The sequence below is a fragment of the Rattus norvegicus genome, chromosome 6 (assembly GCF_036323735.1).
Source record: "Rattus norvegicus strain BN/NHsdMcwi chromosome 6, GRCr8, whole genome shotgun sequence".
Classification (NCBI taxonomy): domain Eukaryota; kingdom Metazoa; phylum Chordata; class Mammalia; order Rodentia; family Muridae; genus Rattus; species Rattus norvegicus.
The window spans coordinates 12,234,866-12,379,044 of record NC_086024.1 but is presented as its reverse complement, the minus strand read 5'-3'; the positions used below and the strand labels follow the sequence as shown (position 1 = coordinate 12,379,044).

Below are 144,179 nucleotides of genomic sequence, written 5' to 3'. Positions count from 1 at the left end.
ACAGACACACAGACACACACACACACACACACACACACAGCCACGAACACACTTAAAAATAAAATATATCTTTTTTAGTTTAGTTAGTTTGTTCGTTTTAAGAAAGCAATCAATAACCATAAAGAGAGTTGATAAATTCTGACTTCCTACAAATCAGAAACTTCTGTTTATCAAGTGATACAGCTCATGGAGGCAGCTGGATAAGACGTTGAAGGCTGGTATTATCTACGCAGTGAGTTAGAAGCCATCTTGAGCTATGGGCCATCTGTCACAAAAAAACAAAACAAACAAACAAACAAAAAACAAAAACAGAAGCAGAAGGAGAATATAGAATATAAAGTGAATCTTTGCCCCACCCCTGCACTGGCTTCCTATTCCCAGGTATAAACTGCATGGCCTAAAGATTAAAACATGGAAAAGCCCAGAAGTAAGTAATTTATAAGTTTTGTAGTTTTTTTTCTTGTAGTGCTGGAACCCAGGACCCTGTACACACTAGGTAAGTGCTCTGCTGTCTGTCTGTCCATCTGTCTTTCTTGAGATAGAACTTTAGTTTGGATTTTATTGCTGTGGAGAGACACCATGACCAAGACAATGCTAAAAAGATAATTCTTTTTTTTTTTTTTTTTTTTCGGAGCTGGGGACCGAACCCAGGGCCTTGTGAAAAGATAATTCTTATAAGGCAGAACATCTAATTGGGGCTGGCTTACAGTTACAGAGGTTCAGTCCATGAGCATCATGGAGGGAAGCATGGCAGTGTGCAGATAAACATGGTGCTGGAGAAGGAGCCAAGAGCTCTACATCTTGATCCGAAGACAGCTAGAAGACTCCTGTATCTCACATTGGGCAGAGCTTGAGAACAAATATTACTGTCAAAGCCCAGTGACACACCTCCTCCACAAGGCCACACCTACTTCAACAAGGCCACACCTACTTCAACAAGGCCACACCTCCCAATAGTGCCACTCCCTGGGCCAAGCACATTCAAACCTCAACATTACCTCACTCTGTATCCCTCTAGCTCTACTTTTTGAGGCTGCCTCAAAAAAAAAAAACCAAAACAAAACAAACAAAACACAGCAAAACAAAAACAACCCACTACAGCAGCTCTCCTGTCTCAGTATTCTGAGATTCCAGATGTGTGCCAACTTGCCCACCCAGCATGTTGCATATTTTTGAGACAGGATCTCACTGTATAACCACAGCTCATCGCAAACTCCTAGACTTAACAAGTCCTCCTAGTTATCCTTTGTAGCAGCTGAAGGCTCAGGGTCACAGAACTAGGACCAGCTCAACTTACAGACTTTGGATTGCACTTTCGCTGAAGTATTGTGGTGCGTCTCTCTCCACCCTGCTCCAGACTGTTCAGGATCCCTCCTGTCTACAGTACAGCCTACTTACTGTTGATTACTTAAGCTCTCAAAGGGATTGCATGACTATGTCAGCATCACCGTGCTTGGGCGCAGATATCTCGGGCAAGGCATTCAGACACTTTACTTAATGATGACCCAACGTTCAAGAGTAGTGATGATTCATTTGGTTGTGACCAAGTGTCAGTTCGTGCTAATGGTTCTCTCTGCTGCTGGGGAGGCAGAATGCCGAGAGCTTGACTGGGCTTACCCCATGCCACCACAGGGTGGCTGCCACTCCAGGGATGGGAAAGCACGCTCTGATATGGGAAAGCCAGAGCTGGTTCTGGAGTCCTGGGGTCTGCGGTGAGGTCGGGCTGTGGGGTTCTCAGACTCTTGGACATCCAGCTGCTGCTGGGAGTCACACAGAGAGCAGAGAATGAAGTTGGGATCCCATGGGCTGAGACAGTGTCTAGCCTGGACCAGGGGGGAAAGGGGAGCTCTGGCTTTTTTCATGGGGTGATTGGCCTTAGCTTGGCAAAGGCAGGCTTGGTGGCTGTGGCTGGGAGCACAGAGAGGCCTTCTATGGGAGAATTAGGCTGCGGCTCTGTAGGTAAAGGCCTTCTTCATAGCTCCCCATGGTGGATTTTGATGAAAGAGACAGTTCATGGTTCTAAACATGGTTGTTCATGATGGAAAATGGATGTATACTATACCAAATCCACTTCTCAGGGTAGGCCTGAGATTAAATACCTTTTGCAGGGAGGAATGTCTGGGAAGGGAAGTGCCGTGCTCAACCTCGACCAGCAAGGAAGACACGACCACAGTAGATCTTCTTCAAGCAGTTTTATTCAGGAACCTTGATACAATCTTCTGACCTCTATCTCTTCTGACTCTCCTCTGACTCTCTCTCTCTTACTGTCTCTCTTCTGACTCTCTCTCCTCTGACTCTCTCTCTTCTCTTTTCCGACTCTCTCTTTCTCCTTCTCCTCTTTCTCTTCTTTTCGGGGAACGCCCTGCACCACACTTAAATAGCTAGCACTGGCCAGTCCTAGCAAGCCATGTAGGGTCATGTAGATAGGCTGTCACTATGCGGAAGCTAGCGGGCCAGGCAGACATAGCCAAATAAGGACTTGTTTACTGCAAGGAGCGCTCACCGTTGGGAGGGTGGAAGGCAGAAACCAGCGCTATCTTTGAGGCGTGGCACGTCGCGGCTCTCTACAGGGAAGCTTATTGGCTAAGCCTTTCCCAGCCTCCAGGCACCTCATTAGCTTGGAGAACTCTGTCTTGAGCCTATGTGAATGTGAGGAGCATGGCCCGTGTTCCAAGTCAGGAGTTGGGCAGGGAGCTGGGACTCGCCTGAGTCTCAGGGTCTCGACTTCTCTACCTTACCAAACTTCCTGGCATGGCTTTACATCCCACTACCACAGGAAGCTACAAAGTATTTTTCGTGAGTGAAAACGTGAAAGTTCTTAACTTGATATGGGAAAGGAAAAGACTTTATGTTAAAGTTCATAAGATCTATAGCAAGGTCTTGTTAATCTGTGGCCAATTTATAAATTAAAATTTATTGTAAAAATGATACCTCTCAGGTAAGCATGTTGTGAGGAGACGAGGCCTCTGGAGGGAAAATGTCAATGGGACTATGCATTGATGAGTTTTGTTTTTAAACATTTATTTAACTTTTATTTTACATATATATGGTTGTTTTACCTGCACATGTGTCTATGCACCATGTATGTATAGCAACCACGGAAGCCAGAAGAGGTCATCAGATTCCTTGAGACTTAAATTACAGACAGTTGAGAGAGTGCAGGGCATTGAACCCAAGTCCTCTGAGCCATCTCTCCAGCCTATAGGCCTTGAGGTTACAGAGCGTGTTTCCCTCTGTTTCCTGATGGCCTGACTGGCCTAATGCTCCTGCTGCCCCATCTTCCTCTTCAGGGTGGACTGTATCTCCTCTGGGACCCTAAGCCCAAAACAAACCGGTTCTCCCAATCTCACTCTCACAGGGCGTTCTGTCAGCAGCGGGACTGTAACTAGGAGAGGTGTGCACGAGCTGACTGAAGAAAACGGAGCTGTAACCGTGGGTGGATATTTAGGTTCTCCTTAATAATGCAGTGTGAAGTCAGCCGCTGAAGTAGGTGGATAAAGACCTGTGTGAACACAGCCCCGGGTGGATTCATCTTCTATTGGGGTGTAAACAGCCTACACAGACTTCCCTTTTACAAGACAGCTCGGAAGCCTATACAATAGGCTTTCGGCAAATGTGGAGAATTCACTGAAATCCAGAGTCCCAGAGAAACCTTATGTGCTTTGTCTGTGGGCTAAAAAGAAGCAGATCTGAACCCCAGCTCCAAATGCAGACTAGCACAACCTGTCTACAGCCTTCCACTTTCCCCTCCTCAGATCTCCAGGTTCTGTGTCCTCCCCCACCCTGCTCAGACCCTGAGAGCATCTGCACTCCCCAAACCTTCAGCCCTTCAACCCTTCCAGTTTTTCCTTTCCCCCCACCTGCTCAGAACTACCAAAACATTCAAGCTTCAGACCCTGAGAAGTCCTCAGAGGAGATGGTTCACGCCAAATGTCTGCAGTTTGAACCAAGCGCAATGGCTATGCCCACCACACTACCAGAAACGAGAAGACACAGACACGGGGGCAGGTCATTTGGTGCAACTTCTTTAGCTTTGTAGAGTAATGAGTGACAGGCCAAATGTTGACATCTGTTTCACCAGACAGAACAAGAACCCCAAGAACTCCAGGTCCGTTGCCAATCCGCAGGCCATCTTGGATGCCGTGGGCGTATCTAGAGCCTCCACACGGCCCCACCACTAGTGCCTGCGGCCCTGGCACCAGGATAAACGGAGAGTTAAATTCTCTAATCAGGACAAGATCAGTGTGGTTCAAGAAGATTCCTGTGCAAACTTTAAAAAACTGTGTGACTCAAAAGAATAAACTCCATTTCCTTAGAAACCCGACTTCTGTTGGATAATTTATTCATTCAGGGGGTCTGTTAGATGAGTAGGAGAAGCAAAAAATGTGGGATGACTACTAATGATGATTAGGGTTTTGTTTTTTTTTGGTTTTTTTTTTTTGGTTTTTTTTTTTTTTTGGTTTTTTTTTTCGGAGCTGGGGACCGAACCCAGGGCCTTGTGCTTCCTAGGTAAGCGCTCTACCACTGAGCTAAATCCCCAGCCCCAGGGTTTTGTTTTGTTTTGTTTTGTTTTGTTTTGTTTTAATGTATAATGTATACAGTGTTCTGCCTGCATGTATGCCTGCGGGCTAAAAGAAGGCACCAGATCTCATTATAAATGGTCATGAGCCACCATGTGGTTGCTGGCAACTGAACTCAGGTCCTCTGGAAGAACAGCTAGTACTCTTGACCTCTGAACTATTTCTCCAACCCATGATGACTAATTTTAACTGTCAATTTGATATAATCTAGAATCATCTGGAAACAGACTCTCAAAAGGGATTGTTTAGATCAGGTTGGCCTGTGGGCATGTCTATGGGTGATTAACTTGATCCTATTAATCAAAATGGGGAGACTTGCCCACTGTTGAGTGGCACCATTCCCTAGGCAAAAAAAAAAAAAAAAAAAAAAAATCCTGGATTTTAAACAGTAAAGAAAGTGAGTTGAAATGGGGGTTGTAAATGAAACCAGAGTTGAGTATGACTGACAAGTATGGATACGATAGAATCTAAAAAGCTGATCATATATTTAGTCAGACCTTGTTATGGTCTGTGTTACTCATCAACTTGACAAAATCTGAAATTCCCTGGGAGATGAACCTTTGGACATGCCTATTAGGTGTTGTCTTGATTGAACACACACACTTTTTAAAACCATGGAAGCTGCCAGTGTTTAGTCAAGTCTTGATTGCCATGGGGCAGCTACACCTGGAGCTGTTGTTCGGTTTTCTAGATTTCACAGACGTAACAATCTCATTTCCTTATGTCTGGATCACAATGAGCAACCCTATATCCTGTGTCCTGGGTCTTTTACCGCTCTGCTCTGTTTGCTTGCTTTGGGTTCTACTTCATATGCTTTTAGGCTGGGTCTCTTATATCCCAAGGCAGCTGCAACTTCCTTTCACAGTCAAGGATAACTCTGACCTCCTGTGCCTCAAGTGTCCACTTCCCAAATGCCATAATTACAGGTATATGCCACCATGACCTGCCCAGAAAACGTTTTATGTATTGTCTATAGGTTATAGACTCTTTAACTGCTTCTTTCTTCCTTCTGAAGCATCTTCCTCTACACACAATGAGTGGAAAAGCAACACAGCATTGTCTAGCCATTGTGTGTCTGTATCTAGTCTCTCTGCTGAACAAGTTTGCTTATGCCTGAATCTTAAGGTTATGTACACATATGAGTGTGTCCCTTGACAAGCTTCTCAAGGTCGTTGTGCCTTTGTTTCCCCATCTAGGAATAGAAGGTTACTGGAGTTTCTCCCTTACAGAGTTTCAGAGGCATTGATTCCAACAGAGCGCCACGGCACACAGTGAATGTCATTCACTGTGTTACAATTATCCTCAAAACATAGAGAAAGCTCCCTCAAAGCAACTTCCTCTCAATGACTTTTGTCCTAGTAATTCTTACTGAGAGCCTTCCTGCTCCTGAGTAGGTCCCGTGGAAATCAGCGCCAATGTTTTCACTCTGACGCAGTGGTTTTCAAGGCTGCAGTGATTTTTCAAGTTAATGGAAAAACAATGGCAGGGCAAGATGTCTTTCCTTGACCTCCACAAAGCTGGACCTGCAGAGAGTTGGGACTCTGGGACCTGGGAGATGCTTTAAAGCTCCTGACCTCCAGTTGCTCTGCCTAGGAACAGCACCCTGCCCAGAGCCCACGACCCCCGAATCCATCTTTCCATAACACTCCCCAGAATGTAACCCCTGCCTCCATAACCGGAAAAACGACCCTGCTTCTGTTCCTCTCGTTCATCTTCTTTCTATCCTAGAAGAGCCCTCCTCTCTCCAGCCCTTCTTTCTCCTCTGTATTTCAGACTCCATAATTTCTTCCTATAACTGTAGTACTGTCCTGTCTCTGAGACTAAGTCTCACTTTATAGCCCACATTGGCCTGAAATTCACTACATACTTAGCCCAGGCTAGCCTCCTGCGTCAATCCTTTGGCCTCAGGTTCCCAAATACTGGGTTGCAGGGGTGCACCACAAGGGCCTTCCTGACAGCAGCCATCTAATTCAGGGACTTGTCGCTTTTCAGTTTACAGCTCTACAAAGTCCCATTGGCTGAAGTCAAACACCTCTAGCACAGTATCACAGCCATTCATACAAAAAAAGGCACAATTCACATACACTGCTATTGATTCGTCTTAACGTACGGCATTGCAAAGGATTGTTTGTGATATAGGGTCTTGGTATATAGTATTGGTTGACCTGTGACTCTCCATCCTCCCTCCAAAGTCTCCCAGGACCTAAGATGATAGGCTTACACCAGCACAGCCGGTTGATACTGTGAGTATTAACAGCAGCTCTCTAACTCAGCAAGATGTGAAACAGTCTTACTGTGGCAAGTGACTGGGCTGGATTTTCTTGCTTTATTTGGTTAGAAATTGTGTGTGCACAGAGGCAGAGCTTATCATTGACGCGCTGAGATCCAGGATCACAGTCTAGGCTTCTGAAGCCAGAGACTTATAGCTCTGAGCTTTGAGCATTAGAGACTTCCATCTCCAGTTTAAGCTGGAGGCTCATTGCTCTAAGCTGACAAGCTGGGGTTTATTGCTTAGAGTAGCACGATGATTAGCCCCGTCCCTATTCTGGGGCACTTGACTCTTGTACACTGAGTAGTTCTCTCCAGCTCTTGGTTAGCTCGAAAACCTCGAAAACCTCGGACAAGTGAAGCTGAGGTGTCCATTACCATGTCAAAGCTGACACTGGCTGCCAGGTTCTCCCTGTGCCCCTGGGTTTCTACCAGTTACAGGGTATGACTAGCAAACCCTGCTGCTTACCCAGGGCTGGGCTTCCCTCCCTCCAGCTCCTCTAGTCCCTATATAACCAACCATTTTGCCAGACTCTTGGCTCAGGTTGTCCTTCTTGGTCTGAGGTTCCTCTCACCGCTCCCCTCCCCCTCTCCTCACAGGGCCCAGCTCAGAGGCCTATTCACTCTGGACTCCCCCAGAAGTCCCTGCCCCTGGCTATCCCTTTTATCTACAATGAGCTTTCTCTGTTCACTCTTCTAACAACTAGGCCTTTATTATCCTTGTAGTGTGACAGTCCTTGTTGCTCACAGAATTGCCTTTTTGGTCTTTCTCTGGAGCTCTTCAGCTGCATCAGAGTCAACAGCTCAGATATTTGAGTATCAGAGGGCCCATCTCTTGGTGGCTGCCTGAAACCCTTAGCCACTCTGGGCTTTGGTACCTGAGTGCTCAGATCCTGGAGACCTTCTGGAATTCTTCAGCTGCCTCCTCAACCTTTTTTTTTTTTAATTGTACTTGTTCATTTATTTTTAGTGTGTGTGTGTGTGTGTGTGTGTGTGTGTGTGTGTGTGTGTGTGTGTGTAGGCTTGGATGATTCCATGACAGGTTTCAAATTGGCAGTTCAGGAGACTAGGCCTAGATCTCTGTTTCCAAGAACTGGGCAAGTCCAGGCCTCAGAAGCTGCCCCTCCACCTGGCTTGAGGCAAGGACAGTGGGTCAGCAGCAGTTCCCAGACTTCCTCAGCAACAGTTCCCAGACTTCCCCAGCAAGTTTCCAGCCCCCATGCCCAGATAATAGAATGTTGGTAGAGATGGACCCAACAGATTAACAGAGTTCACCTACCCCAGAATTCCCTAATGTGCTTTAAGTCAGGCCTGCGAGCTCACTTCAAAGTCTATCTTGGTAATGGGAGACCCCAGCGTGCTGGACTTTGCAGAATAAAACAGTCTTTGCATTTACATACTATTTGAGTCCTGGGGGTCATTCTTTGGGGAATTGTGTTGTAAATACTAACCAGTGCTCACAATAAGATCTTTTATATTAGGACTGGAGAGGTAGCTTAGCAGTTGAAAGGGTAGATAATGTTCTTATAGAGAACCAGAGTTTGGTTCCCAGCACCCATGTCAGATGATTCACAGTCTCCTGTAACTCCTCCAGTAGATCCAAAGCCTTATTTTCTTTCTTCTTTCTTTTACTTTTCTTTCCTTTCTTTTTCTCAAGTTTTAGAAACAGGGCCTCACCATATAGCCCTGGCTCAAGTCCTCAATCCCTCTCTGGGCCTGGATTAAAGGTATGTCACTACTGCCTGCAATGCCTTCTCTAGCGTCCAAGAGTACCTGTATTCAGAGATATATTCTCCCACACAGATACACACATGAACATAGTTTTAAAAAGCTATTTTAAAGCTGTTTTTATCTATGCATGTGAGTGTTTTGCCTGCATGTATACCACGCACTTTGAAAGAAGACATCAGATGCCTTAGTTATAGTTATTAGTGACCTGTGAGTTGCCGCGTGGATGCTGGCAGCTAAGCCCTCTGCAAGAGCAACAAGCACTCTTAACCACTGAGCCATCCACTAAAAAAATCTACTATTAACATTAACAATAGTCAACTCCTCACCTGCTGGGTCTGGGGAGAGTTGGATCCTCCTGACTCTTCCTCATCAGCCGCAGAGCAATCCTAGTGCCAGCCTCTCACCCAACCTTGTTCCTGCCAATCACTGATCTATACTGTGTCTCTACCACCTTATTTCCCCTCTAATGTCCTATCAACAGGGGCACAGTATATAACCTGCACTTTCTTTCTCTCAGCAGGAGGCATCAGGAGGCATCCACAAGGTTCTCCACACCAGTAGTTGGTTCTGTCCCTTTAATGAGTAGTATTTCAGTATCTGAATGTACCCTGCATTATTTATGCTCTAGTTGAGGGACATCTGGGTCGTTTCCAGATTTGGGCAATTATAAATAAAGCTGCTATAAACATAGATTTCGTTTCTCTTGGGTAAACACCTTAGAGTGGGAATCTGGGCCGCATGGTGAATGTGTAACTGTCGAACTTTATCTTCCAAAGAAGTTGTGCGTTTTCACACTCCTGGCAATGCAACGATTTCCCAGTTGCTTTTCATTCCCGCCGGAGCGTTTTTCATAGCTATCCTGATAGGCATGTGGTGGTCTCGAGTTGTACTTCCCTAATTGCTAATTATGTTGTTCGTGTCAGTGTGTACTTGCTTCCCAGGCATGAACTGCCCTTGGGATCACATTTACTCCTTTACTCAGCTTCAGAGTCAAGTTTACTTTTCTGACATGTGAGGGTTGTGACTTCTGATATATTCAGGAATCAATTCTTTTATTATCTATGCTTTGCAAAATTCTTCCACGGTTTTGTGGCTCATCCTCCCCAGCTCTGTCTCCCCCGCCCCCCACGCCTTCTGCATATGTATCTGTGTGTGGTGACGAGAGATGTGTACACGTATCTCATACGCTTGTGGCGGCCTACGGTCGACACCCACTACCTTCCTCAGCTGCTTTCCACTTTACGTATTAAACACCACTTTTAATTCCTTCCTTCCTTCCTTCCTGTGTATGTGTGATCTGCACATGGGACATCTTTGGGAGTCAGTCTCCTCCTGCCACCCTGCTGAGGCCGAGTTTCTTTGGTGTCTTCTTCTAGCTGGCTCTCTGAACTTCCAGGCAATTCTCTCACCGCTGCCCCCTCTGCGCCGTAGGAGTGCTGAGATCACAGATGTGTGCCAGCATAGATGACTGTCTGTCTGGTTCCCAGGGATGGAATTCAGGTCGGCAGTGCTTGTAGTGCAAACACAGCTACTCTCTGAGCCGTCTCTGCAGCCCGAGCAGAGGTTCTTGCTGAATGGAGTGTTCACCATTTGGATGAGTCTGGTTAGACATTTTGTCCCAGGACTCCCTTCTTCTGTCACCTACATTGACATTACAGATAGGCTGTCACATACACCCAGTTTACGAGTGGTCCTGAAATCTAAACTCTGATCATCATACTTGTTCATAAATGCTTTGTTGAGGCTGCTGGAGAGATGGCTCAGGGGTTAGGGGCACTGACTGCTCTTCTGGAGGTTCTGAGTTCAAATCCCAGCAACCACATGGCAGCTCACAACCATCTATAACTCCAGTTCCAGGGGATCTAGCTCTCCCACACAGATACCTGTAAGCAAAACACAAAATTACATGAATTATAAATGAATGGTGAGATGGTTTGTATATGCTTGGCCCAGGGAATGGCATAGAAGGTGTGGCCTTGTTGGAGGAAATGTGTCACTGTGGGGTGGGCTTGGAGACTCTCCTCCTAGCTCCTCCAAGGATGCTTAGGCTGTTCCTTGTTTCCTTTGGGTAAAAATGTAGAACTCACTCCTCCTGCACCATGCCTGCCTGGATGCTGCCATACTGCTACCTTGATGATAATGGACTGAACCTCTGAACCTGTAAGCCAGCCCCAATTAAATGTTGTCCTTTATAGAACTTGCATTGGTCATGGTGTCTGCTCACAGCAATAAAACCCTAACTAAACAAATGGATGGAAAAATAAATAAATAAATAAATAAATAAATAAATAAATAAATAAATAAATACTTTAGTGAGCCCACACCTGGCCTTTTGTTTCTTTTTGACTGGTTATTTTGAGATAAAGTCTCACGTAGTCCAGGCTGTCCTACAATTTACTACATAGCTAAGGCTAGTCTTAAACTCCTTGATTCTTATGCCTCTGCCTCCTAGGTGCTAGAATTACAGGTTGTGTATACCATGCCCAAGATTCTCTTTTCCTTCCTTCCTTCCCTCCCTCCTTCCTTCCCTCCCTCCTTCCTTCCCTCACTCCTTCCCTCCCTCCCCCTTTCTTTCCTCCCTTCTTACATACCCCTCCCCAACCCTGGAATAGCACAGTAGGCCAGAACTTTGTGTGCAGTGAGCACACACTCCACACCATCTGCATCACCCCAGCCCTTTAAGAGACCTTTATTTTGGTTCAAGTTAATTCTTTTCTTCTGTGGTTTGTATTTTGGTATCCCATCTAAGAAAGCTTAGCTTAAACCAAATTCTAAATTCACAAATATTCTCTTTTAGAAGTTTTAGCATGTAAGGTTTTATATTGTTTTTATTTTCTTTCGTGCTTGTTACCCCTGTTTTAGCAACGTGGGGGTTGAACTCAGAGCCTTGTACATGCTAGGCAAGGACTCTGCCACTAGATCACACCCTCAGACCTTTCACAGTTACTTTTGTGATCCATTCTAAGTGACTGTGTATAGCGTGTGGAGTGTAGATTGAGAGTCTCTTCCATATGATGTCTGTGTGCAGACCCAGTGCTGCTCCCTGAAAGACCGCATCTTCTACACTGAGTTATCTTTGAGGCTTTGTCAGACATCAGTTGCTCTTATGCGTCTGTTTCTGAACCATATTCCACACCGGAGAGCAGTAGATCTTCATTTCTCTTCCTCGGAGCCACATTGTCTCAACTCTCGTGGCTTTATAGAATGGAAGCTGGGTCACATGAATTATCTGACTCTGTTCTTTTTCAAAAGTATTTTGTTTGTTTCTGATCTTTTGACTTTCTATGTTTCTTTTTACTTTAGTTTTATAGGGAAAAAAGGACACAGAATTTATTATAGCCTAAGACATACAATATTATCTGTGCTTGGAGAGATAGATAGATAGATAGATAGATAGATAGATAGATAGATAGATGATAGTGTGTGTGTGTGTGTGTGTGTGTGTGTGTGTGTGTGTGTGTGTGTGTGTGTGTGATACTGTAGGTCAGGATTCTTGGAGTCACTGTATAGCCCAGGCTAGCCTCTAATTCTCCACAATCGCCCTGTCTCAGCCAGACTGGTGGGATTACAGATGTGAGCCACCGCACTCAGCTCCGTGTGCACCTTAGAATCTGGTTGTTTTGGGTTTTGAAGCTGAGTCTCATGCAGCCCAGGATGGCCTTGAACTCACTATGCTACCAAAGATAACCTTAAACTCCTAATCCTCCTGCAAAGGACTGCACGCTCGTGGCAGCTGTCTGTTGAAGTCCGCACTGCTGTTCACGGTTATACCACAAAGGCAAACTTAGCTGGTTATTCCTGTAATCCTAAACTCTGGAAGGTGAGGTAGAAGAAGGATCAAGGATACCCTAACCTACACAGTAAGACTCTGTCCAAGAAAAAAAGAAGGCAGTGTTGGCATAGTGACACTGTTGCTGTCTAAGGGCCTTGATCAGGTTTGTCTTCGCTGCTAAAGAATTAAAAGACAGAGCGATAGGGACACCAACCCACGCAACAAACTTTCAGCCCCAAATTTATCCTGTCTACATGAAATGCAGGGACAGGAGATGGAGCAGAGACTGAGAGAACAGCCAACCAATAAGCAGCCCAACTTGAGACCCATCCCAAGGGCAAGCACCAGTCCCTAACACTATTAATAATTTGTTATGTTTGCACAGGAGTCTAGCATGGTTGTCCTCTGAGAGCCTCCACCCAGCAGCTGACTCGGATGGATGGAGACACCCACAGCCAAACAGTGGATGGGGCTTGGGGAAAGGATCGGAGGCCCCAAAGGGGATATGAACTCTGAGGGAAGATATCCAGAGTCAGCTCACCCGAAGCCTTGGAGCTCTCAGAGACTGAACCACCAAAGAACATACACAGGCTGGACCCAGGCCTCCCCTCACGTATGTAGCTGATGTGCAGCTTGGTCTTCACGTGGGCTCCAAACAACTGGAGTGGGGCTATTCCAAAAGCCGTTGCCTGTACATGGGACATGTTCCTCTAGCTGGGCGGCCTTGTCTGGCCTCCGTGGAAGAGGAAGCGCCTAGCCTCCCAGAGACTTGAAGTGCCAGAGCCGGGGTGGGGGTGGGGGTTGGGGGAGGTACCTGATCAGAGGAGAAGGGGAGGGAGAGGGGGAAGAATTGTGGGAGGGGGTGACCAGGAGGGGGGCAATAAACAGGATGTAAAGTAAATAAAGAAAAGAAAGAAAACGGAAAAAGAATTAAAAGGCGGAAAACTCTCAAGCCCCAACAGGCATCAGCAGAGAAAATCTTAACCGCAGCAGACAGGATCAGCCCATAAAGAGAAGCTTTTAGTAGAGATGGAGAAACACTCACAGCAGGACACATCAAGCACGGCCAGGGCCCTCTACAAAGCAGGAAGCAGACTTCAGTTCCACTTCTCCCAAAGAGCTGGGGTTTTAAGAGTATTTAATTAAGTGTAAAGCAGTGCTAGGTCTCAAACCCCAGCACACCCAGCTTCCTACCCCAAACTCCAGCTGGACTGGGTTGCCCTGTATAATCAGCTAGAGTCTGAGGGATGCTGGGAGCACCTGATGGCCAGGCCCATCCATTTTGATATGTTAATTAGGCAGCTCTCTGTTAGTCCCAGGTTTGAGACAGTGGTTTGAACAGACAGGGCAGCCGATACTTTGGCATAAGCCTGTCCTGATCTGGCTTGGAGGAGCCCTCCAATTCAATCGACAAGGAGCCCTCCTGGAGAGAATGAAAGTCAAAGAGGTCTTTTGTTTTAAGCTGCCAGGCTTTAGTCTCCGGCCAGCCATCTTGGAAGTTCTCCATGTTTCTTACCTAGACATGGCCTCTGTCCCCGTCTGTCTACCTCTCTGCCCAAATCCCAGCTCTGGTACTTTCCATAACTCAAAGAAGATATTTGATAGCCTTAACGAAGCTCAACTCCCCGCTCTACAAAATGGTGGCCACGCAGGCTCTATTTTTATAGGATCTTGGGTGCTCTCTGTGAACACATTAAGGCATAGCAGGAGCCACTGGTGTAGCCCAGTGATAAAGCGCTTGCCTGATAGATGGCAGAGACTGGCTTTAGTCCACAGCACCACAAAAACCAGAAACAATACTAGTACGCGGTAAGTCAGTGATAAATGTTTGTCTCAGTTTTCCTCCTCTCTGAAATCCTATTAGAGCAAGTACTGAGCCCTGCTGACTTTCCCACTGAGCCCTCTTGAGGCTTTGAGGCTTTGAGGCCATAGACTAGACCACTTATCAGATTGCCCTGGCCATCGTGGACGATCAATAGACAGCCGCTCTTGTGTCAGGAGACTGCTCCTCTCCGTAATCAAACTTCATAAACCAAGCACTTCGTGAGCTCTGGGTTTGCTGGTGACAAGGACCAGGCTGAGCTCTGACTGCTGTCTCCTGCAACACAGAAACAGAAAGTAAGGCTGAGCTCTCTCTCCTCTTGTTCTGGGTGTGGAAGAGTTTGCCCGCAGCACCAGGGATTATCTGAGAGAAAAGCTCCAGTGTCCCAGATCTACCATGTCCTCTGCAGGGAGGCTCAGACTCGCCCTCCTGGGTAAGGAAGCTGGGTGGAGGGTCGATTTTGGTGTCACTTTTTCCCTAAATATTTTAATAACTTTTTCCAAAATGACCTAATCCAAGCCCAAACTCTTAGTCAATCCTTGGCGTACAGTTCTGTGAGCTTGGAGATTCAATGCCTACACACTTGTAGAGATGCAGCCTGCCCATGAGGAAGCTGCTGTGCCCTTCAGCTCTCAAGCGTCTGTAGAGATCTGTGCTGAAACCACGTGTGAACAAGAATCCGAGAATCCCGGTGACTTACTTTTGACCAACATTAAATCCCCACTCTGCATTCCAGACGAACCCAAGAGGGCAGCGTGCTCAGTTCTATTCTGTTGAGGGGAGAAAATGCAAACAAATATTAAGCTGCTCACATAATTGTTGGTAGAACAATGTCTGTCAAACATATTGCCTCATTAACCCAAAATTGAATGAACAGCAAGAAGAACAAAGGCTGCTGAGATAGCTCTGATTTCGGCAGCGCTCCTCTCAATGCTTAGAAGACTGGAAAACCAACTTTGTTATGAGTGAGTGGTTTTATTTCCATAGGGGAGATATTTCTCATTTCCACTCTCGTATAAAACAGGAAGACACTTTTAGAAGATAATAGCATATAAAAATAAATGCGTTGGAAGCTGGGCATCAGAGGTACCTACCTTTGATACCAGCATTCTGGAAGCAGAGACAGGTGGATCTCTGAGTTTCAGGCCAGCCTGGTCCACATGAGACTCTCCCAAAATCAAAACCAAAACCAATAATTTCTAATGTAGGTGAAGAGAGTTTGTGGTGGCTCACATCCATAATGCCACTACTCAGGATCTAGAATCACCTAGAAACAAGCCTCTGGGCTTGTCTGTGAGGCTCATATAGTTTGGGTTAAAGAGGTGGGAAGACCTGTCCACTGTGGGTGGCACCATCCCCTAGGCTAGGTCCTAGACTGAACAGAAAGGAGAAAGCCAGCAGAGCACAAACTTTCATCTTTCTCTTCTTCCTGATTGTAGCTGCCCCAAGCTTTGGTGTCACCCTAGACTGACTGTACCTCAAACTGTGAGCTAAAGAAACCCTTTCCTCTTTAAGTTGCTTTCATCAGCATTTTGTCACAGCAAGAAAGTGACTAACACATCATCATCTGAGCTCTGGTACCTACCGGACTGGAAAGATGTGGGTAGATCTTCCCAGAGTAAGAACAGAGGATGAAAAGTGTCACTGTGCCTCACTACAGTCTTCCACTTCCTGGTTTGATTCCGAAAGCATACATACTGTCAGCCAATCGAGCCTGCATTTAGAGTATGTGATGGAAGGAAGTGTGCCCCACAGCAGGGACCTTGAGCCCAGGAGACTGGGAACCCATGGAACCTCCCCATCCTCCTGGAGCATGCTTCTATCCAGTTGTGTCTCTGCAGCAGCCCATACCCGCCTAACAGCAGAAGCAATCCTAGGTTTCTCCTGCACGTGCTGTTTCTGTCTTCATTCCTTCCCGAGTTATCATCAAGTCAAGGAATCCTTCAGGAAATCACTGTAATCTCCTCAGGTGTGTGCTACAAGCCCCCAAAGGTGATTCAAGTGTGCCCAGGTAATTCTTCAGGGCTGAATTAGAGGAAGAATAAACGAGCTGTTAAAAAGCTCAGCTGCTCTTTAGCATGACCGTGCTTCTCTCTCCAGCGGCGGCCAGGCCAGCGGCAGCAGAGGCCTTGCGGACAGGCTCAGTCTCCCGCTCTTCCAGTGGACCTAACTCACCTTCTTTGCTCTGAGCAAACTGCTGCTGGCTGTGATGTCACCATTGTGTCAACAGTGTGTCACGGTGAGGCGGAGAAAATACTTAGCAGAGCGAACTGAGATAAAGGTTTCAGTAAGCAGTCTGCTATTAAACAGACATAAACACAGCAGGCCAGTTCTCAGGGAGAGTCACTTTGTTGAGAAGGAGCGGGTAGGAAATGTCATGGGACATTTGAGTGGGGTGGGATTGTAATGGCTAAGAGTGCAGCTCACTATCTAGTTAGGTGGCGTCTTAGTTAGGGATTCTGTTGCTGTGAGGAAATACCATGACTGAGGCAACTCTTATAAAGAACCCGGTTCACTGGGGCTGGCTTACAGTTTCAGAGGTTCCGTCCATTTTATCATCACAACAGGAAGCACAGCAGCATCCAGGCAGGCGTGGTGCTGTAGGAATTGCTGAGAGTTCTGCATCTGGATCTGTGATGTGCTTCCTCCAACAAGGCCACACCCACTCTAACAAGGCCACACCTCCCAAGCTGAGAACCGCTAATTTAGCCATCCTGCTCATCGAGTGATTTTTGTCTCCATGCTTGGTTCCTGCAGATTACGCCAGAAATGCAATTTTTAAAATACTAACTGGCTGACCCACATGGACGCTCTCCAAGCTGAAACCACAGTAAATACCCTGCACTCCTAGACTCTAACCCAGGCCTAGGGGGACAGTGAGAGGCCTTTCCCTGAGCTCATAATAAAGACCCTTGTGTTTACATCAGAATTAGCTCCTTGGGGTTGGGGATTTAGCTCAGTGGTAGAGCGCTTGCCTAGCGCTTGGAGTTTGGTCCCCAGCTCCTATAAAAATTAAAAAAACAGAATTAGCTCCTTGGCTGTCTTTGGGGTCCCCATGACTTGGGCATGACACTAACAGTGCCACCTCCTATGGGCCAAGCATTCAAACACAGGAGTGTACGGAGCCATTCCTATTCAAATAACCACAGGTAGTGGATGTTGAAACCCCCTTTGTCCTTCCTCCAGACTGGCCATTTGGGGTGAGGCCCCAGGGGCTTTGGGAGTTAGGCTCCAACTGTTTATATGAGACATTTATACAGGTCAGAGCCAGTGGACAGCAAACACTCCACGTCTGCTTGTTAGAGGGTGGAGAAGGACAGTTGTGATTTTTGGCCTTTAATTTTTGTCTCTTCGCTTGCTGCCGCCTTTGCCAAAGTCTCTAGGAAACATCCTAAGGACAGTGGATCCTCCTTAGAGCCTCGTTAGGGTCCTCGTGGGTGTCAGGAAATCCTGTAAGGAAAATCAGAGATGAAGTTCTTGTGGTGGGGGCAGGCGGCAGGAGTGGGTAGCTGGGGGTGCCCTGGAGAGGGGCCGGATTCCTCTCGCACTTCCTGTTCCTGCTTCCCAACTTGACAGCTTTGCTTTGTGTTGCCATCTTCTCTAGAACAGGCTGGCCTTGAACTTGCTATCCAGCAGAAGACGGTCTTGAGCTCCTGATCCCCCTCTGTAAGTGCTTTAAGCTTACGGGTTCTCTACTTGTTCCCGCCTCGCGGAGATGACTCCCGCACAGAGAATATTCACCAACAGAATTTCAACAAACAAAAACTCAGCAGCAACAGCGTCCACCAGTGCAGACTGTGCCAGCAGCTGGACTCCACACTGTCTCTGGGTGTTTCCGTTTTAACTTTTTCCATCTGTTAAGTGGAAATGTTCTTGGGGCATGTCCACCTTTAGTCTAAACGGGTTATTAATAGGAATAACAAAAGAAGCTATGATATTTTTAAGCAGAGAAAAAGAGATTTGTTTGTTTGTTCGTTTGCCTGTTTTTCATGGGGTTTCACGTATCCTCAGCTGACCTCAAATTCACTACACAGCCACTGATGACCACATGGTGGTCCCCTGCTTCCACCGTCCTAGTTTTGGGATTCCAGATATGCACCATGTCTTAGTCAGGGTTTCTATTCCTGCACAAACATCATGACCAAGAAGCAAGTTGGGGAAGAAAGGGTTTATTCAACTTACACTTCCACATTGCTGTTCATCACCAAAGGAAGTCAGGACTGGAATCAAGCAGGTCAGGAAGCAGGAGCTGATGCAGAGGCCATGGAGGGATGTTACTTACTGGATTGCTTCCCCTGACTTGCTCAGCTTGCTCTCCTATAGAACCCAGGACTACCAGTCCAGGGACGGCACCATCTACAATGGGCTGGGCCCTTCCTCTTTGATCGGTAGTTGAGAAATTGCCTTACAGCTGGGTCTCATGGAGGCATTTCTCCTTTCTCTGTGATGACTGGAGTTTATGTCCAGTTGACACAGAACCAGCCAGCACACACCACAACACCTTGTTTTTAATGGTCTGTTTTCTCCTCTCAGCATTGAGTCCCAGCATCGAGCTGTGCACTTCTAGAAGTCATGAACAAGCTCTACTTTCCCAGAGCAATAACACAGAGTCTCCAGTTCATTAAACTTGCCTGACCTGAACTAGCAGTGGCTGAGACCTGGAAATGATGTGTCCCTCTGTTACTGGGTTGGTTTGCTTGTCAACTGAAAGGATACGTTATTGGAACAAGGAGACAGATTCATTTGAAAACCAACAAATCAAAGACGAGTCTCTTAGTAGGTGTTCTATTGCTGTGAAGAGACACCATGACCACAGCAACTCTGATAAGGACGGCATTTAATTGGGGCAGGCTTACAGGTTCAGAGGTTCAGTCCATTATCATCACAGCAGAAAGCAGGCAGGCGCTGGAGTAGCAACCAGAGGCCATATCCCCATATGTAGGCAGAGGGAGAGAGACGGGCAGGCTCGGGCTTCTGACACCTCAAAACCTAGCTCCAGTGACACACTTCCTCTGACAAGGCCACACCTCCTAATCCTTCTAATCCTTTCAAATAGTGCCCCTCCCTGGTGCGTAAATTTTCAACACAGGAACCCATGAGAGCCATTCTTATTCAAACTGTCACACAGTGCTATCACTTACAAAAAAACATTAGAGGATCAGAGACAGAGAGTTTTTGTTGGGAGAGAGAGGGAGAACATGGATGAAGACAGACTTGCTGAGTGGGGTCTACACCCTCCACAGCATACACTTCTTCTCTTCCACCAGAATATCGTGAGACAACAGCTGACCTTAGTTGCCTAAGCCACTCTCGATAATTCTTTAAACAAACACATTTATTTCCGTTGGAGTTGAACATTATTCTACTTCTAATTAAAGAACACCCCCCCCCCGAAATGCTCAGCCCATTTTCGGGTGTTATTGAAGACCATTAGATACATACTAGGCTCTGTAAATCTATCAAAAACTTACTGGTGAGTATATTTTTACAATTCATAACTGGAGTTTCAAGGCCTGGGCTCTGGCAGCTCCAGAAAGCCAGGGTGAATCCCCCGGCCATCATGTCAATTAAAGGAACATGATAGAGAAAAGACAGAAGAGGTTTACTGTTTGTCTCTCTCTCTCTGTCTCATGAGACAGAATCTCCCCATGTAGCTCTAGCTGGCCTGGAATTCACTGTCTAGACCAGGCTGTAAATGTGTATGAAGGGATGTCAGAGAATAACTTGAAGAAGTTCTCTCCTACTACATGAGCCATCTAGCAAATGGTAAATGACCCTATCAGCAGAGCATTTAGGTTTAAACAGAGGATGGATTCTGGCAAGGGTCAAGGTGAAGCACTGCGTAGACTTAGCTGGCATAGGATTCACTATCTAGATCAGGCTGGCTTCAAACTCACAAAAGAGTGACCTGCCAAGGTGTGACCCCCTCCCATCATTGTGTCAGTCTGCAAAAGTCTTCGGAAGGTTTTATCTGAGGGGACAAGTCAGATCTCGGGTGATGGTTACTCCTGCCTCCTCTGGGAAGTGGGGATTCTGCCTGCTGAAGTTTTGTTTTTCCTGGGAGCCAGGATGACTGCAGGTTTAGGAGTGTGAGCTTTCTCAGTGTCCTCTGCCAAAGCAAAGCGGATGGAGACACATGCAGGGATGGTGTCCCGCCCTCAGTCATCTGTGGGTCACGCTAAAGCCAGGGCCGTTCAACAAAAGCAGCTTCTCAGGGGCTCTTTCGAAACCACCACAAAGCAATATTGACCACGACACTCAGCTTGTTCTCACTGGGGAGGCCCTTCAGACCCGAGCAGGCCTCATGAGCAGCTGGAGACCAGAGAGAAGAGTGACTATAGTGGGTATTTCAGTGGGACTTGATGAGAGCTACTGAGACTGAAGGCCACAGCTCGAGATTTTGGAGGCCAGAAGTTTGAAATTATAGGTTATAAACATGGCTTATTTGATTTTAGTTTATTGTAGCAAGACATGGTGGCACACACCTTTAATCCCAGCCCTTCGGAGGCAGAGGAAGACAGATCTCTGTGAGTTTAAAGTCAGCCTGGTCTACAGAGGTGAATCCAGGTCAGCCAAGACTATATAGTGAGACCCGGTCTTAAAAACAAACAACCCAAACAAATATATATATATATATATATATATATATATAAATATATATATACATACATATATACATATATATGCTGCACAAATATATGTGCACAAATATATATACATATATTTATATATACATACAAATATATATATATATATTTATATGCATGTATGTATAACAGAAATCAGGGGAGATAGAGAATTCAAATGTAACGTGTCCCTGAGGTTTCTGCGACAGCCTTATTTCCACACCCCGATTTTGACTTCACGTTTCCCTCTGGGAGCAGTGGGTGCTGGCTACTAGGATGGGAGCCCAAACTGAAAGATCAAAGTGGAGCTTCAGACTGAGCGGAGTCTCTGGGTTCACGGCCTGGGGAAGGCTGACCCCTGGTGGCTGCATTGGGCCTTGCAACTGCTGCCTGCTAGACCTGGCTAGGTAGGCTCTTGCAGACCTCTGTGAAGAAGAGTAGGTGGTTGTGGGGAAAACAGCCGGTAAGTGAGGTGGGTTCAGAGCCACGTGATTATTTTCAAATTTATCGGCTAGACAACAGGAGACAAACATCATAAACTCATATCACTGTCTTAGGTAATTCGGGAGCAGTAAGGAGGAAAGCCTGGGAAAGGGTGGGTGGGTGGGTTGGTCATGCTGGCTTGGTTTACCTGCTTGTTTCTTGAGACTTTTTCTCTGTGTAGCCATGGACACCTCCAACTTGAAACTTGACTGAGGAGAATCTTGAACTAATCTTTCTGCCTCTACCTCCCAGTGCTGGGACTACAGGTATGTTCCTCCATGATCCGCCGTAGACTGAGCAATCCGGCTTGCCTGCTTTTCTATATGACAACCTTTCTCTTTAGGTCTGGGGCAGGACACCGGGGCATGACACGCATCCAGATTAGATGTCCTGACAGCGCATTTCTCAGGAGGCGTTCCTACTGCTAAGAGAGACGTGGTGATTGCACTCAGAAAGGCCCCGGGTGCTGAATCATTTTGAACCCAACGGCGGCAAGCACGACCCACCTGAGTCGGTCAAGGAGACAGATCTAGGCGCAAAAAGAGATAGAGAGACATGTCTTATCTCCCACCACAGGACTGAGGAAACGTGCCTGCTGGTTCTTTCTTCAGAACTACAGAGGCCACTTTTAAAGTCACTTGGATGACTTTACAGAACTCCCCTCACAGATCCACTAGCTGCTTTTCTCCTCAGAAATCAGGCCCCGCCCCACTGCCCACTCTCCCAGAAGTCTGGCAACCCAAGCGTGCCGTGGCCAACCATCCTTCCTGTAGCCTTAAGCCTGAGACAATCTTGAATTCTAAGTTTACTCTATTTTAAGATGTACTTTTATTTCTGTGTGTGTCTATGTGTACTGTGTGTGTGTAAATACCTGATATGTCAGAAGAGGAAGGCTTCGGATCTTTTGGGGCTGGGATTACAGGTGGGTGAGATCTGCCCATCGAGGGCCCTCTGCAAGAGCAGCTATGACGTTAGTCGTTAAAAAACTTTATTATTTTATGTAAATGGGTATATTGACTCTGTGTGTGTGTGTGTGTGTGTGTGTGTGTGTGTGTGTGCCCCATGTGTGTGCCTGTTGTCTGAGGAGGCCAGAAACAGCCATTAGAGCCCCCTGGATTTACAAATGACTCTGAGCTGCCACCATGTAGGTGCTGGGAATTGAACCAAGTGTGCCAGTAAGGAGCAGCCAGTGTTCTTAGCCCCTGCACAACTTCTCCAGCTCCAACGTTAGCCTTGCTATGCAGTGCCTTTCCCTTTCTAGTACATAGGATGGGATGTGCTACCCCACCCTCAAACCTGTAAGGCACAGAAATTCCCTTTGAGTCATGGAACTGAATGAAGGGTCTGTCTTTTCCCCTTCAGAACATCAGCCAAGCTCTCCTAAGGAAGCTGGTTTAGGACCAGAAGCCTTGATTTCTCAGTTCAGGCCACGATGAAGGTAGGGGATCAGGGCTGGACAGTTCTATGTCAACTTGACACAAGCTATAGTCACCTGAGAAAAGGAATCTCAATTGAGAAAAATGCCTCCGTAAGATGGGGCTGTAGACAGGCCCAGAGGGCATTTTCTTAATTAGTGACAGATGCGGGAGGACCCAGCCCATTGTGAAAGGGGACACTCCTGGGCTGGTAGTCCTGAGTTCTGTAAGAAAACAGCCGGAACAAGCAATGAGGTGTAATACAGCATCCTCCATGGCCGCTGCCCCTACCTGCAGGTTCCTGCCTTGTTTGAGTTCCTGTCCTGACCTTTGATGGTGCAGTGGGATGTGGAAGAGTAAGCCAAATAAATCCTTTCCTCCCCAAGTTGGTTTGGTTGTGATGTTTTCTCACAGGTATAATTACGAAGCACATTCCAGATGCCACGTGCTTTGCTGATGAAATGGAGCTCCGAGTTTATCAAATTATCAGTATGTTCATCTGCCTCAGATACATAGCAGCAAGACAATGAGGTAGGTAGTGACTACAGGTGTCACTCCAGACCTGGGGCCTCCATTCTGGATTCTGTTACCATCAGCCCCCAGCCTCCTGCCTGTGCAGAGAAAGCGGTACATCCCCATGAAGCACTTCACGTGGAATGTAGGCAGAAGGAAATGAAAGAAATCACCCACATCACCTACTTACTGTCTACAACCCCCCACATCACCTACCTACCGTCTACAACCCCCCATCACCTACCTACTGTCTACAACCCCCCCATCACCTACTGTCTACAACCCCCACATCACCTACTTACTGTCTACAATCCCCCACATCACCTACCTACTGTCTACAACCCCCCCATCACCTACTGTCTACAACCCCCAAATCACCTATTTACTGTCTACAATCCCCCACATCACCTACCTACTGTCTACAACCCCCCACATCACCTACCTACCGTCTACAACCCCCCCATCACCTACCTACTGTCTACAACCCCCCCATCACCTACCTACCGTCTACAACCCCCCACATCACCTACCTACCGTCTACAACCCCCCATCACCTACCTACTGTCTACAACCCCCCATCACCTACCTACCGTCTAAAACCCCCCCATCACCTACCTACCGTCTATAAACCCCCCTCATCACCTACTGTCTACAACCCCCCACATCACCTACCTACCGTCTACAACCCCCCCATCACCTACCTACCGTCTACAATCCCCCACATCACCTACCTACTGTCTACAACCCCCCACACCACCTACCTACCGTCTACAACCCCCCCATCACCTACCTACTGTCTACAACCCCCCACATCACCTACCTACCGTCTACAACCCCCCCATCACCTACCTACCGTCTACAATCCCCCACATCACCTACCTACTGTCTACAACCCCCCACATCACCTACCTACCGTCTACAACCCCCCCATCACCTACCTACCGTCTACAACCCCCCATCACCTACCTACCGTCTAAAACCCCCCCATCACCTACCTACCGTCTATAAACCCCCCTCATCACCTACTGTCTACAACCCCCCACATCACCTACCTACCGTCTACAACCCCCCCATCACCTACCTACCGTCTACAATCCCCCACATCACCTACCTACTGTCTACAACCCCCCACATCACCTACCTACCGTCTACAACCCCCCCATCACCTACCTACTGTCTACAACCCCCCCATCACCTACCTACCGTCTACAACCCCCCCATCACCTACCTACTGTCTATAAACCCCCCACATCACCTACTGTCTACAACCCCCCACATCACCTACCTACTGTCTATAAACCCCCACATCACCTACCTACTGTCTACAACCCCCCACATCACCTACCTACTGTCAATGAACCCCCCACATCACCTACCTACTGTCTACAACCCCCCACATCACCTACCTACTGTCTATAAACCCCCCACATCACCTACCTACTGTCTACAACCCCCCCATCACCTAGCTACTATCTACAACCCCCCCATCACCTACCTACCGTCTACAACCCCCCACATCACCTACCTACTGTCTACAACCCCCCATATCACCTACCTACCGTCTACAACCCCCCCATCACCTACCTACTGTCTACAACCCCCCATCACCTACCTACCGTCTACAACCCCCCCATCACCTACCTACTGTCTATAAACCCCCCACATCACCTACTGTCTACAACCCCCCACATCACCTACCTACTGTCTATAAACCCCCACATCACCTACCTACTGTCTACAACCCTCCACATCACCTACTGTCTACAACCCCCCACATCACCTACCTACTGTCTATAAACCCCCCACATCACCTACCTACTGTCTATAAACCCCCCACATCACCTACCTACCGTCTACAACCCCCCATCACCTACCTACTGTCTACAACCCCCCCATCACCTACCTACCGTCTACAACCCCCCCATCACCTACCTACTGTCTATAAACCCCCGACATCACCTACTGTCTACAACCCCCCACATCACCTACCTACTGTCTACAACCCCCCACATCACCTACCTACTGTCTACAACCCCCACATCACCTACCTACTGTCTATAACCCCCCACATCACCTACCTACTGTCTACAACCCCCCACATCACCTACCTACTGTCTATAAACCCCCACATCACCTACCTACTGTCTATAAACCCTCACATCACCTACCTACTGTCTACAACCCCCCACATCACCTACCTACTGTCTATAACCCCCCACATCACCTACCTACTGTCTACAACCCCCCACATCACCTACCTACCGTCTACAACCCCCCACATCACCTACCTACTGTCTACAACCCCCCACATCACCTACCTACCGTCTATAACCCCCACATCACCTACCTACTGTCTATAAACCCCCACATCACCTACCTACTGTCTACAACCCCCCACACCACCTACCTACCGTCTACAACCCCCCACATCACCTACCTACTGTCTATAACCCCCCACATCACCTACCTACTGTCTACAACCCCCCACATCACCTACCTACTGTCTACAACCCTCCACATCACCTACCTACTGTCTACAACCCCCCATATCACCTACCTACCGTCTACAACCCCCCCATCACCTACCTACTGTCTACAACCCCCCATCACCTACCTACCGTCTACAACCCCCCCATCACCTACCTACTGTCTACAACCCCCCATCACCTACCTACCGTCTACAACCCCCCCATCACCTACCTACTGTCTATAAACCCCCCACATCACCTACTGTCTACAACCCCCCACATCACCTACCTACTGTCTATAAACCCCCACATCACCTACCTACTGTCTACAACCCTCCACATCACCTACTGTCTACAACCCCCCACATCACCTACCTACTGTCTATAAACCCCCCACATCACCTACCTACCGTCTACAACCCCCCATCACCTACCTACTGTCTACAACCCCCCATCACCTACCTACCGTCTACAACCCCCCCATCACCTACCTATTGTCTATAAACCCCCGACATCACCTACTGTCTACAACCCCCCACATCACCTACCTACTGTCTACAACCCCCCACATCACCTACCTACTGTCTACAACCCCCACATCACCTACCTACTGTCTATAACCCCCCACATCACCTACCTGCTGTCTATAAACCCCCACATCACCTACCTACTGTCTACAACCCCCCACAACACCTACCTACTGTCTACAACCCCCCACATCACCTACCTACTGTCTACAACCCCCCACATCACCTACCTACTGTCTATAACCCCCCACATCACCTACCTACTGTCTATAAACCCCCACATCACCTACCTACTGTCTACAACTCCCCACATCACCTACCTACTGTCTACAACCCCCCACATCACCTACCTACTGTCTATAAACCCCCACATCACCTACCTACTGTCTATAAACCCTCACATCACCTACCTACTGTCTACAACCCCCCACATCACCTACCTACTGTCTATAACCCCCCACATCACCTACCTACTGTCTACAACCCCCCACATCACCTACCTACCGTCTACAACCCCCCACATCACCTACCTACTGTCTATAAACCCCCACATCACCTACCTACTGTCTACAACTCCCCACATCACCTACCTACTGTCTACAACCCCCCACATCACCTACCTACTGTCTATAAACCCCCACATCACCTACCTACTGTCTATAACCCCCCACATCACCTACCTACTGTCTACAACCCCCCACATCACCTACCTACCGTCTACAACCCCCCACATCACCTACCTACTGTCTATAAACCCCCACATCACCTACCTACTGTCTACAACCCCCCCATCACCTACCTACTGTCTACAACCCCCCATCACCTACCTACCGTCTACAACCCCCCCATCACCTACCTACTGTCTACAACCCCCATCACCTACCTACCGTCTACAACCCCCCCATCACCTACCTACTGTCTATAAACCCCCCACATCACCTACTGTCTACAACCCCCCACATCACCTACCTACTGTCTATAAACCCCCACATCACCTACCTACTGTCTACAACCCTCCACATCACCTACTGTCTACAACCCCCCACATCACCTACCTACTGTCTATAAACCCCCCACATCACCTACCTACTGTCTATAAACCCCCCACATCACCTACCTACCGTCTACAACCCCCCATCACCTACCTACTGTCTACAACCCCCCCATCACCTACCTACCGTCTACAACCCCCCCATCACCTACCTACTGTCTATAAACCCCCGACATCACCTACTGTCTACAACCCCCCACATCACCTACCTACTGTCTACAACCCCCCACATCACCTACCTACTGTCTACAACCCCCACATCACCTACCTACTGTCTATAACCCCCCACATCACCTACCTACTGTCTACAACCCCCCACATCACCTACCTACTGTCTATAAACCCCCACATCACCTACCTACTGTCTATAAACCCTCACATCACCTACCTACTGTCTACAACCCCCCACATCACCTACCTACTGTCTATAACCCCCCACATCACCTACCTACTGTCTACAACCCCCCACATCACCTACCTACCGTCTACAACCCCCCACATCACCTACTTACTGTCTATAAACCCCCACATCACCTACCTACTGTCTACAACCCCCCACATCACCTACCTACCGTCTATAACCCCCACATCACCTACCTACTGTCTATAAACCCCCACATCACCTACCTACTGTCTACAACCCCCCACACCACCTACCTACCGTCTACAACCCCCCACATCACCTACCTACTGTCTATAACCCCCCACATCACCTACCTACTGTCTACAACCCCCCACATCACCTACCTACTGTCTACAACCCTCCACATCACCTACCTACTGTCTACAACCCCCCATATCACCTACCTACCGTCTACAACCCCCCCATCACCTACCTACTGTCTACAACCCCCCATCACCTACCTACCGTCTACAACCCCCCCATCACCTACCTACTGTCTACAACCCCCCATCACCTACCTACCGTCTACAACCCCCCCATCACCTACCTACTGTCTATAAACCCCCCACATCACCTACTGTCTACAACCCCCCACATCACCTACCTACTGTCTATAAACCCCCACATCACCTACCTACTGTCTACAACCCTCCACATCACCTACTGTCTACAACCCCCCACATCACCTACCTACTGTCTATAAACCCCCCACATCACCTACCTACCGTCTACAACCCCCCATCACCTACCTACTGTCTACAACCCCCCATCACCTACCTACCGTCTACAACCCCCCCATCACCTACCTACTGTCTATAAACCCCCGACATCACCTACTGTCTACAACCCCCCACATCACCTACCTACTGTCTACAACCCCCCACATCACCTACCTACTGTCTACAACCCCCACATCACCTACCTACTGTCTATAACCCCCCACATCACCTACCTACTGTCTATAAACCCCCACATCACCTACCTACTGTCTACAACCCCCCACAACACCTACCTACTGTCTACAACCCCCCACATCACCTACCTACTGTCTACAACCCCCCACATCACCTACCTACTGTCTATAACCCCCCACATCACCTACCTACTGTCTATAAACCCCCACATCACCTACCTACTGTCTACAACTCCCCACATCACCTACCTACTGTCTACAACCCCCCACATCACCTACCTACTGTCTATAAACCCCCACATCACCTACCTACTGTCTATAAACCCTCACATCACCTACCTACTGTCTACAACCCCCCACATCACCTACCTACTGTCTATAACCCCCCACATCACCTACCTACTGTCTACAACCCCCCACATCACCTACCTACCGTCTACAACCCCCCACATCACCTACCTACTGTCTATAAACCCCCACATCACCTACCTACTGTCTACAACCCCCCACATCACCTACCTACCGTCTATAACCCCCACATCACCTACCTACTGTCTATAAACCCCCACATCACCTACCTACTGTCTACAACCCCCCACACCACCTACCTACCGTCTACAACCCCCCACATCACCTACCTACTGTCTATAACCCCCCACATCACCTACCTACTGTCTGCAACCCCCCACATCACCTACCTACTGTCTACAACCCTCCACATCACCTACCTACTGTCTACAACCCCCCACATCACCTACCTACTGTCTCCAGTCTCATCGGTATTCATCTAGCCAATGGGCAAATGCTAAACCGCAGAGGCTGCCCCTGTGGAGGGGGAGCAATCATGCCTTACATCCTATCCATGCTGTCCCTAACTGCTAAAACTCTTAGCATGTGACAGCAGCAAAGGAGGGTGGGACAGCAGCATCAGCTTCCAAGAATACTGCCTGATATCCTATCTCCTTCACTCTCTAGAGACCCACACTCTCTAAGCTCGGAAACCTATACAAGCTAAGGTTTATGAATATAGTAAGTTTCCTGGCCTCCTGCTTCCCCAAGCTGCGAGTGCCAGGCCTTATTAAAGAGCCTGAAGTCCATCTCACCACATTGCTCCATTGAACCTGGAAAGAATCTTTAATATTGAAAACATCAAGGACTCCATCGGTTTTCCATTCTGATACCAATGCTAGGTGCATCTGGAGCTTTGGTTCCAGTGTCCCCTCCTCAAATCCATTTGCTGAAGACATACTCCCTACAACAATGGTGTCCAGGGAGTGGGCTTTGGAGAAGGCACCGGGTCCTAAGGGCTCTGCCCTTGTGAATAGATTGATGAAAAAAACCTGACCAATTGGCCAAAGCGACATCCATCTGCCACAGGATTATCACCTGAGCCAGTGAGTTCAAGACCAGGCTAGGCAACTCCATCTTAAAAATGGAGATAGGAGGGGCTGGAGAGATGGCTCAGAGGGTAAGAGCACTGACTGCTCTTCCAGAGGTCCTGAGTTCAATTCCCAGCAACCACATGGTGGCTCACAGCCATCTGTATTGGGATCTGATGCCCTCTTCTGGTGAGTCTGAAGACAGTGACAGTGTACTTGCATACATACAATAAGCAAATCTTTTCTTTTAAATGGGGACAGGATTCAGCTCCTCAGCTTTCTGCCACGTGGTTTTTACACTCTTGCACTGCAATCTGGGAAAATGCATTAAGCAAGAACCACGCCACGGCCCGGATATTGTCCTGTTTTGAAATTCCCTCCACAAACAACTTAGTCTGTTGTTTTCTAATTCAGTCCCATTCAGCTTCTCTGAATGCAAATGAAACCCTGCCAGATTCTTCACCAGACTATAACACAACCCCATTCCCTGGAGAGTCCCTATTCCCCTCTGAAACTCCAGAGCCTGGCTCTCACCCTCCATGTCTGTCAGCATTCTAGTTCTCTGTGCGCCCACCAGAACAGGACACTGAGCTCTTCATGCAGCATCTCGGAGACACTCTAGTTTACAGACACAAATTCCTCCAAGCGCCTCCTGCAAACCATTTCCAGAAGCTCATAAACCACATGGTCAGCCACATCTGGTGGCCCAGGACGTTAATCCGAGTACTCAGGAGGCAGAGGCAGGTGACCTCTGTGAGGTCAAGGCCAGCCTGGTCTACAGAGTGAGCTACAGAACAACCAGGATCATAGAGAGAGACCCTGTCTCAAAAACAAAAGAAAAGAAAACAAAACAACCAAAAGAACCAAACCACATGGTCAGGGGGTTACTGAGTGACCTCATTCACTGGTATCGAATACCTGACAAGAAGCCACCCTAGAGAAAAGAGGTTGGCTCGGAGTCATGGTACCGAGAGACTACGGCCCATCACTGTGGGCGTGTGTGTGGTTGGCTGTTGCCGACTTGATGTACCCAGGAAGAGGGAGACTTGGTTGAAAAATTGCCTCTGTCAGACTGGCCTGTGGACACATCTGTAGGACATTTCTCTGACGGTTAATTAATGGAGGAGGGCCTAGTCTACTGTGGTGGGGTTGGGAAGGTGTGGGGGAGGAGATGGGGACTCCTGAGTAATAAAGGAAAGAAGGTGAGCAGGCCAGAGGAACCAAGAGAGAAAACAGCACTCCTTTGTGGTCTCCACTTCAGCTCCTGCCTTGGTTTCCCTCAACGGTGAACTACATAACCCATAAGTCAGATAATCCTTCTCATCCCCACAAGTTGCCATTGGTCAGGGTTTTTATCATAGGAACAGAAAGCCGAACTAGAAAAGCGAGGTGTGGCAGCAGAGGGCTCCTTAGTGAAGGAGTAAGAGACAGCTGCTTGCTTATACTTAGGAGGGTCAGAAAGCAGAAAGGAGACAGGAAGGGCCAAGGGGACGAGTTAAACTGAGCTTCTAAGCAGCCCTGACTCTGTTCTCTCTCTTCCGTTTCCCCATTTGGCTAGCCCTTCTCTCACCTTGGCCATCATCCCACGATTTGTACAATCTGAGTCCCCAAGTTCTTCTCTTTAGCCATGTCATTGGTTCTTTGCCTTTCTGAGTGAATCTGATTATTATTGGGTTGCAGATGGCGTTTGCTCACAAGGTATCCCTATTTCTTCGGTCCCCCTGGTAGGGCTCCTCAGTAGTGTAATTTCTGTTTACCGTGATCAAGTCCCAAGAGGAAGAGGGGTTCCAGTAGGTGTCTCCTGTAGTCTCGCATCCCCAGGCGGTGCAATGAAACTGGTCTGGACCCCCATATTGGTGAACTTCTGCCCCGTTTCTTCCATCTAACGTAAGGTAAACGTAAGTGGGGGGCTCCCACAAATGACACCTCTATGCAGGGAATGCACAACTTACTGCTGCCCCAACCCCCAGCCCAGAGTCCTCTTCCTCCCATAAGAGCAGTTTTCTTCCTCCAGCACTCCTGTCATGGATGGGGACGTCCCACCAGTCAAGTCCTGCTGCCAGCTGGCAGAGGTCAAAAGTGAGGTCGGGCCACCAGGTTTTGAGGGGTTTGATAGCAGTCAGGGAGGCAACCTCGGGGGTTGGGGATTTAGCTTAGTGGTAGAGCACTTGCCTAGCAAGCATAAGGCCCTGGGTTCGGTCCCCAGCTCCGGAAAAAAAAAAAAAAAAAAAGCCAGGGAGGCGACCTCGCCTTCAGTTCCAGTGGAAACCACAGTCCAGGTTTAAGGTACCAGCATATGGGGGCAGCAGGAGTCCCTGGGAAATGGGGTGTCTGCAGATTTCACATAGGATGCATGCACCAGGGCTGCAATACTGTCTACCTTGAGGACCCTCAGAGTGGTTAACCATATCAGGAAGGGTCCCTTCCACCAGGGTTCCAGTGACTATGCCCGATGCCTCTGGGCATAGACCCAGTCACCAGTCTGGAAACGGTGAGGGGGTCTCTGGCATTTCTGGAGCATGTAAGGCAGACAGTTGGGGCCAAAACTCATGTTGTATTAACTGAAAGGCTTGGAGCCTCAAGAAGAGGTTCCTCCTCTCAGTGAATTGGGATACCTCCAGGGAGGGCCCAGTGGACACCAAGGAAGCTGGGGTACCAACAGGATCTCAAAAGGGGTCAGGTTAAAATGGTAGGGGGTGTTCCAGGCTCAGAACGGGGCCAGGGGAAGGAGCACCACCCAGTCAGCACCAGTCTCCAAGGTCAATTTAGTTAAGGTCTATTTTAGGGTTCTGTTCATTCTCTCTATCTGCCCTGAGCTCTGGGGATAATAAGCACAATGGAGCTTCCAATTAGTCCCAAGTATCTTTGCCAATCCCTGACTTACCTTAGAAACAAAAGCAGAACTATTGTTCAATTGCCTTGGGCATTCCGAACCTCGGGAAATTTTCTTCTAATATCTTCTTGGTTACCACAGTAGCTGTTTCCTGCTTGGTGGGGGAAGCCTCAACCCATCCAGAGAAAGAATCTACAAACACTAGGAGGAATTTGTAACCATATTTTCCTGACTTAACTTCTGTGAAATCAACTTCCCAATATACCCCAGGACGTTCTCCCCTAGGTCTCTTGCCCTGTTTGCTCTTGGCTCCATAAGCACTCACTTGCTGACATACCTTACAGTGTTCTACTGTCTCTCTGGCTAAAAACCTAAGGTCCATGACATATACCTTAGATCCCTTGACTGCGTGGATGAGCTTCTTATCCTAAATGAATCCATTTGTGCATTTGGCCAAAGGAGTCTTTTGTTTGTTTTCTGGGGAGTATAGTTTTCCCCTCTTGAGTGTGCCATTGTCCTTCCTTTTCTAAGTAATAGTGGGTGGGGTGGTTAGCAATTTGGGCCTTTCCTTCTGCTGTATATTGTAAGTGAGGCCATCCCTTAGTCCAATCCCAGTTCCCAGAGGGTGTTTCTTGCAGGCCCATAACCCAGATAGGCTCCTGCATAGCCACTTCTCAAGCCACCTGGTCTGCCTGGTTATTGCCCTGGGCCACTGCGTCTCTTTCCTTCTGATGTCCTGGGCAATGAATAATACTCATAGTTGCCGGCTTCATCAAGACATCCAAGAGATCCAAGATTTCCTGCTTTTTATTCCTTTTCCCTCTGATGTGAGCAGTCCTCTCTCTTGGTATATAGCCCTGTGGACATGGGCTGTGGCAAAGGCATACCTGCTATCCATGTAGATGTTAATTTTCTTGCTGGCCCCAAGTTCCAAGGGAAATGAGCTACACACTCTGTGCCCACGTGCCAGGGGGGTAGAGTTTCAGCCTGCCCAGACAACATTTGTGTGGTTCATCACGGCAGCACCCACTCATCTCTGACCTTCATGAAGAAAACTGCTCCTGCCTGTAAACCAGAGCTCCTGGCAGGGGTCGGTTGGAGAGGTCTTTCCTCCACCCATGGGCTTCTGCCAGCATTCAACACTTGTGCTGTGGTGGCTCCAAGTTGGGTAGTAAGGTAGCCAGATTGAGCCCAACCAGTGGAGAGTCTAGTCCATGTCAGCTGGCCAGTGGGTCTTACCATTCAAAGGCAAAGTATTCTTGACTTTGGGGTGCCAAGGTCAGGCAGAGGAAAGCATCTTTCAAGTTAAAACCATGAGCCAAATTCTGGAAGGTGGTAAAGAACTAAACAGTATAGGGGTAAGGCACAGTAGGGTGGAAGTCAGCCACTCTACTATGGTTTAACCTCTTTTAAGTCCAAGACTGGGCGATAATTGTTAGTGCCTGGCTTCTTAACTGGAAGGATTGGTGTGTTCCAGACAGAACACCCCAAGGTAGAGGAGCCGGGAGATGTGTGGCTTAATCCCTTCTTATGCCTCCCCCAATATTGGCTATGGGCACACCGAGGCAAGATCAGCCTGGGTCTTACGCTCCACATACACAGCCTGCAGAAACACATGATCTAACCCAGCCGTTTCAGCCCAAGCAAAAGGAAATTTTTCCAGCCACCAAGCTTTTGTCTTTTGGGTATTGGTCTCAAACAATTTGTATTTGTCTTCCAGCCTAAGAGTAAGGACCTGGACAGGTTCTTCAGCAGCCCCCTCAGTTGTGGACCCTCGGGAAGAAATGGATCTGAGCCCCCATCTTGGATGACAAATCTCTCCTGAGCAAGGGATAGGGGCAGTCAGGGATGATCATGAATAAGTGGGGATACCCGGCCCATGCCCAGGTCCAAAATTCTTCTGGTAGTCCATGAATATTGTTTAGTCTCGGTGACCCCTTGGACCCATGTTTTTCCCCACTCTGGAGACTGGCCCAGCTTGGAGGGGGACTTAGTGTTGGACCCCAGTATCAATCAAGAATTGGGTGGGTTTCTCTTCTACTTTCATGGTTACCCTGGGCTCAGGGAGGGGGTCTGAACCCTGTCCTCCCTAGTCGCTGTCTTATTCCAGGGCTAACATCTTCACTGTTTGGAGGTACTTTTCCCAACGCCTGGGATTTTCTGCCCCTGGCTTCCATTTGTTGGGGCACTCTTGGGCCCAGGGGCCCCTCTCCTCACAATATGCACACTGCTTCTCTCTTGGGTTGGGGTCTCTCTTCTCTGCTTTCCCTAACTACTGTAACCAAGATTCTCTGTAAATTCCTTTTCTTTCACTTTTCTTTTTTCATCTCCCTTTCATCTTCTTCCTTTCTCTTTCTCTGCTCTTTCTCTGTCTCCCTGTTATGGTAGACTTTCTCAGCAACCTGCACTAAATCCCTCAATGACTTACCCTGTAGTCCCTCTAGCCTCTGAAGCTTTTTCCTGGTATCTCTCCTAGCCTGGTCTATAAAAGCCATGGTCACAGTAGCTTTGTGCTCCTCTCTGCTGGGGTCATAGGGTGTATATGGGCAGAATGCCTCCATAAGCCACTCTAGAAAGGCTGAGGGTGACTCTTCTGGTCCCTGTTTAACCTCACACACCTTGGTCAAATTGGTGGGTCATCCTTCGACCCACCTTGAGACCTGCCCATGGAGTCTGGTGGTATACCTTCAGGCTTTTATCCTAGGGTGTGGAGGAGGGGGGTCCTCCACTAGATCCTTCCAGGTAACTATATAGGGCACTTGGTCTGGGTGCCCAAGGGATCCTGGTCTAAAAAGTCTTTACTGCTTTGATCACCTGCAAATCAAGGGTTCCTACCAGTGGCCACCCTACTCCAAAGGTGGGCCATTTGGAGGAGCAGAGAGTAGCTAAGTAGAAGTAAACTGCTTCTTTACTACTACTGACCAGTTTTCTCCTCTTTCCCCAACTTCCCTCCAGTGGTTAACTAGGATGTTTAACAGGGTAGATTCAGTCTGTCCCATGTCCAAAAATAACATCAGTCCAAGTCCAAGAACACAGAGAAAGACAATTAACCCACAGACAGTTCACCCCTGCCATGGTGCAGAAACCAGGTAATCAGGTGGCTCGTTCAGCTCCTGCTGGTATCAAGTCTAACAGGTGACTCAGACAGCTTACACTGGTATCCAGCCTAACAGGTTCCAAAAGGAGCAGAGTCCTCCTGATTCTCTCCAAGTGGGACAGCGTGAGGTATCCTCCAGACTCCCCATGGTCATGACCTTAATGCACGTCTGCCAGCTGCAATTTGACTGCACCAGACCAGAGGCTCTCTAAGTCTTACAGATGCCCTAGAGCAAGCCAAAAGCAAGACAGACAACAAGGATACGGACAACCTCAGTACCTGATATCAAGCTCGAGCTGTTCCTCTGACCACCGTTCCTCAAGATCTCATAGGGAGGTCTGGCTTCCCAGCCCATGTACCAAATGTGAGGCTCGAAGTGAGTCTTAACTACTGGGAGACCCCCCAAATGAAACACAAGAACAAAGTTTGATGCGAATGCAAGAGGTTTATTTTTCTGATGTGTTGTGGTCAACTCTTGCTTGTGGTAAGTGACTAGAAGGCGACCCCAAATGGCTATAACAAGCAGTTTTTATCCTTTTTAAGGGTACAAGTTACATCAGCAAGATTACAGTCTAAACTTTTTGGCTAAGCATATTGACCTTTGAATCTATTGGCTAGCAAGCATGTGACATGCATTCAAACTCTGTCTGGCACCAGAGGGTCAGGTGACTGTCAGTACATTCTGAGGATTTTCTCCTCCTGAGAACTGTAGGAGGAGAATAGAACTTGGCCTAACTTTGACTTGAGGTGGTGGGTGTAAGGCTGGCAAAAGCCACTAGGGGTCCTTCCCTTCATCTTGGAACACAGAATTTGGGTTAACCTAAATATGCTTCTCAGGGCATGGTCACTTAAAATGGCTCCAGAGTAAACCATCTTATTCCCTGTAAGGTGAGAGTTCTATTTTTTTTTTCTTTTTTCTTTTCTATTTTTCGGAGCTGGGGACCGAACCCAGGGCCTTGCGCTTCCTAGGCAAGCGCTCTACCACTGAGCTAAATCCCCAGCCCCAAGAGAGTTCTATTTTTGTCTTGATATCTGGAACACACAAATTTTAAGATTTTTTTTCAAGTCTTGTTCCTTCCAGAAACAGTGAACCCTTTTCAGGCTTTATTTTTATTTATGTGTATCTTCAGAGGCCAGAAGAGAGCATGGTGTCCTCTGGAACTTGAGTTATAGGAAGTTGTGAACTATCTTACATAGATGCTGAAAGATCCCCGAAGAGAGACCCTTTCTAAAGTCTCGGGAAATCGTGGACCCCAGACACAGAGAGACCATTTTGGATGTAATAAGCAAAGGCGAGGTTTATTACAGAGACCTATTACAGAGATCTCCGGACCGACACGTATCCCGCGCAGGAGACAAAGGTGTCGACCACGAAACTCAAAAGTCAGAGGGTTATACAGAGAAGGCTAGGGGGTTTTGGCGTGGTTACATACAATTGGTTCATTCAAACATAGCAGTGAGAACAAAGCAGAAAGAGTACGTGCTAGAAGTCAGGGGCTTATCAGGGTCTGGAGGTCACCTAGTTGAAATATGGCCCTGAGTGAGCTGGGGGGAGATGTCTTCCTGCCAGACGTCCCATGAATCAGTCCCATTAACTCAGGCTGGTTCTTGCATTCCTTTTCCTTTTCTTTATGGCTTGCCAGTCCTGCCTGGACAGTGTTTCCTGTGCTCCTTTATCTTTATGGCCTGCTAGTCCTGGCTGCAGGGCTTTGCCCTGGGTCTGTGGCCTTTTGGGGTTTATTCTTTTAATTTTGTATCTCTAAACCTAGAATTCGTATAATTCTCCTTTCATTCCCTTCTCCTTCTACTAAATAATTCTAATCTTAGAATTTTGATATCAAGTCTCGTATTTGGTCTCACCAGTTGTCCTAACTGACTGGTACTGTTGTCTCAGAACCATCAACCACACAGCACCCACTCGATTTTTAACAAAAGCAATTAACCTGTTTGTCACGCAGGGTCCAAAAACTAAAACCAAGAAAATTATTAATAATGGCCCAGCTGTAGCAGAGAGTAGGGTAGTCATTCAGGGAGACTGAGTGAACCAAGACTCAAACCAACCTTGTTAAGCGTCTCTATCTTTTTGTAGGAGTCAAGCCTATTAACTAGTTTCTTTAACACACATGGACCTATAATCAGAAGTAGAAGCAAAACTAAGAAGGGTCCCATAGGGAAGATATCAGAGTAGTCATCCAAGGAGATCTACTAAACCAGCTCTCGAACCATTCCTGATGTGCTTCTCTGTCTCTCTGTCTTTTATCTAACCTTTCTCTAAATTTATTCATGGAGTCTTTAATTACTCCTGAATGGTCTACATAGAAGCAACATTCTTCTTTCAGTGTAGCACACAGACTCCTTTAAGGAATATCAGGTCTAATCTTCTCCTATTCTGAAGGACTACCTCTGAGAGGGAGGTTAGGTATTCTTGGAGGTCAGCTAAAAAGTCTTTCACTCTTTTTATATCTGAGTCAATGGCAGTTCTCTATAAGCCTTGCATTGTAACAGCAGATGTCCTTGTGCTGCCCTTGCAGCACCTAGATAGCCTTAGCCCTAAGTAATTCTCAACTCCTTTTTTTGTGTCTTACTATGTCTTTAGCATCAGGATTCTAATCTGGACACTATCTGAACCTAGACACCAAGGTCATGACTGTCTTTCAGAACTTCTAAACTTATACAGGTTGTGATCCCTGAGGCACAGTCCCAAGAAGTGTTAGGAGTACTAACATATGTAATGTTACATCATTTGCAATAGAAATCAAGCCTATTCCCACACCTATCTCGATGGAACCCAGGGCAAACATGCTGAGTGTCCCTCTAGGTCTCAGCTCTCAGCCCCAACAATTAGTATGTGGCTGGTGAGGGCTGAGAATTGATGGCTGTCAGGGTGGTCAGCAGCACTAGGTACAGTGCTTTCCAGTGATGCTCGAGTGTCTGGGCTCCGTGTCGTTGTATGTAGCTGTAGTCTCCAACCTGGAACTGATCAGATGTCTCAGGAGTAGTGCCCGGCTGGCAGGAGTGATGTGTTCCAGGCAGAAAAGCACTGAGCCACACATCTCCTAGCATCAGGTACTGGTGCACTGAGACAGGTCTTAAGCTCCACATACACAGTCTGCAGATATGCATACACATGGACTCACCCAGCCATTTCAGCCCACGCAAGCCATTTTGGACAGCAAATTTCTCATGAGCAAGGGATAGGGGCAGTCAGGGATGACTATCAACTAGTGGGTTACCCGGCCCACGCCAAGGTCCACTGTTCTTCGGGCAGTCCATAGGTATTGTTCGTTGTCAGTAGCCCCTTGTACTCAAGGTCCTTAGATATTGGCCCACTGGGGGGGGGGGCATAGGAGCACAGAGCATTGGGTCCCTGTATCCACACTTCCCTTCTATCTCTGTACATAGCCAGCACTCTAGGACCAAGAAGCTCTCCAGTGGCCCCTCTTGTTCTTTCTTGGGCAGTCCCTGACCCAGTGTCCTTTTTCTTTGCATTAGGCACACTGATCTTTAGCCAGGAATTCTCTTCTGTTGCCAGGTACTATCTTCCTAGGTTCCCTAACTACTGTGGCCAGTATATGTTCCTCTCTCGTCTTTTATCTCTCTTTAGCTCTCTAATTTCCTCTTCTTTTTGTCTCTTTTCTTCCTTAGCTTTCTGCTCTTTTTACCTCTTTCTCTGTAACTTGTACTAACTCTCAGCAACTTAACTTAACCCTTTAAATTTCTGTAACTTTCTCTTTATATCCTTTCTTTATCTTAGCCAGATTGGTGGGGCATTTTTTAGCCCCTCAGAGACCCACCCTTGGAGCCTGGCAGCAGACCTGGCACTCCCTACCTTTAGGCGTATTGAAGTCAACAGGCAGAAGTGAGGGCCTTCCATCCGGGTCTGGAACATTTTTCTCTGGTCTCTAGTAGGATTTTGTCTTTCCTCGGTGGTAAAGAAGACCTGTAACAGTTACTAACAAGCATCTCAAATGGGATGGTGAGAAAACAAGAGAATCTTGAGAGTAGAGGTCTACTGAAGAGGGCAAACAACATTTCTTGACTGGCAAAACAAAACAAAACAAAGTTCTTTACAGTTTGTTGTAGATTCTTTGAAACTATTTTAGGGGCTCTTTTTGTCCCCCAACCTGGGGCATTTTGACCACAGGGGCAGGAACTGGCTGCTGTGGGGATAGGACCAAAGGCACTCTCCATGTTAATGATGACCAGTGAGAAAAGTAATTTAATGCTGGAGACTGACTCCTCTCTTGGAATAGGGCCAGCAGATAAGGCAGGCTCCCTAAAGAACTTCTCTTAATGAGCACTCTCCTTCTGTGAGCAAATGTCAGAAATTCCTTTCTTGCTCTTGTTTGCCTTAGAGTCCTCCCCCACCTTACTCTCAGCCTTTTTTAGATCATTCTTCCTGTAGCATTTCTAACACAGCCTGTCCCTTTTTTAGAGCCTGTTGACAGCATTTCTGATCTTTTAGGCAGCTACGCACTAAGTGCCATACCGGCTGAAACTCCGCCTTTAAGATTCTTTGCTCCCAAGCAAAATTTAAATCCTTTTCCAGCTTATCTCAGCTGTCCACCATGAGATTCCCAGAGATCTCGAACCAAGGTATAGTAATTCACTAAGAAATCTCTCTATAGTGTTTCTTTTTACCTTAAGCCTTTTCCTTTTAAACAGCTCCTGAAGAGCCAGAAAAATTGGGTGAGACTTGAGAAGTCCCCATGCTCGCTGCAGCAGCTCCGCAGCTAGTTTCGCTCTCCCCTACTGTGTGTTGCGAGCACAAGCACAGATAAAACACTATGTTTTAAAAAATTAACGTTGGCTATCAACCAACACACCGCCACTAGAGCGGGGTCCATAAAATTAAGTTTCTTACTCACTATACTTGTTTCATACCGGAGGCCTAATCTGGGGAACTTTTTTATTTATGAGCGGTTTTGTCCTCAAGGTTTTTGTTAATGTCTGTTTACACAACTGTTAACAGCAGCTAGGCTGATCAAGGGGAGTAAAGGGAGGGGCCTCTTTCCTTGGGGAGGAGGCTCAAGAGAGAAAGACAAAACTCCCTGGCAGAAAACAATTTTTCTCAAGCAAATTATTTTTAACTCTTAACTTAAGCACCAAGAGGACCAAGTAAAACTCTTTGACGAACAAAGCAAACAGTTTCATGATTTCAAACACAGTCGTCAGTCCAAGATTTTAAACACAGTCGTCAGTCTAAATTCAAAAACGAAACAAAAGCCAAAAAGACACTCGACAATACCACAGAAAACAAACCAGACAAACGAGACAAAGACAAAGCATCTTATAACCAATTTCCACAGATGTCTGGTACCTTCAGTACCTGGCCCAAACTGTAGCTTAACCTTAGCTGGTTTTGGGATGAGATGGACCATCTGATTCCACCTCCCAACAGGATTTCAGAGTGTCCTCTTGTCCTAACATCTGTCCAATGGTCCACCATCAAAGACAAAGGGGTTATCACAGTCTGCCCCATGGCAAAGAAAAAGAACACCAAACACAGAAACAGAACACAGACAGCAGACACTAAGGAGCACTCTGTCTCCTTTGTTCCAGAAAACCACAGTCAGGTCCTCCTGACTGCCCACAGCCGGGCTCTTCCGACTGTTCTCCGCCCGTGGAACGTCTTCCAGGGGCTGCAGCCTGCGGGCCGAGGGGCGTCCTCCGCTTCCGCAGCCAGAGGGTCCTCACGAACCACAAAGGCAGCTGCACTGAGTGGGGATACACATCCACTCTCCTAGCACAGGGCAGGAATACACATCCACCCTCTTAGCACAGACACAGAGTGGGATTCCACGTCCACTCTCTAAGCACTGACCAGAGTGAGACTCCACTTCCACTCTCTGAGCACTGACCAGAGTGAGACTCCACGTCCACTCTCTAAGTACTGACCAGAGTGAGACTCCACGTCCACTCTCCAAGTACTGACCAGAGTGAGATTCCACCGGTACCGAGACACACATATATACACACACGGCGGAACCAAAACACAGACAGACACAGACTGACGAATGCAGCGCCGCTCACACAGAGACACTCAGACAAACATCCAACTCACCTCCAAGGGGTCTTCGGAGTCTGGGGTGGTCACAAAGATCCCGGACGAGCCCCCATTATGAAAGATCCCACGTAGAGAGACCCTTTCTAAAGTCGAGGGAAATCGCGGACCCCAGACATAGAGAGACCATTTTGGATGTAATAAGCAAAGGTGAGGTTTATTACGGAGACCTATTACAGAGATCTCCGGGCCAACAGGTATCCCGCGCAGGAGACAGAGGTGTCGGCCCCGAAACTCAAAAGTCAGAGGTTTATATAGAGAAAGCTAGGGGTTTTTGGCGTGGTTACATGTAATTGGCTCATTCAAACATAGCAGTGAGAACAAAGCAGAAAGAGTACGTGCTAGAAGTCAGGGGTTTATCAGGGGCCGGAGGACACCTAGTTGAAATATGGCCCTGAGTGAGCTGGGGGGAGATGTCTTCCTGCCAGACGTCCCATGAATCAGTCCCATTAACTCAGGCTGGTTCTTGCATTCCTTTTCTTTATGGCTTGCCAGTCCTGCCTGGACAGTGTTTCCTGTGCTCCTTTATCTTTATGGCCTGCTAGTCCTGGCTGCAGGGCTTAGCCCTGGGTCTGTGGCTTTTTGGGGTTTATTCTTTTAATTTTGTATCTCTAAACCTAGAATTCATATAATTCTCCTTTCAATGCTAAGACCTGACCTCTCAGTCTTCTGCAAGAACAGCAAGGACTTTTAATTGGCGAGCTCCCTTTCCAGCCTCTCCACAGCTGTGATGTTGTGCCTCTAGCTCTAGGGAAGTTGAGGTAGGGTGATCTGAACCCTGAGGTCAGCCTAGGTCACAAAGCAAGAACCAGATTCAAACGAGTAAAGAGTAAGGTGAACTGAGAACACGTGTAAAAGTCACCTACTGCAAAGAAGCAAAGGAAAATTAGGTCTGCCCAAACGCAGCAAATCATTTACTCTTTTTAAAAAATTAATTTAAGGGGCTGGAGAGATGGTTCAGCAGTTAAGAGCACTGACTGCTCTTCCAGAGGTCCTGAGTTCAATTCCCAGCAACCACATGGTGGCTTATAACCCTCTGTAATGGGATCTGATGCCCTCTTCTGGTGTGTCTGAAGAAAGTGATAATGAGCTCACATACATTAAATAAATAAACAAATCTTTAAAAAATTAATTATTGATTTTGCCAGAGTCTCAACCGCATAACCCTCGCTGGCCTGAGCTCATTACATAGACCAGGCTGGCCTCTGCCAGGTCCAAACCACCACTCCCACAGATAGTGCTGGTGACATTGTTCCTAAACAGAAGACCTTTGGATAAACAAGCCCGAAAGTTTCTGTTTTTAGAAGAGCAAATCTTTAAAGGCAGTTTCTCTTCACCAAGAACCTCCCTTAATGGTCCTGGAAGGTCAACTGCCTCAGGCCACACCACCCAGTTTAACCATTGTTAACAGAATAACAACACAGTAGCCTATGTCAGCTCAGATATCCCCCACCCCCACTGTCAAAGTCTGCTGTTTTCCCAACAGTTTGAGATAGCTCTGCCCCAAGAGAATGGCCTTAGCAGTTTGATCCCAAATAAATTTTTCAGTCTACACCGTGGTCTAGCTTGGTAGTTTCTCTGCACCATCCCTTATAGCCTCGAAAACTCACAGAGATTCATCTGCCTCCCAAGGACTGAAATCAAGGGTGTGGCCTACCATACCAAGCTTCTTCTTTTTTTTTTTTTTTTACATTTATTTAGTCCCTTGGGGTGTGTGTGTGTGTGTGTGTGTGTCACACATCCCAAACCTATGGAACCCAAGTGTGGAGGTCAGAGGATAATTTGCAGGAATCCTTCACAGTGCGATTCCAAGGATAGAATTCAGGTCTCTAGGCTTGGCTCCAAAGCACCTTTACAAGCTGAGCTGTCTTTGCACAACAAAGCAAATCTTTTACCAAAGGGAAGGTTTGCTAGCCAGAGTTAATTCCATACTTAGAAGTAGATTAAGTCTCCCAAATTCATTCATTCTTTCTTTCTCCCTTTCTTTTCTTCTTTTTTAAAGATTTACTTATTTATTATATATATAAGAACACTGTAGCTGTTCAGACACACCAGAAGAGGGCATCAGATCTCATTACAGATGGTTGCAAGCCACCATGTGGTTGCTGGGATTTGAACTCAGGACCTTTGGAAGAGCAGTCAGTGCTCTTTTTTTTTTTTTTCGGAGCTGGGGATCGAACCCAGGGCCTTGCGCTTCCTAGGCAAGCGCTCTACCACTGAGCTAAATCCCCAACCCCAACAGTCAGTGCTCTTAACCACTGATCCATCTCTCCAGCCCCCCCTCCTCTCCTATCCTCCCCTCCCCCTCCCCCTCCCCCTCCCCCTCCCCCTCCCCCTCCCCCTCCGCCTTTTTCTTTCCGAGACAGGATTTCTCAGTGTAACAGAACCTTGGCTCTCTTGGAACTGTAGCTGGTGCTGTTTTTGTTCCACCTGCCTCTGTCTCTTGAGCGTTGGGGTTAAAGGCACACACCATTATGCCCAGCTCCAATTTCTTTCTTGAATCTGAATAGGAGCTTTAATTTTCTAAAAGTCTTGTAATCAACCTGAAAGGAAAACCTTGAGGAAGGACACTTGAATCCCTTCCCTTTGGTTATTGGGCAATTGAAATAATGCTTCCCAAGGAATTGGAATTTCTTGGCAGGGAGGGGCAAGGCAACGAAAGCCTCTGGTTAGTCTGAGGAAGAGCTTGGTTTCCGGAAGGAGATTTCACACAGATCTGAAATGCGTTGAATCACCTTGCACACAGTCTGTAGCAGAGATTATGCTGGGACCCTTGCCAAGCCCATTCTGGTTCCTGTTGCCCTGTTTAACCTAAACCTCACACCAGTACAACAAAGATGAACTGGGGCGGGGGGGGGGGGTGAACCTTTTCTTCCTAATGAGAATCTTTGAATAAATCTTTCCCAGGTTTTTACTCTTTTATTCAATTATTGAGGACGAGTGGGAGAGTCTAGCTTGTTAGAGTTGCTAGGGCCCAGGCTTTGACGCTGAACATTACCATAGCAATCGCAGTTTCTAAAATATAAAAAATTCTGCACACCTATGCCAAAGGGCTCAGATAAGATTGTGAACCTAAACTCCCCACCTCGTATAATGAGGGGTAAACTAGTGGAGGCAGTGACGGGCCGAGGAAAGTTTTGTGGGTAGCTGGTTTGAAATACAAAATTAGTCTTGCACTTGGCATTCACAAGTGCGGCTCTGCTCTGCACACTGCTCTGCGAACAGTGGCAAACGGTAACAGTCAATTTCTCAGATCTTTTCGGTCCAACCACAGGACCACCCGCAGCGCCAGGTGTTTCCGGAGCAGGTTCGATGCGGCTTCCCGCAAGGTGCACCCCGCCGTTCCAGCGACCGCGCTAGCCACTTCCGTCTTCTACCTGCAGACTTGTCAGGGTAGCCACCCGGATCTCAACTGCTTTCCGCAGGCCCAATTTCAAGGCCCGCCAACCCGAGCATGAGGGCCCCCTCGCCCCGCCCACCGACGCCAGGGCACGTCGGAGGCGGGGGTCCCGCCCACCGCGCAGGCCGAGACGCTCGCGGATTGGCCGCCGGGCTGCGGGTGCTCGGGTCGGACGCGCCTCCTCCCGGCTTTCCCGCCAGCAGTGGCCGCGCGGCGGATGCCGTCCCTGTAGGCGCTCGGAGTGGTGGACCATTCGGCCCGTCAGCCTTCATCATGTCGCGACAAAGCACCCTATACAGCTTCTTCCCCAAGTCCCCGGCGCTCGGCGACACCAAGGAGGCCGCGGCCCGGGCCTCACGCAAAGGTGCCGCCGCCTCCGGAGCCTCCGCTTCCCGGGGCCGGGATGCGGCCTGGAGCGAGGCTGGACCTGGGTCCCGGCCCGCAGCGTTATCCACCTCGTTGCCGGAGGCAAAGGACCTTAACGGAGGGCTGCGGAGGTCGGCCGCGCCCGCGGTCCCCGCCAGGTAGCCGACTCCGGGCTGAGGCGGCGCGCGGGCGCCCGGAAGGAGGGGGAGGCTGCTCAGTGCCAGGCGGCGGCGGGAGGAGGGGCGGCCTGCCCGGGAGAAGCGTGGCTGGTGCCTGGGACGCTGCGAGCGCCCTCCCGCCTCGGGGCGTGGGGTGGGTCAGGAGGCTCGGGTGCGGAGACACCCTCCCCCGAGTTGGCCGGGGCCGGGAGTGTGTCCGTCTGCGGTCCGGGGTCTGAGGGGGCGGGGAGGGGAGCTCCTCAGAGTAGTGTGGTTACTTACGGTGAAGAGGCCTGGAAGGAAGGGAACTTGGGTTGCAGGTGGAAAGTTTGTATGTAGTGAAAGCGGTGCTCCGGCTTGGGACGACAATTTTTAATTCACGATCGATTCCACAGGAGGGAAAGGTGCGGAAGGTTTTTCGCAGTTAGTGGGTCTTCGGAGTGTTGAACAAGTCCTGGGCAAGAAGGTGTGCTGGGGAAGCTTATCTGGAATTGGACTCGCACTTACTGTATTTAGCAGTCCTTTGTAGGAGCAACTAGAACCTCTTTTGTTTAAACAAGTAATGTAATGGTGGCCGTTTAATAAGAGACTCAAAACAATTTCATCAGATCAAATCGCTGGCTAATAGTTTTTCTGCAGCGATTTCTGATGGGCAGGCGTCCTACAGGAAATGTTGAATTTTTCAAAATTTAGCTGTAATTGTAGGAGCAGTCTCCTTGTTTGTGTGTGGGGGCGGTTCGTGTTTTTGTGGTACTGGGCCTGGAGTATATACTTTGCATGCTGGTACCACCGAGCTTTCGCGGCTAGCCTGCAACTGTTTGTTTAAATACCGGAAAAGGCCGCTTGAGTAGTCTAGGTTTGGAGGTGAGTTCAGGCCTGCTAGAGAATTATCAGTAGGCTCTGCTTGTGGGGGAAATTTAGCATCTGGTGAGAAATACATGCTTACTTGGATGCGAATTGGTTTTGTGGTATCCAAAATAAAGGCATGCACTTACTTTGCTGTAAGATACTTTATGTATTTTAATAAGTATCCAGATTAAAAACTGTCCCAAAGCCAGTTCAAGAGTGCAAGTATATTCCATCCATACTAAGTCCAAATAAATGTCTGTGGACCCATCCGCTGGGATTACAGGCTCTGGTCTTTTTAGTTTCAGTTAGAAGCCCCCTACACGCACATGCTCGCGCGCGCGCGCGCACACACACACACACACACACACACACACACACACACACACACACACACACTAGAGGTTTGTCTGCAAAATTTATTAATATGGTATTTATAATTAGATTGAATTTGCCACGTCTTGCTTTGTAGACCACATTTGCCTTGAATTTAACAACCCCTCATTAACACACACACACACCGTTTCTGAAACTGTTACCACCACCACCCTGGAATGCTGGAGTACAGCCATGAACCATTTTTATGGTCTGTTCTTGTGGTAGGTCGGCTTTGAACTTCATGTATAGATGGAAATGACTTCGAACTCCGAATTCTTCTGTTTTCTCTTCCGAAGTGTGGTATTACAGGCCTGTGCCTCCATGTCTAGCTTCTTCTCTTTCATAGTCGGTTGAAATGTTTGTTAATGAGTTAGTTTTACAGCTAGTTGTTGGTCCCACAAGCACAAAGTATCCCAGAGTCTCCCAGGTAACAGGAAGTGCTCTGCTTGTGACTGTGCTGCTACCTGGGCTTATTATGTTTACTTCATAAATGCCTTTGAAGTGCCTAAGGTAACACCATCTTGCCTTGACTCCATTTTTGTGTCCACCTAGATACTTCACCCTCATTCACCCAGTAACCATGTGGCCTTGGCAACACTTTCAGGACTGTCACCCTCAACCACTGTCCAGATGTAACCAAAGTAACATTTGCACAAGCTAAAATATAAAATAACTAAGAAGGATAAATAAAAAAAAAATCTGTAAGGTTGTGTCTGAAAAACACTGCTAAGCTTTGCAAAAAGACAAATGTTCTAAAGTTACTCCAAAATCACCCTGGCCCCGCCTCCATCAACACTGATTTAATTGTTTTTGTCTTAAACATGCTGTGGCCCTGAGCTTCAGTACTAAGAGGCATTTTGGTGGCCTTAGTCCACGCTTGGTGTGGGCATTATTAAAAGACTCATGCTCTTAGTTGTCTTAAATAACATGGTTGTTGGTGACTATTTTCCTTACTACAGGACAACACAACCTTTTATCCCTGCACTTGTGCAGATGGATCTCAGTGAGGTGAGGCTAGTTTATTTGGAGAGTTCAGGCTAGCCAGTGCTACATATTGAGACTATGAAAGAGTAAAGTTTATTTTGTGTTTATGGTGTTTGTGTGTGTCCACACCACAGGTGTACCTAGTGCCTGTGAAGGATAAAAGGGTTACAGATAGTCCTGAGCTCCTCTGTGGGTGCTGAGATTTGAACCTGGGTCTTCTGGGAGAATAGCTAGTGCTCTTCATTTCTGAGCCTCATCTCTAGCCTTCCTAATTAATATTTTGGGATAGTCTCATATCCTCAGCTGGCCTCAAAACTTGCTGTGTAATAGAGGGCAACCTTGAACCTCTGATTCCCCTGCTTCTGGGGAATTCGGTTTGGGTTTCTCCACATAGCCCTGGCTATCCTGGAACTCTTATCTGTAGACCAGACTGGCCTTGAATTCAGAGATCCACCTGCCTCTGCTGGGATTAAGGGTGTGACCTGCCAATGCCCAGCCACTTTCTTAAAATTAAAAAGTTATGGAGCCCAATGTATGCTACTGGGGCAGATAAGATAATTTTGGCTCACTTATTTCTCTTTCCTTCCCTTTGGTTATAAAGAACACAGTTCAGGAACAGGTAAACATGGGTGTATTTTACCTGCATGCATGTATGTGTATCCATGTACATACCTGCTTGAGGAAGGTCAGAGGAGGACCTCAGCCTCTGGAGTTAGACAATTGTGAGCTGCCATGTTGGGTACAAGAAACCGAACCTGGTTCCTATGGAAGAATGCCAGTGCTCTTAACTGCTCAGCAACTCTCAAGCCCCGCTATGTCTATATTTTTAAAAATTACCTGTTAGTGTGTATGTGTGCATATGCATGCTATAGTAGGTTGTTAGTGTGTATGTGTGTATGCATGCTACAGTAGGTTGTTAGTGTGTATGTGTGCATATGCATGCTATAGTAGGTTGTTAGTGTGTATGTGTGTATGCATGCTACAGTAGGTTGTTAGTGTGTATGTGTGCATATGCATGCTATAGTAGGTTGTTAGTGTGTATGTGTGTATGCATGCTACAGTAGGTTGTTAGTGTGTATGTGTGCATATGCATGCTACAGTAGGTTGTTAGTGTGTATGTGTGCATATGCATGCTACAGTAGGTTGTTAGTGTGTATGTGTGCATATGCATGCTACAGTAGGTTGTTAGTGTGTATGTGTGCATATGCATGCTATAGTAGTTTGTTAGTGTGTATGTGTGCATATGCATGCTACAGTAGGTTGTTAGTGTGTATGTGTGCATATGCATGCTACAGTAGGTTGTTAGTGTGTATGTGTGCATATGCATGCTATAGTAGTTTGTTAGTGTGTATGTGTGCATATGCATGCTACAGTAGGTTGTTAAGTTTGTATGTGTGCATTTGCATGCTATAGTAGGTTGTTAGTGTGTATGTGTGTATGCATGTGTGCATATGCATGCTATAGTAGGTTGTTAAGTTTGTATGTGTGCATTTGCATGCTATAGTAGGTTGTGGAAATCAGAGGACAACTTAAAAGAGTTGTTCTTCCACCAACTGTCCTAGGGATAGAACTCAGGCCATAGAAGCTTGGCGGCTGAGTTTATCCTTTGAGTCATCTCCTGGGCATATCTTGACCAGTATTTTTTTAGACAGGGTTTCTCAGTGTAGCCCTGGATGTCCTGGAATGCACTCTGTAGCCCACGCCTCTGTCTCCCAAGCACTGGGATTAAAGACATGTGCCACCACACCTGGATGGCTGAACTCTCCTTAAAAATAATTAACATTCTTAATGTGGGGGTATGGGAGGTGGGTATGGTTATGTTGTATGGAGTTCAGGACAATTTGTGAGAGGCACTTTTACCCAGGTACTCTAACTTGCTGAGCCATCACTCTGGCTTAGTCTGAATTTCCTCCCTCTTTTGTTTCTTTCCTTTCCTCTCCTTCTCTTTCCCTTCTCTTTTCCTGCCCCTCCCCCCTTTCGTCTGTTTGTAGCCCAGGCTGGCTTTGAAATAACAGGATCTGCCCCTCTCCTAAGCACTGGGGTTGAGGCTGTGCATCATCAGGATGTATTGGATGGATTGAAATACAGGGTTTTAGTTCAGTACACAGAAGGAAGCCACCTAAAAAATAACCTGGACACGGTGACATATGTCCTTGGCTGTGGGAGAGTCAGGTCCCTGTTTGGCTAGCCTAGCCTGTTTCTCAAGACAAAAACTGTGGCTGGTAACCGAGGAATGACACCTGAGGTTGGCCTCTGTCTCCCATACACATGCATGTGCACAAAGCTGAGCTTTTAGCATTAGAAAAATCTAGACTAGCAAGATGGCTTATTAGGTAAAGAGGCTGCTGCCAAGTCTGATGACCTGAGTTTGACTCCTGGAACCTGCATGGTGGAAGGAGATTTGTCCTCTGCCTCCATGTGCATGCCATTAACACTTACACACACTGAGGAAGTCTGACACTTGTATGTATCAAATGTTTTAATGTACCACTCTTGGAAACTACCAGCCAGGTTTGACCCCATTGGCTTCTTTCCTCTGCCGTAAGAGGTTAAACCCTCCGTGTGGGGAAATATATCCATTGACATTTTATAGCATAAATAAAGAGTGCTTAGAAAGTGTGTGTTTTCCCTCTTAAAGGTTTAGAGAACTCTCCTGGTGGCGCTGGCCTTTAATCCCAGCACAGGAAGATTGAGTCTAAGTCAGTTGACTTGAACTGACTACTCTGGAAATGTCTCAAGTATCCTTGCTGTGGTAGTGTGCTTACTTTAATGTTGTAAGGAGCCGAGGAAAGCTTTTGTGTGATCCTAGAGAATATTGCTATTGCTATTTAATGCATGTGGGCAGGAGTAGTTGTTAGTGGTCTTTCTATTGTGGATAGGGTTCTTATACATCTGTTAGTTCTGAGTCTGTTTCCTTTCTCTCTCTTCTTTTCCTCAAAGACAACCGACGAACTAAATCAAGTTTTGTGAAGAATGAGCCTTTGAAAAATTTCATAGGCATGTGTACTCAAGTGTTAGGCACTTGTTAACAAAACCAGTTTGGTGAGGAGGGACGGCTTTGAACTGACAGCTTTGGATGTTGAGTGCATAGTAGCTCAGCTGGAACAATTCCAGGCTAACTATAACAGAGTCGATAACATAGTTAACAAGCTAATAGTCATGGCTTCAGGTCTGTGGCTTCTGACATGCGCTGAATTGTAATATGGGCATGACTCATACTATAAGTCTATTTTGTGACTGACAGAATAGGGTCTGAATTTTGACATCATTTTAAGACCAAGAAACAGTTGTTCATTGAGTACCAGTTTATTAATTGGCTTAATTGTTAAATAAGCATTGTCTTAGCTTGCTTATGCTATTAGAAATGTTTCTTGAATCTTATTCTGACTTGCCAGAAGCCTCCAAAGGAGTCTTACTTAATGAGAGCTTCCTTAAAATTGTTTATTTGCGAGTAATTGCCTTTGAGGTCAGGTACCCAAATACTAACTGGCATATATACATCTTTATTTTTATTTTGTTTTGCAGTAGTTCTTGTGACTTCTCCCCAGGTGATCTGGTTTGGGCTAAGATGGAAGGTTATCCTTGGTGGCCTTGCCTGGTTTACAATCATCCCTTTGATGGGACATTCATCCGCAAGAACGGGAAATCAGCCCGTGTTCACGTACAGTTTTTTGATGACAGTCCAACAAGGGGCTGGGTTAGCAAAAGGATGTTAAAACCATATACAGGTAAGAGATAAATGGGGGTGGGGGTGATTCATGAAATTGTCGTGTGTGTGTGTGCGTGTGCGTGTGTGTGCGCGTGTGCGTGTGCGCGTGCGTGCGTGAGCGCGGGCGTGCGTGAGCGAGGGCGAGTGTGCTTCCTTAGCAAATTGCAAGAATAGCAATTATAAGATTTCTGACATGATAAAGAGGCAAGGTACAGCTGGTTTTAGCCACTTTGTTTTATATGGAAATTTTATTTTTGTCCTTTGACTTACAGCAATTAAAACCTTTAATTAAAAATTAAATTTTGGGGGGTTGGGGATTTAGCTCAGTGAAGGCCCTGGGTTCAGTCCCCAGCTCCTAAAAAAAAGAAAAGAAAAAAAAATTAAATTTTGGGCTGGAGAGATGGCTCAGCGGTTAAGAGCGCTGACTGCTCTTCCAGAGGACCTGAGTTCAATTCCCAGCAACCACATGGTGGCTCACAACCATCTGTAATGGGATCCGATGCCCTCTTCTGGTGAGTCTGAAGACAGCGACAGTGTACTTATATATATAAAATAAATAAAAGGACCTTTAAAAAATTAAATTTTAAGGAAAATTTGTCTCTTGATTGAGAGTTACGTAAGTGCACTATACTATACTAACTGTACTATAAAACTGAGGCATGGGGCTGGCGAGATAGCTCAGTGGATCTGATGCACTCTCTTGGTGTGTCTGAAGACAGCTACAGTGTACTCATATAAATAAAATTAAAAAAAGAACAAAACTGAGACATGAGAAGTGTAAAGAGTTAAATTATCTCTATTTGAAGTAAATATGTAGCTAATGTAAGCAGGCTAAGTAGCATGAATTGGTGACAGTCTCTAACAGATGCATATCACATGGTCTCCAAAACTGTCACCTATGCATATAGTTGAGTTGTGTGTCACATCAGAACTCTGGTACTATACTGTGGTTTTTAAGCCAGCTTTGTTTGCACAGGCACTGACAGTGCTGCATATTTAATCTCACATTAGCTAAGGGCATGCCTTGTCTCTTGTGTTAGGTACAGTGTAATGCACATTATAATTGCAAGGTAGAGCGCGCTGTGCAGAGTGTGAACAAGGCCACATCCCCTATTCCCAGACAGCCTGGGCTGATACGGACACAAAAGGGTCAGTTTCTCAGAACTCTTCTTAAGAACCGTACCTTTTGGTTAGTATGCTTATCCTGCAAAGGGTACCTTTACCAAATAACATGAATGGAAAGAGGACCAGGAATTTGATTATACTCTTTACTTACCTGCTGTATAACCTTGGTGAATGATACTGTTACTCATATAAAATGAGCTCTTATGGCATCAGATGATAAATGAGTTCTTCAGGATTAATTTTAACATGTTAAAACTGCCTGGACAAAAGAAGAGATCAGGAAAATGTTTATGTTGTCATTGTGTATGTGAAATGTTGTGTCTTGGTCTTTAAAATGTTGTCCTCTGTTCTTTAAAATTCTCATTTGCTGGGCCGAGGCTAGAGTTTGGTGATAGAGCCCTTGCCCAGAATGTGCACAAGTGCAAGACCTTGTTTTTTCCCTTTCAGTGCAGAGTGGGAGGGGAGGGGATCTCGGGAGGGTTGATTGGTGGGTGGGGAGGGAGGACTGAGGGCAGGACAGGACCTGCACCTCATGGCCAGCTTTGGCTGTCCTGGATATTGCCATGTTGACTGGGTTAGGGTCAAGCTCATAGGAGTCACTTGCCCCTGCTTATATTCCAGAGCGCTGAGATAGGGGGTGGGGCCCCATCTTACTTTCTGGGACTAACTTGTGTAGGCTATGTTGAACACACTTTGTAGCCTAGGTTGGCTTTGGCATTTGTTGTTGCCTTGTTTTTGAGTCAGCGTGTTCCTGTAGTCCTGGTGGAAGTTGAAATAATGCATGTTTTGATGCATTAGCTGAGAGGATGGAGGGAAAGGCCTGCTAACTCTATCTTGTAGTTATCGAGGCGAGTGTTTATGGAGTGTAGTGCTGTGCTGTGTCATCTGTGAGAACGCTACGGCGGGTGTTTTGGGAACGGTTCAGAGCCACCTGCCACTTGCGGATGCTTGTCGCATGTCACAGCCTTTGTCCTTCAGAGAGATGAGAAGTTGTACCTTCAGTTTGTCTTAGTCCATCAAAGTGCCTAGCTTCACTGAAATTGAGGTAGTCCTGTTAGTTTTCTTGTACAAAAGGCCATATAATACTGTGGATCTGTTTAATTTAGATACTTGGCTTCTTTTCCACTCATGGTTATATTTAAGCAGAAGAACATATCAGAGACACGTGTATTTCTATTTAATGTCTCTTAGAAAACATAGGGGTTTTTTTTGTTTTTTTTTTAAAGTTGTAAAATTTTGGCTTTTAATATGTAAAGAAAACTTTATTGATATCACAGATTTGTTCTGTTCTCTTCCTAGAAGTACCAATCATATATACCATAGAGATTTCTATCATCTTCTTTATGTACCATTTCTTCTATAATAATTTTTTTTTTATTAACTTGAGTATTTCTTATATACATTTCGAGTGTTATTCCCTTTCCCGGTTTCCGGGCAAACATCCCCCTCCCCCCTCCCCTTCCTTATGGGTGTTCCCCTCCCCATCCTCCCTCCATTGCCGCCCTCCCCCCATAGACTAGTTCACTGGGGGTTCAGTCTTAGCAGGACCCAGGGCTTCCCCTTCCACTGGTGCTCTTACTAGGATATTCATTGCTACCTATGAGGTCAGAGTCCAGGGTCAGTCCATGTATAGTCTTTAGGTAGTGGCTTAGTCCCTGGAAGCTCTGGTTGCTTGACATTGTTGTACATGTGAGGTCTCGAGCCCCTTCAAGCTCTTCCAGTTCTTTCTCTGATTCCTTCAACGGGGGTCCTATTCTCAGTTCAGTGGTTTGCTGCTGGCATGAAAACATAGTTTTTTAAAAGTTATTTGTTTAATATATGAGTGCTCTTATCTGTATGTGTACCAGGAGAGGTCATCAGATCCCATTACAGATGGTTGTGAGCCACCATGTGGTTGCTGGGAATTGAACTCTGGAAGAGCAGACAGTGCTCTTAACCTCTGAGCCATCGCTCCAGCCCCAAGAAATAATTTTTAACGTTAAGTTTGTGATACTATGCATTTCTTGAATAGAGAAAAGCGTTCTCACTTGAAATAATGATGAAAAACAAGTAGTGGATTTACATGTACGAGATCGGCCAGCACCCAGCTATCACATGACATTCACATGAAAGCATTTGTAAATGAAAACAAAGGGTTTTATTTTAAAGCATGGGTCTTGGAAATGTTGCATTTTGGTATTATTAGGAGGGAAATTTTTTTTTAATGATAAGCCCCTTGTTAAAGATATTCAGTTTTTATTTAATTTGTTTTTTGTTTGTTTTTTCCTGAGACAGGTTTTTATGTAGCCCAGGCTAGACTCTGTTTCTTTGTAGCTGAATATGCCCTGAGATCCTGGTTCTCCTGTCTCCCATCTTCTAGAGATTTGATTTAGTATTACCACTCCTGTTCAGCACAGTGCTAGGGCGAGAAGAGCCCAAGGCCTATGCATGCTTAGCAGGCACTCTACCGAGCTGAGTTACAGCCCCAGCCTGGGTATTCAGTTGGGGCAGTGTTAGAAAGCGTTCCTTAAATTGCACTTGTATCTGCTTGACTTTGAGGTTTTTCATACCTGGACCCATGATTCTGAGACATTAGAAGAAAGACTTACGTGGCCTTGGATAACTGAACAGCAAATTCAAATAAGTAAAATTGGGGATTCCAGTTTCATTGCTACCTTTTCCCTGATAAGTCTTTAATCTATGCATATGAAAAAATGCTGTATTAAAAATAACTGATTTTAACTTCTTGTTCATGTTGTAAATTGGCCACTCTTCAGCCACCAGGTTCTTATTTCTAAGTATATTTCTAGGTTCAAAGTCAAAGGAAGCCCAAAAGGGAGGTCATTTCTACAGCTCAAAGTCCGAAATACTCAGAGCAATGCAGCGTGCAGACGAAGCCTTAAGTAAAGACAAGGCTCAGAGGCTTGAGCTGGCAGTCTGTGATGAGCCTTCAGAGCCGGAGGAGGAGGAGGAGGAGGAGGAGGAGGAGACACAGGTCAGTCACTCCTTCTCTTAGGGGAAATGGTGTGGATATGATGAATGAAAGATAGTAAGAAATATTAGTAATTTTATGTGAGTGCCCCATTTCGTTTGTACATGCAGACATCTGTCTTCCCTGGACTGGAACTTATGTTAGCTTATTTAGGATTTCAACAGTCGCCTTTAGGACATTCTTTATACCTGGAGCTGGCCTCACGCTGAGAATCTTCTTGCTTTCTGCCTTTCAAATACTGGGACTACAGGTTGTTACATAGTCCAGGGGATTGAACCCAGGGTAAACGTGTCAGGCAAATGCTCTTCATTTCACCCATCCACTTCACCCACCCACTCCCTTAGGAAAAAGCTATGCTCAGGCCAGCCTAGAACTTTTGCCTCAAGCTCATAAGTAGTTAGGACCTGTCATGCCAGGTTCGGTTTGTGTAAAGTTAGGCTGAATTGAATTCAGTTGAATTGCAAACGGTCTCTCAAGGTGTGTGACATTGAAGCATATGGGTAACATTGCACAGGCCTTGTAGCACATGCTGGCCTTGAGTGCAGCAATAGTGGGGGATAAGTAGCCATCCTCCTGCTACTTATGAATTGGTGAGAATCAAACTCAGATGGACTGCGCTTCCATCCCTGCCCCTTGCCGGCCTTAATACTACAGTAGTCTTTATGCCTCAGCTTCCTGAGTGCTGGGGTTGTAGGCCTGAGTCACAACGTCTGGGTTCCACAGATGGAGTCAGTCAGATTTTGCTTTGGTTGTGCATGTGTGCATGTGTGTGCGTGCACCCAGAGACTGAGCTGAGGGCCTGCTATATTCACAAGCCCTTCCTTCCTTTGCCTGGCAGGTGCATGGGGCCTATTTATCTGATAAGAGTGAAGAGGAAAATCAGGACGAGAGTGAAGAAGAAACACAGCCAAACGCTCAGGGGCCTAGGCGAAGTAGCCGGCAAGTCAAAAAGCGAAGGGTCATCTCAGACTCTGAGAGCGACATTGGCGGCTCTGATGTAGAATTCAAGCCAGACAGTAAGCAAGAAGGCAGCAGTGACGAAGTGAGCAGTGGGGTTGGAGACAGCGATAGCGAAGGCCTGGGCAGCTTTGGCAAAGGCGCTCCAAAGCGGAAGAGAACAGTGGCAGCTCATGGTGGACTTAAAAGGAAAAGTCTGAAGAAGGAAACAGGCTCAGCCAAACAAGCAACTCGCATTCTGTCAGAAACCAAGAGTACCTTGAGTGCTTTCTGTGCCCCGCAGAATTCTGAGTCCCAAACCCATGTCTGTGGAGGAGGTAACGACAGCAGTGGACCCACTATCTGGTATCATGAGACTTTAGAATGGCTTAAGCCAGAGAAGAGAAGAGATGAGAACAGGAGACGGCCAGATCACCCAGACTACAACTCCTCCACACTGTATGTGCCTGAAGACTTCCTCAACTCTTGCACCCCGGGGATGAGGCGGTGGTGGCAGTTCAAGTCTCAGAACTTTGACCTTGTCATCTTCTACAAAGTGGGCAAGTTTTATGAGTTGTATCACATGGACGCTGTCATTGGTGTCAGTGAGCTGGGACTGATATTCATGAAGGGCAACTGGGCCCACTCTGGTTTTCCAGAGATCGCATTTGGCCGATTCTCGGATTCCTTGGTGCAGAAGGGCTATAAGGTGGCCCGAGTGGAACAGACTGAGACCCCAGAGATGATGGAGGCACGGTGCCGGAAAATGGCGCATGTGTCTAAGTTTGATAGAGTGGTGAGAAGGGAGATTTGTAGGATCATTACCAAGGGCACACAGACCTATAGTGTGCTGGATGGTGATCCCTCCGAGAACTACAGTAGGTATCTTCTGAGCCTCAAAGAGAAAGAGGAAGATTCTTCTGGTCACATGCGTGCATATGGTGTGTGCTTTGTTGATACTTCACTGGGCAAGTTTTTCCTGGGCCAGTTTTCAGATGATCGCCACTGTTCCAGACTTAGGACTCTAGTGGCACACTATCCTCCAGTACAGATTTTGTTTGAGAAAGGAAATCTCTCAACAGAAACCAAAACAGTCCTGAAGGGTTCACTGTCATCTTGCCTTCAGGAAGGCCTGATTCCAGGTTCCCAATTTTGGGATGCCACTAAGACTTTGCGAACACTCCTGGAGGGAGGGTATTTTACTGGAAATGAAGGCAGTGGTGCAGAGCTGCCCCCGGTGCTTAAAGCTATGACGTCAGAGTCAGATTCTGTTGGGCTGACACCAGGAGAGGAGAGTGAGTTATCTCTGTCTGCTCTAGGTGGTTGTGTTTTCTACCTCAAAAAATGCCTGATTGATCAGGAGCTTCTGTCAATGGCTAATTTTGAAGAGTATTTTCCCTTGGATTCTGACATGGTTGGCACAGTAAAACCTGGTGCTGTCTTTACTAAAGCCAGTCAGCGAATGGTGCTAGATGCGGTGACATTAAGCAACCTGGAGATTTTCCTGAATGGGACAAATGGCTCTACTGAAGGGACTCTGCTAGAGAGGCTGGATACCTGCCATACCCCTTTTGGCAAGCGACTCTTAAAACAGTGGCTTTGTGCCCCCCTCTGTAGTCCTTCTGCTATCAGTGACCGTCTAGATGCCATTGAAGACCTGATGGCTGTGCCTGACAAAGTCGCCGAAGTTGCAGACCTCCTGAAGAAGCTGCCAGATCTTGAGAGGCTACTGAGTAAGATTCATAATGTTGGGTCTCCCCTAAAGAGCCAGAACCATCCAGATACTAGGGCTATAATGTACGAAGAAACGACATACAGCAAAAAAAAGATCATCGATTTTCTTTCTGCTCTAGAAGGATTCAAAGTAATGTGTAAAATTACAAGGCTCATGGAGGATGTCGCTGATGGGTTTAAGTCTAAAACCCTGAAGCAGGTTGTGACTCTGCAAACAAAAAGTCCTAAAGGCCGTTTTCCTGATCTGACCGCAGAACTGAACCGATGGGATACAGCTTTTGACCATGAGAAGGCTCGAAAGACTGGACTCATTACCCCAAAAGCAGGGTTTGACTCAGATTATGACCAAGCACTTGCTGACATAAGAGAGAATGAACAGAGCCTCTTGGAGTACTTAGACAAACAGCGGAGTCGGATCGGCTGTAGAAACATAGTCTACTGGGGAATTGGTAGGAACCGTTACCAGTTAGAGATTCCAGAGAATTTTGCTACCCGAAATCTACCTGAAGAATATGAGTTGAAGTCTACCAAAAAGGGCTGTAAACGATACTGGACCAAAGTGATTGAGAAGAAACTGTCTAATCTTATAAACGCTGAGGAACGCAGGGACGCATCTTTAAAGGACTGCATGCGGCGTCTGTTCTATAACTTTGACAAGAATCACAAGGACTGGCAGTCTGCTGTGGAGTGCACTGCAGTGCTGGGTAAGGCTCCGAGTCACCCTGTGTGTCACAGCTGTGCATCTCTAGACCTAACTGTGTTTATGTAAGTGTGTGCGTGGGTACGTTAAACTGACTATATTGCACGAAACAATTTTAAGGAACTAAAACTTAGATTTCAGCCTTAAGACATTTTTTTCCCTATACCCTTGAAATAGTTTCGAATTGTATTATTAAGGGAAGATTTATTTTCAAGTCTCTTTTAAAAATATCACTGATATTAGGTAATTTCCTGATTTAAGGATCTCTAGCCCATGAACGCCTAGCATTCCTCCTGCCTCAGATCCCCAAATGCTAGGATTGCTTAGAGGACTGGACCACTATTATTACCCAGCTTTTATAATTTTGTTATGTCATGCTGGGGAATCAGACCTAGATAGAGCTTTGTGCATGCTGGGCTGTTTATAAACACTGCCACTGAGCCAAATTCTCGCTCAAATTGCTTTTATAATTGAGTAAATTTGGTTTAATTCTTTGTGGTTCTTTTGTATTAAAGTCAAATTTGCATGGAAATAATTGGGGGGGTGGATCTAGGCTTTATGTAACTCTAGCTCTTTGCCTTGATTAGTGTACTTATAATTTGGTTATCTTTAAATATCAATATTAAATATCTGGAGCCATTTAGGTATGTTTTGTTGGGGGTGGTGAACAGTGTTGGGGATTAAATGTAGTACTTCAAGCACAGGCTTGACTGTGGCCCTAGCTGGCCTGGAGCTCACACAGATGCCCGCCTAGGCTTGCCAAGTGCTGGGATTAGAGATGTGTGCTCCTTTGGCAGCAAAGCGTTTTAGGACAGAACAGCATTTTTACGTTGACTGAGAAGTTCAGTACTTCATTGTGTGTCGAGAGGTTAGGCATGCAGGAAGTCTCTTTCCACCATGTGGATCCTGGGAACTTGGGTCACTGGGCTTGGTTGCAAGCACCTTGGTCTGCAGAACCATCTTGGTGGTCAGTTTTTAAAAAGGCATAGAAGCAGGCACAGGTACTGTGTGTGTGGTGGTTATAAGTTCACCCAATAAGAAATTAAAATGAAGTCCTGTATCGTCTTTGACAGATGTCTTACTGTGCCTGGCTAGCTATAGCCAAGGAGGAGATGGCCCGATGTGTCGCCCAGTACTTCTGTTACCAGGAGAAGACACACATCCCTTCTTAGAGCTTAAAGGCTCACGGCATCCCTGCATTACAAAGACTTTCTTTGGAGATGATTTTATTCCTAATGACATTCTGATCGGCTGTGAGGAAGACGCAGAGGCGGACGGCAAAGCCTATTGTGTGCTTGTTACTGGGCCAAATATGGGGGGCAAATCTACACTCATAAGACAGGTAACTTATTTTTCATGTTCTATTAATTAGAAAGTAAGCCAGAAACAAAGGCAAACGCTATACAGTGTGGTCTACTATGTAATCTTGTCCTTTTTCCCAGAGAGCAGTCACATAAGAGAATCAAAGGGAATCTCCTCGTTTAAGTTTTGTCTCACCAGCCAGATAGCTCTTAGCTAATGTTACAGATAACTGCTTGGCTATAGCAAGTGGTAGGAAACACTTGATTATCATGCGTGAGACCCTGGGATTCTCATGACCAACAAAGGAAGGGGAGGGGAGCCTTTAGAAAGTACATTCATAATGGTGCTAGGGATTGAGCCTAGGGCCTCTTACCATCAGACACATTTGTACTTCCTGATGTGGTCCTTTTATCTCTTTCCATTATGTACTAGAATTGGCCAACCACGGAACTAAAATTGGCCTTTAAAAGATTCCTACGAATATCATTGTAGTCTAATTTACTAACAAAATTGGCCGTATTGCATATATTTTTCAACTTTAAAGCAAGTATAGGGGTTATTCTGAGATAAATTTGCTGGATCCAGGATTGGTTCCAGGCATTCATGGTAGTTTTAAATTCATGGTAGTTTTGTTAGCTAGGCTTTACTCATGGGACACCAGATTCCTACTTAAGGCTTCTTGAATTTAATGTGTATTGTGTACAGATAGGTTTTTAAATGCCAATCATACCACCTGTCCATTTTCACAGGCTGGTCTGTTAGCTGTGATGGCCCAGATGGGTTGTTATGTACCTGCCGAGCTGTGTAGGCTCACACCAGTGGATAGAGTGTTTACTCGACTTGGTGCCTCCGATAGAATCATGTCAGGTGAGTGATGGCAAGATCACGCCAAGATTACGCCAGGGTAATCACAACACAGGTTTTGTACTTGCTCTCCATATTCAAACAGGATATAATCTACTGTTAATTCTCTTTCTTTTTTAGGGGAAAGTACATTTTTTGTTGAGTTGAGCGAAACTGCTAGCATACTCAGGCATGCGACAGCACACTCTCTGGTACTTGTGGATGAATTAGGTAAGACAGTTGGTGTTTGGATGCCATTGGGAGTAGCTACTAAGATTGTTTCCCTCATCAGTCAGAGTGTGCCTGTCTGGCAGGAAGGCACTTGGACCTGCCACCCTCCTTTCCCCCCTTTTGGTTTCTCTGTGTAGCCCTGGAGCTCACTATGTGGGGCAGGCTGGCCTTGAACTCGGATTAAGGTGGTGCAGTGCTTACATTGCTCATAACTGCTAGCTATCTATCTCTTTTGCCCTCTTAGACTTCTTGAGGTATTTTTGGTGTGGGGGCATGTTTCAGGCCATTGCAGGCTCCTGATCCATGCTTGTTTTTCATTTCTGACAGACTGGCCTTGAGCCTGACATAGCTGAGTCATCAAGCCTGTAAGAACTTTGTTTCTTATTGGTAACCTGTTACCCTAAAGCTCTGTCCCATGTAACATGGTGCCTGTTAAAGTGTTTGTTACTGTCATGAGGTGTACATCTCTTCTTAATGCACAATGATTTCACTTCCACAGGAAGAGGGACTGCAACTTTTGATGGGACAGCAATAGCCAGTGCGGTTGTTAAAGAACTCGCTGAAACCATAAAGTGTCGAACACTGTTTTCTACACACTATCATTCATTAGTAGAGGATTATTCTAAAAATGTTTGTGTGCGCCTAGGACATATGGTATGTGGAATCAACCAGACATTTTTTTCTATTGGCAGTAGACAGTAGAGCTGTGATAAAACAAACTCTTCTTTCTTGAAGGCATGCATGGTGGAAAATGAATGTGAGGATCCCAGCCAGGAGACCATTACTTTCCTCTATAAATTCATTAAGGGAGCTTGTCCTAAGAGCTATGGCTTTAATGCAGCAAGGCTTGCTAATCTTCCAGAGGAAGTTATTCAGAAGGGACACAGAAAAGCAAGAGAATTTGAGAGGATGAATCAGGCATTACAACTATTTCGGTAATTATATCAGTATAATTTCCCTATAACTGACTTTAAATAAAGACTTGGAAGGCTGGTATGGTACAGAGACAAAAAGAAATAATTCGTTTTTCTTCTCTCTCTCTCTCTTTTTTTTTTAAGGGAAGTTTGTCTGGCTAGTGAAAGGCCGACTGTAAACAGTGAAGCTATCCATAGGTTGCTGGCTTTGGTTAACCAATTGTAGACTACATTGGAAGCTGAGTTGACTTTTGAAAAAGGTGGTAAATTCAGACAACATTATGATCTAATAAACTTTATTTTTTAAAAATGACCATTTTTCCATTTTCTTTCTAGGAAATTAAACCCTTTTAATTCTTATCTACCTTCTACATAATGGTTATTGAATACTCCACAATATATTAAGTCTAGATGTTATGGTACATGCATACACTTTCAGGCTGTTTATACCCACTGTCACCAATACACATAAATGGGGGGGGGCGCTATGAAACTGTATAGAGCTGCATATATACTGGTCTCAGCTTAATGCAGGAAATTGCCGTAATTTCCAGCTGTTTTGTCTAAACTGTTCAAATAAAAACTATGAACAGAGTTCAAATACAGGACTGTTTTGAAGAGACTTTCTAAAGTGTACTTTAAAACATAGTAGTTTTTACCTTTCACAAAACTGAGATACAAGAATACTTTTGTTTTACAGTGCATCCCTTCCTAGGAAGTCTCATTAAAACACTCACTTTTTCTAGGGGTGATTTTTTTTTTTTTTGAATGCTGCACAGGAAAGGGAAGGAAATAATAGTCTTAACTTTTCTTAAAGGATACCAGAAACATTGCTGGATATAATTTAAGATTAGTGTTTTTCTCTTTCATAGAAAGAACGTACATCTGGGACATGAGTACAGTTACAGCAAGTCTAGGTGTGCTAACAAAACAGGGCACATTCAAGTACAATAAGATTGGCTTGAAATTAAAAACAAACTACATGAGATTAAAGCATTAAAATCATATTCTCAATCTGAATACATGTTAAAAAAAATCAATGCAGAAGTGCTAGCTCACATTTACCATATTACAAAAGCAATTGGTACCCATGTCCATAACGGCAGCGACAAAGCTGAAGTCTGTTGAAGGTCACTACTGCAAGTCAGACTGCATTCGATGCTAGCTGTAACAACACCAGCTTTCCAGAGGTTGGCATCTGTACAAAACTGCAGCTTATTTCTTCACTTCTGTCCCTTCAAAGTCTTTACACAGTAATGCTAAAATACCCAGCCTTGAGATCCTGAGTCAATATATTGCCACTTTCTTTTTGGTAGCTTGAGCTTCATAGTGTCAACTGACCTTGTGTGTCCATTTTTTCAGTACAGTCTCTTTCTGTAGCATGGGCAAGTATTTTATCTTCCAAAAGATGTTTTAAGTTATGTTAGGATGGCAGGACTTTTTCTTAGGGAAGGAGTTCAGTTGTGCTGCAACGTATTAGACTCTATAGGTGGGGCAGAGTCATATAGTGTGTCTGTATCATGTGTTGGCTCACCAGCTAATGTACAAGGATTGGACAGTGTTCCAGCACCACAGTCACAGAAAAACCTAAAGCAAAATGGAAACCCAAGAATTAGCAAAGTGAAGGGAAGTTACTGGGTAACATAGTTACTGGGACACATATGCTACTACATACCTATCATGTCTAATGAACTCTACATCATGTCCCTGATGGCACTTCTTAATGCAGTTCACACATATGGCATTTCGATCTGTGGTGTTACAAGTATGACATCTAAAAAGCAAAATCTTGTATTATTGAACTCGTCAGGAATTCACAACACTGCATTTTACCATAATCTCAATCTGCTCAGGAAAACCTGGGCTGTACAGGCAGCTACCGTGCCTTTAATCCCAACACTTGAGAAGCAAAGCCAGCCTGGTCTAGCACAGGACTACACAGGTAGACCTCAACTCAAAAATAAATCCTCTCATTTTGGGAGTAAGAAAAGTCAGAACTAAAGGAGCTACGTATTGTCAGCAATCAGTTTACATCCCCACCACTCCCAGTATTTAGTCTTTGATTCTGGAATTCAGTGCAGACACTAGAACCAAGGATGTTAGGCAATGATAATCTACTTCTGTATTCAATTGAGTAATTAGGAGTATACCTGTAGAAGTCATGCATGGGATAGCTGGTATAACTTGATATTTTATATAAACATTGTCCTCTACTAACAGCCTTTTCTATGGCATCTTGATTGTTCATTATCTTGTTATCTGTAAAAACAAAAAAGTATTTCCAATAGCTAGCCAAGAATACAATTACATGTAAGAATAGAAATAGGTTTTCCTTGTATAAAATACTACAACTCTAGAACAAGCTTAAGCCAGACTCAACACTGGTCATTTAAAACTTCTAGGTTGGAAAATGACAGGAATCATGTGCTTTGTGGTTGGTTATTAGAGAAGTTTAAAAAGTACAACATACCTTTCATTGTCACGTTAACACCAGATGCTAAAAATAAGCCTCCAAATCTGTTGTTAAAAATCTGATTGCCTTCTAGTGTTGCAGTTGCATGATTTGTAATTTCAATACCTAAAGTGAGATTCGCAAACAAGTAGATGCATGTCAGTTTATACCGGTCCAGACCCGCTAAGCTGAGAGGGCAGCTCGTACTTTGACACAGCTTGCTAACCAGCTGAAGGGCACTGCAAGTGTGTTCACCAACAGCATTCATGTGCTCAGAACTACAGTCCAGCAGGACAAGCAAGCTACAGCTGTGCTAAGTATAAAGGGGATACTGCCCAGGAGCGTGCTGAAAAGAAAAGCTGCTGAATGGTCACTTGTCAGCGGACTCCTGTCTGTAGTTCCATCTGACCACAAACTTAACTGTAGTTCATGTTGAGAACAGTCGGAGTAGCTCTTTAAGAATAAGTTATCTAATAACCAAATGGCATATACCCTCTCTATAGTTACAGGTTCAAGATAAAATACAAACCTGCAGCAAATCCATCGAATATTCTGTTTTTTCTTAAGACTGGATGACTGTTGGTGCTGATAAGAACACCTGCTTGAGCGTTCCTGAAAATATCATTTTCTTCAAGGAGACCTACAATTAAAATGCTTAGGTTAAAGCTAGTGTATGTAGCCAATATGTATTGATCCAGGCTCTCACTATGGTTACAGGATGCACAAAAGTTCTGCTAGCCCTTTCTATTTGGCTTGTTTCTCACTGCGTTATATAATAACCCTTTAGTTCAAAAGAAGGTTTTAGTAATTTGAAGATCCTGTTTCCTTTCATCTGATACTCATATTCAATTTTTGAGGGGTTTTAAAAATTTGCATTTGAAGTCTTTATAGACAACCTGTTTTTAGGTGAAGACATGGCTCAGTGGTTAGAGCACTGGCTGCTTTTCCATGGGACTTGGGTTTGATCCCCATGGTATCTTACAATCACGTTTAATTCCAGTTTTAGGGGATCCAAAGCTCTCTTCTGGCCTCTGTAGGTATCAGGCATGTAAGGTGTTACAGACTTTAATAATATTAACAATAAAAGCACCAAGGCCTGTTTTTAACACAGTAAACATGATGTGGAGTTTGAATTTCCAGAAGGTAGATGTGTCATTTCAGTAGACATCTGACCTCAGCTATTTCTGGGTATTGCATCATGTCTCCCTGTAATGTCCTCTCATCCTTCCCCTTGCTTGGTTAAGAACCAATAGACAACACTGGCCCCAACACATTCCCATCTATTTTCCTTGCACGTTTGTGCACCATGGGCAAGCCAAAGAGTCCAAAGAGGGCATTAAAATTCCCCAGGACTGGAGTTCGAGAAGACTGTAAGCTACCATGTAGATGCTAGGACTTGAACCAGGTCCTCTGCAGACAATGCCACTTCTGCCCCATCCCCACCTTTTCAGGCATTCAACCATTTCCTTTTAACTTTCTTGTCCTCCCCATTCTCATTGAATATATGAATTTGCATGTACATGTATGGTGCTCTCTGGCTACTCTGGAATATGGGGACTAAATCCAGGTCCTCAGGTCTGTGCAGAAGCACGTTACGCTGATTATCTCTTGGCCTCTAATGCTATTGAGACAGAGCTCCTGACTGCATACAGGAAACCTTACCCAGCTTTGTCTACTTCTATATGTTCTAAACCATTCTCAGCTTCCTTCAGATTCTGTCAACAATAAGCCACTCCATTTAATTGTAGATTTTATGGGTGTCAAACGGTTTTAGTCACTGTGTTTAGCTATCTGTACCGTAGTGCTTGGTACAGAGATGTTCCATGTGGCATTACAAAATAAATACAATAAATAAATACAATTGTACTTGGAAAGCCCTCTACCAGTTGAATATCCAGAAACACAGCTCATGTTATTTTATTGTAGACACCTCAATACCCTGCAGTGAAAAGCAATCCCTCAGTACTCTGTCTTTTAGGGGCAGAGTGGGGGAGGGGTGTCTCACACAGCCCAGACCGGCTTTAGACTTGTGCCCCTTTTGAACCTCAGACTTCCAGGTACTGACCATAGGTGTGAGCCACTACAGTTGAGCTATCCTCACTGTGTTTTGTAAAGACTACGAGCTGGTACTTAGCTTTTGAGTTATTAAAATCTAACTTTGAGTTTCCATCACTGATGGATACTGTTGTGATACAGTAAATTATTTCAAGTATTGGTTAAGAGTCTTAGGTTACTGACACTGGAGAGCAGTGCTTTGCTCTCGAGTGCGCTCCGCCCCCCCCCCAATCATCACTGGACTAGTGCTGCAAGGCAGGCTGGGTTGGCTTTATGGACCAGGATCAACACTTGTTTGCTACAGGGTTGGATGTGTTACACTCATTAATTCATCACATCTTCTGTCACTTGACTTTAATGTTAATTAGAACAATAAAAGGACCAGAGTGAGGAGGTCTGACTCTCCCTTCAAAATGCTTTACTGACAACTGGGCAGAGTTAAGGTGGTTACAAGAGATGGAAACACTGGAAATATCCGTCTGTCTAGTTCTAGGCACTAATTTCCTGAACCATCTACGGATGTGGTAAGGAGAAAGCATTCACCTGTACATTCTAGTTGACGGTATCACTGACCATTAAAGCTACAGAAGAACAGCACAAGACTGGGTTTCTCACTAGTGCAACACTAACAACAGTACCTCGACCCCCATTAAATATACAGATGCCGCCATCCCTTCCATCGTGGATTTTATTCCGTCTCAGCGTAGGATTGCTGTCTGTTTTAATCCAGACGCCAGCCATTGCGTTGTCGAAGATTTCATTGTCTTCTATACAGCCTAGACCTAGAAATATAAAATTTAGGTACATTATTTAGAAGACATATTCCTAAAGTTTAGTAACAAAGGAAAAAAAGATGGGTTAAACATACCAGAATTATAAACTAGAATTCCACCATTTTGTCCTCCCCAAATTTTGTTTCTTCTAATTTTGGGGTTGCTTCCAGTCCTATGGGTGAGAAAGAAATCAATACCATTTCAATCATTCCAATTTGTTTAATATCTTAAAACAACAAGCCACACACACCCTGGCAAGAACTACATAGGACCAGTGAGATGGCTCAGCACTTGGCAACATGGCTTGACCTGAACTCACATGGTGGACGCAGAATTGAGTTGAAAGCTATTCTCTGAACTTGACACCTGTACCTTTGTACACACATCTGCCCACATGCGTGCATAAAGCACTATAAATTAGTACCACACTTTGCTGTAGCATCATATGGCTATAGACCTCTACAGCTAAGTTAAACAACTTTCTGTCTTTTTCATACAGGAGGTTAAATGCTGAATTTATAATCATTGAGACTCTTAGGATTTCTGGGCCAGGGGTGGTGAATGCTATATTCCTTTAATCCCAGAATCCGGGATGCAGATCTTTGGACTTGAAACCACCATGGTCCACGTAGAGATCCTGCCTCAATGAACAAAAGTCCAACACCCCTTCTCCAAAAACCGAGAATCCCAGAAAATGCTAACGAGGAGATATAAACGGTTATTCGTGCTGGACATGGTAGTGGTGCACATACTTAATCCCAGCACTAGAACTGTGGAAACAGAGATAGTCAGATCTGTGTGAGTTGCAAGCCACCCTGGTCTACATAGTAACTTCAAAAGTTTGTTTAGTAACTAGCATAAAAACCTGTTTCCATTTTATAGAATGCCAATGGCATGATTAAGAACGGGGCACGGGTAGGTGCAGCTGAGCAGCTCGGGACCACACGAGTGACAAGAGCTCTGCTGGCACACACCGCTTACCACTGAACAAGAAAAGCTTCACATGCAGAGACATGAGTGTACAGAACACAATGACTGCCCAGTAAAGACAAAATTTCTACAGTCTACACACTCCCAAGTCCTTCCCGAAAGAAAGCGCTGACCTTATCTGAACCCCTGAATACATATGATTGTAGATATCGTTATCTTCTAGAACACCATGTCCATTGTCATAGAAATAAACACCGACCTAACGATGGGAGAGAAAAAACAACTCATGTCATACTTTTTTTTTTTTTTAATAAAGCATTACTGATCCAAAGAAGACCAAGTAAGCAATCTTACCTGCTTGCCACTGTGTATCCGATTTCTTCTTAGTACTGGCGTGCTGCCAGTTGTCACCCAGACGCCAGCCAGGGTGTTGCTGTAAACTTCATTTTCTTCTATTACACCTTGTCCCTTTTCATGCTGAATACAAGTTAAACTGGTTATTGTACATGCTGTCATAGCCAACGGTCTGTAAGTATAGTCCTCCCTCAAACAGTTCTGCCACCAACTTCGGTGTTTGGAGTTTCCCCTTAGCTAGGCAAGGACATGATGACAAGGACATGATGACAACTTTCTTCTTTCTCAGTGCTGGTGTCTGAGTGCTGGGCTACTCCCAGGCCCGTGCAGCAGTGCCTTCCTGGCTGCAGGCTGCACCGGCTTGTCTCGCTCTGCCCCAAACTGCCTTCCCCCTTGAGACAGGGCCTGGAGACCTGCCTGCCTCCGTTTTCTGAGTGCTGGAACTTAAAGGCGTGTGCCACCACACCCAGGCTAACGTTTTTTAGTTTCCTTAGTTCTTTCATTTTTTTAGACAGGCTGGCCTCCAACTTCTGGTCCTCCTACCTCTTCCTAAATCGGGGTCACACAGCGTCCTAACATTTTCTTTTTTTTTTTTTTTTTTTTAAGATTTATTCATTTATTATATGTAAGTACACTGTAGCTGTCTTCAGATACACCAGAAGAGGGCATCGGATCCCATTACAGATGGTTGTGAGCCACCATGTGGTTGCGGGAATTGAACTCAGGACCTCTGGAAGAGCAGTCGGGTGCTCTTAACCGCTGAGCCATCTCTCCAGCCCTTTTTTTTTTTTTTTTTTTTAAAGATTTATCCTAACATTTTCTTAAAGGTGGCTTCTACTTTAATCTTCTAAATTTTTTAAAATACCCCTTGTGTGGTTTTATACTTTAGATGTACAAATGTTTAGAGGAGAAACATTTTTTTAAAGCTAAGGAACACTTCTAAAATGTGTATACATTACAAATGTTTCATTCAGCAGTTATTAAAATTTTTGCTGAGAAACCACTCCAAAATAATAAGGTCTCAATGATACCAGAATTTTTTTTACCGCCCTCAGAAAAAAATTTAAGAGCGAGGTTGCTGTTTGATTTTAAGGCTCTCTCTTTTGTGGGTGGCAATGGTTATAGTTTATATATTGCTTTTATAGAATTTCAGTTTTATAAAGTAGTCACATTGGCAAGACACGACGACGACACAGCAGATATCACACCCAGTAAGTCTTTAAGGGCAGCCGAGGTGGCTGGGCACGTGTAGGCTTGGCCCTGAGCTTCATGACTGTGACGCCCGAGACCCAAACGGTGGCCGGCATTCCCCACCCACCCACACACTCAACGGGGTTCTCTCTTACGCCCCAGAGCACTCGGCTACTTCCGTATCAGAATCGAAATCATTTGTGTACGCAAAGGAGGACTGAGACTAGTATCTAGTCTATATACTAAAGTTACAAAGTCATAATCCAGGAATTTCTAACATAATCTTGTCACGTTTCTGTTTTCTCCAGCTAAGCTCACGATGCTTAGCCTCAAGTCTGTTTTTTCTCACTGTGGTCCTTCATGTACTCACTGCAGGGACCCTTCCTGTCTCCCACTAACCAGCAAGTGGGAGTAAAAACAACACAGCCGCCACATCATTTTGTTCTGTTAAGGTGGGTTTTGGAGTCGTCATGCCTGTCTGGCAAAGTGCATGGCCTACAAAGTCACCATGCAGCCCTGGTCCATGCTGCGCTTATGGGCCTTTATATCTAGCTACCCATCTTTTTGTTTTATGACACAAGAGGCAGGAGTTTAACAAATACTTTAATATAAGGCTTGAACATGAGAAGTAAGAGAAACAGAGGTGCTTATAAAGATGCCTCCATGATCATGCATAGAAGTTTCTTAATAAGTCACTTTTTGTAGTTTTCTTTCCTTCCCTCCCATGTCTTTAAGAAGGGTCTCATGTTATCCAGAGTAACCTTTGATCTCCTTATAAAGCCTACGATGACACTTGGACCTTCTAATCCTCCTGCCTCATCCAAATCCTGGGATTATAGGCTTGGGCTACCAGGCCTGGTTTAAGTGGTGGTGGGAACTGAATCTATGCCAGGTAAGCACTCTACCAATGAGGCACATCCCTAGCCTTGGCCCTTGATTTTCATGTAAGAGCTTCTGTAACGACATTCATTAACTTACCACATAAATCCCACCATGCTGTCCATCGTGAATTTTGTTATGTCGAACAATAGGACAACTGTTTGTCCTAATCTGAATTCCTGCTAACGCATTACCTATTTAAAAATAAAGTTTACAAGGTCAGTATTTAGAACCTAGTAGTATGGAGTCATTTTACATCAGGCAATAGTAGCAATTCGTGTCCTAGAACCTTAGTGAGCATCACAAAACAAAGATAAGAGAACTAGAGTGTGAGCAGATGTAGAAATGTGGGCAGACTAATAGTTGAGATCAAGCCAGGTTGTCACTATTCTGGTTACTTCCAATATGACTTTAGGCCATGTCTGAGCCTCTTCATGCCTGTTTTCTGATTGACACTAGATATTAGCATCTATCTCACTGAAGTGATGTGAATACCATGTGTCTGGTACATCAGTTTGCTGAATTCAAGCTTTAAGAAGGTGTACTTCCCTATTCTACTGAGCTCAAAGTACATTGAACTTCAACCAACATTATTAGATATTTAGTGAATGCAAGAAAATCATACACAATCCTTAGGTCTAGGGTTAAGACATTTTTCTGAGGTATTTGGGATAGTACCTTGTACACATACCACTAAGTAAATGTTTAAGTATCAAAGAATAATCTTTGAAACTCTGTATTCTTAAGTTTTGTCACTGTTTTGTGTATTATGTCCTCATGAATGTCTGTGGATCGTGGACTCATGGATACCCTGGAACTGGAGTTACAGATGGTTGTAGGCGCTCGGACTTGAACCTGGGTCCTGTCAACCACTACATCATCTACCCCTTTATTGAGACTTTGAAAGAACAAGGTCACTTCTCTCACTTACACAATTTCAGAACGGTCTACGGCTAACATCAATTAGGCTCGCATTATTGTTGTGCTCTCCCTACCCCCAAAAGGGCAAGAACCACAGATCTGCACTACCCTGGGGCTGTGGGCCACGGAGTGATAGATAGTGCGTGAGCAAATACAGGCACCTGAGCAGACACACCGCATTTATATCTATAATCCAAGAGATGTGTGGTTTTATGCCCTAGTGTGTTACTGAACCACTCCAGGTCTCCAAGAATAAGCAGGTCCTCACGCTCATCAAGAAGGGCGTGGGTGGGGAGCACCCACAGGAGCAGGAGCAGCTGAGCAATGCAGAGGGAGCCAGCTCCCGTCTCCTCTCCTCACTCGGTAGTCTACATGTGTTGCATTTATATGCACGTGTGCGCAAACAAACACACAAAGGGGAAAAAGACAGGCTAATGGATAAGTTTTATACAACAAAATCATTTGCTTACCATAAATGTCATTTCCTTCTATAAGGCCTCGTCCATCACCAAAGATGTAAACTCCTCCTTGATTTCCATTAAATATAGAATTCCCCCTATAATATAAAACAATTTTTAAAAATCATATACTTAATGAAGCTTTTTACATCTGCAGTAACATGAGACTTAGCTTATTTGGACTTAAAAGTTGAATTTGTGAAATGTGGCCTTTCTTTTTAGTCCTTTCTACTACTAAGGGCTTTGAAGTAAAAAAAAAAAAAAAAAAACCCACCTAATATCTAAAATGAAAAAGCATTTATTTATGTCTACTTTTTCAACGGTGAACTAATACAGAGACATGGCTATTACTGGGCAAGCTCTGAGCCACATCCTCAGATCTTAACTAAATAATATTCTTTTTGTTGTTTGAATTTGGTTTTAGTCTCACTATATGGACTAGGCTGGCCTCCAACTTCTGGGTTCCTCCACCCTCTGACTCCTGAGTGACAGGTCACAGGTATGCCAGCACTCCCAGCTCCAAATAGTATTTCAAACATTACTTTGAAACACTGAAAACAACTGCTTTTAGTTAACTTAGAAACACATAATGAAAGTTTGCAGTACATTTTCATAAAGCTAACAGATAACTTGACAATTAAAACTCAATCAGCTGAGCATGGTAGTGTAAGCCTTTAACCCCAGCACTCAGGGTGCAAAGGTAGGTAGACCTCTGAGTTCCAGGCCAACCAGATACATGAAGACCAGGTACCTCAGTAAAACAAAACAATGAGCAACACAGCATTTGCAACTGCTCATAAAAGAATAGAACAAACAACATAAAAAAGTGAAATAATTATACTCATTTAGATTCATTCAGAAAAACACATTCTACAACAATGTTTAGTATATATTTGTGTGTGTTGTGCAATTGATTTTTTATATTATTTTAAAAATTTTTATGTGTGTTTTGCCTGCTTTTACGTCTGTGTGAAGGTGTTGGATCCCCTGGGTGTAGAGTTATAGACAGTGTGAGCTGCCAAGTGGGTGCTGGGAATTGAACCCGGGTCCTCTGAAAGAGCAGCCAGTGCTTTTAACAGCCATTTCTCCAGCCTCACACACAAAAATATTTTAAGAGCTAATGTTCAGTATCTTCACTTTTCTTTGAAGTAAAAAAAAAAAAAAAAAAAAACAAAAAACAAAAACAAAACCAACCTGTATCTGTAATTATGCAAATACCTTATTGTTGGGTCACTATTTGAGGTAATCCATACGCCTGCGAAGTTGTTTGCATAGATTTTATTCTCTATAAATTGTCCTCTTCCTTTCTCATGGACATATATTCCTCCAGTCTGCCCATGGTGAATTTCACATCGAACCACTGTGGGATTAGCGTAGGCTTTTACCTCAAAGCCTGCTATCCTGTTTCTGTGTATGTTGCAACTTTCAAAGTAGCCCTGAAAAAAGTTAAAATCTGTATGTAAAGGCTACTTTCTAAATAGAAATGAAAGAAAAATGAAAAATAGACATTAAAGTTCCAATGATAATACAGAAACAATACAAATCTTTTTTCCTTTTTCTGAGAACAGGTTTCTCTGTGTATTCTAGGTTGTTCTGGATCTCACTCTGCAATAGACCAGGCTGGCCTGGAACTCAGTGGTCTGCTTACCTCTGCCTCTGCCAGGATTAAAGGCGTGTGCCACCACTGCCCAGCAAGCTTTCTAGTTACTATGAATGCATTTAAAGGTAGGAAAGAAAAACATATAAAGTTGTATTCAATAAATGTAATTATGAACTTAAAATGTATTATAAATGTGATTATGTATTTAAAATGTATTATCCTTTACCAAAGGGCTGATGTCTTCATGAATACCAGCACACGGGGGCTGACGAGATGGCTCAACAGCTAAGAGCGCTTGCTGTTCTTGCAGAGAACTTGGGCCTGGTTCCCAGCATCTACTCAGTAGCTCACAATTATGTCTTTAACTCCAGTTCCAGGAGAGCCAATAATGTATTCTGGCCTCTGCGGGTACCAAGCATGCGTTTGGTACATACATGCATACAAACAAACAAAACACTTATACAACCAATTACAACAGATTGGTTGGAGGGTGGGAAAAATAAAATGCCTAGTATGTTTGATCCTCAAGAGCATGAAAAAGAAAAATTGTTCCAATAATTCCACTTGTAAAAGATGACCTACAGTAGGTACAATAGGCACAACACACACAGGCCTAGATGCTCTGGAGGCTGATGCAGGAGGATTCCATCATCCAGCAGTTCCAGCTAGCTGGCACCACAGAGGCTTAGTTTCAAAACCAGTATTAATGAACGAAACACTGACCTACAAATAACCGCTAAGTGTGGTGGCCATGATGCTAACACCTGGAAGGCACAGGAGAGGCAGAGGCAGGAGGATGGAGAGCTCAAGGCCAGCCTTGGCTACATAAGATGTTTGAAATCAACCTGGGTTATAAGAGATCCTGTCTTTAAAAAAAAAAAAATTAGAAATAAACCAAGGTTCATTCATCCTAACTCAAGAAACTAGCTACACCTTGCTTTATGGAGTAAAGAATTGCATCTATTTCATTAAGGTATAATTCCAGTATAAATGTAAAATGGTTCAGTAAGGCCCAACTATTCATCCTACACTGTTTTATAATACAAAATATGAAAGCTCTTATAATTTTTATGCAGTCATCTTTATTAATTACCGCAAAGTAGGAAGTGCACAAGACTCACCATGAAACAAACCTCTCAAATTTAAAAAAGAGCCAAAATACGATGTTGTATGTTTATACTCCAGAGCTCAGAAGACTGGAAGGGATCTAAGTTCAAGGCCAGCCTATGCTACATAGTAGAACCTTGACTTAGAGTAAATAAATAAAATTAAGTAAAGTTGGAGGAAGAAAAAAAGAAAAAAGGCTATTTTCATTGAAATCAAAGTCCATAACCCAAATTATAAATTAATTTACAAAGCATCTGCCAAATATTGCATACTCTGAAGAGACTTGCTGTTACCACAGAATGTCCTTAGAGTATGGTTCTCAAGTAACAAATGTTACTACTAAGCCAAGCAAAGGATCTTCTATTGAAGTTATAAAGATACCTGGCTTGTCTTTCTGAAACTCCCATTGGCGGTTATTAAGGCTTAGGGCAGGGCTGGAGAGATGGCTCAGCAGCTCAGAGCACTGGTTGGTCTTCCAGAGGACCCAGATTCAATTTCCAGAACCAAAGTGCTCACAACTGTCAATAGATCTAATACCCTCTCTTCTGGGCACCATGGGTAACACACACACACGAATGTGAAGGGGAAGGGACACAAAGACTTGGGAGATATGAGCTGCAGATAGCTGCTTATAAATAGGGAGCCCTTCTCATGTGTGCACCAAAACCAACCCCAAACCAAACCCCCAAATATTTGGAACCTTAAGCCAGCTATATTTAGAGGCATGGTCCCTGGAAAGTGATTAGGACTAGATAGGACCACCAAGTGGAGCTTCTATGACTGAATACGGGCTGCTTGCTAAGAAGAAAGTGAAGAGACCAGGGTAAAGACATTCGTATTCTTTTTTGGCCCACAAGATGGCTGTTACCAAATGCAGCAATGTCATCCTACCCCAGAGCTGTGAGTCCACAATCTGCCTCCTGTACACTAGCCTGTGGTAACTATGCTGCCAGCAGCATAACCAGGCTAATACAACGAATAGTACAAACGGGCAAACACACAGGACAGGATGTGACACGTCATTAAAGGAGAATTTGGAGACATTTTTATGTAGCCCTGGCTGGCCTGGAACTATAAGATCGTAAATATTTTCAACATTTACAAAAAATTTATAGGGCTGAAGAGATAACTCATTCATTAAGAGCACCAGCTATTCTTGCAGAGGACAAGCATTCAGTTCTCAGCCCACATGGTTCATAACCATCTGTAACTCCTGTTCCAGAGGATGAGGCCCTGTTATGGCGCACGCACGTGCGTGCAGGTAAAACATCTATACACACTAAGTAAAGAAAAAAAAGGCTAGGCACAAAGTGTACAGCTTTAACTTCAGCGCTCAGGAGGCAGAAGCAGGGAGATCTCTGAGTTTAATTTTTTTTTTTAATTTTTTTTTTTTCCGGAGCTGGGGACCGAACCCAGGGCCTTGAGCTTGCTAGGCAAGCGCTCTACCACTGAGCTAAATCCCCAACCCCTGATCTCTGAGTTTAAAGGCCAGCATTTAATTTAATGATCTGCATTGTAATTTCTAAGCTAGTCAGAGCCACACAGCGAGACCTCATCTCAAAAAGAATCACCCAGAAGATTTATGAGGGACGGGATGAAGCTAGTTGAAAAGTATTATTTATTTCCTTATCTTTTAAAAAAATAGGGTGCTCAAACACAACTAACAGAAACAAACTGTGAAGGTGTAGCAAAACTTTTCATTTATTCTTCCTATTTTTTAAAACCAAAGTTAAAAAAAAAAAACAAAACACCTATTTTTTTTTTTTTTAAATCCCAAGGCAGAAAATCACTTGGGTGTTTTATATATCACATTAAGTATGCATCCAATGTGTATGAGCAAGTAAACACTTATTGGGCGTAAGTCAGCACTGGTGCTTCCTCAGTTTGGCTTGCCTCATTTTTTAATCATGTGTATCAGTGTGGGTGCTTGGACACTTGAGTACAGGTCCCTGGGATCTCTGAAGCTGTAGTTAGAGGTAGTTATGAGTCCCTGGGAGCCTGTGAGGAGGATATACTGCTAACCTGAGCTGTCTCTCCGCCCTCTCCCACCTTATCTTTTGTGACAGGATCTCTCACTGAGCCTTGGGAACACTGGTTTGGCTAGATTAACTAATTGACCAATTGGCTTCCGGTATTATCTTATCTATCTCTTACCTCCTTAGATCTAGATTACAGATTACACAGTACCCAGTGATGTAGATGGCTGCTGGGATCCAAACTCAAGTTCTCATGTCTACGCAGTATCCATTTTACACAACGAACCATCTCCCCAGCCCTTAAAATCTCTTAGGATTCATTTTAGGAGAAAGGAGTTTAAATTCTAGGAATGTAGTATACACAGAAAAAGGTAACTTAAAAGGTTATGTATCCTGAGTGAGGCCATGAATTCAGTGGTAAAGTGTGGCACAGACAAGCCAGAATGAAAGAACACAGCACTGACAGATCCTCATGCGCTGTGTCACACACAGCACCACAGCAGGCCCCAGAGACAGACCAGGCCAAAGGTACACACACTGCTGCTCCTTAGAACTGTCAATCCATCACTAGGTGTTCGCTGAGTTCTCCGTTTTTGTTTTTTAAATGCTGGTGTAATACTTGTAAACCCAAGTCTGTAGACAAATACCTGGAAAAGCTGCCTACGTACGGGGGTCTGAAATATGGAGGAAGTCACTAAAGTGAACTAATCGTCACCACAGGCACTCTCATCGAGGAGCTTCTAGTCAGGCTGCAGTTACCTTTGTACCTCTACTCAGGTATGAATAATAAGAAAGTAGCCATAAATGTGAGACTGGATATGGCTTAAAGAAAACACAGCCAAAGCTATCAACACACGGTTCCGGAAGGACAGAATTATTACCACTAAGTGTCTCCAACAGAGAATGACTTTTTTAGGATTTGTTTGTCTTGTGTATGTGAGCACACTGCTGCTGACTTCACACACACCAGAACAGGGCATTGGGGTCCTGTATGACAAGGCTGAGTTGTGAACTACCACGTGTTGGAATTGAACTCAGGACCTCTGGGAGAGCACTGAACAACTGAGCCATCTCTCCAGGCCGAGAACAACTTCTTAACAATCCTATCTCAGTACACTTCTAATAGTTATCCAGACTCCCTCTCTCATCTGTCAGCAAAAGAGCTCCGAGCCATGGAGGCTGGTCCTGAGTGTGTGGTCCGGAAGGCCACTTCTGTCTGTGAGCTGACCTCATAGGATCAGCAGTGTCCTTCCTTCTATTCATCTATGTAGACAAGCCACAGACTGAACATTAGGTGGACCTGTTTCTCAGGTTACACGGCTGACACTGGCTAAGCTAATGTAGCCAGCTTGTGACCTCAACTCTTTAGTTCTAAGCACATTTGAAAGACGGTATTCATGACGGCTTAGTTCATCTGGGATCCGTACTGTTTTCTGCCATGGACCCACTGTGGTCAGGTAGTGCAACTAATACACTGGGGTGTGAGCTCTCCCCAGTCCTATGTCACCACCTTTCCCCATGTCTCTGAGGCTTACAACATAGAATGTTGGCAAATGCTGTGTGAGTACAGGAAAATTACCTCAAGAAAAACCAGACACTAAATCAAAAAAGGACATCTAAATGATATCTATCAAAACAGTCTTTTGTGTAGGCCTGACCTGCTTAGAACTTCTCTAAGGCCCAGACTGGTGTCACACTTGTGGTGGATTACAGGCATGGACCATGCCTTCACCTCTGTTAACACTACATTGGAATAATGACCTCAGAGACTCTAAGAATTTATACAGTTATGAAAATAAACAGCCAGATGCAAACACTCAACAGTCCTGCCCGTTGAGAGGTGCCCTGGTAGTTTTGTTTGGGTGTTTTTCCCTAGCAACTCTTAAGATATCCACGGTTGGCCTGGGTTCTGGGTCTCCCTGCCTCTGTCTAGCAAGGTTGGTATGATAGGATACTGGCACATGGTCATACAATCTTTTTAAGGAGAAATAAAATGGAAACCAAATTAACAATGAGAGGCTGGATAGAACACTTGCCTACTGTTCTCCAGGTCTTGGGCTTGATCTCTCAAACTGATCCCTACCAAATAAACAAATCAAAACAAAAGAACAAACAAAAAGCCCTCAGCAATTGAGACTGAGTTGCAGAGCACAGACACTGCAGACCAGCTACATCAGACTCACTGCAGTGCGGACTCAAAATGCTGTTTTTCTTTGGTCTTGTTTTTTGAAGTTCTTATTGTACCTGATATGGAAACCGAACTACAGACACAGACACACACTCTTTCCCCGTAGGATCCCATGCAATTTCTACACACAGTCAGACATGAGAACTCACATGCCCTCATCAATTTGATCAATTCTACCACAAACATAATGTACTGTAGATGATGCCTTGGGCATGTAAAGTCATAGACTGGATATTGTATGACTCAAAATACAGTAATAACTCTTCCACTCAGACAATCTACACAATGACGCTGAAGGATGGATTGTTAACTGGCAGAGCAGCTTTTATCTTACCATGCCATGATCAAATGTGAATACACCAACATCACGTCCATGATGAATGTGATTCCGTCTAATAATTGGATTTCCATGATTTTTAACCCAAATCCCAGCTAATGCATTATTAGAAATTTCATTATCTTCATATATTCCCTACAAAAAATGAGAAATAAACATTAGTGCAGTTTCAAAAACATTAATAAAAAAAAATAGTTTAAAGAAAAAAAACCCCAAAAACAAACAGTCCAAAGCACGTACCTGTGCATGATCTGTTATATAGAGGCCGACGTTTTCACAGTCACTGATGTTACAATGCTTGATAGTGGGACACGCCCCCTGACCGCTGACACACACTGCAGAGCCAACTGCGAGGAAAACACGCATTAAAAAGCAAACCATGGAACAGCCCTGCACTCCCCTCGACACAAGGCAGGGGGAAGCACGAACCTGTGCATGTGCTTCGGATGATACAGTGGTCGATAATGGGGCTGCAGTTGACTGTGATCTCTAGGCAGTGGTGCGCGTTGTGATGCTGGGCAGATTTGTCATCAGGGTTGAACTGAAAAGTAGAAAGTTTACTTGAAATAGCAACAATTAAATTACCTACTTCAAAAAGGATTCAAAAGGAAAAGTCTCTTACTCTTATTGTCATATATCCAACGTAAGCGTCCTCAGAACCTTCCATAAAAACGAAAGTGGAGTCTCTAGTGTTCTCAATGATGACCTTGTCTGCAACCTTCCCAGGTGCTGCAGGAGACAATTAAAGACAGGGCCTTTATTCTCTTCAGTCAGTGAGGAATTTGTCACAGAGGATTTCCACCCTCCCACCCTCCCCACTATCCTCCTGCAAAAGGCAGGATTCAGGATGGCCTCAAACTTGAGATCCTCCCAATTCCTCCTCCCCAGGGCCAGGGTGACAGGCCTGCATCACCATGTCCAGCTGAGATGGGGTGTTTTAAAACTGGAGAGGACGGAAGACAGTCAGTGACAAGAGTGCTTCCTGACCCTCCAGAGTACCTGATTTCAATTCCCAGCTCCCATCCTATCTATGTGGCTCAGAACTGCCTGACTCTAGTTACACACACACACACACACACACACACACGAATAAATTAAAAAGACAGCAATATTAAGCAGCAGGACAACTTTTGTTAACTATGTTTCATCAGTATCTATGACAAATAATCATTATCTATTGGAAATATTGTTTGATAACACCACTGCACCCAAACTCAAATATAATAATACTTCTAAGAAAATTCAACTGTAAACAGTATTAATATCAAATGCATATTAGGAAATAAACAGTTGGGGCTGGAGAGATGGCTCAGTGGTTAAGGCCAGTGGCTGTTCTTCCAGAGGTCCTGAGTTCAAATCCCAGCAACCACATGGTGGCTCACAACCTTCTGTAATGGGATCTGATGCCCTCTTCTGGTGTGTCTGAGGACAGCTAGTGTATATCATGAAATAAACAATTTCAACATGACATTCATTTTTAAAGTTGTAAGTTTAAAGTTAAAAGAAGCAGCATTTTCTCTTGTTTTGGGGAATGATGGTGCATGCTAGGGCTTGAACAGGCCCTCAGACACGCTTGACTAACAATGTACTCTCAATCCCTCTCCTCCTCTCAGGGATGATTTACCACAGAGATGGGGAAGGAAGCAGAGGCAGTAAATGTAAATTTCATCAGTAAATAATACTGCTAGTTACCTTTTAAAAGTCTATTGTATTCTCAAAACAAAACAAAAACCAAATATGGAGTCAATTCTTGAGATAACTCATCAATATTTAATAAATATCTCATTAGAGAGATGGCTCAATGATGAAGAGCCCTTGCAGAGGATATGGGTATAGTCCCAGTGCTCACAGTGGCTCACAACCATTCCTAATTCTTGTGTCCTCTTCTGACCTCTGCAGGCACTAGGCAAGCACATGGTGCACATATATACAAACATATAGGAACACATAAAATAAAATAAACAAATCTAAAAAACAGAAGCAATACACTACAGCATTAAAAACAAAACCATTACTGCTAGGGAGAAACTCAGTGGTAGAATGCCTGCCTGTACAGTAAGTATACACAATGTCCTAGGTTTGAGCGCAAATAACAACAACAAAAACAAAATAAAACCAAAGAACCCAGAATGCTGTTTTCAAAGGAAAAATAACATACCTATTTTTTTTAAATGAGTAACTGAAGACAATGGAGAAACCAGTGACATCAGAAACCACATGCATCTGTAACTCTAACTTTCCTACTTTTGTTTCTCTTATATCTCCTCCGCTGTTTTCCTGTCATTAGGGATTAGCAAAGTCCACCCAGATTTTAAGTCACTAAGACTGAAAAGACTGAGTATGTAAATGAACTAATACAAATAAAGTGCTAAAATTTTAACAGTAATGAGTTTCAAAATACCTGCACCAATCATAGTGATTGGAGATTCAATATATATCCATTCATCAGTATATATTCCAGAATGAACAAAGATAAGCCCATCAAAATGTGCTTCTTGTACTCCGCCAAGGGCATCTTCAATAGTATCATAATACTAGAAAAATCAAATAAAAATGTCAGTACAGAACAGTTGATACAGAACCACATTATCACCTAAATGGCATAAAATACAATTGACAAGACTAGATCTAGTGTTCACAGAAGGACAGAACAAATGTCACATAACAATGAAAGGGAGGGGGTTGGGGATTTGGCTCAGAGGTAGGGCGCTTGCCTAGCAACCGCAAGGCCCTGGGTTCGGTCCCCAGCTCCGGGAAAAAAAAAAAAAACAAAAAAAAAAACCAACAACAACAACAACAAAAAAACAATGAAAGGGAAACAAGGGGGGAGAGGCCAATAAAGTCACGTTTTATAACCAACCCCATATGCCAACTACAAAGTAAAAACAAACATACCAACATGTTTTCTCTCCCTTTGTATCTGGCAGGATTACTATAGAAATGTTCCGCAAATCCCGGCTTTACGTGTGCACCTTTATACTAGGATGTCAAAAACAAGACAAACACTGTCTGTCACAGAGTCAATGTACCAAAGTGTAACATTTATTAAATATGAAACAATTCACACCATACCAACTATTATTTCCCGTCATACAGTACAATGAAGAAAGCTATTCATTATATATAGTAAGACAGGCAGACTTTCCATTTTACCACTACCATTAGTTTGGGCTACATAATTCTTTGACATGGGGAGCAGCCCCAGGAACCATGTAGTGGTGGGGTTCAGTAGTATCTATGGCCTCTAACAAACTTAATACTAGAGGTAAGAGCCCTCTTCTGCTTTGACAAACACAGAGTATCTCAAGACTGTTAAAGTGTTCCCTGATAGTTGAGAAAGCAAAATCACCCCCAGCTGAGAACCACTCACACCGACGGACTAGAAACAGAAGAAAGCTCAACTATGAAGGGCATGGTGTGTCTATAATCCCAGCAGAGACGGGTGGGTCTTTTGTAGGCCAGCCAGGACTACACAGTGAGACCTTGTTTAAAAAGAAAAGAAAAAGGGTGGAATTTTTAAATTACTAAGACCTTTTACTTATGTACAAATTTCAACAGATCCAGTGGAATCATGGCCATCCACGCTACTGACGCTTCCTACATTTTCTTTTCTTTGCAGCAGTCGTCCATGTGACAGAGGCTGGCCTTCGGCTGTGATCTTCTGCCTGGGTGCTGTGTGCTGGGATTGCAGGTGTGTGCTGCTGTGCCCACAGCTAGTCTTCCATGCACTTGTTTACCTGACAAAGCTTTGAATTATGTGGCGTCGTGTGTGGGTTTGTGTACGAGTGCAGCTGGCCAAGCAGGCCGGAAGAGACAGGACACTGGATGCCCTGCAGCTGGAGTAACAGGAAGTTATCTATGAGCTACCTGTGGGTGCTGGGATCTAAACTCAGGTTCTTTAGAATAGTGCATGCTCTTAACCACTGAGCCATCTCCCTCTAGATGACTTTATTTTTTTAAAGAAATGTATCTACAAATACACAAGTCTGTATTTTTCTGTATTTCATACCAACTGTTGAAAACTCTCTTTCCATGGATTTGGATGTTCATATTCTTCTGGATTAATCTGGTAGAATTTACCAGGTTCAGGATGCATCATAGGCCGGGTATATTCAAATACTTCCATATATAATCGTTTCCTGAGGGGATAAACAAATTAAAGATATCCTTATAAAATATCCTCTAGATTAATAAAATATTAAATATATGTTAGCTGAATGACCAAAATTTCAATAAGGATAGCCAAATTAAATAAATATAGAAATTAATTAACTAATGTACCAGTCCCTGCAATGGTACTGGTGGTGCAGGGTCTTCTCTGTTGTCTAGGCTGGCTCTAAACTCTTAGACTCAGAGAGCCTCCTGCCTTACCTTCCCGAGTAGCTAGGAGCAGACATGTACCAGTAGGCAGACAAAATACTTTCTTTTTTTCCCCTTGCAGACAGGATCTCATTATGTAGTCTTGGCTGTCCTGGAACTCATTCTGTAGACCAAGCTAGCCTTGAAATAACAAGGATCCAACCACTTTCCTGTGCCTCCCAAGTACTGGGAGTAAAGGTGTGTGGCACTATACCCAGCTGTCGAAATATTTCTTAAAATGACTAATTTTAAAAAGGTGGGCAGTGGTGGCACATGTCTTTAATCCCAGCACTCAGAAGGCAGAGGCAGGCAGATCCAGACCCTAGGCCCACTACGTCTACAGAGTGAAGTTTCAGGACAGCCTGGGCTACACACAGAAAAACCCTGCCTCAAACAAACAATAAAAAGTTTAAAAGTTAAAAAGAAAAGTATGTGGTTTTTTTATAATTTATTTTATGTATGTGAGTACACTGTGGCTGTCCTCAGACACACCAGAAGAGGCATCAGATCCCATTACAGATTGTTGTGAGCCACCATGTGGTTGCTGGGAATTGAACTCAGGACCTCTAGAAGAGCAGTCAGTGCTCTTAACCACTGAGCCATCTCTCCAGCCAAGTATGTGTGTTTTGCCTGCATCTATATGCACTACATATGTGCTGTGCCTGCAGAGACTTGAAAAGATACTGGAACCCTACAACTGGTTGTCCTGAGAACAAACTGTGAGAACAGTGTTCTTAACCAGTGACCATCCTCTCCAGCCCAGAAACCAACTCTCACCACACACAGTGTGTGGTCTCACTCTGTAGCCCAGGCTGACCTGCAACTCTCTCTGTAGGCCAAGCTGGCTTTAAACTCTGCATCCCTCTGCTAGGGATGGATGATTCCAGGTGTGAGCTACCATATCCAACTAGCTCTGCTTTTAAACAGGAGGCGGCACTGCCTGGAGAAGCCTGTACTAACCCTTGCATCACCGGCCTCTTCTTTGGTAAAGTCACACCCATGCTCCTGGCACATCCTACTTCTGGGCATCTCTACACTGACACATTAAGTCTATACTGATGTGTTTGTTAAACCCAATGCTGCTTCATAAAAACAAAAACCAAATGTAAAAAGAAAATGAGTTGGGAGTGGTGACATACAATGGCATCCCAGGCTGAAACAGGAGGGCAGTGTAAGGGCAGCCTCAGCTACGTAGTCATTCTGCGGCCACCCTGTGCTGTAGAAGATTCTGTCTGCGGTACTCTACCCGACTCCATACATAAAGACTCCCTTCCAAATCACTTGCTTGTTATGAACTTGTAAACAAAGAAATAATTCCTGATTTATAATATTTCTTGGATCAACAAGTTCTCCACATTTACGATAACCAGGCAACAGAATTTATAAGCATTTTAATTTTCTTTTAATTACTTTGTTATAACTAGAAGCCCGCACGTCCACTTCCTTCCCTGGCAGTTTTGGCATCACACAGCATCCTTCAAGGTAACAAGGAGTAGGTTTCACTCACCACAAAATTGGATCATTAGCAAGTTCACTGAAGCGTTTACACACACAAGCAGCTCTACAAAGATCTTGTTCCAGCAAATAAGAGAATATTTTTAAAACTACTTCATCTGGTAGCTTCTCCTGAAGATACTGTTCAGCGGGTGCTGCTGAAAGAGATTAACAGAACATAACAAGTCATTTACCAGCAACGACTTCCTCACCAACAAACAGCATATGCCTTTACTGATATATTTCCTTTTTAAAAAAAAAAGATTTTATTTATTTTGTGTACATGAGTACACTGTAGCTGTCTTCAGACACAGCAGAAGAGGGCATCAGATCTCATTACAGATGGTTGTGAGCCACCGTGTGGTTGCTGGGAATTGAACTCAGGACCTCGGGAAGAGCAGTGTTCCTAACCACTGAGCCATCTTCCAGTCCTGTATTTCCCTTTTATCTTACATATATGTACATACAAGCATGTGCACACACGCATGCACAGTGTTAGCTGTTTTTGTTTGTTTTGTGTTTAGGCAGTCTTTCGAAGCTTCCTAGGTCGGTCTTAAATTCACTACTCTTTAACTTCATTTTCCAGCTCCCAGCCCTTTACCTCCCAAGTAGCTAGCTAGTGTTATGGCTACACCATAGCACTATTAAAAAAAACTTTTATATAAAAATAAGACAGGCTGGAGAGATAGCTCAACATTTAAGTTTGTACTGGTCTTGCAGAGGACCCATTTTTTGGTTCTCAGCACCTCTAACCTGAAGCTCACCACATCTGCAAATCCTGCTCCAGGAAATCGAATGCCCTCCTTCTAGCTATTTAGGTAAGTACAACAATCTCCTCACAGAAGCACACACACACATAACTAAAATTAAAGATACATTTTAAAAAACGTTAAAGAGGGAAGGATTAGGGTTCTGATGTATTTTTTAATAGTAACTACTCAATATATTCAAATAATATTTAATTTTCAGTTTCACTTACCGCCACCATCATCATCACCATCATCTCTATAAAGCCCTGTCTATCTGTCCCGATACTCTCTAGACCAGGATGACCTTGAACTCAGAAATCCCCTGCCTCTGCCTCCTGAATACCAGGATTGAAGGCATGTGTTACTATGCTAGGCTCAAACATGAACTTTTGAAACGCGTCTCACTTTACTTCCCTCTCGGAGTACCTGACAGATCTTGTGACTTCCCAGACACTCTTGCCCGCTTCGCTCGATGGCCGAAGTTTTCTGTAGTTGAAGTAGAGGCGCCCTTCAAAACCAAGAAGAAACTGTCAGTCAAGTATTCCCACTGTATATAATTCTCACAAATTTTGACCCATTCTTTCCTTACAAAAACAATTACAATTAAGTCACCTCCATGCTGTTCTTTGTAGGACACGCTGTTCTTTTTGGCAAAAGAGTTTTTCTACGAAGCTGGTATGGACTGTTTTGTGCACCAGGACCTGATTCTTCTGCAACCATATCTGCAGGAACATCATCTGTCAAAGATGAAAGAAAACGGTATCCATCTTTTTACTAAAATCTCAAATTCAGCAAGAGAAGGAACAACATAATTTTGTACGGAATTCCAGCCAACCGGATGACTATCTGACAGACATTCCATATCTTGTAGAGCTTGGAAAAAAGTTTAAGAAAAGAAAGGGGGTGTGGGAAGAGGTGAAGAGGTGTTGACGAGAAGAGCGGGTCAGAGCAGCTCAAGCTGAGCAGGCAGGCTGTCCCACTGCAAGGCCAAGTGGAGGGAGAGGGACGGCTCAGTTCTGTGTACCAGACAGCAGTCAGGGAAAAGTGAACGGGTAGAGGGTGGCCTGCCAGATGGTGCTAGAGATTTAGAGCATGAAAGAGATTCACAGCAGGGAGGGAAAGGGAGTGGCCTCGGGCAGAGCAGAAAGAGCCTCACACAGCTGAGGTGAGAGCAGAGACAGGTACACAACAGAGTAAAATGAGTCAGAAAGTACACAGGGCAATGGAACCTGGATTTCTGTTCAAGAAAACAGCTGTAAATTAAAAAAAAAAAAAAAAAGCACCAGTAAAACCTTTGCTGTTGAGCCTGGATTTAGAGGCATAAAGTGTGAAGTCCCAGCCATAGAAGGAACACAGGTGTGAACATTGAGATGTGCAGAACGGGTGCTCATCAGCAGAAGCTCTCCCCACATTTAACACAAGGCTTCCCAAAATAGTTGAGCATGGCTAGTAGTCGGATCTTGCTTTCTGAATAACATTTTCTATAAAAGGAAAGTTTCATACTTGTTGGAGAAATGGTGGTTCCCAGGGTAGTAGGGCAGGAAAGTACAAAATGAGCCTAGAATATCTTGGGGGCAGAAAAAAAAAAGGTGTGATTAATTGATCAATCGATCAATCGATCGGTAGGTAGGTGGGTAGGTAGGTAGATAGTGGATGATAGGTAGGTAGGTAGAGAGGGATGGATGGATGGAAGTGAGCTTAAAAAGGCAAAACTAAGCTAGTGCATCAAATAACAAGCCACAAACTGGCAAACTGTAACCCACTGGAAGTCAGGCAATTGTTATCTGCCCACAGATTAGGAGAACAATAAATGCCAACCCCGATAGGAGCTCATCGTTCACATCAATAATGACAGACTAAAACTGCACCACCCGACAGACAGCACAACAGAATTTCCACGAAATTCCTGACAAAGATGGAGAGCAATGAATCCATTATGAAGAATAGCAAAGCTGGAGAGCACAGCTGTTCTGTAACAGGACTTGACGAGATGAGCAAGACTACACACAACCTGTGGCTCCCGTGAGAACACTCCCGCCTTCAGCCACCCCAGTACATGAAATCTGGACACCAAGAGTAGAGCACAGGGTGTATTAGTGTTAACTTCACGGCTCTTTAGTTTGTAGGGGCATGCACTCATAGACTAGGGAGTAAAAAGGCATGTTAGCTTTTAAAGAGCTGGGGGCCTCTGCAGTTTGAATTTTAAAAATCTTGAAAATTTCGATAGTATAAATTCTTGAATCATAAACACCAACAGACAAAAGAAAAAGATGGTTAGGAAAAAAAGTGACTGTAATACATTAAAAAGGGGCAATCTGTTCACAAATCAATACATGACCAATAGCCTAGTTGTGGTGGTACATTAGATGTGGAAAGATAGTTCCAAACTAAAGAAATACAAATAAAAACTACAGTGTGATAATTTTTATCTACCATATTATGCAAGATGCAAAAGATTCTTTACACACGAGTGTTACCAAGAAGAGGAAAGAATGCCAGGAGTTTGTGGTCCATGCCTTTAGTCCCCACACTTGGGAGGTTGAGGCATCGAATCTCTGGGAGTTCCAGGCCAGCCTGGTCTATGGAGCAAGTTCCAGGACAGCCAGGGCTACACAGAGAAACCCTGTCTCAAAAAACCAGGAAAACACACACACACACACACACACACACAAAGGGAGCAAAAGGAGACAGGTTGTTCCGCTGCTCTCTGGAAGGCTGGGTGGCAAACTGCCTCTCAGTTGTCCCATTTCTGACAACTGATCCTGCACCTATGTAGAAATCAGTAGTACAGACCAAGATTGTCATTGCTGTAGCTGACCTACTACAGAACAATCACCAAAATCATCACTGTCAACCAACACAAGGACTGTTTTGTGGCAAGTAATTCTGTACAATGTGATGAAGAACTACTTCTTATACACAGGTTAGTAAACAAATCGGGGTTGAGAATTACAGCTTAGTAACAGTGCCTATATGTACAAGGCCCATACTGCAAAACACAGACAAGACAATCAATCATACAAATAAAAACTATACAAATCATACAGATAAAAACCAATATATATAAATGAAACTTGTTTAGGGGACACACACACTCTCCATAGTGAAGGGAATCAATTTGAAGCAGCTCTTTGTCTTGAGGATTTACTGCTGTGAACAGACATCATGACCAACTCTTTTTTTTTTTTTTAAGATTTATTTATTATGTATACAGCGTTGTGCCTGCATGTTACTTGTGCAGGCCAGAAGAGGGCACCAGATCCCATTACAGATGGTTGTGAGCCACCATGTGGTTGCTGGGAATTGAGCTCATGACCTCTGGATGAGCAGACAGTGCTCTTAGTGTCTGAGTCATCTCTCCAGCCCCATGACCAACTCTTTTTTGGGGGGTGGGGGGGTGGGGCTGAGGACCGAACCCAGGCCCTTGCGCTTGCTAAGCAAGCACTCTGCCACTGAGCTAAAACCCTAACCCAGCACCCCCCAACCCCACCACGACCAACTCTTAAAAAGACAACAGTTAATTGGGGCTGGCTCATAGGTTCAGTCCATTATCATCAAGGTGGGAGCACGGCAGTGCCCAGGCAGGCATGATATAGGAGGAGCTGAGAGTTCTACATGTTGCTCCAAAGGCAAGCAGGAGAAGGCAGCTTCCAGGCAGCTAAGACTAGGGGGTCTGAAAACCCACAGTCACAGTGGCACACCTACTCCAACCTCCTAATAGTGCCACTCCCTGGGCCACGCTTGTATAAACCATCACAGTCTTACTGGCTCACAAAGAGATGGGATCACTGGAGAGACGGCTCAGCGGATAAGAGCACTGGCTGCTCTTCCAGAGGACCAGGGTCAATTCCTAACATCTATGTACATGATGGTTCCCAGCGACAGCTCCAGATGATCTAACATCTTCTAACCTCTTCAGGTACCAGGCAAGCATATGGTATACATACATACATGCATACATGCATACATGCAAGCAAAGTACTCAAATTCATAAAATAAAAAAGGTGTTCTTCCTGGCTTTAACAGAGCCATCATCTAACCAATAGATAGGAAGCAGCTCCTTACAGACGCACACTCCAAAAGTGACACAACTGCCGAGTCGCTGCTTTGCAAGTGCTTAATGAGTAGACTCAGCCACTGGGTAGCAGTCATCCCCAGTAGAACTCAAAGGAAAACCTCAAGACTTTATATCTCCTCAAGGAGTAGAAGCCGGGGCACAACAGCATGATCCGCTGCACGTCTAACTGTTACTTCACTTAAACACTGTTTTTAGCTTAGTGACCCCAGTACACAAGAGGCTAAGGCTGGAGGATCAAGAGTTTGGGGCTATTCTGGGACACATCACAAAACTGTTCTTTTTACATCATTTTTAAGTAAAGCCTTGAAAACTAAGTTTTGCACTGTAGTCAGAAACCAGTCAGCCCACGTGACATGGTTAGGTATTTGTGGGGTCATTCCCTTTGTGCTTTCATACATGGTTAATTTTTACAAATGCTCCTCTCTGTCTAAAATGAACATGATAGTCTTTTGTCTTTGAGACAAGGCTTCCTGCATTAGGCAAGAAGTCTGTGCATTGTCTTGGTCAGGGATTCTACTGGGCAATGAAACATCATGACCAAAAAGCAAATTGGAGAGGAAAGGGTTCACTTGGCTTACATTTCCATCACTGAAGGAAGTCAGGGCAGGAACCTGGAGGCAGGAGCTGATGCAGAGGCCATGGAGGGTGCTGCTTACTGGACTGTTTGCTCTGATTTGCTCAGCCTGCTTTCTTTTCTTTTTTTTTTTTTTAAAGATTTATTTATTTATTATATATGAGTACACTGTAGCTGTCTTCAGACACACCTGAAGAGGGCATCAGATCTCTTTACAGATGGTTGTGAGCCACCATGTGGTTGCTGGGAATTGAACTCAGGACCTCTGGAAGAGCAGTCGGCGCTCTTAACCACTGAGCCATTTCTCCAGCCCCTCAGCCTGCTTTCTTATAGAACACAGCAGCACCAGTCCAGGGACGGCACCATTGACAATGGGCTGGGCCTTCCCCATCAATCAGTAATAAAAAAAAAAAATCCTACAGCCCAATGTCACAGAGGCATTTCCTCAACTGCGGCTTCTTCCTCTCTGATGGCTCTAGCTTATATCAAGTTGACATAAAACCAGGCTGTAACTGAGGTTTATCTCCAGCCCCAATAGTCTACATTTTACAGTACAATTTTAAAATCTCTAGAAAGCAAGCTTCTGATAGAGTGTCATGCATTCTGTCTTCTCTGTGAGTGGAGGGAGTTTGGCTATCTACTGGCTTCGGCAAAAACTGTGCTAAAAAAATCTCCCACCGTATCTCTATGTCATTTATTTAGCCTATAAACCTTTATTTTATATGCTGTGAAATGTTAAAATAGATACAGATCGTTCATTAACTCCTGGTGAATTATTCAGTTTATCATTATGTAGCAGCTTTCTTAGTTCTTTTCATAAAAGTTAGACAAGCATCCTAATATCATTTTAAGCAGCAGCACCATCACCCCATCTGAGACAGGGCTGTGTTATATATATCCTTGGAACTAGTGAAATAGACCAGGCTGGCCTCAAACTTGTGAAGACCTTCCTACCTCGCCTCCCTGTGGTTGAAGATATGTTACCAACCTTTATTTTTAGAACTTGATTTGGCTTAGTTTTTCACACTTGTCTGTTAAAACTAAATGATGCTTTATTCCTTCTTTAATCTCTTAAAATACTAATTTTTTATTCAATTTTGTTTCTTATTGTATGTGGATTCACAGGCCAACTTTCTGGAGTTATCTCTTCCACCATGAGTTCCTGGGACTGAGCTCAGGTCAGGCTTGTGCAGTAAGCAGAATTGCCCATAGCTGCCTCCCCTTCCTACTACTGTTATAAACACTGTACACGTGCCCTTAAGATTTTTCTATCATTGAGGGTTTTGTCATGAGTTTTTGACTAGTGGGTACTTTTTCTAGTCACTATGTACAATTAGGGATGTTTTCACTTCTATCTAAGCTGTTTTGAAAAGTCCCAATGTCACACTTTTTAAAAAATAATTTTATGCATATAAATGTTTTCCTTGTATAAAGGTATGTGCACCAATGTGTGTCTAGTCTGTGGCTTTGGATCCTATGAACTGGAGAAGGTTGTGAGCTTGGAATTGGACCCAGGTCCTCTTTAAGAGAAACAAGTGCTTAACCACTGAGCCATCTCTTCAGGCCTCGATGCCACATTTCTTGTCCCCATGTGTGTACTAAGGCCCAGTCTGAGACCCATATCACACATAACCAGGGCCACAAAAACCCTTGTGCTCCCACATGGCACAATCATACTTGTGCTGTCACACAGTGCTGTCACACCCGTGCTACCACACAGCAGCATCTCCTACTCACTGATTTTGTTTCTCTGATTTCTGGCACCCCTGACTTAATTCTTTATTCCTTAGGGTTTAGCTACGATTCCACTATTTCATTCTACTATGTTTGCAGTCCACGCACACATTGAGTCCAATGTGTTTCTATCAGCTTAGATTAGCTATGCTTACAGTAATTTTCTTAACACTCCAACATACAGTATTAGGTGTTATTCAAACCTCCCTTTCCTGTGCCTTTACCTGTTAATGAGGCAGAAAGCAGAGGAGGAGGCTTTTTCAGCCATCAGTGAGTGCTCTGAAGGAGGGAGCAGCACATCTTTCTTGCTGCTACACAGATGCTGTGCTGTGTGTGTGAGGACCACCGGGGACGCATGTACTCCACTGCTCAGGGAGAGAAACGCACAGAATGAGAAGGACTAGGAGGCCTGGCTTTGTTGAAGGAAGTGTGTCACTGGGGGTGGGCTTTGAGGATTCAGAAGCCAAGCCAGATCAGGATGTAGCTCTTAGCCTCTCCAGCATGACAGACACTTGCCTGCCTCTACACTCTCCACCTTGAAGGCCTGAAGCCATAAGCCAGCAGCAATTAGTTTTCTTTCGTGAGAGCTGCCTTGGTCTTGGTGTCTCTTCACAGAAACAGAACAGTGACTAAGACAATTGCCTTAACTGTTTTTACTTTTGCTGTCATATTTTAATAGATTTATAATCCTGAAGGCAAGAGCCTTGGTTACTGTTTTAGCTCAGTGCCTATAAAAGACTCAGTAAATGTTGATTCTTCCCTATAGATAACTATTAATTTTCATAACCAATGAGAACTATGATACTTACTGAAGAAATGATATTCAAGATGCATTCAAGATGCAATAAAATATGATTTATTATATAAACAGAACTATAATTATAGCCAATGATCCATGGTAGGTTCCAAATACTAAGTAACTCAATTAGGGCTTTGTTACATAACTTACATGCATGCATGCATGCGCGCGCGCGCACACACACACACACACACACACAGCAACAAAAGTTATGCATATATACATATATAATACACACACATGTAGCCAAACATTATTTACATTTCTAGACTTCAAATCACACACACACACACACACACACACACACACACACACACACACACACACACCTTGGAACCACTGTGGTAAGGAGGGCCTTAAAAAAAATAAAGTTTTCTTAATTTAAAAGTAAATATTTAAAGACTTTATAATTAAGTAGCAATGAAAATGTATTAGGATATAAGTAACAATCTAGCATAAGGCTAGAATATCTTGACTTTTATACACACACACAAACACACACGCATGCATGTGCGGCTAGCCATCTTAAGGGTTTGCAGAATATAGTTTATGGAAATTTACAGAAGTTATTCCCTCTACACACAAAGACTATCTATAGTCCAAATTACTTACCAGAGACACAAATCAGGCTGGCAATAGTCACGTCTGTGCTGGTAACAAGTGTGTGTTTAGAAACAGCTCCAAGCACTGCACTGTAAAGAACTAGCACTTGACAACTGTCTCTAACACAGCTGGAAACCACCACAGCCTTTCCCCAGTTAAAAATACTCATGAATAAACGGAATTTTTAAACTTTATTTTTTTTAATTTAAAACAGGGGTATCTTGAGATAAAGAATCCAAAAGTATTTTAAATCTTCTTTTGAAAAGCAGATTTGACCTGCCATATAGTAAGTAATCAGACCATCTGGTTATATTTATGTTGTACAATTTCAAAATTTAATCATTCAGTAAGTACAATGCTACATAATACCCTGCAATAATGTATTTATTTATACAAACAGGTATATGTCTGTCAAATTTTCACCATCATAGAGCTGTAAGGATTAACTTAATCCCTCAAAAAAGGATAAATAATTTTTTTTTGTTAAAGTCAAAATTTCCAAGTGTCTTTAAAGAACATCCGTTCCAGAACTGATTACATTTTGTAGCTTTAACTTGAAAAGTACACTTATCTCTCTCCCTCTCCCCACTCTCTGGGTTTCTGAGATTGGGTTTCTCTGTGTAGCCCTGGTTGTCCTCTAACTCAGATCTGTCTGCCTCTGCCCCGTGAGTGCTTGCTGAAATTAAAGGGATGAGCCACCATGTCCAGCCACTTGCATTCAAGTTCGATTCAAGATTGACTAGTTAAAAGAGTAATTAAAAAGCAGGGTTATGCCTGTGTAGCAGGTGATATGAGCAGAGCATCAAGTTTATTCTAAGAATGACCACTGACTCAAATCAACAATCTTAACTTGAGATCAGGATTTGCAGGAGTCAGCTAAACGCTGATCCTTTTCACCTGCAGCCCTCACTGTACATAAACTTTCAAAATCCCACCAGAGAATCACTCCAGGAGACTAAACATGTAAAAACCGATAGCAGGCAGCTCGTGCTATAATAAGGCATGTGAGCTGTCACCAGTGTGCAGAGGGAACATGCCTGAGCACAGTCCACAGAAAATGGTATAGCCTCTCTCTGGCTTTATTGTCACATAAAATTAGAAACTCCTAAAAATTTATTTTACTGATTTATATTTACTGGAGAAAAAATAGCCAAGTTCAGGAAATTATGAGGCACAAGATCAGAATAAGGCTATTTTATACTTTTTTTATTGGCTAGTTTATGTATTTATATTTCAAATGATATCCTCTTTCCCTCCTCTTCCCTCCCCCTGCTTCTACGAAGATGCTCCCACTCCCATCTCAATACCTGGCCTTCCCTACACTGGGGAAATGAGCCTTCACAAGACCCAGGGCTTCTCCTCCTAAAGATTTATTCCGTATTTTGTATATGTGAGTACACTGTAGCTGTCCTCAGACACACCAGAAGAGGGCATCGGATCCCGTTACAGACGGTGTGGTTGCTGGGGATGAACTCAGGACCTCTGGAAGAGCAGTCAGTGCTCCTAATCGCTGAGCCATCTCTCTAGCACTATACTTTTTTTAAATTGAGATTATTAAGTAAATGTAAGGGTGTTTGTTTGGTATGTAGCTACCTACTGAGGTCAGACAAGGATGGTGGATCCCCTAAACCCGGGGTACAGGTGGTTATAAAGGGTGTGGTTGGCAGGAAGAGAACTCCGATCCGCTGCATAAGCAACAAGATGCTGAGCCATCTGTCTGGCTCCTGTGCTCTTCTCACAGGCAGTAAGTATTTAACTGAGGCTGGAGATGGCTGAGCTGCTAAGAGTACTTGTTGTTCACGCAGTGGACCCAAACCCAATTCCCAGCACCCACCCAGCAGTCACAGCATCTGTAACCCCAATTCCTTCCTTTGGCCTCCTCAGGACCAGACACACAAGTGATGTACAGACATATATGCAGGCACATCACCTCGACTACATGTGTATATGAAAGAAACGTCAGTGCCTCTTCCCCATCTGCTTCCCTTCTTCCAATAAAGCAGCTGTCTTAGCTGACATCAGCTCCACTTGGTTGTCTATAGTTAACCATAGCCACAAAAACACAGAACGAAACCCCCAAATCACCACTATCACCTAACAAGGCAGTCATGACTGTATAAATCTTCAAAGGCTAGGGCAGAAGGATAATCAGTTTATGACCAGCTAAGGTTTTATAGGTCAAACTGCTAACTAGGGCACTATCTAAATACAAACTGTTTGTATTAAATATTATGAAGTACACTTGTTGCCAGTAGTATTTTAGAAGCCTGTAGAAAAAATACAATGCAATGGGGCACAAAAGAAAATCAGTATTAACTGGAGACAGTTCAGTATAAGGTAAAAATACAAGTTCTAGAAAGACTGGCCTATTGTTTAGAATTTGGTATTAGTCCGGCTCAATCATACGGAAGATATATGGTAAAGGCCTCTCTACTTTTTTGAACTGTTTAAAATATTTCAACAGTGTCTCCCTGACTTTGGAACTCACTGGTTGGCCAGAAAGCTCCTGGGGTCTGTCTCTGCCTCTCCAAACCTGGGATTACAGACCTAGGCTGCTAGGCCTATTGATTTCCATGGATATTGAAGCTGTAAATTAGGTCTCCATGCTTACACAGGTAAGTATTTTACCAACTGAGGCATCTCCTGGCCTCAGTTTCTCATTCTTAACTTGAACTCCATTTACTAATTTTCCATTTGTCTATAAATTAGAAATAACTAAATGGACTCAGTAGGTGAAAGTGCTTACTGGTGGGCAATCTGAATTTTTTAATGCCCAGAGTCTACGGCGGAAGAACTATGGAAAGATGTCCTGACCTCTTACACACACACCTATCAAAGTTTTTAAAATGGAGAGGTGTCAGGGCTGGAGAGATGGCTCAGCAGTTAAGAGCGCTGGCGACTCTCCCAGAGGTCCTGATTCAATTCACAGTGGCCACATGGTGGCTCATAATCATCTATAATGAGATCCAGTGTCGCCCTCTAGTATGAAGGCACACATATGCAAGCAGAACACTGTACATAAATAAATCTATAAAAAACTTGAGAGGTGTCATGGTTAGATGTCTATCTTAGTAACTATTATTTAGCTGGTAATAGTCATTGCCTGGTAAAGACGACATCTCAATATTAACTATTTTCTTAATTGAGATAGACGCTGAAAACAAGAAAATGAATACAAAATTTATTTCAAATCCCAGGTAAAAGATTTTTTTAAAAAATTATCCCATCTAATATCTGGAAAAATTCTATGAGGCAGAAATAATGATTATGAAATACATTTCATGATAGTCTAGAGAGCAGAAATTACAGAATTAAACTCATAGATGACAAGGGCCGACAGACTACAGGTACAACCACCACCACCCACGGCCTCCTTTAACTTGTAAGGCTGTGAAACAGCCAACAAGGCATGGCATTAGGTAAAGCTGTGAAAAGGCCAAGGACGTTGCCAGTTTAACAGTACAAACAGAACAAAGAAAAACTGTCACTGTGCACATCACAGCAACTGCTTCACTGGTGGTCACAAAGGAAGTAAGGTTCTTCTTTCAACTATCAAACACAAGGGAAGGTAGAATTAAAATGCTGCAGACACACAGACTTATTAACTCAGCCAAACTAAGGAATAGATAGAGAAATAAGATGAAGACAGGATCCATCAGATAATGTAGTTGCTCGAGAAAGCAAGGAGAGAAGTCCCAAGATAAAGAGTAGCCACTCTATCTTTTCCAAGAGTAATAGAAGGATAAAAGCAGCACACAGTGTTCAAGAACAACCCATTGGAACTGAAGAGGGCTCAGAGGTCAAACACACAGGCTATTCTTCGAGGACCTAGGTTCAATTTTCAGCACCTGTATAGCAGCTCATAAATGCCATAACTCTGGTCCCAGGGGACCTCATGTCCTGTACTGGCCTCTGAGGTCACCAGGCAAGCCAGTAGTGCAAAGATATACATGCAGGCAAAACACCCATACACATTTAAAATAAAGTCCACAACAGTCCATGAAAATAACTAAGAACGATCATTTGGAGTGGCCCAGAGAGAGAGAGTAAAGCTATGTGCTGGAGAAGGAACTATATTTCTAGTACATATCAGGCATTACAGAGTATTGTAGAACATATGTTCATATTCTTAATAAGGTGAAAACAAGTGTATTTTCAACTTCTACTCTGAATGTGCACATAAACCACTGAACAACTTGAACAGTTTGCACATATCACCAACAGAGACATCCTTAACCGTGATAAAGCAAACACAGAACTTAATCCATGACAGTGTTTCAGTGAAAAGCAAGTTGTAATGTTCTCACTATGCTAAAGCCAGGATCTACAGCTGTCAACCAAGAAGCTGATCACCACAGAACTCAATGGACAACATCTAATAGGAACCCAGAAATGACTGGGAAAGCTCTGAAGGACCAGATCCATCCACTTTACTCAAAACCTCCCAGTTGGAGCCATCTATTTTTATGCACAAGTACTTCAATTAAGACAATAAATTTGTAAGTCTATATACCTACTAGTACACGTAAATTTTCTAAAGATTACAAAATAAGGGCACAGGAGTTAACTGTAGGTATAGTTCTTGCAGAGGACCCAAGTTTATCCCTAGCATCTGAGCTGTCACTCACAATCACCTGTATTTGTAGAAGGGTCAGATGCCTCTAGTCTCTGGGCACCTGTATACAGACATGGAGACATTTGTTCAGACTTACACTTGGAAATTACTAAACAAAATAATCTTTTATATTCCCATATACATAAATTGCCACAGTACTCAAAGTACAAGACAGAGCATGCAAAACTTACAAACTATGATTATAAAATATGATGCTGTATTTGTAGTGGAAATGATTTATATAAAAGAAGCTATACACAGGCATATGCTATCACAGAAGAGCTGCAAGGGCAATTAGGAGTTAAAGCTAGTATCAGCTGCATAGGGAGTTAAGAGCTAGCCTGAGGTAAAGGAGCCCTACCTCAAAGCTCCGGAGAGATGGCTCAGCTAAGTTAAGAATATGTGTTGGTCCTGCAGACTATGGGTTCAATTCTCAGAAGCTACATGATGGTTCCCAACCACCTGTGACTCCAGTTCCCGTGCATATCTTTTGCTCTCTGTGGGCACAAAACATGATGCACATACATACATCTAAGCAAAACACACACACACAGACACACAGACACACACACACACACACAAATCATAATTAAATCAATTTTAAAAATTAAACAAAAATCCCAACCCTGTTTTGGGGTTTGGGATTTAGCTCAGTGGTAGAGCGCTTGCCTAGCAAGCGCAAGGCCCTGGGTTTGGTCCCCAGCTCTGAAAAAAAGAAAAGAAAAAAAAAAAAAGAAGAAGAAGAAGAAGAAATAAACAGTTTAGAATTCTGGGTGAGTGTTCATTTGAATGGACAGCAGTGGAACTTTACAGGTGAAAAACAAACCAATGTAAGAGGAAAGACTAGATGCTCAAAGACAAGAAGAGGCATAAAAACATGACTAGAGGTCAAGGAACAGAGCCTTACCCTCAGAAGCCGTTTTCATGGGGACTCCATAAGCAAAGCCTTCAGGAACTTAAAGGCACTAGTGCAAGGGACTGGTTGAATATTCAAAACCAACAGAGGCAAGAGTACAGAAATATGGGTATGCGACTCTATAGTCTCTGTCAGATGGGATACAGAAATCAAGACAGATAAATTCAATTTTGTACTTATATGGGCAAAAATATGAAATAATGTATTTTAATCTCCTACTTACAAGTTTTATCAAAGTAAATGGAACATCATGTTACATAACAGCAGATGGCGCCAAAATGTCATTTAAAATACTGCTTTTGGGTTACTATAAATGAATACAATGAACTGAAACCGAAGGTGGGACCCAGGACTTATCATAGTAAAATTGAAGAATATAAGTTAGAATAATAAAATATTAAAGTTTCATGTGGTACTGTTATTTTCAGAGAGGGCTATGTTAGATGACTGTCTCCTAAGTGCTGGGATTCTCTTTTGCTTGCTGTCATGCTGTCAATTTTTCTAGCTGTCCACCAACGGTACAGAATCTCTCTTTTCTAATAAGTCAATAAAAATAAAACATTCATGTCTATTTATAAAGTAAACAGACACTTAATGGGAGACTTTGTGTTGTCCCCCCCAATGATAAAGTCTATAGGGTTCTTAGTGTTATGGGATTTCTATTTTCTGGGTAGGCAAGAGGCTTAAGGCTTAGAACTCAAGGCACTTTGAAGGCAGGCCTGGCAAACTCAGATCGTCTCAGTTTGACCCCTACATTTATGTTTGTATGCACATACATGCACACAAACCCACACACTAGCCCCCACACTCGCACACACATACCGACACTCATTTAAAAACTTTTACCACTGCTCCAATTGGTTAGCTCTTGCCAGAAACCACACAACCAGGATATTAAAAATTGATTTTTTTTCACACTGATGCTAGCAAACATAAATGTCAATTATGAATACAAGACTTTAATCCTTATCCTTAATTAAAAATTTTACTCTGGAATCCAGCCAACACTAATCAAAACTTTAGCCTGGGGTCAGCAAGACAGCTCAGTGGATAAAAAACTGCACAAGCACAAGCCTAGAGATCTCCCGATCCCTGGAATCCGGGGGTGGGGGTGTAAAGGAGGCAGGAGAGGCAGATCCAGCAGTTGTCCTCTGACCTCCCCTGGCACCATGGCCCCACCGCACACAGTAAAGCACAGACACACCAGAGCACAGAGACACTTGACTGGCCGCCGGTACAGTCTCCGAAGCCAGGCTCAGCCGGGCTCAGGCAGATGTTTATTCTTTAGAAGGGAGGAGGTGAGGGCGTGAGACAGCAGAGTCAAACCAGGGAGGCTGGACCGCGCCATGCTGTGGGTATTCATCCGGCTCCCTGAGGGAGGACACCATGCTGACAAGGGCAAACGTGACTGGGGAAGAGCAGAGAGAAGACTGGCTTTAAACACCGGCTCAGATTTAACTCACACCCAACAGTACCTGACTTCTGAAAAAGCTCCACTGCTGAAGACACAAAGCACAGAGAAACGTGAACCCACGGTTTATAGGAGTCAAGCAGTGATGTGAACCCACGGTTTTACAGGAATCAAGCAACTTGGAGAAATGTGGAGAACTAAGAGAAGAGTGAAGATCAAAGCCTCATCTACAGGGCAGAAGAGTAACAATTCAAGTCCAAATCTCAAAACATGCACAATGTGTAACTCTTTTTTTGGATCCTCCCCACCACTAATTATCATAGCAGCAGACATATTACTGCTAATTAACAACTAGGACAAATTTAAAACAATTGTTACAAGATTTCAAATTAACATTAGTTTCAAATATAAGAGTTTTTGCTGCATTCGAGTCTGTGTCAATGTAGGAAATAAAACCGAAACTAAGCTCTTGTTAAGTGAGTGCAGTAAGAAGGAGAACTGTCCAACTACAGAGCAGGCGATAATGGCCAAACCAGCAGAGGCCTCCTGTAACCCAGGAAGGTCAGTCAGCAGTCAGAGTCCTAGGCAGGAGAAGAGCAAGGTCCCAAGGCACGCCTGGGCTATGACACAGTGAAACCTCATCTTTAAAACAAGATAAAATAAAAGCAACTCCCCCTGATAAGCTAATTATTAAATAAAAATCCTACTTAAGCCTTTTTTTTGGAGGGGGGCCTGAAATAATCAGTTGCTGGTTTTATAGAAGATATTCCAATTTAAGGCTGACAGGTAACACAGCAAATAAAATCTATTTTAATTTGTAGTTAAATAGCGCATTTACATGGGTCTGAAACAACTCTTCAGTGTACTACACACTCAGATCATGAAGGCATGAGGTTAGTGGGATGTCCTAAATACATTTTATAAGTGGCTTCTAATGCAGGAAGCATAAGAAAAGGATTTTATTTAAAGTTCCAGTATTTTTATTAAACCAAACTGATGTTATAGTACAAAATTTTTTAAAAGTATAGACTAACTTTTAAGAAAAATAGCATCCTCTATACAAACGTAAATCTAAAACAAGACTCATGGTTTTGTTTGCTATTTAAACAAATAATTAACAAAAAAATAAATAAAAGAAGCACGACTCTGAGATTTAATTCTGCTTTTCAGATCCTAGTACGAATCCTCATGTTGTTTTATTAATCTCTACTTGGTATCTGAAACCAGAACATACTTTCTGCCTGCTTTTGCAAAGCGTTTTTTTTTTAAAGTAAAGTGACATGTGATGAGACATCTCAGTGAATAAAAACAGCTATGTCCTTTATACCTAGTTATACTCCAACTTTCCTAAGCTGTAAATGAACACAGGAGTATAGTCTTCACTGTACATATGAACCATCATACTATGAATAAGGAATCTGAAAACAAAACACGCAGGAGCGTGGCACAAGCCGCTGTGGTTCCATCCGTGACAGACGTCAAGCAGCAGCGGTGACGAGCATTTGGAAGGCCTGCGTGCCACTGAATGGACCAGGTTCCCTGACCTCTAGGACATAGTCTTAAGAGAGAATGCCCTTCCTCATCGTTTCCTGCTGGACAGAAAGCCGGAGCACGTGCAGATAATTTTCGACATAAATGCGTGTTTAAGAGCGTGGAGTGGATTAATAAAACAGGAACCTAGGTCTCCTATGTCACAATGGAGCTTTCATACCAACTGCAGGGGCTGAGCTATCTGTAAGTCTTCTGACCTGTCCCCTGTCCTTCTGTGTATGTGTATATGATACATGCCTGTATGTGTACATACAGAGGCCAAGGGGTCAACGCTGGGTGCCCTACTCTACTGACCTCCATCTTTGTTCTCGGAGTTTCCCCGTGTGCATGTGTCTGGGAGGTGCCTGTGGAGGTAGCAGGGAGGACACTGGCCTCTCTGGAGCTGGAGCTGTGAGCTGTCTGCTGAGAACCAAACAGCAGCAAGCTCTTAACTGCTGAGCTCGCTCGCTCTGCAGTGCCATCTCTCCCAGAATCTGGAGGTCATCAACAGACTGGCTGGCCAGCAAGCCTCAGGGACTCCCCCATCTCTGTCCCTCCTCCAGGGGCCATGCCAGGCTTTCTATGTGGACACTGGTCCTCAGGCTCTACTCTTCCAAGTCCCTGAATCTTCTCAAAACGTGATATTGGGAGGGGAAGGGTGTGTTGTCCGATTGGACAATCTAATTTAAAAAGTTTTAAATTATGTGTACATGTGTAAGTGTGGGGGGGGCCATGTGCATGTAAGTGTATGTTTTTTGCAGAGTTCAAAAATCGTATTTCTCAGGGCTGAAGTTACAGGCACATTATTATGTGGCTGCTGGGAGTTAAACTCATGTTTTCTACAAAAGCAGTAAACCGATGAGCCACTTCAGCCCCAAATGAATCTAATCAATAATCACACAGAGTCAAAGAATTCACTAAGTTCATATAAAACCTTCAACAAACCTAAGTCACTGGTGAGAACGGCATGACTATTACAACCAACACAAACTGTTCAAAACAGATTTTACTTAAGTAGAAGCTGGACTTACCTATAACCTCCCTGAGCCTCACTCTCATAACTGTAAAATCGCAGAAAAATAACCACCTATTGGAATTACTTGTGAGGATTAACTATAAAAGAGAAAAGAGGCAAAAGGAAAGCGTACAGTAGGAAAAAAAAGAGAGGATGATTGTAGACTGTTGTCTGACACAGCTGAGGCAGTGAGGCAGGTGAGAAATCAGGCTAGAGCCTGTGATGGGGCAGTGGAAAAAGAAGGTGGGCTTCGAGTTTTAGAGAGGGGACAAAGAGAGACAGAGAGGAAGATGGAGATGAGGAGACAAGATGGAATCTACAGGAGAGAAAGACAAACCGGATCCACATGGCATGAAATAGCCACAGGTAGCTATGGATCTCATAGAAGGACAGTAAGTAATGTAGGGTGCATTTGCCCCATATCTAGGTATGCAGCTTGTATCAGTATCAAGTGAATTTTGTGTTCTTTGTATGGGCATTTTGGGGATTGAGAATTTACTGTTATAAATCCGACTGATAAATTATAAGCCTCTGGAGTTTTTTTTATACAGGGTTCAGGGTTTAGAGCCAGTCTTGGTAGCCTGGCCACAGGGGACGGATGACTGGGAATGCGAGATTGGGAGGCCCACTTTGGGATAGCCATGAGAGCGGGGAGACCTCCGTGGCTGGCATGTAGCCAGCTTTAGTGTAGATTGTTTTTAATAATTACATGCAACGGGGTAAAAAGCGTAAACTGGGAAACAAATCAAAACGGTCATTTTAAAAGCTAGAAACAAGACCTGGAGAGATGGGGTCAAGAGAACTTGCTGCCCCTGTTACATAACCACGACCATCTGTAAGTCCACTTACAGGGGTCTCTCTGGCCTCTGTGGGTGATGCACACACACTTAGGCAAGCACCGGCCCCTTAACACTACTAGTTACTAGAAGGGGCAAGACAGGAAGAGACCTCGGAAAGCCTTACACTGAACACTTAATCACTATCCTGGAAATGGAAAACACATGCTTATTCACAGTTCTTTGGTCAGAAATACCTATGTGGGCCAACAGCAGTACAGGTTAAAGGGCAAGAACAGCAGCATTCTGTGGATCAACGGCAGTGGTGCTGCCTTGTGTGCCCAAGGCAGCCCTAAGGCACAGTAACTTAGATGAAGTGTCTCCTGACCATCCTCACTCCTGCCATCTCCCCATCCTCACCTGCCCATGTGACTGATGCCATGGGGAATGCTCTTCATCAGCTGACAGAAGAAAACCAGGCTCACTTTCCAGGCTGTTTCCCTATAATATACAGGAACCTTACAGGCTGTTTCCCTATAACAGACAGGAACCACTTCCAGATGGACAGATGGAGCACTGCAACTCCATTCTAGGCACCACTGAAGGAACATAGCTAGACACACAATTATATACCTATCCAAAAGGTTGGTCAGGAAGCTGGGGATGAAGAAATCTGGAGAAGGGGTATATGGTTAAACCTGAGTGGGCAAGCCCCAACATGTCTGTGTTAACATGTAAATAATGCCCACCAAGGGTGGCATCAGCAGAGGAGTTCAGGAAGTACTCAAGTGACAGCCAGCCTTCCTGTTAGTGATCAATGGACTCGTGAATAAAGCACCCATAAGCAAGCAGCAAGCATAGAGGTTATTAATTTACATCTGGGCGTAAAGGGGAGAGGGAACGCTGGGTTCAGGGTGGGTGCTGCTGAGTGTCTGTCAGCACTGGACACCAATATTTAGTCTTGACATAGCACTGTTCCCTAGGGTAGAAGGCAGATGTCACTGGAGCACTTTCATAATGGAAGAGCAGCGTCTTATTTGCCATAGACACAACCTAGCAAATGCTTGTGAAATTCACTAAATTCACACTCCATAATAGTCTTTCAGGGCTGGAGAGATGGTTCAGGTTAAGAGCACTGGCTGTTCTTCCAGAGGACCTGGGTTCAATTCTCAGGACCCATGTGGCAGCTCTCAACTGTTTGTAACTCCAAATTCAGAGGATCTGGCACCTTTACAGATGTACATGCAGGCAAAAACACCAATGCATATACAATAAAATATATATCCAAGAAGAGTAACAGTCTTTGCAGATTGTTAATACTTTGTAGGGATGGGGAAAGGATGTACAAGCAACCATGTATTCTCTGAATTGGTATTTAACATATGTACCGTTTCTTCAGTTGCCAGGAGTCACAGGCCTAGACATAAGAGGTAGACATAAGAATGGTCTTTGCCTTTAGTGACCCACTAACAAAACTTCTGCTTTGTGAGCACGGATATTCTGGCCCGGAGATCTCAGCTCCAAAGGAAGGAAGAAATGCCTCCATCAGGAATTAAGTAACTCCACTGAAGGCAAGTTAACACTGCATGTGGCTGCTTTAAACACCCACGTACCCGAATCACAGAGCAATGGAGTTATTAGGCTGAGCACTTTATCTGGATCACTGAGAGGAAACTGGTGTGTTACTAGTAGCTCTGCAAGGGGAAGAAAAAGCAGTCTGACATATAGGAGATTCTCCAGATCATATCACAGTAGCACTGCTTATGTAATGAAAGTCAACAGAAAATTACCACTCAGTTATCATGACCTTCAGGAATCAGGAAGAATTACAACTAGCTGGGGTCCTTGCTAAAGACAAAAAGAATACAGAATAGGGGTTGGGGATTTAGCTCAGTGGTAGAGCACTTGCCTAGCAAGCGCAAGGCCCTGGGTTCGGTCCCCAGCTCCGAAAAAAAGAATAAAAGAAAAGAAAAGAAAAAAGAATACAGAATAGGCAGGAAAGGAAAATGTTTCAAACAATGGCTATAATCATCTAGGCAGTTACAGAAACAAGGAAATGTTTCTTCCTTGTTTGGGTATGTGCAGAACATATATGGTCTTTTAGCAATGAAGGCAGACTGTAGTCTAGACATACATGCATGACAAGCACACTATCACTGAGCCTATATCAAAGACATGATCTCCTATGTAGCAGCTCTGGCTGTCCAGGATCTCAGAGATCCAGATGCCTCCCTAGTGCTGGATTTAAAGTGTGCAACACACCACCTGCAAATCTTGACTTAGAAACAGTCGCCATCTGTCTACAAGGATTAGCTCTAATAAGACTGTGCCAAGTATGGCTGTGTGCGACTTTAATCCCAGCACACAGGAAGCAGAGGCAGGAGGATTTCTGTGAGCTGGAGATTTTAGATTTATGACTTAAGAAATTAAATCTGGGTACCAATTTGAAAGGGGGTAGAATTGTAATGGTTAATTTTACGTATTAATTTGGAGTGTCTTAGGATAAGATGAAAATGTAAACCAGCAAACTATTGAGTAAATAAATAGCTCTCCATGGTGCTGTATGGATCTCATCTCAGGAGCTAAAGATTGAAATGGAACCAAAAGATCTATAGCCTCCAAACTTTATCTGTACCACCAACTTTACTTGGTCTCAAGCCTGCTAGGCCATACAGATTTTAAATGCCATAGATCACATAACTACATGAACCAGTTTCTTAGTAACAAATACATGTATTAATATATTCATACTTGGTAATAAAAGAAACAAAAATACAAAAGCAGGAAGAAATGTGTTAATTTGTTAAACAGTGATTAACAAGATTATAAAACTGTGTTAATGGAGAAGTTAGTCTATTACTTATTTTTCTCATTACCATGAGCAAAAAATAAATAAATAAATAAACTGAAGCAAAACAAAACAAACAAAAAAAACTAACACAAAAACCTTCTGGGGAAAGATTTGTTTTAGCTTGTGACTTCAGAGGCTATAACCCATGACAGTAGGGAAACTATGGGGAAACATCTCTGTAGCAGATGTTTGCTCATGGTATGTCTTTGGTAAAAGCTAGACCAAAACTAGGGCTAGGCTATACCTTCAAACAGCCTAGTCCCCCCTCCAAAAAGCTCCACATCCTTCCAAAACAGTGCCACAGGCTAAGAACTGACCCCCCCAGTAAGTGCACGAGCTTGTGGGAGAAACTTCAGCTTCAAAGCATTACTTTTCACAGAAAGTGTGGGGGCTGGAGAGATGGCTCAGAGGTTAAGAGCACCCGGACTGCTCTTCCAGAGGTCCTGAGTTCGATTCCCAGCAACCACATGGTGGCTCACAACCATCTGTAAAGAGATCCAATGCCCTCTTCTGGTGTGTCTGAAGACAGCTACAGTGTTACTTACATATAATAAATGAATAAATCTTTAAAAAAAAAAAAAAAAGAAATCACAGAAAGTGTGCCATACTGACATAGAAGTTTAGTGTTAGAGTTTTCTAAAGCACTATTTTGGTTTTACATATCTCTCTAGTTTTGTATTTGTGTGTATACATTTTTGTGAGGAAATCAGAGGACAATCTGCCAAGAATCCCTTCTCTCCTTCTACTGTGTGGGACCTAGGGATCTAACTTGATTAACTAGCTTGCTTACCTGTTTTTGGCCACAGCTACTGTAGTAATAGCTATAACCCACTTTAATGTGACTAGGGGTACCCTGATAACTTTTGAAACAATTACAAGTCTTGAAATAAAGCTTGCTACCACACAGTAATAAAACAGGTTCCTAATTAAGTTTCAGTATAAACACTGGCTAGTTTATCACCTTCCTTGTAGGCTTTACTGGGAAAGGTTGGAGGGTGCCTCAAACTGACTCCAGGGCTGTGTACACGATGGCAAATGCTTTAACACTGAGCTTCACCCTGAGCTCTCACTTTGGGTCTAGATAGCCATTTATCTCCTTTAGTGGCAAGTTGGGAAGGTGTGTCATCTTTGGGAAGATTCCTCCAGAAAACTAGTATTTAAACAGGCAAAGACTAAGGTAGCAGAGTTTTCACCTTTTCATATACAGACTTCCCACTTAAACCATCACCTCAGGTTTGAAGACCCTTACCTGTATCTTCCCATAATCTTCCCTGAGCTCTGCCCTGTTGGTAGAAATAGGCCAGCGCCTAACTGCACAGACACAGGAGAGGAGCTGGATGTCACTGCTTTTATCAAAGTCAGGTTTACTATCATACTCTAGGTCTTATTCCTGCTATAGACCCAGACTTCAGAGGAACTCAGACCTCTAAACCATCTTTCTGGGATTCTTTGACAGATTTGGCTTGTTCCTTGTAGCTTCCATACAGGCTTACCTTCAACTTTACTGGGCACACTAAATTTGTTACACCTTACTTTTTTATTTCCAAAGTGATTTTGTGTGTGTGCGGGTGAGATATTTTCCCTTTCTGTTTTTGAGTTCAGACACGTACACAATTGTTTTAATATAGTAAGGTAGGTAGGTAGGTAGGTAGGTAGGTGTGTGCGTGCGTGCGTGCGCATGTGTGTAGAAGAAACAAAGATATACACCCCTGGAACTGGAATCGCAGAGGGTTGTGAATCATGCAGTGCTGGGAACTGAACCCAGGTCCTGGGCAGAGCTGCTAGTACTCTTTCTTATACACCGAGCCGAATTTCCAACTACAACTTGCAACTAGTAATTTTTATAAAGGACCCTTGCTGGAACTCTTAAATACTTATTGCTAGTCCATTAACTGTGACTGACTAGACTTGTACTACTTTGTTAGTACAACTGGTCAACTTCCTTCCGTTCCCCTTCCTGCTGTCCCTTATACTTTATGCCCCACCCTACTGTTTACTACCTACCTATGTGCAAATGAGCCTCCTCAGGGAAAGTTTTCTATCATTTTCTAGACAAATAGCGAGATCTTGAAATTTTCCCTTTTATCCTTTCTGAAACAAGATCTCAACTCTGTAGTGCAGCTGAGCCTCAAACTCCATCTGCTGCCTCCTCCTGGAGACAGACTACAGGTCTGTGCCACCGTGCTTGGCTGTAAGAAAATCAGCAGTAAGGATTTAAAACCAGTAAGTCTCCTGTACTAAGTAAAGATTTCACATAAACAACAGAAAAAGCAAAAGAACCTCTTTTCTATGTTTTTATAAAAAATGTTGTTTTATGGGTTTTTTATGTTTTATGCTGCAAATATTTCTGAATGGTTAACTGGTTAAAATTATTTTTATTCTTAGAAATGTAATAACAAGACTCATAAACCAGGCACAGTGGTGCGTACCTTTAATTCCAGCACTCTGGTGGCTCTCTGAGTCTGAGGCCAGCCTGGTCCAGAACAGCCAGGCTACAGAGAAACCCTGGCTCAATAAACAAAGAAACAACTTCTAGCCTGTAGGGGGAGGGAAACGTTGGGGTTCCTAGGGAGAGTGGGAAGGAGTGCAGGATTCCTGGGGTGTGACAGAGGAGCACTAGATGTGCATATGATCCCATGCACTGTCGGCATATATGAAAACTAAAACTAAAACTAAAACTAATAATAATAATAATAATAATAATAATAATAATAATAATAATAATAAAAGCCTGAGTAATGTAGGAGGGTGTTATGGGATGAGTTGGAGGGTATGGATTTGATTAAAACGTATTAGTCGGGGAGGGGAAGGGGTTGGGGGATGTTGGCCCGGAAACCGGGAAAGGGAATAACAATCAAAATATAAATAAGAAATACTCAAGTTAATAAAGATAAAAAAAAACCCATATTAGTCATGTGATACAGTGCATACATATAAACTTTCAACTAAGTTCAAAAAATTTGCAAAAAAGATTACCAAAAGAATGCCCAAAATATACTTTATAAAATTCTCAAACAATACATTTTTTCAAAACCAGATTTTAAAAGAAACTGAGATTTCCCCTACACAACTGACCTTACTATTATCAACATCAGAGTATAGAGTAGCAGTATCAAAAGAATTTGATATGAGGATTGCAAATGCAACTCACTTAGCAAGCACAAAGCCCTGTGTGTGGTGCCCAATAACACCGGGTATACTGGGCATGGTGGGACACACCTGCAATCCTAGGGCCAGAGAGGAAGAAAGGTCGGAGTTCAAGCTCATCTTTAACTACAGAGCAGTGGAGGCCAGTCTGAGCTATAGCCGATCCCTCATATAAATGCAGAGAGCTGTCCACAGTGAAAACCTTCCCTATCTGTGTGCCTTAACACAGTAGTCACGTAACATGAAAAACCCAGACACTCCTACATAACCACCTCAAATGCAGTCAACTAGCACCACCGGGGAATACAACTTTAAACTTACTATTTTTAACTGACTTAACATAAAGTCACATGTGACAAATGGCCACCAAAATCTCAGGTCTAGAGTGCTATCTCTTTTGTTGCACTGAACTGACTTGTGTGTCCCCTGTATTCCTTTGTATCTTTGGAAGAGGCAATATTTGAACAATGCAATGAAAAACTAAAATTACTGTTTTACTATTGGATAGTCCTTATCAGGTTTTCTTTTTAGAAGATTCTAAGCATTCTTGCTTTTTGGTTTTTTTTTTTTTTTAAGATTTATTTTTTGTATGTATGTGAGTACATTGTAACTGTCTTCAGACACACCAGAAGAGGGCATCGGATCCCATTACAGATGGTTGTGAGCCACCATGTGGTTGCTGGGATTTGAACTCAGGACCTCTGGAAGAGCAGTCAGTGCTCTTCCCGCTGAGCCATCTCTCCAGCCCCATTCTTAGTTTCTTATATTGGTCATTTTCCAGCATACTATGAATAATGACCAAGTTTCTGCAATTAAATAGCCAGGCTTTCAACAAGATTTCAATAAGATTTCTAAAATTCACAGTATATCTTAGCATTTATAATTTTTTTCTTTTGAAGATAGGCTTAGTATGTAACCTGTATCTGTCCTCATGGTCCCTCTACCTCTGCCTCCAGGAGACTGGGTCTATAAATTAAAGATGCTTATATGGGAGTGTGAGATTTAAAACTGTGTTTTTTTCAAGTGAGCTCACATAACTTGAGATAGTGTGGTAGAGGCTGAGCACTGGCTGCTTGTGCAGACCCCAGTTCACTGCCCAGCACCCACATGGTGGCTCACACCCACCTACAGCTCCACTCCCTCTTCCTGATGCCCCTTTCTGGCCTCAATGGGCAGTGGACACATGGTACAGACACACAGGAAAAAACTCATACACAGAAAATAATAAAGTAAAAACAGTTTTTAAAGATTAAGCTTTCTTTATCCCTTTAATTTGGTTATTTTGGCCAAGAAAACATCAATTTCCATGATCTGTATTCTTTTTGTGTGGTTACTGTTTAAGTAGCAGTAACACCCGAGTACTTACAGAGGTGTCGTAATTCTACTTATATAGAAGAAAACGCAATGAGTGAGGGACAGGCCATGCACACACCCCACACCCCACACCCCACACCCCACACCCCCCCCACACACACACTCTTTTCCTACGCTAGCCTTGACCCACTGACTCTGCTGTCTCAGTTCACGCAGAGCACTCCGGGGTAGTTCTTTACGAGGGCTTAAGGATGGTTAGTGTGTCACAGTCACAAGTGTAGTCAGTGTACTTGTAAACAAGGAAACTGGCCTTCTGAAGCTAGACAGTGGCTCCCGCCTAACTCTAGTGTTCAGGGAGCAGAGAGAGGAGTATTCCAAGTGTGAGACTGGTTGCAAGACTCTCTGTAAAACAAAGTAGCATTTTTCACATAATGAACTCCTCTCTCCTGCATGTTTGTTATAGTCTGAAACTTTGGTTCTATCTTTAAAATAAGGGAGGTGGGGGGATGAGTGTGTGTGTGTGTGTGTGTGTGTGTGTGTGTGTGTGTGTGTGTGTGTGTATCTGAGGGGGAGGGAGGGAAAGTCCGACTTGACTTATCAATACATTTAATGATTTTGTGCCCATCACCTACTGCTCACTTCGTTCCGCCTGGTTCACTATTCTATAGAAAGGCATCCTTTTCTTCTTGCATCAAGCCTTCCTGAATAAGTGATTCTTAAGTCTTGTGTGCGCCCTTATTCTCAGCCTCATCTTCACTGCTTATAGTTTAAGGAGGTACAGACATCAAAGTAAACAACCACACTCTGTTTTCAAAGAGTACCCCATTATCTTCTGAAAGTAAGGACGGTGTTGACCCTACTATCATCACTTTGTTTTGTTTTTCAATTTTATTATCTGAACATCTAGGGGTAAAATTTGGATTTTATTCTATTAGAGAAGCAATTGTTCCAAAATCTGCAATTTCAACTTGAAACTCAGTCAAATCAAACTTTACTTCTGGGGGAAAAACTTTTAAAAACATTTATACAGGTATTTTGCCTGTATGTGTATATGTGTACCATGAGTATCGCCTGGTACCTGAGGGGGCCAGAAGAGGGCACCAGATTCCTTAGAACTGAAATTAGAGGCCATTGTGAGTTCTGCAAACAGCCTGTAAGACCAGCAGTGTACTTTAACTAGTGAACCGTATCTCCAGTCCTCTGGAATAAAAAGACAAACTTTTAATCATCAGCTCATTGGATACTGTTTCTCTACTAATCTTTAAAAATATATGGACATTCAAGAATGGATGTTTCAATAAAGGTGTTAATTTCTTAAGGTTAGTGTTTCTTGTGTATCTTTTAAATGGTTTGTAAATTAACTGCAACATTTGAGAGATGGAAGGTGTGCTTACCCAATTCTAGCACCGTTTCCTTTGCTCCCCCCTCTAAACCCAAACTTTCCATTTCTGCGGTCTTATAATCACTGTAGGTAACTACTCCTCCTCCTCCTCCTCCTCCTCCTCCTCCTCCTCCTCCTCCTCCTCCTCCTCCTCCTCCTCCAGTCACTGTCAGGGGAGCACAGTTTATACCGGGAAGATCTTAGCTACCTTACTTTTTAGACTACCATGACATGTAGTTTATAGATACCACATTCCTAAAGGTATCCTCTTTTAAATTCTTCCTTGACTCTAGTTTCTTTGGTGACAAACACTAATTTTGTGCCCTCCGAAATGTCCATGAATACAGCTCTGGTTTCTATTACATAGAAAAACACCCTAGCGACACGGCGTTTCTGAGCCGCACTCTGGAGACGTCTCTATTTACTAAACACACAGCAGCTCATACATTGGGTTTTGCTCGTCTTGTAAACACAGACTGATGGCTTACACCTTTGATTCATTCTTTCAAGTGTTGAGCAAGTAAGTTTCTTTGAATTATCCCCTATCATAGGGTATTTGGGGGATGTTTCTAACCTTTTACTACAAACCATGCTACAAAATAATTTGGCTATATATGTATGCCATGTGGCAGGTATGTAAGGTAAGTTTTAGGAAAGATTATCTGCTGTGTCAAATACTGAATACATTCTGACTGGTAGGTATTGCTCCATGATGTCCACAGGCTCTGCTACACTTCAGAGTCCCATAGGAACACAGCACAGCCTCACTCTAGCATATGCTCAGCAGTGTGTGCCTTTTCATTTGTGCCTTTTTGACTCAGCAAAACATCTTCAAGCTTTATTCGTGGTGTGCGACACGCTTCTTATGTACACACCACATTGTGTGCCCCATTTCCACCACCACCAGCACATCCGTCACCCAATCTTTGTTTCTAATAAGTAAACTATAACACTGTGACTTTAATTTCCTCTAATGGGAATAGGGCTGGCAACCTCTCATAGAAAATTATATCTAGGTGGTTTTTAAGCCTAAGAACTACCTATCTGAATTATTACCCACTTCTGGAAAGGTGCTGTGCTACGAAGACTATGATAAATAATTTACTTATGTTTTATTCGTTTTTAATTCTAAGTTTCAGAATGCAAATATATACTTGCTACAAATTCATACACACTGAGCAACCCAGCAATAACCACTTTTTATGAATATAACTAATTGAGATGCTCACTACAAATGCATTCATACACCCACTGCATTTATTAGGCAAGCCTTCTACAACCGTGCTAATAAACACCTGCCCAATAATTGGGTGTTGTTGTTGTTGTTGTTGTTTGCCTTTCATTTGGAGAGCGTACCTTGCTTTGTAACCCAGGCTGGTCTGGAACTTGTGAGCTGTTCTTACTATACCATGGTGCTCAACTGTCCCCGCCTGCCCTTTTATGAGGTTGTTTCACTCAGCAGAACTTCAAGCTTCATTCACAATGTGTCACATGCCTCTTAAAGGCTGAGCAGCACCATGTGCCACCATACACACGCCACAGTTTCCTTATCCATTCAGTTAGGCATTTACTTGACTTTGGTTTTTGTTCCTTTGACCACTCTTAACCCACCCTGTAGTTCTCAATCCTCCTGCCTCTGCCTCCCAAGTGCTGAGATTACAATCTCTGTCTTTAAAATGTTGCTTTTGAATGTTATTACTATTGTGTGTAAATACAAATAATAGGTTGGGGAGCATGTGAAGAAGTGAACAACTGCAGTCTGTTCTCTCCTTTCATCTTAGGTGGGATCCGGGATCCAAGCTCAGGTCACAAGGCTTGAACAGCACGCACCTTCCCATGCGAAGCCATCTCATCAGCGGCAAGAATATGTTGTAATGTAGTAAACTGTATCAAATAATTTATTACTTCTTATTCGCGCTGGTTTGTTTCTTGGTCCTGGGAATATCACCCAGAGTCACGTACAGGCTGAAGAGGTTCTCTACCTCAAGCTACACACACACCGAGTCATTTACGTGCTCCCACACTAAGATTATAAAAAGACACCATCTATATTAACTTTTTAAAATTCATCTTATGCACAAGTATTTAGCCTGCTAAATCCATACTTTAGTATTCAATGATCCACACAGATCATGTTATAAACCTATTTTTTCCTATACATTTTAGAACTGGCATGACTATGATTTAAAATTAACCTATAAAATTTTCTCACCGAGAACTGCTATTTTCAATGTTACTTTGCCATATAAAAACAAAAACCAATGTTTTCTCATTTGTTCAAGCACCAAAACTGCCTAATAACATGTTTCTTAGAAAAAAATCCTAGTGCAGTGACTCAGAAATGTAAAGAAAACTTTCAGAGCAAAAATACATCTTTTCTGTAATACTGCAAGAACTAAACTCACTAAAATCTAGCGAAAGAAAATTTACACGTAACGGTACATAGAGCAAAACATAGCAGTCTTAGGATCAAGCAAACATGCCTCATCATTAAGAAAGGAAAAGGTAAAGGGCCTACTCTGCGGTGAGCAAACTAGCAGAACACCTGCCCTAGCATGCTGGAGGCCTGTATCAGTCCCTGCTGAGAAACTGACACAGAACAGTGGCCTTGATTCGCCTTAAAACGAAGATCCCGAGGTTATCTTTCCCAGGCAAAACTAGTTCTGCACATCTATCATGAGAATCACAGCTAGTCACGTGCAATACCACTATGTTATATGGCACATGACTGAAATAATTTCTGTAATTTACCTATTTCTTTATTCGCCAATCAATTACAAGAACAATGTTAAAAGTAGAATGTTCCCATCCTCACTGGTTTAACAGCATTTAACTGTGGTATCTTTAAATTTGTGATCTTTATCCTTTTGGTTATTTGTTTATCCTGATGAGGCAGTGAGAATATTCTGCATTCTTTCTCTGTACTGTAGGCAGGCCTTGAACTTGTGACCTTCATATACCAAACTCCAGACTGGGCTATAGGCCTTGTGCTTTTCTACTTTTGCCATTTCTGTGTTCCTGACTTGCATCCATCAACATGTTCTGACAAGATTAGGAACCTTCGGGATTACAGGGCTGTGGATAACACTCTCCACCATCATGGCCTCTGTATTCTTTGAGTCCTTCGGAGAGTGTCTACATTTAATACTTACCACCAAAGTTTCTCTCCAGATGTCTGCCAGTTGGTTTGTCTTGCACTTCCTCAGAACTGGTTCACAGAAACAGTGTTCTCTGAATTTCATGTGTGATTTCAAGAAAAGTGTGGCTGGACATGAGAAATCTTTAGCTCCTTCTCACACTATTCCTGTAATAAATGTAGCTGTACTATGCAGTCTCATTTCAATACCTTATTCATTTTACGTGGACAGACTGTGGGGAGGTGGCTGCTCGCCTGTCATAAGATGATCAGTTTTTCCTTTGTACACGGTCTTTAATGTATACATTTCAATCAGTTAGCTTCTCTTACCCGTCATCCAGTTATACTGTCTTGGTTTTATCTACAGAGATTTCCAATTCTATTGCAGTTTCTATCACTTTTATTTTCTGTTTTGTTTTGCTTTTTGAGACAGGGTTGTGTGTAGCCCAAGATGGCCTCAGACACTGTCTCTCTCATGTGCTGGGGTCACACACAAGGAGCACTACTACATGCAGAACATCTTTCTTTTTCCGTATTGTTTTGTCTCACAGCCAATGCTGTCCTGGAATTCACTTAACAATCTAGACTGGCCTCAGCCACATAATCTTCCTTCACTATCACCTAACAGAGCAAACAGGCACATAGAGGTTATAGGCAAGCACTGCCGTCCATCTCTTCTTCCTCTACTAACTCTCCCTCTCTCCCCTCTGAGACATGGTCTCTTAGAGCTCAAGCTGCTCTTAACTTAAACTCACTATCAAACTAAGAATGATGTTGAAGTCACAATCTCCTGGCCTCCACCTCCCAAATCCTAGAATTACAGGCATGTGCCACCAAGCCTGGCTTCTCTTTCTTATCTATTCTCACATCCATCTTCCTTCTAATTTCATGTGAACTTGTAGATTTTTGACTTTTCAAGTTCTTTGCTGGGTTTTCTCAATTCATATTCCATCTCTCCTGCTAGCTTACCACCTATTCCCTGAGTTCCTATATTCCAAATTTTGGGTCTCTTTTGCAGAAACTTTTATAGCTTTTCCAACTCCCAGTACACATATAACCCTAGCTCTTGTAAGACAAAGACCAGAGGATCACTTTAAGTTTGATGATATTCTGGTTTACATTAAGTGAGTTCTGAGACATCTGAAGTATACAGTGAGGAACTCTGTCTCAAAACTGAAATGAGGTAGGGAGTGGTAGTGGGGGAGAAACTAGACATGGTAGGTAGCTTACACATCTACGTCTAGTTTGAGACACCAAGGTATGAGAACCACCACACATTCTAGGCTATCCTGGGCTATAAAGTGAGACTTTCAATCAAACATTCTCATTCCTCCCTCTCCCCGCCCCTCAATACTTTTGTCCTTTGGTTAAGTGTTTGCTACCATGACTGCTTTTTCTTTTTACCAAAACACAGTGGTTCCTAGTGAATGGGCAGAGCAGGTGTCCCAGTGCTAGGACCTTGCAATGCTCCAGACCATCTGTTTCTGAACACATCACTGTGTGTGCTTCAGCTCTCTACTTCCTCTTCTCTAGAGATCAACTAGACACTTCTGCTAAGGACTCTCACTACAAAGACTTCACCATGAGCCCCTCCCTCCCTTCAGGGCCCTCCTCAAATGCTTCTGAGGGCTTTAACTAATCAGTCTTCCATTTCACTGAAAATGAAGGTTAAGGTTTCTTTTCTTATTCTCCCTCTTTTTTTTTATGGTTTCTAGAGGAAAGGACAAGGGCAAAGCCAGCTGCTATTTGTGGCCAACTGTGTGAGGGTCTCATTTGACAGTGCTGTTTGTGGAGAGACCGTCTCTCAGTACTGACATTCGCAGCACCTTTCTTTTGGTTTTTCTCTATGGCACAACTTTAAAGCACAGGAGAAGTAACAGTAACTCCTCACATGCCTAGTAGTAATTAAGCAAATTTCAGCATAGTGTAAAACACTAGGCACCCATTAACCATCTTCAAAGGAAGGTCCACATGCATGTTTATTTCTAGTGGGAATAAATAACAGTATAAAGGTAATCAGTACAAGGTAATGTCTAGTAGACACGATTTGTACATATTTCTACGTTAGATATTTACTTTCACCAAATGAAAGAAACATAGTTTTCTTTAGTTTGTTAAATTGTTGCTAGCTATTTTTTAATTTTTAAACATCCTGAATTTTAAAAAAATTTCAAAACTGTAATTTATTCAGTACTTTCTCTTTCAGAAAAAGGCAGGTAACTGCAGCACAATTAGTGTTTAACTTTATATAACAAAAAAGGCTATGCATCTTAAAAATATTTTAAAACCTTTTTTTTTCCCAGGGATTGATTTTATTTTATTTTTAAGTTCTGTGCTCACAGACCCCACAATAATATAAGAAATTTTCTACTCTATGTCTCTGCCTATCTTCTGTTTTATGTTCCAGGGATAGTGACCATTACTGTATATTTGAACAAACAGACTTAAGAAACATATGAATTCTTGGTAAGAAGAATGCACATGGTAGACATTTTATCTAAGCCAACGTTGTCATACAAATACAATCTCCTCTATGCAATTAAACTCAAGTAAAATAGAAAGATAATTCATTTCAAAGCTCAAAAAATGAGTTTCCTGAGAAAAGGTAATTGTGATTTTCTACTTATATACTATCTGTTTTTTAAAATTGGTTATTTTACTTATTGACATTTCAAATGTTATCCCCTTCCCAGTTGCCCCTCCTTAAAACGTTTTATATGAGACAATCATTACTAGTATAGTATAATATAGTAATTAAAACTTCATTCAAGCTGTTTAATCAGAAAGACATGGTTTCTAATCTACTAACATTTCCTAACCTTCTGTTGCATGCAAACTATATAAATTATCTGTTTAATGAGGGCTATTATTAAGAGCATTTAGTGCTTCCCTAGAACAGTGACCAATAAAATAACAGTTCTTATTATTCCTATAAATTATATTTGTTACCATTATTAGAAATATTCTACATTGTTTCCCTTGTGTCAAGTTAAATAACTGAAACATAATAAATGCTTCCAAAAAATCTTGTCACACTTAAATTATAATTTCTATTGTGTATTTCAAGTCTGTGGATTGATATTATGTACTTTTACACAAAAAAAAATATTCCAGTTAAATATTTAGCAAATTTAACTGTCAAACAGCATTACTGCTTAGTAATCTTTGTCTAAAATGCTTGGGATAAGAATGTGGCTCCTCCCATCTCATTTTTTTTTTTTTGAGATAATGGTCTCAAATTAGCTAGCATCAAATTCACTAGAGGTAGAGTCTAGTCTTTGGGATGCTTCTGAATGCCAGCTTTTCCTGCCTTCACATACCATGGTCTGGGAGTATAAGCCTGCACCACTACAGTCACCAGACAGACGTCTACCTGTCTGGATTACCTATTCAGCACTGCTAAACCAAAGTCCAACTCAAAATGTTCAGAAATCTGAAAATCATGAATACCAACATATGCTAAATCAAAAAGTTTGAGCTCAGAGCATCCTGGACTTTAGTATTTAGGATCATATAAGACAGTAAAAAAATGATACTGCTTTACAAAATACTGTAAAGTATTTACTGACAAATAAATAAATCCATAAACTGGCCTTTCCAGTAGCAGTGGGACAATAAGTGAAGCCAGGTGTTGGGGCACACATCCAGCACTAAGGATATAGAGGCAGGAGCATCTCTGTGAGTTCAAGGCCACCCTAGTCTATATAGAGTAAGTTCCAGGACAGCCAGGGCTACATAGAGAAACCCTATCTTGGAAAACAAAACCAAACCAAAAAATTATCTGACAGAAACGGTAGCCTATAAACCCCAGCATCTGGGAAACAGAAACCAAGGATCATCCTAAGCCCAGTGTTCAACCAAACTAAGCCAATCTACAACAAACAAATCTACCCACCTTCTCTGAGCATCTCTGGAAATCATTTCAACCCCAGTTGTTCCATACGTATTTCATGGACTCATTCATTCAATAACATTTCATCTTTTCCTTTAAAGGGAATTATAAATTGCACAATAAACAAATCTGTCCATTTTTACCAAAGTTTAAAGTGCAAATCCCTCCAAACTCATCCGAACAGTCTTCAAATTATACTTTTGGTATCTCAACTACACCTCAAGAAAACCTAATAAATGGAGTGCAAAAAAGAATTATCCTTTTGTTCCATAAATTTATGAATCTATTTCCTGAGATTGTAGCATAAACATGCAAAGATAATAGCATAAGGTTAACTGCTACAGTTCAATAAAGGCAAAAACTAAAAACATAAGTATCAATCAATAGAAAAATATTCCAATAAATAACGTGCACTTACATAGAAGTATAAAAAGCCCTGAGTTATGGAAATAGATGAATATTCAGGGTATCTTAACTAAAACACAAAACTTAAATCCCAAACTGTATATGCCATGGCTTCTTTTTAATTAAAAACGTGATTACATACATTCAAATCAAAAAGTGACTCCTCCATGAAGCCTCTTGAGTGCTGAGAGCAGAGGCATGTACCATGCACCCAACTGACACTACTTTTATTTTTTATTATGTGTTTTTATTAGTTTTGGTTTTTTGAGACAGATGTCCTGACCCCAGTATGTAGCTGAGGATGACTTGAGCTTTGGGTTCTCCTCCCAGGTGCTAAGGGGTGTACCACCATGCCTACTTTATGTGATGCTGGATAGCAACTGCAGGTCTGAGTAAGTGCTAGGCAGATAGATACCCTGTAACAGAGCTACATACCCAGCCCAAGGCGTAACTGACATCACGTGTGCTTGCCTGTTGAAGCTCTCACTCTAGCCTTATATATCCCTTATCTGTTATACTTAGTTCTCTCGAGATAAGTTTTCTAAGAGTCTACATTCTTTGCTTGCAAAGATCAAAGAATGTCTTAGCAAAAACAAATGGGGGCTGGAGAAAAGGCCAATGGTTAAGAGCATTGGCTATTCCTCCTAGAGGACCCAAGTTCAATTCCCAGCATCCACATGGCAACTCGCAACTGTCTGTAATGCCTGTTCCAGGAAACTCAACACACATACGCAAGCAAAACACTAATGTACACATAACAAAAATAAAGGATTAAAAACATGTTACTCAACTTCTTGGTTTTTTTTTCAGATTTGTTATCTATTAACATACTAAAAATGTTTAGTGGTGTAAATCAGTAATTATATCGACAAAGCTGGGTCTAGAGAAAGAATAGAAGGAATAAAATAGTAGGTATCTACTGCAAATGGCCGGCATTACTTTTGTAAACTTACAGCTTCCCTAAGACCACTTTTAGAGGTTTCCTACAACTGATGAAACACAAAAAAAAATCTGTTCCATAAAAACTGTATTTAAATTAGTTTCTATTACTTTTTTGCTTTGGGGAAGGAAGAAAGGAAGGAAGGAAGGAAGGAAGGAAGGAAGGAAGGAAGGAAGGAAGCAAGCAAGCCAGACAGCCAGCCAGCCAGACAGCCACTTCTTAAACCAATCAGTAGCCTTTATACTCTTTTCCTTCTTGACAGAGTATCATAATGTAGATCTATCTAGCCTGGAACTCACAGAGATGAGGCCTCATGTGGGTTCCACCATGTCCAGCTACTTAAGGCTTTTTTTTAACTGAAAGTTTTTATTGATTATTTGGAAATTTCATATATGCACTCCAATCACATTCACCTCCTAGTCTGTCAGACACTTAAACAACCCTTTTAGAAAAAAAAAAAAAAAGACAGAGTTTCTTTGTGTATCCCTAGCTGTCCTGGAACTTGCTAGACCAGCATTGCCTTGAACTCGAGAGATCCGACTGCCTCTGCTTGGTGTTATCCACTGTAGTGGCTATTCCTGGCTTGACTATATCTGGAATGAACTATAATCCAGAATTGGAAGGCTCACCTTTGATTCTGATCTTGAAGCTGGGAGATACAATTTTTTGACCTGGATCTTGGTATGGAGATCTTGAGGCAAAGTAGCTATGAATTCCAGGAGCTTAAGGCAAGGAGATCTCTGAGGTCATGGTCACCTGGGACAGGGCAAGTCCCAGTCCTAGGCATAGTGGTAATCTGGGACACACCTTCTGCTGAAAATTTACATAAGGACATTGGAAGAAGGAAGAGTCTCTCTCTTTTGCCTGCCTGCCTGCCTGCCTGCCTGCCTGCCTGCCTGCCTGCCTGCCTGCCTGCCTGGTGGGACAGAGCCACTGCTAGATCCTTGGACTTTCCATTCACAGCTGCTGCTAACCATTGTTGGGGAGTTGGACTACAGACTGTAAGTCATCAACCAATTCTCTTACTATATAGAGACTATAGAGTTCTGTGACTCTGGAGAACCCGAAGACAGCCACCATATCCTATTACTTAAGTTTTTAAATGGTATTATTACATCTAGTACTTGAGGCCCACACTGTTTCCAGCCTCTGAGACTCACTGCTCGCTCGCTCGCCCTTTCTTGTTTGCCCTGAGCCCTGGCTGGGTCACCTCAGCCGTTCTGGCTCACACTCCTCTCCAAGCTGACTGATTCAGTCTGCTTTCCTTTGGCCTCTCCTGAAATCTGTTTCAATCTTCTGCCTCCTTCTCCTTCTCAGTCTTCTTGCTCTGTCTTCACCAGAGTCTACCATGTTCTCTCACCTACCTGTCTGGTAAACACTGCCCAGCTTAACAATTACCCTTGCTGCCCTCTCTTGAGAGCTGGGCATGTCAACTCTTGGTCACTTTGCCACTCAATTAGACACTCCCTGCAGACACGGGTGCGTCTTTCACAGGCTAACTTCACCTTCATCATTAGGGACTGAAGGTGTGGACTAAGGCCTGAGCCATACAGAATTCTCTTTTTCAGTAAATAACAACCTCAGGGCTCACAGTGTGATCAAATACCCTGCAAACATGAACAAGAAACCCTGACTCCAGTGACTATTGGAGACTGTTCTCTAACCACCTGACACATCATCTACACACACACACCATATACAAATCTTTTTAATACTGATGGAACGATTCCTTTTATCAATTCTTTCAACACCTCATGATCCAGTAGTCATTATTTTCTCTAGAGCCAAATCCAGTTTTATGAAAAGCACCAAACAGCCTTCAATCTGTACCACGGGAATTTAAGAGCTGATTATTTTAACAAAAATGAATTTTCCTTTCAAACTCACTTAGACACCAAGTTTCTGTCTATTTGCTGTCACAGTCTATGCTACACTCACTAGTTTACTTCAGAAAGAGTTGCCTGTCCAGGTATTTAATCTTTAAGTGCTGAACTAGGTCTCAATAACTTTAGCCAATTGTAGCTGTGAAGTTACTGTGGTTATACCAAAACTGTTGATAATAAAGTGTACTTTCTTCTATCTAAAAAGAATTACATTGAGGATTGCACCATTAACCAAGTAGTGTAACCTCGTATCATAGTCAAAAACTCGGGCCAGGTGCGATGGAACACACTTCTAATCTCAGCACTTTATAAAGGCATAAAGACAGAAGTATCTTTTGAGTTCTAGGCCAGCATGGTCTAGAAAGGGAGTTTCAAGGTCAGACCCAGAAATATAAGACTCGCCATTTCTGGCAAGCCCATCCAAGACTCTTTGAATCTAGGAAAATATTTTAGATACTTCTTATAAATGAAATTAGACAGTACTTAGCTTTCAAAGACTGGCTTATTTTATTTAATATAATGTTCCCACATCAATGTCATTGCATACTGAAATATTTTTAAAGGTTGAATAACATTCCTGTATAAGTGTGTGTATACACTGTTTATCTATTCATTTGTCAATAAAAGTCAATTATTTTTTATGACTTACTATGGATAGTTACAGCTATGAACATGAGAGGGTCAGCAACTTTTCAAGATACAACTTTCTGTGTCTGAGACTATACCTCAGTTGGAAAGGGCTGACTGGGTTTAACTTTCAGTAGAATTATTGGTTTCAACTCTCTTCTGGGTCAATAACTGGAAATAGAATTTCTAGGTGTGATGGTTTGTATATGCTCAGCCCAGGGGAGTGGCACTATTAGGTGTGGCCCTATTAGGCTTAAGACCCTCCCACTAGCTGTCTAGAAGTCAGTCTTCCACTAGTAGCCTTCAGAAGATGTAGAACTCTTAGTTCTGCCTGCACCATGCCTGCCTGGATGCTGCCCTGATCCCACTTTGATGATGATGACTGAACCTCTGAACCTGTAAGCCAGCGCAATTAAACGTGGTAATTTGCATTTGTCTGTTCACAGCACTAAAACCCTAAGACAAGAGTCGGTACCAGGGACGGGGGTTTTGCTGTGATAAGCCTGACCACGCTTTTGTTTAGAAGAATGTGGACTTGGGGACTTTGGACCTGGAAAGTCATGGAATGCTTTAAGTGGGGCTTAAAGGGCTATCACAGTAGGACTATGGAAGAGAATGGTGCTGAGAGTGATCTGAATTGTGTGGACGTGGCCTAGGTTTCCCTAGAGAATTTCAATATGTTGCCTAGAGACTATTTTTGTGGTATTTAGGTGAAAACTGTGGCTACTTTTTGCCACAGGCTAGAGTCTGCCTGAGGCTGAGATGAAGAGACTCTGATTAATTGCACTGACAAAGGAAACCTCAGAAATGCCATCATAGGATTTGTTATCTGGTTAAGTCTCGTGAAGAACATTTTAAACAAGTGTAGCAAGCCGGAAAAGGAAAAAATATAAACTATACGATGTGAGTATTAAAGGGGCACCAGGAGTGACATGGAGCTGAATCCTGCGTTCAAGGAGATAACAAATTAAGGAAGTGGGACTTTGGGGAAAGATCCTACCCAGCTATATTTAGATCCAGGCATGGTGGTACACACCTTCAATCCCACCAGGCAAAGGCAAGCAGATCTAAGAGTTCAAGGGGCTTAGAGGCTTTGGTGAAGGCCTAGGTCAAAAAAATTAAATCCAGGCTTGGTAGACCGACCACACTTTTAATCCCAGTGCTTAGGAAATAGGCTCGTGGATCTTTGAGTTAAATAAAAAAAAAAAAAAGGTCAAGTCTACAGAGCAAGTTCCAGGACATCTAAGCTTAGGCAGTGAAGGAATTAGAAAACAGAAAGCTGGGATGGCGCCAAGCTCGCAAACCTTGTCAGCTTGGATCCAAGTTTTAACCAGAACCTATCACGATATTTAAAGCTCAAAATGTAGAGGACTCACTCGTGAGAAGGGAGAGAGAGGCATCGATTGGCCGTCGCCACCCCTCTCCTCAGGGCAGGCGCGGCGAGTGGTAGCTCCTTGGGTCACGGCTTGGCTTCCGCCGTTGCCAGTGGCCTAGCTCCCTGCGGCTGTCCTTGGTCGCGCTTGACACCGGGCTGAAGCAGTCAAGATGACCTTACTCCAGCTTGTGCGTGAGCACTGGGTTCATATATACTCGTCCCTATGGGATTCGCCTTTGGATATTATCTAGACAGGAAGGATGATGAAAAGCTCACTGTCTTCCGGAATAAGAGTATGCTATTTCAAAGGGAACTGAGGCCCAATGAAGAAGTTACTTGGAAGTAAAAACGGATTAAATCACAGAATGTTCACATTTTAAAAGTTATTGGAGAAATAAAAAAGTTTATTATTTAATTAGAAAAAAAAAGGGGGGTTGGGGATTTAGCTCAGTGGTAGAGCGCTTGCCTAGGAAGCGCAAGGCCCTGGGTTCGGTCCCCAGCTCCGAGAAAAAGGAAAAAAAAAAAAAAAAAAAAAGAAAGAAAACAGAAAGCTGGTGGTAATGTATAGAACAAGGGGCCATGTTCTAGTCCCAGCAAGCAGCAGAACTTGGCAGCTTTGGCCAACATGGCTCTGACTTGAGAGTCCTCAATAGAAGGGACGACTGGGACAATTGATGCTGGTGAGCTGGAGCCAAGAAATTAGCAGTGATTAAGAAGAGACCAGCATCACTGAGGTGAAATCTTCTGGAAGTGTTTTCTGAGATCACAAAGAAGCTGTGTTCCAGAGGTAGCCAAGGTTGTACCTCATGCTGCAGCTGTAAGAGTCACCCGGGTGGTCTGGTTTTGAAGGCATGAAGGGGTCATGGAGAGCAGCTGAGGCTGGGCACTGTGAGAGGCCATGGAAGGCCATTGGTGAAGGTGCAGCCTCAGTTGCATTTGAGGGCTCAAGACTGAAGGTGTCATGTAAAGGAGCTGAGGCCTGGCACCATGAAGAGAGCCTATGACAGACTATCGGGGAAGCATAGTTGCTACAGAAGACCCCAGTGTATTGGAGATGCCAGGACCGTGGGACGATCACCAAGAACAGCAGCAGCAGTGGAGTGGATCAACCTGAGTGCTAAGAGGGCAGAGCTGGAGAAGTAATGCCAGCCATTTGGAGGAGCCCAGAAGATCATGTGTGGATCCTAGACATTGAAACAAGCTGTGACATTGAAGTTGCCTTGAAGATCCCAAGGTTTTTTATGAGATGCCAGAGCCATAGGATGTCTGCTAAGGAATGCTGCTTTAACAGGGAGTGGAACCAGCTCAGGAAAAGAAGTTTGTTGCAGTCAACAAAGATGAAAAAGAAGTTAGAGATCTGAGGACCACTTTGACATCAGACATGGAGATGCAGAGTTTGGAGTTTGCCCAGCTGGTTTCATATTTTGCTTTGGGGAATACAAGTAAGTGATTGGATGAGTTTCAGAAGAGACGTTTAACTGTAGATTTTTAATACTGCACTGTTGAGATTGCTATGGACTGTAGGGGCTTTGTAGGTTGGACATGTTCTTTTAATTATACTATGACTAGATATGGCTCCATAGACTCATGTGTTTGAACAAGCCTATGGGGGCCAGGGATTGGCACTATTAGAAGGTGTGGTCTTGCTGGAGTAGATGTGTCAATTGTAAGAGCAGGCTTAAGACCCTCCCCCTAGCTGCCTGGAATATCAGTATTCTGGTTGCATCCTTGAGATGAAGATGTAGAACTCTCAGCTTCTCCTGCACCATGGCTCCCTGGATGCTGCCATGCTCCCACCCTGATGACAATGGACTGAACTTTCTGACACTGTAAGCCAGCCCTAATTAAATGTTGTTCTTATAAGAGTTGCCTTGGTCATGGTGTCTGTTCACAGCAGTAAACCCTAACTAGACACTGGGTAATATACTGTTCCACTCTTTAGAAACCTCCAATCTGTTGTCTACAGGAACTCCACCGTCTACATTCTAAGAAAAGTAGCTACAATCTGCCCTTACATCCTCCCGCTCCCCACAAATACTTGTTTAGGGCGTGAGGTGCTAAGCACTGAATACAGGGCTTGCACAGGCTAGCAAGTGCTCTACCACTGATTTACATTCCTAGCCTTGTCTGTCTTTCTTTTATAAAGTGTACAAGTGTAAAGTAAGCATGCATGAGTTTATGTGTACACGTGCATGCAGGAGTCCCCAGAGACAGGGGAGTATCAGATAAGCTGGGACTGGGGTGGCAGTTTGTCTCTTACCACCTGAGTGACAGGAAGGTTAGGCTGGATCCTTTGGAAAAGAGTAAGAGCACTCTTACCCATGGCACCACCGCCACCAGTTTTTGCTGTTGTTGTTTTAAATAGTACGTACTATAGGGGAGGTGAGGAAATATCTTAAGTTTCCCTGATGGTAAGAGACATCAAGTCTTTTTTCACATATTTGCTTGCTAATTTGTCTTCTCTGGAGAAATCTCTCAAGTCCTTTGCCCATTTTTAATAACACCCATCCCATAGGCCACCCTTTCAGTGTCTGGGCCACGCAGTTGCTAGGTCGATGCAGTCCTGCAAGTCTTCTGTCCTTGCCGCATATCTGATGGCAAAACCAATGTCAGACGCACACACTTGAAAAACAAATAAAAGAGTCAACAAAAATCATTTCACTTCTACCATCCTAACGTTCTTCATTTACCCACCCAGGAAGGCAGGCTTCCAATTTCTGTGTCTTTGCTAAAGCATGCATACAATAGGTAAACGGCTATGTCAACTTTTCTAGCCAGCTAAAATCAGACTTGTAATGTTTCATTCAAGGTCCTCACACCCAGTTTTTCCCAGCTTAGTTTTTCAATTCTCAGAGATTCCAGATAAAATTTCAAATCAATAACTAGAAAGGGTACAGGTTCCTATGAGATCAGAAAGCTCCATAAAGGCTCCCTGGGAGTTAAGTCACCATTTCATACACGAGGACCTTCCAGTGTGGTTTTATCTTTGGAGCAACATACGATTTAATTTAAATCCATCTTCCTGCCTTTAATTCCTAGATAAGGGCAAGAAAAGTATAATAGAAAAAAGGTATTTAACTCTGTGGCAGGTGCTTAGGGGCAGAATGTCCATACAAAAACCCTGAAATTTAACTGTTAGGTTGCATTGTGGTGATGGTGGTAGTGAACACCTTTAATCCCAATACTCAGGAGGCAGAAGCAGGTAGATCTCTGAGTTCAAGGCCAGCCTAGTCTACAGATCAAAAGACAAGATAAGGAAAGGAAGGTAGCAATCATCTCTAACCTGCTTTTGTAGACAGGAAAGACAACCTCAACACTGGCAAAGATTAAGAGCAGACTTAAAATTACAAACTCTGCCTCCTTCAGCTACCATGCCATCTACTTCAAGCAAACAGTTCCTTATTTGCCTGTCGTTCTCAGGGAACATCTGTATCCTAGGGGATACAAGATTAGAGGTGTCCCGAGGTTCAACTGTAATATTATGTAAGAAAATATAAGCCATGCTATAAACCACTAATATGGATGAAGGCCACAAATACTTAAGGCAAGTAGAAAGGAACACAGGAGTGCACAGGGTGGCTTTATTTCCATAAAGTTAAAAACATGTGCTACTAGCCAAAGGACTGGAGAAAAGTGCTGAGAGTGGTAACAGAAGTCTTCAAAGGACTTCCCCGGTGGCCAACAATATGCATGTCTATGTGTTGGTTACACAGTTCCACGCATACTTTGATTGCAAACCTGATTTAACAAAAACAGACTGTATGAACTTTCTAATCAGTACGTCCTTTACTGATTCCAATGACTCACACATATGTTCTATACACTCCAACCTATTCCAAATCTACTTCAATCCTAATCCCCAAACCAAACTCAGAGAGGGAAGAAAACCCTAAGAAGATGGAGGTCTGAAGTACATTAGGAAAAGGAATGTGGGGCTGGGGATTTAGTTCAGTGGTAGAGCGCTTACCTAGGAAGCACAAGTGGGTTCGGTCCCCAGCTCCGAAAAAAAGAACCAAAAAAAAAAAAAAAAAAAAAAAAGGAAAAGGAATGTGCTGTTTGCAAAAAAACTTTTCTTCTTTCCCCGCCCCCAGATCACCCAATTTCACTTTCTGCTTATAACCTGAGCCAAAAATATTAAAGTACCCAGCACTCAAGTTCTTAAAAATGGGATGCCCTCAGCCACCATCAGTCATCCACAGAGCTATGAACTGTAACTTAGTGGCTATGACAGAATACACCATAAACGTTTACACAATTTCTTATACTAGACAATCACTTTGTTACAACATTTAAAGGTCTTTGATCTTTCTTAGCTGGAAAGTATAAACTCCTACTCCTCATTCACTAGGTCAACCTCATCTTTCCTCTTCTTCCCATTTTTGGGAGACAGGGTTTCTCTGTGTAGCCCTGGCTGTCCTCACACTCACTCTGTAGCCCAGGCTGGCCCAAACTCAAGAGATCAGTCTGCTCCTGCCTCCTGCGTGTGCCCCACCACACCCGGCTTAGCCTTACCTTTAAAGTGGGCCTTACATTTTGTTTTCTCTCTCTTTTTCAGAAAGGTGTGTGACCAGTTACATGAGAAGAAATAAACTTAGCAAATGAGATGGCTCAGCTGTTAAGAACACTTGTTGCTCTTTTAAAGGGTCAAGGTTCAGTTCCTCGTACAACATGACAGCTTGAAACTCCAGTTTCAGGTGATCCAATACCCTCTTCTGGCCTCCATGGGAAACATGTACGCAGATGGTACACACACATGCAAGCAGGTAAACCCTCATACACATAAAATAAAAATCAACTTTTTATGTGTACTAGTACTTTTCCTGCATGTTGCCTGCATGTATTGAGTTCAGACAGTAGTGAACCACTGTGTATGTGTGCCTATGTGCACACTGGGAACTGAACCCGAAAAACAACATGCTCCTATGTGTATGCACTATATATTATAGAGTATGGGTACAAGATATAAAATCAATTTTTAGGCATAAAATACATTCTCATAACCTGAACACCAAGCAAGCATCTACACCCAAGTAGAGTTGGCAAACTGGCAAAGACTAATACACTTCAAATCAAGACTGTTACAGATATTGACACCAAAAGGTTGAACCCACACTGATGGCCAGTTAATTCCAGACCAAAGAAAAACCTTCAACATAGATTCTGCCACAATCCAACTCAACCATCTGAAATAGTGTTGGTCCAAGTAAAACAAAGGTAACATTATTATTGAAAAATAATTTAAAGAAAAAGTTCTCAGCTTTAGTTCTACTCCTCAAACGTTTAGTTAGATAATGGTCCGTTCTTCCACAAGGCCTGGGTTAGAGTGCTCATAAGCACTCAGAGGCACACACAAGGTGCAGACACATACATGAGGGCAAAACTTTCATACACATAAGATAATAAAAACTGTGATATTCAATAATTATTTGTACCTACAATATTATCTTTCACCTATGAGAACTAATGGCTTACCATCCTTTACTCTTTTTCTTTCTTTTTTCTTTTTTCTTTTTCTTTTTTTCGGAGCTGGGGACCGAACCCATGGCCACTGAGCTAAATCCCCAACCCCCATCCTTTACTCTTAAGTTATAAGGTAAGTACAAGTTACTAGTGTTGTTATCAACACGTTAGGAAAACAAAACCACTATGGTGTCAGAGCAGAGGCTTCCTAACAAGTCACAAGAGTCATTGCACCCACCTCCAAAAGCTGATTATCTGCTGCACAGGCTAGGCTAATCCCAACTCTGGGCATGACGCTGCAGACATTCCACCACACAGGTTCTACCTCCTCTCTATGGAGTCAGTGACAGAAGTCAATTTAAATAGGATTTTTCACTACTTTTTGTGCATAGAAACTGAGATCCTTGGTGGTTTTGTTGAAAACAAATAATAAAATGTACTTTTCCTGACTTGCTGAATAATTAAATGACATTATGAAAGTGGAGAGTTGATGTCTGTTGATTAGTACCTATTTCTTGTTTCCTACTTGAGGTAACTCAGTGGTTAAAGCACTTACAACTGACCGTGCGTGAAATCCACCTAAAGGGACCCAAACCTCTTACGTGCACACACATGTATGTATTTACAATTAGAAATCAGTGTTACTGGGGCTGGAGAGAGGGCTCAGTGGTTAGAGCACCGACTGCTCTTGCAGGGGACCCAGTTCAATTCCCAGCACCCACACTGTTGTCCACAACCAACTTTATCTTCAATTCCAGGAGATCCAATGCCCTCTCTTCTGACCTTCCTGAGAACCAAGCATGCACATGCATACATGTAAGCAAAACACATGTAAAAATACATAAAAATGTTGTTCCATTCCAAGTCATCTAGATCAAAACATTTGGATCTTCCAGTCTTTAAGATCTCATGGGCACTTACTTCCCTGGGTTTAATTTGGGGTACAACTGAGCAGAACCTCTCTTTTTTATTTTTTTAAGTTCCAAGAGCTGTCATTACTAGCAATTATCAGATGCTATTAGTCTGCATCCTTCCATTCTTAAATTTCTGTATCATCTGGGTGCTCTTCAAGTACAGCATCACATTGGCTTGCCTTGTTGACAGCTAGGGTCTTCACGTTATACTGCCTATCTGGCACATATTTGTGTGTCCATGACTTTGTTCAAATGCAATCTGGGGAGGACCAATCTGCATTATTTGGAAGCTAAATTCAAGCTTATTTTTTAAATAAGTGAAAATCAGAATGCTTCAGAGATAGGGTCTATACAAAATAAGAGTCCCTTATTAGTAACAGAGAAACAGGAAGTCAAGCACTCTTACACTGAAATAACCCAGAAGCTGGTTATTTCCCTTCCCTTCCCTTTTTTTTTTTTTTTTTTTTTTTTTTTTTTTTTTTAAGACAAGGTCTCACTACAACCCTGGCTAACCTAGAGCCCTGAGATCATCCTGCCTCAGCTTCCTGAGCATTAAAGGCATACACTGCCATGCAAGGACTTAAGCATTAAGAAAAAAGAGCTTAAGCATTAAGAAAAAAATGCTTAAGTTCCCAAATGACAAGCCTACATAAGTCCATGTTAGCCAGAGCTACATAATAGAGACCCTATCTCAAAACAGGGCAGACAGAAAACCTGTTCTGTATGTGAGCCCTTTCCTTATTATTCCCCTACGACAGTGTTACAAGTTGCACACCACTTGCACTATTACTAGTAATTTGGAGATCATTTATTGTCTATGGCAGGATATGTACAATTTACATGCAGATTCTGTACTGTGCAATTTTGTAAAGGACTTTAGGACCCAGATTTTGGTACAGGGGTCTTAGAGGTAGCCCCTCCCCCAGGACACCCCAGGATAAGGTCTGAAGTCTGCCAAATCTAAGGTATGGAAGGCATCCTCACTCGCTATTAAGAGAGCACTGGATGGTAGTTCTTGCCTTTTCTTGGCTTTCCCAAAATTTCAAGGAGTGTTAAAGAAAAAAAGAACAGAACAAAACAAAACAAAACAAAAAACAGTGCCCCAGTGACAGTCTGGAAGCGGCACCAGCAGAGCACTAACATTTTCTAAGCTTGGGAAACCCTTGAGAGAGAGGACAGGAGGGCTGAGGAGCACCCCGCACGGGAAAATTACGGGGTTAGACTAAACAAAGCAGAGTACTGTCCAGAGCACTGACTCCTCACAAAAGAAGTTTCGTATTCATTGAGATTCTTTCTGAGCAGGATGAAGAGTGTGAAGTTAAAATTCTGTAAGTACAGCAGTCACACAGAAGGTGTACTCTCCGAGCACACAGGACAGGAGTCGTAGCTAAGTATCCCATAGCAAAGACATGTTAGGTAATACTGTATGTACTACATCATTCTAACAAGTTAAATTTTTAAAATGCCTAAAGTCCATAGTCAGATGAACTTTTCATTCTACAAGTATGACAACAAAGACTAAATTTTTGTAATATGAAATCATTTCTGATCAATAGCAATCTCTATTAGTAGATGGCATTAGAGTATTTGAATACTTCATAATCCCAGCACCTAGGAGGAACGGCGGTTGGCACTGTTTGGGGCCAGCTTGCTCTGCAGAGTGAGTTCCTGGCCAGGGCTATGCAGTTAGAATCCCTGCCTCAGAAAAACAAAAATAAATAAATATAAAAAACTTTCAGCGGGCTAGAGAGATGGCTCAGAGGATCTGGGTTCAGTCCCCAGCAACATGGTGGCTCACAACCATCTGTGATGGGATCAGATGCCTTGTCCAGTGTTGTCTGAGGACAGCGACAGTGCATTCATATACACTACATAAATAAAAACCAGAAACCTCGAACCCTTGTCTAGTGTTGTCTGAGGACAGCGACAGTGCATTCATATACACTACATAAATAAAAACCAGAAACCTCGAACCCTTGTCTAGTGTTGTCTGAGGACAGTGACAGTGCATTCATATACACTACATAAATAAAAACCAGAAACCTCGAACCCTTTAAAAAAAAAAAAAAAAAACAACTTTCAGCACCTCAAACAGTCATGTTCTTTCCCACATATAAGACCTGTTTTTCTAACTCCAGGTGATATGATACTCCTCTGTCCTCACATACCACAAACACATGAACACACAGATCTAAAGTAACTGGTTAACCAGTTATGCTGGTTTGAATTAGGAAGCTTCCCATAGGCTTGTTTGAATGCTTGGTCTTTGTTGGGAGAACTGTGGGAAGGATTAAGAGGTGGGGTCTCATTGGAGGAAACATGTCAAGAACCCCAGCTTTGAGGTTTCCAGAATCCCACAGTCCTAGCTGGCCCTCTCTGCCTGGTGTTTGCTGACAAGATGAAAGCACTCAGCTACTCACAGCTCTAGTGTCTACCTGCCTGCTGCAGTGTGTATTACCACATAACTGTCAGAGACTCTGACCCTCTGAAACTGTAAGCACCAAATAAACTCTTTCTTCTCTAAGTTGGCTTGGCTATCATGCCTTATCACAGCAACAGAAAGTAACTAAGAAACCAGGGATGGTGGTACACACCCTTGATCCCAAAGACCAGAGGCAGCAGATACCTCTGAGTTCCAAGCCTGCCAGGACTATGTAGTGGCATCTTGTTTTAAAAAACTAAGGACTAGGAAGAGGCTTAGTCCTTGCTACTACACTCATACATGTACATAACCCATATACACACAAATATACGTTTTCATATTCATTCACTCATTCATTCCCCCTCCCCTCGCCAGGCAGAAAAAGGAATGAATTCTGTCATGTTTATGATGTTAAGTGAAACAAGCCAAGCACAGAGAGACAAATGGATATGTGGAACATCAAAAGTTGATCTCACTGATGCTGGGAACCTAATTAGTGAGACCAGATGTTGAGGAAAGTTGGAGTGAAGGATGAGGAAAGGTGGGCCAGCACACTGTTACAGTTAAGAAAGAACTAAGCACTAGTATTCTGTTATAGTAGAAACAATAATGTATTACGTCAAAAAAAAGCTAGGATTCTGCATGTTTTTAATCAGAAAGAAGTTATAAATATTCAAGGAGAAACATGATTATTTCATACTTATCCTAACTTTACATGATATATCCATGTAAACAAAGTACCCATAAATATGTAAATTAAAATGTAAGCTATAACCAGGCATGGCAGTGCATGTCTGCAACACTCCAGGAGCAGCAGCAGGTGGGTCTCTGTAAATAGGAGGCCAGCCTGGTCTACATAGTGAACTCCATACCAGTCAGAGTTACAAAATGAGACCATGTCTCTAAATAAGTAAGTAAATCAAATATATAAACAAAACAAAATCCAACCCCAAATATTTTCCAATTTCACTAAATCATGGAATATATTATCCAATTGTGACTACATGAAACACTATTTTTCTCTGAGTTTTTAATATGTGAAATCTCAAAATAAAAACTTTCAGACTAGGGGTTGGGGATTCAGCTCAGTGGTAGAGCGCTTGCCTAGGAAGCGCAAGGCCCTGGGTTCGGTCCCCAGCTCTGAAAAAAAGAACAAAAAAAAAAAAAAAAAACTTTCAGACTAAACCAAAATCCTGTTAGTGTGCAGTTCTAAACCATCTCAGATTGCATGATAACTTCCCCAGAAGCACTTGGACACCCTCTCCAAGGTAGCCTGAGAGAATCCTCTAGGGAAGTAAGTGGCATACAATCCTACTAAGATCCCACCCAAGTTTCTAATGCACCTTAAAACCCAGTCAGAAATAGAAGAAAAAAATGTGTTATGTGCACAAACAGAAATGCACGTTACCTGAAGATAAATGTTCAATACCACTGCCAAGCGCTCTTTATCCTAATTAACTTATGGTTAAACAGACAACTAAAAAAATAATCTGAAAGAATTGTTTAAAAATTAAGTCTTTACCTGTGCTACAATTAAAAAGCTTAAAGTACATCTTCATAAGTCAATTTTATACACAGATTGAACTAGTTTGTGTAAAAATTGTGACTCTGAATTTGATATACTACCTGAACCACTATTATATAACTCTAACTAAGACTAGTATAGGAATTGCATATTCATCAAGACTTAAAGAAAAAATAACCACAAACACATTAGTTTTAGTTCCTTAATTCCCTTATAAAAATATTTTAAAATTTTATTATTCATTTATTTAATGTGTGTATGTGTATGGCAGTGTATAAAAAGGTCAGAAAAATCACCTAAGGAGTTGGTCCTCTCCTTTCATCATATGGGTCTCAGGAATATAATACTCAGTGACAGGTGACAAGTGCTTTTAACCAATGAACCAGCTTGCTGCCCCCTTGTAAGATCATTGCCGTATACCCATAAACAAATATTAGTATAATTTTCTTTAACTAAAAATACCATATACCCTCTAAAACTTTTGAGAGAAAAGCTACTTTTAGGTGGCTCTAATCAATATATAAAAGGTAAGAATGCTAATCTTTTAAAGAATATTATTTTTCCACAAACCTAGCAAACTTTTCATTATTTTAGTCTTAATTCATCTTAATGTTTATTCATTTTTAAGGCCATTTAGTTGCCTTTTGAAAGACTCACACTATTCTCCCTGTAGACTAATCAGCAAGTTCTTATCCCCTCTGTGCCAGCACTGACCTTCCAGAACAGTTCCTACTGCTACTGTAGAGCGGCAACCCTAGGGTCCACATCACTAACCACTGGTTAAAGTGCATAAGGAAACCACAATTCAAGAACACCTTTGTCAGTTTTTGAACAATAAAACGAAAACTGACACACTGGCATATGACTATCAATGACTAAGATGCAAGCAGAATAGACTCTGGTAACTAATAACTTAGAATAAATGAAGGAAATGCCCAGGGTCTATGTCAAGTAGAGTGGGAATTATTGCTAGTGGTAAACAGGAATGCAGAATAAACATTTAAAAATACACGATGGGAGTGAATTGAGTTTGGCTGACACTTTTGGTGATCTGCTTCTAGCAGATCAGAATATCTTAAAAAGGCTTACTATGAAGACAGAATCCTTAACACTACACACTTCATTAACATTTCAATTTTGCCTGTTTTCCCTCCGGTCAATTCTACAAGACCTGATAATCTGAATGAACACAGGATAACTCTGGTGTATGTAAGTGAAAGGTAACATGAAAATTTTTTTAATTTGTCAAAAATTGGTTAATGTATCAAAGAATCATTAAAACATTTTACCAACCATGTTGCAAAACATCTCTCAAAGAATATACAGCCAACTTTCTCAAAGACTATTGTAACAGTGACTAATGCAAACCTTTTAAACTGTTTTTTCTATTTCCTTCATCTGATAAATATTTTGATCAAATACAATGAAACAGTTAAAGAAAGAATGTACATTTTTTAAAATACATTTAAACGCAGTCTCCTTAACCAAAGGAGGTGTGACAACCAAGCAACGCATGTAAAAATTAACCTTATAATCCTCCAACCAAAACACGCAAAAATGTCTCCTAACAATTCTCCTCCTTAAAACAACCATACACAAAATACCGTGCAGACTTCCACCCCGCTGCAAGCAGCTCATTAATAAAGAGACTAGTTATGTTTGGCGATCAAGGTGCAACACTCTCATCTCGCAAACGTCTCCTCAGAACCACATCATCTAAGCAAAACCGAACGTTTATTTTTGCCAAAGCAAGAATCCAACCCCAGGGAGCCTCAGCCCTTAGACAATGGTTACCAGACAGCGCAGCACAGTTGGGTCCAAATGACACATTTCACTAGGCCTTGGTCACAACACACACACACACACACACACACACACACACACACACACACACACGCGTGCGCGCGCGCGCTCGTCTACATACAGATACACACACAATCCCAAGGGGCCCGTTCTACAGCAGGGGTGCTCAAACCCACCCAGACATAGAGGAGAGTACCGTTGCGTAGTGGGGAGGAGAGAGGGGGGACGACACAGCGGAAGGGTAACTGCACTGCACATGAGGGAGGGGGCTGGAAATGGCCGATAGCTTCTATATTTATTTATTTAAAGGTTTTGATTTAACGGGTTCTTCCCCGGGGTTCTGTAACTAAAGGGAAACTGCGCAGCAAAAGGGTCGGGAGAGGGACCGCTGCTCCCCCTGCCCCGTGACCCGGCGGGGGGCACACAAGTTCCCTAGCCAGCGCCGCGGACCACTCGGGCGCTCCTCTCCCCCCTCCTCCAGGGCAAGGGGCAGCCCACGGAGAAGGGGAAAACAAGTTCCCCGGCCAGCCTCACCGCCCTCGCTGCCAGCCGTCCCCCCACCTACCACGAGAAAGGGGGAGCCCAGACCGAGCCAGGCGGCAGAAAGGGGGGAAATCCCACCCTCTACCCGCCTCCGGCCGCGAACAGACTCCCGTGGGGTGGGTGAGCCAGCCGGGAAGCCCCGAGGAGGGGTGGGGACGGAGGGTGCCGGCCCCGAAACCAAACAAAGCGCGGCCTGAGCCGCAGCCCGGGCGAATCGCGCAGTCGCGGCTTTTCCTGCCGGCCAGGCCAAGCCGGGCCCGGCCCGGCCCGGCCCGGCCCAGGCGAACACTGCGGCACGGTGGGACCCGCCTCCGCTCGGCCTCCGTCTCCCACCCCGGGCGCGCCGCCGCCGCCGCCGCCGCCCCCGCCCGGCCTCCCGCCCGCCCGGCCCCGAACGCGGCCTTACCCCTCTCGCCGGCGTTGTTCCGATCCTGAGGCGGCGGCGGAGGCGGCGGTGGCGGCGGCGGGGGCTGCTGCTGCGGAGGCGGCGGGGGTTGCTGCTGCTGCTGCTGCTGCTGGGGCGGCTGCGGCGGCTGCTGCTGCTGCTGGGGCGGTTGCGGCGGCGGCTGCTGCGGGGGCTGCTGCTGCTGTTGCTGCTGCACCGGGCGCGGCCGCGACACTCGCCTGGGTCTCCGGTTGGCGGCTCGGACGGAGTTCATTTGCCGGGCTGAGGTGGCGGCGTTGGCGGAGGGACACACACACTCACGCGCCCAAGCACCGCGAGCTCCGGGGCCGGGGAAGGGGGTGGGGAGAGGGAAGGAGCGGGGCGGCCGGGGACGCGGGGACCGGAGCCCGGGCCAGGCGTGGGCCCCCGAGTCCGCGGGGAGGCCGGGGCACAACCGGAGCTCGAGCGAGGCCGGCCGGCCTGGCCTGGCGCACGGGCAAGGCCGAGGCCGCCGGGCGGGGCGGCCGCGAGGAACGCAGACAGAAAGACGGGCCGGGCAAGAGAAAGAAAGAAAGGGCGTCCGTCCGCCTGGGGAGCCCGAGGCGAAGCGCGGCGGCGGCGGCCGAGCAGACGAGCCGGGCCCGCCGACTCCCGAGCGGCGTCTCCGGCGGCGGGGGGAGTGGGCGGGCGGGCGATCTCGGAGAGGGCGAGCGGGGCGGGAGCGCGCGGGGGGCGCCCGGCTCCTCCGTTCCTCTTCCTCCCCCCACACCCCCTGAAAGAGCGCCCTGCGAGGAATTTTCTCTTTCTTCGGCCTCTTCCCTCTCCTCCGCCCCCCCTCGGCGAAGGGGAAATGAGTGTAAAGGGAGGAGATAGGGGCAAAAAGAGGCGTCGTCGTTCCTCCTCCTTAAAGGAACCTTTCCTCCTCAGCCCCAGCGTCGCCACCGCCGCTGCTGCTGCTCGGTGGCAGGAGGAGCCATTGACACCGCCGGAGCCTCCACTCTAGCCCAGTCGGTCCCTCCCCGCCGTGGGGCTGGCCAGGGGCGCGGGGGAGGGCCGCGGGACGGCGGGGGAGGGGCGGGGGCGGGGACAGAGGGGGCGTGGATTCCGGCCGGACCTGACCAATGGGAAGCGCTCGTACAGTCTCGGAGCCAATGGGGCCTCCTCTCTTATCGCGAAGCCCTTCCTCCAACGCCCTGTTTCCTCTCTCGGGTTTCCTCCTTCCTCGGCGGAGGAGGAGGAAAGAGGAAAGGGGGAGTGTGGCAGGGCGGGTGATAATGGGGAGGTATCAGGGCCTATAATGGAGCTCGGGGTAGGCGAAGGAGCGGCAGTACGTAGCGAAGATTCTAGGAGAGGAGGTGCTCGGAAGAAAGGGCGGGGGCTGCTGATGTAATTGGGAGAAGTGATTAATCCTGCATTTTGCCGTTTCAGCCTCCCTCCACCCCAACCTTCACCTGGTTTTCTTAAACGGAACATGGAGTGAGGGACTCAATCTTTGGTAACTCGGGATTTCTGTGCTCGGTAGGTTCTAACTCTCAGCTGTAGGGAGCGCTACAGGCTCTGTGCCCTTTAGTCCAGCTGAGGGTGTTTGCAAACCTTAAGAAATCTGCTTTGACTCAGTTTAGAACTTGAATTTAGAGTCGGTTCCAGCTTTTGTCACCCAAACTTTCAGAAGGTTTAAATCTTTAACTAGTTAGTTTGCTTTCGTTTTTAGAAAAGTGGTCTACATAATGTTCCGGAAGAAATAAAATAAAGTGGGTGGAGGTTGTGATTGACTATTGTTTTTTTAAGGCCCCACAAAGTCAAAGATAAATCCTCAAGAGGAATTATCTCTTGTATCTGTATCTGGTCCCCTTAGCACACTCTCTCAAGGAAAATGCGTTTCTATTCCCTGCCCGCCGTTATGATGACTGAAAATTTATTCCGTCTACTTTTCTTTATGGCATAACTAGTAGCTTACCTCTAGATTCCCTCATTTTCGGGGCTTTCAGTGATTTTCTACTTGAATTGCATTGGTTGCTTTCTATGCTTAAGATAGATAAGACTTTACAAAGCTTCAGAAGAGTTAGACCGAGAGGGAGAAAAGTGAATTCTGGGAGAAGCACAAGGAGAGGTAAGTCTGTATTGTGCTGTGTGAACCCCAGATTTCTTATGTGACTTCGGGCAAATCACCCTTCTGAATGATAGACATCTCCTGTCATTTAAATAAAACTTTATATTATGATGTATAATTATTGGTTTTCTTTTCTTTTTTGGTCATGTGATTTTTGAGATGCTTTATTTTTAGTCAGGAAAATAGAGACTGGGATAATTTTTTCAAAGACTCATATAATCTTTTCAAAACCGTATGTGAAGACAACTATTTGAAAAACATCTTGAGGGACTAGAAAGATGGCTCATCCCTTAAGAGCACTGACTGCCCTTCCAAAGGTCTCACTTCAATCCCACCAACCACATGGTAGCTCACAACTATCTGTAATTCCAATTCCGGGGCATCTGTCACCCTCTTCTGGCTTCTGCAAGCACCAGGCTCCCACTTAGTGCACAGATTTGCATACAGGTAGAACTCACACACATACTAAACTTTAAAATTATTTTATTAAAACAAAAATAATAGCTTGAGTCATGCATGAGTAGCTCATGCCTAGATCTACAGAATTCTGAAGGCTGAAGCAGAAGGATGGCCAGTTCTAGGCTACCCTGGACTGCATAACAGGACCCCATCTCCAAATAAATATGTAAATAAATAATATTAAAATATTGGGGGCTGGAGAGATGGCTCAATGATTAAGAGCACTGACTGCTTTTCCAGAGGTACTGAGTTCATATCCCAGCAACCACATGGTGGCTCACAACCATCTGTAATGGGATCTGATGCCCTCTTCTGGTGTGTCTGAAGACAGCTACAGTGTACTCATATGCATAACATAAATCTTTAAAAGAAAATTTAAAAAGAATTATAAATGTTATGGTTGCTAACTGGGTGAAAATAAATATTTATGATTAGGTTAAATAAACATTGAGGGAAGAGTTTTAAAAGTCTGAAACATAACATTATAATTGTGTCCATAATTCTAATTACATTAAAAATTTGTAGCTGGGTAGTGGTGGCATATGCATTTAATCCCAGCACAAAGGAGGCAGAGGCCGATGGATCTGAGTTCGAGGCCAGCCAGGTACACAGAACTCATTCTAGGACAGCCAAGGTTACACAGAGAAACTATATCTCGAAAAGCAGGGGGGGTGGGGGGAAGGGGGGGAATGTTTCTACTCAACAAGTACATATTGGTTCTTTTGATGTAGGCATGATGAGTTTTAAGTTTGTTGTGGCAGAATTGAAGATTTATTTGTATTAATTCAGATGTAGAAAGAAACTTATTTTTCTCTAATCTGTAATTACTTTTTATTTATTGTGTGTGTGTCTGGATATTGTGTGGCACATGTATGCAGTGTCATAGATCCACAGTTTTTTTTTTTTTTTTTTTTTTTGGTTCTTTTTTTCGGAGCTGGGGACTGAACCCAGGGCCTTGCGCTTCCTAGGCAAGCGCTCTACCACTGAGCTAAATCCCCAGCCCCAGATCCACAGTTTTTAGCTTCAGGACCACACACCTCCATCTTCTACATAAATACCATCTTTCAGATTTTGTTTCACAATTTGTTTATTCCAAAGTATGCTTAGGGGTAAGGGGCTTATGTAAGTTATAGAGGATGCCTTTTGCTTATCCTAGATTTCTGAACCAACTATAACACTTATGTGGTCAATGAGGGTAACATACCTTATTTCTAACATAGCATTTCTTGTTTTATAACATTTTCCCAATACATAAAAATAAGCGTTTTAAGAAACAAAACACTCCTCTTCCTTCCAGACAGAGCCTACTGTATTGTATAGACTAGGCTGCTCTTGAGCTCACAAAGATCCATCTACTTCTGTCTCCCAAATATTAAAGACATTTACCAGCCCAGGAACAGTCTTTTCTAATAAACACAGTTACTGAGGAATAGGAGTGTTTACATATTAGGAGAGAAGGAGTCTAAGCCACAAATGTGTCCCTTGTGGTGTTCTGTAGTATGGACCTTTCTATGCTCAGGAGTGCTAACCCCAAAGGTAAAACTAGTCATTTCTATCCTTTTGAGATACTCTGTAATTTCCTTTCATTGTAATTCATTGTGAGGTATTTGTCACCTTCTCCCCTCCCCCACACTACGACGTCTTTGTATTGAACTCAAGTGTCCACCGATCTGGTTGTCCTGGGGGGGGGGGGGGGGGCAGCAGGCACTCTGTCTTCTCACTGAAACGCACCTTCACTTCTAGACTTCCTGAATACTGGGTGTAGGCCTTGACAGGCAGGGGCCTTGCTTTGCCCTCACCAGACCTCCATCTGCCAGTCCCTGTGACATGTTGAACATGCTTTGAAGCTGAAAGTGGCACTCAGTGCATGCCCAGAAAAACAGCCCTCATCTTAGGCGCCTTGAACCTCTCCATAAAGTATGACTCTGTTAGCTTCCTACTCCCAACTTTTCCTCCCACCGGCATAGGTCCTCCCTGACCTTTCTTCTTCCCCTCTTCCTCCTAGGCTTCAAAGGATGGATTTAAAAAACAAAAAAACAAAAAACAAAAAAACAAACAAAAAAAACCATTCCTTATGCACTACATTCTTCTTTCTTTTAAAAAGACATAATGTATGTTGTAGTTCAGGCTGGCCTTGAACTTCTGTCCTTCCTGCCTTCACCCGTGCAGTACTGAGGACACAGGCTCCTCTTCCTCCTTGAGATACTTTTGCACTGCTCTGTTCCTGAGGTGAAATGTGAAAGAGAAATTAGTTTAACAATAATGGATCTTTTGAGAGTTTTTTTTTTTTAATTTCCTATTTCCATGTCACTGGTTTAGACATATTTTTTAGCTTAGTTCATAGAATCAAGTCTTAGAGTCTTGTTTGCACAACAGTGTTCAAAGACATCTTAAAATTGTGGAACTCAAGAGTTTTTAGGGTGGACTTTGGAAACCATTTAACCTCATACCTGTATTGAGCAGGCTACAAAATGAGACAAGAGATGGCAAAACCATATTCCATTACTCAGTAGCAGACACTGCCTGTCGCCCAGCAGCCTTTCCATCCACAGATGTTACAGACATGAAATGTTTCTGGAGAAAACCTGGAGGCTTTCATCCACCTCCAGACCCACCTAGATTAGCAAGCAGTCCTGACAACTGCCGTAGAAATTGTAAATAGTATGGTGCAGGCAAACACCTGTAACCCCAGCACTCAGGAAGCTGAGGTAGGAGGGTTGCTGAAAGTTTAAGACCATCATGTGCTACATACTGGTCCAGGAGAGTCTGACCTACAGAGAGACCCTGTTTTGTGTTGGTATGTGGGGTGGGCAGGTATGCCGTGCCCCCTAGTGTGCACACCAACGCCTGAGGAAGGCTTCAGGGGTACAGACCTCACCTTCAATGCCTTACTCCTTCGAGGCAGGGTCTCTCCCAGCACCTAGAGCTCGACTAGAAGCCAGCAAGCCCTAGTGCTCTGGCTGCTGTGTCTGCCTCCCATAGCACTAGAGTTACATGTGAGTACAAGCACAGGTATTTACATGGATACTGGGATTCAAACCCTGCTTCTCATTTTGTTTACCAAACACTTTCTTACTGAGCAAATCCCTTGGGGATTTTTGTTTGTTTGTTTGGCTGCTTTTGTTTTGTTTTGTTTTCCAGAGGAAGTTGTTAGATGATGGAAAATGGAAGAAAAGGTAAAGGAGGTTTCA

At 43.9% G+C, this 144,179-nt stretch overlaps 2 protein-coding genes, 1 long non-coding RNA gene and 1 pseudogene across 7 annotated transcripts; 2 read left to right on the top strand and 2 right to left on the bottom strand.

The window, feature by feature from the left end:
• Positions 1–13,452: 13,452 nt before the first annotated feature.
• LOC134479271 (uncharacterized) lies at positions 13,453–17,053 on the bottom strand. The gene is made up of 2 exons (XR_010052401.1): positions 14,874–17,053; positions 13,453–14,449 (listed from the first exon to the last, which is right to left on the bottom strand). It is a non-coding gene; the product is annotated as an uncharacterized LOC134479271 (long non-coding RNA).
• A 28,486-nt stretch (positions 17,054–45,539) lies between these two features.
• On the top strand, positions 45,540–62,855 carry Msh6 (mutS homolog 6). Its single transcript, NM_001398548.1, has 10 exons — positions 45,540–45,869; positions 51,603–51,805; positions 55,701–55,885; positions 56,721–59,256; positions 60,326–60,594; positions 61,304–61,421; positions 61,539–61,628; positions 62,128–62,282; positions 62,364–62,563; positions 62,687–62,855. The coding sequence occupies exons 1-10, from the start codon at positions 45,619–45,621 to the stop codon at positions 62,766–62,768; spliced, it is 4,089 nt and encodes a 1,362-aa protein (NP_001385477.1). The 5' UTR covers positions 45,540–45,618; the 3' UTR covers positions 62,769–62,855.
• On the bottom strand, positions 62,822–138,697 carry Fbxo11 (F-box protein 11). Of its 5 annotated transcripts, none has more exons than XM_039112126.2 (23): positions 138,441–138,697; positions 86,978–87,102; positions 86,792–86,873; positions 85,630–85,774; positions 83,773–83,902; positions 82,659–82,742; positions 82,165–82,297; positions 80,386–80,492; positions 80,193–80,304; positions 80,004–80,110; positions 79,761–79,898; positions 73,774–73,991; positions 72,568–72,653; positions 71,276–71,370; positions 69,107–69,229; positions 68,926–69,011; positions 67,918–67,994; positions 67,688–67,831; positions 65,524–65,634; positions 65,013–65,120; positions 64,693–64,801; positions 64,218–64,316; positions 62,822–64,129 (listed from the first exon to the last, which is right to left on the bottom strand). In XM_039112126.2, the coding sequence occupies exons 1-23, from the start codon at positions 138,691–138,693 to the stop codon at positions 64,000–64,002; spliced, it is 2,802 nt and encodes a 933-aa protein (XP_038968054.1). In that variant the 5' UTR covers positions 138,694–138,697; the 3' UTR covers positions 62,822–63,999. The 5 variants fall into 5 exon arrangements, with proteins under 5 accessions (XP_038968054.1, XP_038968055.1, XP_017449602.1 ...); XM_039112127.2 differs by having other exon boundaries at positions 85,630–85,771; XM_017594113.3 differs by lacking the exon at positions 138,441–138,697 and adding an exon at positions 138,057–138,362.
• On the top strand, positions 125,473–125,795 carry Ndufb1-ps3 (NADH:ubiquinone oxidoreductase subunit B1, pseudogene 3; annotated as a pseudogene).
• Positions 138,698–144,179: the final 5,482 nt, after the last annotated feature.

Coding starts and splice junctions, on each gene's coding strand:
- Msh6 (NM_001398548.1), top strand. CDS start 45,619: ATGTCGCGACAAAGCACCCTATACAGCTTCTTCCCCAAGTCCCCGGCG. Junction 51,806..55,700: donor GATGTTAAAACCATATACAG/GTAAGAGATAAA, acceptor GTATATTTCTAG/GTTCAAAGTCAAAGGAAGCC. Junction 62,564..62,686: donor CAGGCATTACAACTATTTCG/GTAATTATATCA, acceptor TTTTTTTTTAAG/GGAAGTTTGTCTGGCTAGTG.
- Fbxo11 (XM_039112126.2), bottom strand. CDS start 138,693: ATGAACTCCGTCCGAGCCGCCAACCGGAGACCCAGGCGAGTGTCGCGG. Junction 71,371..72,567: donor AGAAGGAAATGACATTTATG/GTAAGCAAATGA, acceptor ATTTTTAAATAG/GTAATGCGTTAGCAGGAATT. Junction 65,121..65,523: donor ATTCGATGGATTTGCTGCAG/GTTTGTATTTTA, acceptor ATCTCACTTTAG/GTATTGAAATTACAAATCAT.